The 132,240-nt window shown below is 53.7% G+C and overlaps 35 protein-coding genes and 5 non-coding genes across 40 annotated transcripts in view; 22 read left to right on the plus strand and 18 right to left on the minus strand.

The window, feature by feature from the left end:
• On the plus strand, positions 1-865 carry BDP55DRAFT_238445 (uncharacterized protein). Its single transcript, XM_060566197.1, has one exon. The coding sequence runs from the start codon at positions 15-17 to the stop codon at positions 489-491; it is 477 nt and encodes a 158-aa protein (XP_060426771.1). The 5' UTR covers positions 1-14; the 3' UTR covers positions 492-865.
• Positions 866-1,299: 434 nt separating this feature from the next.
• Positions 1,300-1,802, plus strand: BDP55DRAFT_634530 (uncharacterized protein; the record flags this gene model as incomplete). Its single annotated transcript, XM_060572673.1, has 2 exons — positions 1,300-1,479; positions 1,557-1,802. 2 exons carry the CDS (start codon positions 1,300-1,302, stop codon positions 1,800-1,802), a joined length of 426 nt encoding a protein of 141 aa, XP_060426772.1.
• A 1,284-nt stretch (positions 1,803-3,086) lies between these two features.
• Positions 3,087-3,631, minus strand: BDP55DRAFT_671737 (uncharacterized protein). The gene has a single exon (XM_060575477.1). The coding sequence runs from the start codon at positions 3,560-3,562 to the stop codon at positions 3,275-3,277; it is 288 nt and encodes a 95-aa protein (XP_060426773.1). The 5' UTR covers positions 3,563-3,631; the 3' UTR covers positions 3,087-3,274.
• Positions 3,632-4,773: 1,142 nt separating this feature from the next.
• BDP55DRAFT_238477 (armadillo-type protein) lies at positions 4,774-8,188 on the plus strand. The gene is made up of 2 exons (XM_060566198.1): positions 4,774-5,103; positions 5,169-8,188. The coding sequence occupies exons 1-2, from the start codon at positions 5,002-5,004 to the stop codon at positions 7,911-7,913; spliced, it is 2,847 nt and encodes a 948-aa protein (XP_060426774.1). The 5' UTR covers positions 4,774-5,001; the 3' UTR covers positions 7,914-8,188.
• Positions 8,189-13,407: 5,219 nt separating this feature from the next.
• BDP55DRAFT_557547 (uncharacterized protein) lies at positions 13,408-15,323 on the minus strand (the record flags this gene model as incomplete). Its single annotated transcript, XM_060569709.1, has 5 exons — positions 13,408-14,433; positions 14,493-14,529; positions 14,589-14,816; positions 14,867-15,166; positions 15,214-15,323. 5 exons carry the CDS (start codon positions 15,321-15,323, stop codon positions 13,408-13,410), a joined length of 1,701 nt encoding a protein of 566 aa, XP_060426775.1.
• A 964-nt stretch (positions 15,324-16,287) lies between these two features.
• BDP55DRAFT_671748 (uncharacterized protein) lies at positions 16,288-16,694 on the plus strand. The gene has a single exon (XM_060575478.1). The coding sequence runs from the start codon at positions 16,326-16,328 to the stop codon at positions 16,524-16,526; it is 201 nt and encodes a 66-aa protein (XP_060426776.1). The 5' UTR covers positions 16,288-16,325; the 3' UTR covers positions 16,527-16,694.
• A 3,664-nt stretch (positions 16,695-20,358) lies between these two features.
• On the plus strand, positions 20,359-20,952 carry BDP55DRAFT_634533 (uncharacterized protein; the record flags this gene model as incomplete). The annotated part of the gene is made up of 1 exon (XM_060572674.1): positions 20,359-20,952. One exon carries the CDS (start codon positions 20,359-20,361, stop codon positions 20,950-20,952), a length of 594 nt encoding a protein of 197 aa, XP_060426777.1.
• A 100-nt stretch (positions 20,953-21,052) lies between these two features.
• BDP55DRAFT_238522 (uncharacterized protein) lies at positions 21,053-21,502 on the plus strand. Its single transcript, XM_060566199.1, has one exon. The coding sequence runs from the start codon at positions 21,153-21,155 to the stop codon at positions 21,411-21,413; it is 261 nt and encodes an 86-aa protein (XP_060426778.1). The 5' UTR covers positions 21,053-21,152; the 3' UTR covers positions 21,414-21,502.
• Positions 21,503-32,561: 11,059 nt separating this feature from the next.
• BDP55DRAFT_t243 lies at positions 32,562-32,635 on the plus strand. Its single transcript has one exon. It is a non-coding gene; the product is annotated as a tRNA-Asn (tRNA).
• Positions 32,636-33,250: 615 nt separating this feature from the next.
• On the minus strand, positions 33,251-35,399 carry BDP55DRAFT_671762 (TAM domain methyltransferase). Its single transcript, XM_060575479.1, has 9 exons — positions 35,155-35,399; positions 35,068-35,097; positions 34,919-35,009; positions 34,815-34,856; positions 34,602-34,756; positions 34,500-34,537; positions 34,284-34,421; positions 33,807-34,226; positions 33,251-33,750 (listed from the first exon to the last, which is right to left on the minus strand). The coding sequence occupies exons 1-9, from the start codon at positions 35,293-35,295 to the stop codon at positions 33,699-33,701; spliced, it is 1,107 nt and encodes a 368-aa protein (XP_060426779.1). The 5' UTR covers positions 35,296-35,399; the 3' UTR covers positions 33,251-33,698.
• A 1,627-nt stretch (positions 35,400-37,026) lies between these two features.
• Positions 37,027-38,342, minus strand: BDP55DRAFT_770597 (uncharacterized protein; the record flags this gene model as incomplete). The annotated part of the gene is made up of 2 exons (XM_060581090.1): positions 38,038-38,342; positions 37,027-37,953 (listed from the first exon to the last, which is right to left on the minus strand). The coding sequence occupies exons 1-2, from the start codon at positions 38,137-38,139 to the stop codon at positions 37,027-37,029; spliced, it is 1,029 nt and encodes a 342-aa protein (XP_060426780.1). The 5' UTR covers positions 38,140-38,342.
• Positions 38,343-39,752: 1,410 nt separating this feature from the next.
• BDP55DRAFT_615143 (FAD binding domain-containing protein) lies at positions 39,753-41,241 on the plus strand (the record flags this gene model as incomplete). The annotated part of the gene is made up of 2 exons (XM_060571253.1): positions 39,753-40,048; positions 40,111-41,241. The coding sequence occupies 2 exons, from the start codon at positions 39,753-39,755 to the stop codon at positions 41,132-41,134; spliced, it is 1,320 nt and encodes a 439-aa protein (XP_060426781.1). The 3' UTR covers positions 41,135-41,241.
• Positions 41,242-42,050: 809 nt separating this feature from the next.
• Positions 42,051-42,643, plus strand: BDP55DRAFT_717737 (Mss4-like protein; the record flags this gene model as incomplete). Its single annotated transcript, XM_060578381.1, has 2 exons — positions 42,051-42,233; positions 42,305-42,643. Exons 1-2 carry the CDS (start codon positions 42,162-42,164, stop codon positions 42,641-42,643), a joined length of 411 nt encoding a protein of 136 aa, XP_060426782.1. The 5' UTR covers positions 42,051-42,161.
• An 866-nt stretch (positions 42,644-43,509) lies between these two features.
• On the plus strand, positions 43,510-44,412 carry BDP55DRAFT_695806 (uncharacterized protein; the record flags this gene model as incomplete). The annotated part of the gene is made up of 2 exons (XM_060577510.1): positions 43,510-43,756; positions 43,832-44,412. 2 exons carry the CDS (start codon positions 43,510-43,512, stop codon positions 44,410-44,412), a joined length of 828 nt encoding a protein of 275 aa, XP_060426783.1.
• Positions 44,413-46,082: 1,670 nt separating this feature from the next.
• On the minus strand, positions 46,083-47,667 carry BDP55DRAFT_557613 (ssh-4; the record flags this gene model as incomplete). The annotated part of the gene is made up of 3 exons (XM_060569714.1): positions 46,083-46,996; positions 47,046-47,351; positions 47,412-47,667. The coding sequence occupies 3 exons, from the start codon at positions 47,665-47,667 to the stop codon at positions 46,083-46,085; spliced, it is 1,476 nt and encodes a 491-aa protein (XP_060426784.1).
• Positions 47,668-49,263: 1,596 nt separating this feature from the next.
• On the plus strand, positions 49,264-50,348 carry BDP55DRAFT_671771 (uncharacterized protein). The gene has a single exon (XM_060575480.1). The coding sequence runs from the start codon at positions 49,507-49,509 to the stop codon at positions 49,855-49,857; it is 351 nt and encodes a 116-aa protein (XP_060426785.1). The 5' UTR covers positions 49,264-49,506; the 3' UTR covers positions 49,858-50,348.
• A 121-nt stretch (positions 50,349-50,469) lies between these two features.
• Positions 50,470-51,146, minus strand: BDP55DRAFT_671772 (uncharacterized protein). Its single transcript, XM_060575481.1, has 2 exons — positions 50,837-51,146; positions 50,470-50,685 (listed from the first exon to the last, which is right to left on the minus strand). The coding sequence occupies exons 1-2, from the start codon at positions 51,092-51,094 to the stop codon at positions 50,605-50,607; spliced, it is 339 nt and encodes a 112-aa protein (XP_060426786.1). The 5' UTR covers positions 51,095-51,146; the 3' UTR covers positions 50,470-50,604.
• Positions 51,147-52,247: 1,101 nt separating this feature from the next.
• Positions 52,248-53,695, plus strand: BDP55DRAFT_770602 (uncharacterized protein; the record flags this gene model as incomplete). Its single annotated transcript, XM_060581091.1, has 1 exon — positions 52,248-53,695. One exon carries the CDS (start codon positions 52,248-52,250, stop codon positions 53,574-53,576), a length of 1,329 nt encoding a protein of 442 aa, XP_060426787.1. The 3' UTR covers positions 53,577-53,695.
• Positions 53,696-54,838: 1,143 nt separating this feature from the next.
• BDP55DRAFT_717741 (ubiquitin family protein) lies at positions 54,839-57,513 on the minus strand. Its single transcript, XM_060578382.1, has 2 exons — positions 57,037-57,513; positions 54,839-56,981 (listed from the first exon to the last, which is right to left on the minus strand). Exons 1-2 carry the CDS (start codon positions 57,319-57,321, stop codon positions 55,059-55,061), a joined length of 2,208 nt encoding a protein of 735 aa, XP_060426788.1. The 5' UTR covers positions 57,322-57,513; the 3' UTR covers positions 54,839-55,058.
• Positions 57,514-58,366: 853 nt separating this feature from the next.
• Positions 58,367-59,954, plus strand: BDP55DRAFT_695809 (phosphatidylserine decarboxylase; the record flags this gene model as incomplete). The annotated part of the gene is made up of 2 exons (XM_060577511.1): positions 58,367-58,812; positions 58,868-59,954. The coding sequence occupies 2 exons, from the start codon at positions 58,367-58,369 to the stop codon at positions 59,952-59,954; spliced, it is 1,533 nt and encodes a 510-aa protein (XP_060426789.1).
• A 520-nt stretch (positions 59,955-60,474) lies between these two features.
• On the minus strand, positions 60,475-61,089 carry BDP55DRAFT_695810 (nitroreductase; the record flags this gene model as incomplete). The annotated part of the gene is made up of 1 exon (XM_060577512.1): positions 60,475-61,089. The coding sequence occupies one exon, from the start codon at positions 61,087-61,089 to the stop codon at positions 60,475-60,477; it is 615 nt and encodes a 204-aa protein (XP_060426790.1).
• A 4,465-nt stretch (positions 61,090-65,554) lies between these two features.
• On the minus strand, positions 65,555-67,919 carry BDP55DRAFT_238812 (FAD binding domain-containing protein). The gene has a single exon (XM_060566200.1). The coding sequence runs from the start codon at positions 67,579-67,581 to the stop codon at positions 65,710-65,712; it is 1,872 nt and encodes a 623-aa protein (XP_060426791.1). The 5' UTR covers positions 67,582-67,919; the 3' UTR covers positions 65,555-65,709.
• Positions 67,920-77,889: 9,970 nt separating this feature from the next.
• BDP55DRAFT_731040 (uncharacterized protein) lies at positions 77,890-83,509 on the minus strand (the record flags this gene model as incomplete). The annotated part of the gene is made up of 2 exons (XM_060579769.1): positions 77,890-80,334; positions 80,381-83,509. 2 exons carry the CDS (start codon positions 83,507-83,509, stop codon positions 77,890-77,892), a joined length of 5,574 nt encoding a protein of 1,857 aa, XP_060426792.1.
• Positions 83,510-86,364: 2,855 nt separating this feature from the next.
• On the minus strand, positions 86,365-87,757 carry BDP55DRAFT_671792 (uncharacterized protein). The gene is given in 3 exon segments (XM_060575482.1): positions 86,365-86,402; positions 86,443-86,570; positions 86,583-87,757. 1 exon segment carries the CDS (start codon positions 87,396-87,398, stop codon positions 86,592-86,594), a length of 807 nt encoding a protein of 268 aa, XP_060426793.1. The 5' UTR covers positions 87,399-87,757; the 3' UTR covers positions 86,365-86,402; positions 86,443-86,570; positions 86,583-86,591.
• Positions 87,758-90,124: 2,367 nt separating this feature from the next.
• On the plus strand, positions 90,125-91,030 carry BDP55DRAFT_557720 (endonuclease/Exonuclease/phosphatase; the record flags this gene model as incomplete). Its single annotated transcript, XM_060569725.1, has 1 exon — positions 90,125-91,030. The coding sequence occupies one exon, from the start codon at positions 90,125-90,127 to the stop codon at positions 91,028-91,030; it is 906 nt and encodes a 301-aa protein (XP_060426794.1).
• Positions 91,031-93,713: 2,683 nt separating this feature from the next.
• BDP55DRAFT_239144 (uncharacterized protein) lies at positions 93,714-94,949 on the minus strand. The gene has a single exon (XM_060566201.1). It carries the CDS (start codon positions 94,678-94,680, stop codon positions 94,054-94,056), a length of 627 nt encoding a protein of 208 aa, XP_060426795.1. The 5' UTR covers positions 94,681-94,949; the 3' UTR covers positions 93,714-94,053.
• A 1,038-nt stretch (positions 94,950-95,987) lies between these two features.
• On the plus strand, positions 95,988-98,024 carry BDP55DRAFT_731043 (uncharacterized protein; the record flags this gene model as incomplete). The annotated part of the gene is made up of 1 exon (XM_060579770.1): positions 95,988-98,024. The coding sequence occupies one exon, from the start codon at positions 95,988-95,990 to the stop codon at positions 98,022-98,024; it is 2,037 nt and encodes a 678-aa protein (XP_060426796.1).
• Positions 98,025-100,479: 2,455 nt separating this feature from the next.
• On the plus strand, positions 100,480-101,691 carry BDP55DRAFT_634552 (uncharacterized protein; the record flags this gene model as incomplete). The annotated part of the gene is made up of 1 exon (XM_060572675.1): positions 100,480-101,691. One exon carries the CDS (start codon positions 100,480-100,482, stop codon positions 101,689-101,691), a length of 1,212 nt encoding a protein of 403 aa, XP_060426797.1.
• A 1,137-nt stretch (positions 101,692-102,828) lies between these two features.
• Positions 102,829-104,920, plus strand: BDP55DRAFT_671804 (N2227-like protein-domain-containing protein). Its single transcript, XM_060575483.1, has 2 exons — positions 102,829-103,335; positions 103,536-104,920. Exons 1-2 carry the CDS (start codon positions 103,246-103,248, stop codon positions 104,727-104,729), a joined length of 1,284 nt encoding a protein of 427 aa, XP_060426798.1. The 5' UTR covers positions 102,829-103,245; the 3' UTR covers positions 104,730-104,920.
• On the minus strand, positions 104,908-106,438 carry BDP55DRAFT_671806 (short chain dehydrogenase). Its single transcript, XM_060575484.1, has 2 exons — positions 105,850-106,438; positions 104,908-105,751 (listed from the first exon to the last, which is right to left on the minus strand). The coding sequence occupies exons 1-2, from the start codon at positions 105,954-105,956 to the stop codon at positions 104,983-104,985; spliced, it is 876 nt and encodes a 291-aa protein (XP_060426799.1). The 5' UTR covers positions 105,957-106,438; the 3' UTR covers positions 104,908-104,982.
• Positions 106,439-106,678: 240 nt separating this feature from the next.
• BDP55DRAFT_239256 (uncharacterized protein) lies at positions 106,679-108,435 on the minus strand. Its single transcript, XM_060566202.1, has 7 exons — positions 108,075-108,435; positions 107,934-108,026; positions 107,756-107,887; positions 107,588-107,701; positions 107,494-107,534; positions 107,286-107,446; positions 106,679-107,238 (listed from the first exon to the last, which is right to left on the minus strand). The coding sequence occupies exons 1-7, from the start codon at positions 108,253-108,255 to the stop codon at positions 106,911-106,913; spliced, it is 1,050 nt and encodes a 349-aa protein (XP_060426800.1). The 5' UTR covers positions 108,256-108,435; the 3' UTR covers positions 106,679-106,910.
• Positions 108,436-110,740: 2,305 nt separating this feature from the next.
• BDP55DRAFT_557670 (uncharacterized protein) lies at positions 110,741-112,405 on the plus strand (the record flags this gene model as incomplete). Its single annotated transcript, XM_060569721.1, has 1 exon — positions 110,741-112,405. The coding sequence occupies one exon, from the start codon at positions 110,741-110,743 to the stop codon at positions 112,403-112,405; it is 1,665 nt and encodes a 554-aa protein (XP_060426801.1).
• Positions 112,406-115,035: 2,630 nt separating this feature from the next.
• On the minus strand, positions 115,036-115,116 carry BDP55DRAFT_t252. Its single transcript has one exon. It is a non-coding gene; the product is annotated as a tRNA-Thr (tRNA).
• Positions 115,117-115,422: 306 nt separating this feature from the next.
• On the minus strand, positions 115,423-117,437 carry BDP55DRAFT_705914 (cytochrome P450; the record flags this gene model as incomplete). Its single annotated transcript, XM_060578047.1, has 4 exons — positions 115,423-116,189; positions 116,238-116,843; positions 116,893-117,178; positions 117,228-117,437. 4 exons carry the CDS (start codon positions 117,435-117,437, stop codon positions 115,765-115,767), a joined length of 1,527 nt encoding a protein of 508 aa, XP_060426802.1. The 3' UTR covers positions 115,423-115,764.
• Positions 117,438-121,333: 3,896 nt separating this feature from the next.
• Positions 121,334-121,437, minus strand: BDP55DRAFT_t251. Its single transcript has one exon. It is a non-coding gene; the product is annotated as a tRNA-Phe (tRNA).
• A 533-nt stretch (positions 121,438-121,970) lies between these two features.
• Positions 121,971-122,073, plus strand: BDP55DRAFT_t244. The gene has a single exon. It is a non-coding gene; the product is annotated as a tRNA-Val (tRNA).
• Positions 122,074-122,079: 6 nt separating this feature from the next.
• On the plus strand, positions 122,080-122,151 carry BDP55DRAFT_t245. Its single transcript has one exon. It is a non-coding gene; the product is annotated as a tRNA-Ala (tRNA).
• Positions 122,152-123,181: 1,030 nt separating this feature from the next.
• Positions 123,182-126,146, minus strand: BDP55DRAFT_634558 (uncharacterized protein; the record flags this gene model as incomplete). The annotated part of the gene is made up of 8 exons (XM_060572676.1): positions 123,182-123,386; positions 123,560-123,650; positions 123,691-123,711; positions 123,900-124,101; positions 124,240-124,291; positions 124,435-124,600; positions 124,692-125,161; positions 125,380-126,146. The coding sequence occupies 8 exons, from the start codon at positions 126,144-126,146 to the stop codon at positions 123,182-123,184; spliced, it is 1,974 nt and encodes a 657-aa protein (XP_060426803.1).
• A 1,297-nt stretch (positions 126,147-127,443) lies between these two features.
• BDP55DRAFT_695822 (ankyrin repeat protein) lies at positions 127,444-128,436 on the plus strand (the record flags this gene model as incomplete). Its single annotated transcript, XM_060577513.1, has 1 exon — positions 127,444-128,436. One exon carries the CDS (start codon positions 127,444-127,446, stop codon positions 128,434-128,436), a length of 993 nt encoding a protein of 330 aa, XP_060426804.1.
• A 1,722-nt stretch (positions 128,437-130,158) lies between these two features.
• BDP55DRAFT_634560 (heterokaryon incompatibility protein-domain-containing protein) overlaps positions 130,159-132,240 on the plus strand; it is a gene marked incomplete at both ends in the record, with an annotated part of 2,463 nt that continues 381 nt past the window's right edge. The window contains 2 exons of the mRNA XM_060572677.1: positions 130,159-131,794; positions 131,819-132,240. The exon at positions 131,819-132,240 is cut by the window's right edge and continues 381 nt beyond it. Coding sequence (XP_060426805.1) covers positions 130,159-131,794; positions 131,819-132,240 — 2,058 coding nt within the window. The remainder of the gene's footprint in view (positions 131,795-131,818) is intronic.

Here is a 132,240-nt window from a genome sequence, read left to right on the forward strand (position 1 = left end):
AGGACTATGCCGAGATGGCCGTCAAGGCTCTCCAGCCCGACGGGAAAGTCGTCATTTTCTTCCCGTCCATCACGCAGATCCTCGACTTTGTCACCTGGGCAAAGGACACGGAACAGCCGCTGGTGCAGGACCGCGTCGTAGAGCTGCAGACGTCGACGTCGGGTGATGACATGTTCCAGGACGGCACGGGCGGTCGGAACTGGGATGTTAAGGTTGTGGCTATTCGCAAGGCGATTGAGAGGGGCGAGACGGGCGCGGCGGCGAGGGGGATCGTTTGCCGGCCCAAGGTTGGGTCGCGGGTTGTTGGGGGTGGCTTCGTTGCGGTCTTTACCAAGTTGCCTCAGACGGCTGCCAAGCTGGAGGAGAACACGGATGAGGTGGCACCTGTCCCAGAGACTACAACTATCTCTGAGATTGCATCTGTGTCTGAGGTTGAGTTGTTGCCTGAGACTGAGGCATTGTCTGGAAAGGAAGCGCCAGCAAGCTCATAGAAGTGAAATTATCAGCGCGGAAGCCATGAAGGAGAAGAGCGCAAGCTAGTGGGGTCTTCATACCTCCTCCGCCTGCTCTTCCTGTAGGATGTTTTTACGATGATTGTATATATAATGGTAGTCTTGATACACCGCATAGAGAAAAGAAACAGACATAGACAACTTCCGCCATAAGCAGAACAGAGATTGGTTCATTCATGTCAACTTCGGTAAAGTGGAAGAGCAAAAGATCGTGGAAGCCGACCAATCCTCGAGATGGATCTTGATCCCTCACAAGCTTGAGGACATGTAGATAAAACAAAAAACATACAACACCAAGTATTCGCTGGTCGTCACCGACCCAACTACTAATCCGGCCCTCATTGGCTTATCTATGGGAGAGCGGACGGGATCCCGAGTTTTCCAATGGGTATGGTCGTATGTGACAGCTTGACGAAGCCAAGTTGATTATATCGTGACTAGAACGCAAACGACCTTCCAGCCCATCGCAGAGCTGTTCCCAGTGCACAATGACTATCATTTCTAGTTCTCGTTCGATCCTCACTGAGATGGTCGTTTCAATATGACTGTAAGAAGTGAAGTTTTTCTGCGCTGACAAGCACTACATGGTGTCGCGAAGTAAATATCCCAATTATTTAGGGTTCACATGGTGGTGTTGGAGATCACAGTGCAAATACAGTGCGCATTCGTATCTCGGCACGAATCCCTCTACTCCACACTCCATGGCGTTTACATCTCCAACCTCACTCGATCAACTTCAAGCAACATTCTCACCCAGCTAGAACGATCCTCACTGGAAACTTACAAAATGGCTCCTATGAGTATCGCCACGCAGCTCTCCATTCCGTTGCCCCGCTCCCTCGATACCCGCATCCATATCCACCTGAGCACCAAGGCCAAGGTGGCAACCCTCTTCCTGACCTCAGTGACGCAAGACGAACAGTCGGGACCGGCAGCACTTGGCTCGTTTGTATACGCATTGCCAAACGTATTTTCCATCCCACATACCACCAAAACTGACAAACTTATCAATACGACCTTTTGTTTACTGACACACGCATACAGAGACTTGAGCCGGCTCAGCCCGTCTCAACGGCCATTTACTCGGTGGAGTCAACGCTGGAGTTCACGACGAGGATGGCCAAGCTGCTAGCCAAGAGGGCCAACATGCCCGTTTACGTCGGCTGCTCCATCAATCTCGGCGGCGCGGCCATGAGTCTCTCGGTGGAGGAGGAGATGGAGGCGTTCCGGGCCATCGTCGACGTCGTCACAGCGAAGCTCAAGGGAGAGCCCTTGGTGGACGGTGCCTGAACACACCCAGCTCGCAGTAACAATTTTATGGCTCAAGGGATGCTGGCCTATAGATTTGCGTCACACAGTTCATTTCCGCCCGTGTCTACCGCATTTGTCGATCGCCACTTGCGATCTTTGAAGGGAGCGGGAGCGGGAGCGGGAGCGAAAGGGGCGAGGCCTCGCTGCTTGCAACTTCCTGGAGCGGATGGGTGACAGTCACACAGGGCTTAGGGAGTGAACATGCGGCGTGCCGGGCTCATGAGGGGGCCCCGGTGTCTGGAGGCGGCGGACCGAGGGATGAACGCCCACTTGTGGCTTCGGGCTGTTCAACTGCAAGAAGGAGGGAGAGGCACATCATCACGAACCGGCGAGAAGTCTGCACGGCGCGACGGATGTTATCGAGACAACAGCTATACCCAACGTCATAGACAACAAGGACCTTCATCTCCAATTCTCCGAGGTTGCTATGACAGCGTGCGCAAATAATGCAAATGACCTAGATGGGACGTTCGGCAGGCGACATCTCGGACCATGGCGCCCGGTGTTTTCGAAGTTTGTGTTCTTGTTCTGATCTCATGTCACTGATTTTCGTGGTCGACGTTTTGGCTTCCTTCTGGAATCTCTGGAATGTGCTTGCTGTCCGAGTCTAGAACGTGGCTAAGACGCGCCCGAGCAATCTGAGCTCTTGTCGTCCGTTGATTTCCGCCACATGGATGTTGATTAAGATTGTTTTGTCTTGTTTCGTGGTAGAAGTTCGGCTCATGTCTTCTTTTCTTGCGGAAGAACAACTTTGAAGAATTGAGGTACGGATGCGCTCTGACGGGTGTCACCGGATCTGCACGTAATACCTTGAACCTGGGAACCTCGAGCTGAAGAGCGGCAAACTTCGTTGAGTCGGCCGCAAATCGACGGTGATGACTCGCGAAGGCGACAAGTCTGGGAACCTGTGCGACCTAGCATTCTCCTTTTGACAACTCCCCCGTCAGGACTGAGAGAGGTTTGACGTCTTGACGGCTTGCGATTATAAAGTCCACCTTCGAAAGGGGGGCGGATACTGGGCGGAAACCCCCTTGCGGCGTCAGGTTGAGCCCTCGGGGTTTGATCCTCGTCTCCTTGCCCCCGATCTAAGGATTCAACAGACCCAGAGTTGTCGAGAGGACAGTATTCGTTACGATTGGCAATTAGGAGGGAATCTTGTCACTTGCGGTGTGCACGAAAGAAAGGTTTCCTCTGTGCGACGTTTGTGGAGTCCCACCGCATTTTCTGGCAACGTTGGGAAAAAAAAAAAAGATGCAAGCAAATGCCCGTACTCAAGGGGTTGACCGTTGCAGGGATCGGCCAACTTGTGTTTTCCTATGTGTTCCGTGCCCGTTGTCCAAGTCTCTCTCTACCTTGCCGAAGATCATGTACTAGTTCAAAATACTCAACTCAATCCTATCTAAGATACCTTCAGGTAGACTTGAGGTATTGGGGTACTTCCTACCTACTGTTCACTCTCGAGGCAAGTAGGGCCTGGCCAAATACCTAGAAGATCCAAGAAGCTTTCCTTTGAATTCCAGCGCACGGCAAGAGCAAGAGTGACCCACGTGCTGTCTGAGATAAAAGTGAACCCTGGCAGGAACGACAGACTTTATCGACATGGCGTGGTGGGGGAGAAAGAGCCTGCCCCATCTGGTCGACGCAGGAGGAACGAGGGGTAGAAAGGAGCACGAGCCATAGGGACTGCAACTCCGTGAAGTACCTAGAGAAAGTATCCAAATGTCCACAAGTCCCATCATCCATGAGGTGAGCTCAGGATTTTTTTCTCCTCATGGTGGGCAGCAGTGCAGCTGTGGAAGGACCTGGACTGGACGGACTGTGAGACCGACACATATTGGCGGAAGGGCCGACCAGCAGGACCACCTTTTACACCTTCCCTCTGCCGTTTGCAACCGTCTTGATCCTCACGTCCGTCACCGTCACCGTATTGTTTCCCGGTTTCTAACTGTCTGCCAGTTTCGACTTCTTCCATCCATTCCATCGGATTTCTCCTGATTCCGTCCTTAGAATCGCCCCTGCCTCTCCAAACCCCAACCCCATTCATATGCCCACTTGACAAGTTGTGAACTTCAATTTCACAGTCTGTTTTCCTCAGCATCAAATGGTGAATAAGGTATATGCACCCCCATAGGTGTTTAGATGCTGGGGACAACGAGGAAACGCTTATGATTAGCAAGGAGAGGACAGACAGTCGATACGCATGTGTTCTTTTACACGACACTGATACGCAAATGACAGCACAACACATTAAACTTTGGTATTTTCATCGCCACAACTGTTGGGATGGGAAGACCTCAGATACCTCAGAGGAGAGGGTACGGACTGGCTGAAATTAGTACTTCCCGCGCCTCTCACTCGCACATGTGCATCAGAGGTGCCTCTGCCTCTTCCCCCTCTTCACCACCTCCTTCCTTGCCTGCCTCACCTGCTCAGGTCATTCAAACGGAGAACAGACGCCTCAAACTGTCCATCTCTCTCTCTCTCTCTCTCTCTCACACACACACACGCACAGAAAGCAGCCATCTGGGGGTCAAGACGCCTAGGTACATTTACCTGCCTCTGTATCAAGGTAACATACCACTGAGCTGCCCGTGAAGTGAAAGGTGCAGTGCGGCGTGCCCTCGCTACGGTCTACCTGACCTTACTGAGTACCGTACTGGATGGGCCCAGATGCGCTACGACGGACCACTAGCGCTGCGACTCTGGACTTTGGACCGGGGACCTTCAACTGATCCCACCTCTGCGCGAGGTACCTTCTCTCAAGTCGCAACTGCTCTTCTCTGCCCGCTTAAAATACCACGTCCAAGGTACCGTTAGGAGGCGGTCTCGTCCAGAGGTACCTTGCCTATTACCCGCTACTCCGCCGCACCATAGTTATCGCGAAAAAAAAGCTGACAGGCCGACCCCACCATTTCATCAGTCAGTGTGTTGCCAGTCGCCAATGTCAACGCCCACTGCCCTTACTACCGACCGTGGCCCTGGCCGAACAACTTCAACGACTGCCCCTCTCTACCTTACCCTCCCGCCGTGCTCGACAACCACCCGACCGACCGACCTCACATCATCGCTCCGTCGCTCGAATCCTCCCCCGATTCTCGACCACCTGACAAGTCGCCAACCTCTATTTTTTTTTGTTCAACTCTTCTTTTTCCAAATTATCCCCAGATAGGCGCCAGTCATGGCCTGGCAGCCGGCCCCAGAGTCCTTGAGCCAGCTGGCTGCTTGCCTCAAGGACTCGCTCAGCGGATTCGACAAGAATGCGCAGAAGCAGGCAGAGATCGTGAGTTGCCCACCATTCGTCCCGCTTGCCCCTTGCGACACTTACTAACTGCCATTGATGCGCAGATGCTCACGCAGGCCAAGGCCTCTCCCGACTTCAACAACTATCTCGCATACCTTTTCTCCAGCGCCGATCCGCCCCAGGGTGTACAATGCTCTGCCCAAGACTTCCACCTCGTGCGCTCTGCTGCTGCCATCATGCTGAAGAATAATGTGCGCACCAACTACAAGCAGATTCCCGAGAGCAGCTTGGCCCTCATCAAGATGGCCATTCCCCTCGGTATCCAGGACAAGAACTCCCAGGTCCGTAATTACGCCGGCAACATCGCGACCGAGATCATCAGGAGAGGCGGTATCTTGAGCTGGCCTGAGTTGCTCCCCCAGCTGCTCAGTCTCATTTCCAACGAGAACGGCCAGGTTTCCAACGAGGGCCAGGAGGGCGCAATGTCCGCCATGGCCAAGATTTGCGAGGACAACGTCAAGGTTCTGGAGCGTGAGCACAACGGCCAACGCCCCCTGAACTTTTTGCTCCCCAAGTTTATCGAGGCCACTAAGAGCGAGCTGCCCAAGGTCCGCGCAAAGGCCCTGACTGCCATCAACGTCTTCACTCCGCGCAAGTCTCAGGCGATGCTCAACAACATTGACAGCCTGCTGAACCACCTCTTTACCTTGGCTGGCGACCAGCACCCCGATGTGCGCCGCCAGGTGTGCCACGCCTTCGTCCAGCTAGTCGAGACCCGCCCAGACAAGCTGCAGCCCCACATTGCTGGCCTCGTCGACTACATCATCACCCAGCAGAAGAGTGATGACGAAGATCTAGCATGCGAGGCTGCCGAGTTTTGGCTGGCCGTGGGCGAGCATGAGGACCTGTGGCGCTCCCTGACGCCATACCTCGACAAGATCATCCCCGTATTGCTGGAGTGCATGGTCTACAGTGGGGAGGACATTGCCCTTCTCGGTGGTGCATCAGACGACGAGGAAGAAGAAGACCGCGAGGAGGACATCAAGCCGCAATTCGCCAAGAAGTCGGCGGCCAGGGGTAAGGGTGGCGAGGCCTCAGCCGATACTGCCCAGAACGGAAATGCCTATGAAAAGCTGGCTAGCATGGATGACGATCTGGAGGAGGGCGAGATCGACGACCTTGACGATGGCGACGAGAACCCCGACGAACGTTGGACTATCCGCAAGTGCTCCGCCGCTGCCCTCGACGTCTTTGCGCGTGACTTTTCCGACCCTGTCTTCACTGCGATCCTGCCCTACCTGACGAGCAACCTCAAGCATGAGGAATGGCAGTACAGAGAGGCCGCTGTCCTGGCCCTCGGCGCAGTCGCCGAGGGAACCATCAATGCCGTTACCCCCCACCTGCCGGAGCTTGTACCCTACCTCCTCTCACTCCTCGGAGACAACGAGCCCATCGTCAGGCAAATTACCTGCTGGACGCTCGGCCGCTACTCACAGTGGGCTGCGAACCTCGATCAGAACCAAAAGGTCACTTACTTCGAGCCCATGATGGAAGGCATCCTCCGCAAGATGCTCGACAAGAACAAGAAGGTCCAGGAAGCTGCGGCGTCCGCTTTCGCCAACCTCGAAGAGAAGTCCGGCAAGGTTCTCGAGCCCTACTGCATCCCTATTCTGCAGCAGTTCGTCCAGTGTTTTGCCCGGTACAAGGACAGAAACATGTATATCTTGTACGACTGCGTCCAAACCTTGGCGGAGAATATTGGTCCCGTTATTGCTCAGCCGGACGCTATGGGCCTCCTGATGCCTGCCTTGATTGAACGCTACCAAAAGGTCAGCGACGACTCGCGTGAGCTCTTCCCTCTGCTAGAGTGCCTCTCTTACGTCGCCATGGCGCTGGGCTCGGCCTTCACCCCTTATGCGCAGCCCATCTTCGTAAGATGCGTCAACATTATCCACACAAACCTCGAGCAAAGTTTGCAGGCTACCAACAACCCAACGCTCGACTCCCCAGACAAGGACTTTCTCGTCACGAGTCTCGACCTATTGAGTGCTATCATCCAGTCTCTTGATGAGGACAAGAAGCAGGAGCTGGTCAGAGGCTCAGAGGGAACGTATTTCGAGCTTCTCGGCTTCTGTCTCGAGGATCCTCAGGACGATGTCCGGCAATCAGCTTACGCCCTGCTGGGAGACTGCGCGAAATACGTTTTCCCTCAGCTTGAGAAGCATCTGAACTCTATTTTCCCCATCTTGCTGAAGCAGCTGGACCTCGACAACATTCTCGACGAGGAGATTGACAGCGGCTTTAGCGTTGTCAACAATGCATGCTGGTCCGCTGGCGAGATCGTCATGGTCAACAGCAAGGCAATCTCTCCTTTCGTCCCGGAACTTCTGCAGCGCTTGGTCGAGATCATTTCGAACCCTGGTGTACAAAACGCAGTCAATGAGAACGCAGCTATTGCTCTCGGCCGCCTTGGTCTTCACAACTCTGAAGCCCTCGCCCCTCTACTGCCGACCTTTGCCGAGGACTTCCTCTCAGCTATGGAGCACGTCGAGTTCCTGGAAGAGAAGGCCACTGCCTTCAAAGGCTTTACCCTGGTCGTTGGACAGAACCCCCAAGCTATGGAGAAGGCGCTTCCCCAGCTCTTCGTTGCCATTGCAAGGTACAAGGAGATTAATATGAGGAGCCCAATCAAGGCCGAACTGCACGAGCACTTCCAGAAGGTCAGCATCACCATCCATCCCACGCGCAGCGATATCTACTTACATAGCCTAGGTTATAAACATGTACCGGGAAATGATTCCTCAGTTCAACGACTTTGTGAACCAAATGCGGCCCGAGGATCAGGGTAAACTTCGCCAGTACTACTCTGCATGATTAGGGCACGTGGACGCTTGAGAGTTTGCGTATGAAGACGACGTTGAACACGAAGAAAAAGGGCCCAGTTTCGAGCGATCTTTCATGATATGACTTGGGGAGGAAAATACCACCGAGGCGTCCTTTACAAATGAGTAACGACGATGCCTTTTGGGAGAAAGAGCAGAGGAGAGGAAGACACATATCAAGGAAGCAAAAACGGCTTGTAATTGGGTCGCAAGAGACGATCGAGTTGAAAGAAAGAATCCGACGGAGTTGCGACGTGAAACAAACACACCTGGCAATCAGCTTTTCTCTGCGACACAAGTGATCGGGGGCAGCTGAGACGGATCGTTTTTCTTTTTTTTCTTTTTCACACAGCATACCGACGGAGCCAGCATCATGTGACGGGGTGTTTAGGGGCAGAGCAGCTTGGAGATGAGACGCTCTTCTTTTTTTTTCTTGGTACACGAGCTATTTGCTTTGTGGCTCGTGGTGGAAGGGTCAAAGTAATGGGACACATTCGGTGACTGGGCGCCTTTCAATCAAGCGCCTGGGAACCGGACAAACTTCAAAGCTTGCTGGGAGCCATTGTGTTCCCGAGGCAATATTTGGAGTGAACCAACACTCAGAGAGAAGGTTGGAGGTTGAACACAACACAACCCGTGCGCAACAGAACAAAACACACGGCCGCCGGTATTGAAATGGGAAGCGAAGGCGTCATGATGCATGCAAAAGACACACCAAAATGGGGCTTTAACCGTCGTAGATAGGTAGATAGGGTAGATAGCTTTAGCATAGGGTTTTGTTACAACGCCAGCTGTCCCCGAGTGGGCGCCGCGCGATATGGAGTTTTGGTATCTTCAGGTGTTGCGAGAGACTATGGTGATTCATGTGGTATTATTGATTATGCGTGAATGCTCTCAGCTACAAATGCCGGTACGCTGGTGGCCAGGGGCGTGGGCTGACTGTTAAGATGTGTATTGCTGTGTGCTTCGGCCTTATGGAAAGACGCGCAGAAGTCGAACTTGGTTCGATAGGGGTTCGGCGTTGATAAGAGCTTGAGTATTACTATGGGACTCCAAGTATGCAATCCACAGGCTGATCCCAGTTTTGACGGCGGGAGGGGGGGTAAAAGGCGTCTATAACAGCAGTCTGGGATCGTTGCGCCTTCATCCAGCACTGAAACCCGAGAATCGAGGATGGAGATTTCAATGTTACGTTGAGCCCGAATACAAAAGTCGCGACCATCCTCCATGTTTTATGCTTCGATCGCGCAAGCCACGGAGCGAGAGGTCACCACACCCTCTTCGTCGGTGCTGGTTTCCCGGGTATTCCTTCATGGTTACTGTCGGGCCGGCGATTAGTACTGGGAGACTGAGGTTTGAAGATAGACGAATGAAGCTAAATGAAGAGGAACGCATCTATATCCCCCCGTCGGCCAGCATAGAACACCTCACTCTGCGCAAATGTATTGAGGCACGTCGCGCACTGGCATGTCCTCTTCGCCATCGAATCAGGCGATGTGCGAAACCTGATCTCTCTCCCTCCCGAGGATGCGATCGAGCTTTTTAAGGCCGATCATGAGGAAGAGGGTTCAGCAAAGGGTATATGACATATGTTGAGATTCTCGCTTTTGAAGACAGAAAGACAAGATCCCCTGCTCCCATGGCATACTCTCGCCAGTGAATCCATTCAAAAATTTGTAGTACTCTTGTTAGTGCCGTGCGCTATAACTTCTGTTTTGTCGGAAGATAAGTATTAAAATGGCCAGAGTTTATGATGGCGAGGACAACTCGCTCGTCGGCATCAAGCAGCTGCCAAGAAGACCCAACTGGCGCATGGCTAACACATACAGCGCTGCGATGGGCTTGAGAGAACCATGTCCGCCTTCACTCTCTATCTCTACACATACTTGACATATCATGCTAGGAATCACTTCACACCTGGTTCAGTGTGTCAACGCAACGCAACTGCCCCGTTTCTATTCACAGGCCTGAGACTGAGAAGGCCCGGTAAATGAAAAGAGCGAGAGAAGTATCGGTGACGCTTGGCAGGCCACAGTGACAAACTCAGCACATTTGAGGTATGGAGGTCTATAAGTCTGTTCTGAGGCATCATCACAAATGGTAAATCAGCGGACTCTCTCAGGGGCCTATATCGCAAAAGGATAAGTCAACTCAGCATATGGTTACGCGCAAACAATGGCTGATCAGCAGACCCCTGAGGCCATGCCCTTTCCTCATTTAACAGAACCCCTATCTCGAGGAGCGTCACCAGGAGTTAATCAACAGTACCATCCACTCCGAGTGATAGGCTTATCAAACAAAAGTATTGGAGCAGCATTGATCATTCGCTTCCTGTTCAAGTGAAAATCGCCTCCCCCTTGCAAGTATGCCCAGCCAGACCCAAGCTTCTAGCCAAATGTAGACGGCCCTATCGGATCGAAGACAAGCGGGCACGAAGAGGCCATCGCCCGACGTGGTCCATAATCTAGAGGTCTATAGGGGTGCCCAACTCTCATGACTACGGAGTACCGCCCGGAGAAAACATGCCTAATCGGTCGAACCACCTGCTCATTTCCTAGTGGAAACACTTGGAACGGTTAGTGGACTCCGAGGAGTTGAGGTGAAAAGGACAGCAACCGAAGAGCTTACGATAAACTCAGACCAGCAATCTTAGAAAGACGAGATACTTCCAAATTTGAAGACTTTCAATGGCCGAGCCTTGGCCATATCGATGACTCTCTGCTACCTGGAATGCATGGTTCTCCAGCCTAGCCAGCCAATACATCAAAATAGCCATCCTAACCCCCTTCTATACGGCCGTTGCATGTCTAGCATCATCACCGCCGTTATCATCATGCAGTAATCTCCAGCCTCGTACTCCGTACTCCGAACATCACTCGCCATCAACCATGATCCACCATCCCTCATTAACCCGCCCGTGCCGTCAAATCCCGCCCAAACCGACAGGGACGCAAAAACCGCATCTAGTCCCCCTTCAGCTGGGCCTCGCCTCGCCTCGCTTCGCCTTACTTTGTCAGGTCACTTCTTGGCCGATCATATGCAATTCTCCGCCTCTTACCAACTAACTAAACAAGCAGCCAGTCAAACCAGCAAAACTAGCCATTCATATCCCGTACATACAATACATAGTCACATAGTACATCAAACCCCTGGGACGTCTAACCTTGTCCCCCCCAACCAACCATTCTCAAACCGTCCCGGTTCCCCCCATCGAGACAGAGTCAGAAGGAATAAGCAACGAGGCAATCAAGCAGGCACGCAAAGAGCTCCGGGTAGAAACACTACACGAACATGGGAATCTATAACCCAGACGACGATCCCCCCCCCCTCTCTAACCAACCCAAAGAAGCTCACATTCTGGTCCTTATTCAGCCCGCACAACTGCAGGGAGGGGGAACCAGCTTCCCTTCCCCAGAATGCATGGCAAGCGTCGGAATACGGATTACACTTTTCGCATTCGATTTCCTAAACCGGACAAGAAATAGTACATGAATAGGAGAGAGACGCAAGGGCAAAAAAAAAAAAAAAACAACGTTGAGAGGTAATTACAGATAGTAATTACAGATAAACATTCGGTTCCGACGGCGCTGGAAAAGAAGAAGAAAAAAATGCAATGGAACAACACTACCGCAAGGTAAACTTCAACGCCAACGAAACGCTAGACCTCGTCAACACGAAAAGCAAATATCTTGCCCCCCCGGTCATTCGCGCATTCGCCTCCCCAACCTCCCCCCGCGCGTCGTCGGCCGTAACATATCATAATTTCAACTAGATCGATCCGGCACAGTTCCAAACGGTTTCAAGCACACCTACGAGAGGCACGCACCCCCACCCCCCCCCCCCTCCCTGTCGGGCTTCTTCTGGCCTGCTTCGTGAAAAAAAAGGGAAAAGAAAACCAGTCGCAACAGACTACTCACTCCCAGCTACCTGGATCTTGCCTCGATCCAGCTAGTGACATGTGATAAATCCAAGAGTTGATATTGAACATTGAGAGAGGCTGAGAGCGACAGAGAGATGGGGTATGTGTGTGTCACATTGCAAAGAGGACCCAAAAGTAATACGCGTCGTCAAACTGGTTTGTATATTTCTTCCACGCACCGAAACAGGCCCAATCCCCCCCCTCGCTCAATGAAGAGGGGGGCGGCAGCAGCGCAAGTCTGCAAAAGCTAGAGCTAACCCTTGTGAAAACCTCATTACAGAAAATCCCGACGCTTTCAAAACAGCATCTCCTTCTTCTCTCTCCAATGGGAGAAGGGAGTAGTAAAAACTCATTAAATCCAAAACTCTTTTGTCCTCGGTTTGCAGCAAAAAAAAGTCCGGCGAGAGGCAAGCCTTCGTCGCGGTACGTCAAATAAAAATCAAAAGATCAATAAGCAAAACACGTGTAAACTCCGCCCAATGCAGTTTGGAGGTTCTCGAGCCCATCCATCCAAGTGTTTCCCTTGTGTTGTTGTGTTGTTGAACTCCTTTGTAACGCCGAGTGTGAGTTGTGCGCGTGGTGTGTTTTGCATCAAACACGAAAACAAATCGCTATGCAAGTTTGGATTGTAAGGTGCCATTGTAATCCGTAAGGAGTGTGGGTGGGTAAATCTTTCTTTCTTTCCCGTCTCTCTATAATTCGAGATGCTTTTTCTTCTGTTGTCGTGAAGTCATAAAAAGGAGTGTGATGCACTGGGTATCGTCCGATATGCCGGTGAGAGTAGGGAACGTCTATGGTTGTTTGTGGTGGATCGGGGGTATCATCTTCGATAATTAAGGAAGGAGTGTCGTCGTAGATTAATGGTGAGGCACTTGTCGCCGTAGAGGTCGTATGTGGTTAGTTGATTGGTTTAAAAAAAAAAAAGGATAGTCGTGGTAATGCGGCGGCGGCTGGCGCCCCCGGATCAACCGGTTGATCTCTGGAAAGGAGTGTGTAGTATACATTGGCGTAATTGTGTCGATGCAGCAGGTATTATTAAAGGGTGTTTCGAAATCAAAGGGGGTCCCAAACGATGGTGATGAAAAAGAACTTGAAGCTGGTGGAGATATGGAAGCAGGGAGCAGGCAGAGAAAAGCCTATGTCTCGCGCTCCTTGCCCTTCTCGCTGTTGAACTGGAAGGTCGGTGTCGATGGCACGCGCTGTTGGTTGCGCGGTGGGAAGGGTGCGCTGACCGACATGGGAGAATCGCCCGTGACGGAGACGGAGGAGGACGGTGTGTGCCGGTGACGTGGGAGAGGCATGCCGCGAGGAACTGGTGACTCGGGAAGGGGGAGCATGCCGAAGAGTTCGGGGTGGAGGAACGGGGATGGGGGCAACGTGTTGAGCGAAGATGAAGCCAAGACGTTGGAATCCTCCGGTGGCGGGTAGGTAGGGGTGGTGGGCATCCTGAGCGGCGGTCAATCCGGCATTCTTTCCAAGCGACAATTGTATTTGAGCCGTAGTGGTTATCGAGGGTGCCATGGAGGGGAGGGCAGGGCCTTTCTAGATCCACACGGGCTGCTGGGTGGTGGGAGAGACGAACCCGACGCCAAAGTTGTGGGAACCGCCGACGATGGGGGTAGGCACGCCGCTCATGTCATAGCTCTCGTACGAGCCGTACTCCTCGTTGTCACTGTACGCAACGGAGCCCTCAAATGTCGAAGATGCCGGGCTGTAGCCGCCGTAGTTGGGGCTGGGGATGTTGAGGTACTGCGAGTTGACGTACGGGGACGACAACACCAGGGGGGAGACGTTGCTGGGGGGCGCCGACTCGGCATTGAGCATCTGCAGGGACTCGGCACTGTAGCTGAAGGCAGGGTTGTGACCATATGGCAGATACGAGTCGCTAACGGGAGGCAGGGGAACCGGCTCGTTCATGTAGAAGTTGGGAGGGTTGAACTGCGGGAACGAGGGCGTTCTCGCGGGCTGGATCCAACCCATCCTCGAGCGGAACTCGTTGACCGTGTCAATGGGGAACTCCATGAGTGTCAGGGGGGTCTGCAGGTCACCGTCGTGGTTGGCCGAGATGTTGATGGAAAGGAGGCGGCGGGCGATTTCCTCGACGGGCCCAATGGACAAGCTGCCAAAGTAGGCGGCGCCAATCTCAGTGAACAGACGCTCCATAATCAGGGCCACCGTGTAGTAGTAGGCAATGATGATGAGTGCGCTGGGCGACCCGCCCGTCTGCTTGAGGTACATGACCGGCAGCCAGAAGAGCCACGTCCGCAGGGGACGAAGGCGCTCAAACTGCTGGGAGACGGATAGCGTGGGGCTGACCTTGCGGGCGCCCTTGAGGAAGCTGATCAACTGCTGGATTGACTTGGTGTCCTCCTTGTTGTGCTTGAGGTGGGCCTCGACCTTTTGGAGCTGGCTCAGGGTGCGATTGAAGGCGTCAATGTCTTCCTTGCGTGGCTGGCTCGGCTTGTGATCCGGACTGGGAGAGGCGGGAGCGGTTGGGAATGTGCAGCTCTCGGCGATGAAGTCGCCAAATTGGGACTCGTGCTTCCAGGAGTCCATGGCCTCAATGACCTAGAGTGTACGAGTTAGCAGTTGCCCTCGGACCAGGCGGCTTCCTGTGTACAACATACCGATGAGGTTCCTTGCATGAGCTGGGTCCAGCTTCGCCTGCAATTTTTGCGTTAGCGCATGTACAACATAGCGGATGGTTGCTGCGAGTTGCCTACCAATCTGTGGCTTGCCACGACAGAACAAGAGATGCTGCCAAGACGGCATCCGACGTCTCGCGGTTGAACATGCCAATAGCCTCCTGCAGACCCTTGAGGGCGACGCCGCGGTGCTCGTATGCCATGTTGCCCACCAAGGGGCAGTCGGTCAAGAAGGCAATATGCGTGGCTGAGAAGGCCAAAAGCGCGTGCATGACATAGGCGTTCGTCGCTCCAATCTTGATGATGCTAGTTTGGGTCAATATGGCTCGGAATCGAGTAGGCCGTTTCTCACTTACGTGGGGATATGGCGTGTCCAGAGGGTGAAGCCGTTAGCATCAAAGGTAGACAACTCATTGCAGATGGATGCTACGTGGTAGATCAACCTGAGATCCTCAACAGACAAGTACTGGGGATTCGGTGCCGGGTAAATGCCGAGAGACAGGAACGGGAACTGTCCTGTCTGTTGCCACTGCGAGATTTCTGCCTCGATTTCGGGAGTCCACATGAGGTCGGGCTTGTCGGGCGTTGTTGACCTGTCCTCGGGCATGGGCATGTCGTTGTAGGGGCAGCGAATCTTGTGCTTTGTGCAGTTGCGACTGGCTGTGTTAGTCGGCGGCTCAACAACGAAGCAAGAAGTACACACCATTGGGGAAAGTTCTCGTCGCATCTGATATGACGGCGCTTGCAAGTCTCACAGCCCTTGCGGGACTTGGTGTGACTGCGGCGGGGAGGACCACCACCAGGACCGGCCATTGTAAGCTCGGGGGATGAACTAAACGAAAGAACTGTACGTGTCAGTGCCAAACGAGAGACGAGGAGGCAGGCAAGACGCACATGGAAGTATACACGGGCAGACGACCGTGTATGGATAGCGAGTGGTGGATCGTTACTGGGAAAGCAGCGTAAGGCTTAGTCGCAAGACTAGACTTTAATACTGCGGAAGAGTGTCGATGGACCGGGGCAAGCGATGCAAAGGAGCAAATGCGTCGTTGGATGTGTAAGCGACCGGCAGCAAGTTGGTCAGGCGCTTGGTGTGAGGCGATGTCAGGAAAATTGGTAAAGAAAGCCGCTTTGCTCGATAATCGATTTGGCGGATTCCTCTTACGTCTCTTTCTGTCCTTGGTTCCTTTCTCTTCTCTTCTTCTTCTTTTCCCAGTTCCTGATACTGATAGTGATCGTGGGTGGGCGGGTTCTGAGTTTCCCTAGATTTCCTTTGTAATATATCTATCTCAAGTCCTCTGTTTCCGAAAAAAGCGAGTGTGGTTGATCAGAAGACCGGTATTCAGTAATGGAGCATTTGCTGGTTGTAAGCCGAGTTGTGGGAGACGCGGGGTTGTAAGCTAGCGAGTCCCGGGTGTTGTTGAGGCTGGATACCAGGGTATTTGGCGATGGATGCTTCGAGTCTGCTGGGGGGGTGGACTGGGCGCGGTTTTGGAGGGTTTGGATTTCCTTTCCTTGTCTTTTGGTGTGTTCTGCTTTGTTTCTCTTCCAAAGGATCTTGTTGGGAGAGAAAATAATTGAAACAAGAGGGCGGGAGGAGGTTGGCTTCGAGGAGGGATGGATTTGAGATTTTGGCGGAAAAAGAAAAACACAAGAACGCGAAAGCGAATGACAGGAGTCAACGAGGACTTCCTAAGAGTAGAGTTAGGAAAAAGCGAATGTGGTTGAGGACAGCGCGAGCAGCTCAACGAGGCTGATGAGGTTTGATGTTTGATGTAGGCTGAGAGGAGGGGAGACAGGAAAAGGCGGTGGTAGATGGGCCGGGGACAGATACAGTTAAATAATGGCACCTCACCTCTCACGTCCCCAAGAGGAGAGAGAGACAGTGGCCGCAGCAGGCACAGCACACACACACACATGGACGTACACCACTCACACACAGGCTCAGTCTGGCTTTGGCTCAGGAAGAGGGCGGCACACACAGTTGAGAGAAGTGCCACACCAGATCCGACCTAATCGGGACAAGGTATGACCACCGGGTGGGAATAACGGGGCATGACCTGTGAGCAAGGGCAGAGGAAAAGCAAAGAGAAAAACAGCTGTGCTGTGCAGGTTGCTGCAGCTGTGCTCCTCCGTCTGGCGGGGGTGTGTGTGTGTGTGTGTGTGTGTGTGTGTGTGTGTGTGGATGTGGATGAGATGTCCAGGTGCGCAGACCCCAGGCGTAGGTGCGGGTGCAAGGTACAGGGCTGTGAGAGGAGAGAGAGAGAGAGAGTGGATGGGACAGGGACATGTGTGGACTATGGAGGGGAGGGGCCGTCCGTGCTGGGATCGTTGCTGGGACTAGGCAGTGAGAAATCCGTACGTACCGGGTCATTAACTCTCTCTCAGCGATGTGCGAGATGTATCTATGTATGTGTGCGTGTAGGGTAGTGTGTGTGGGTGTATTCGTGCACTATGTCGTTGCTCTCTTCAACTGCGAATGCCTTTCCAAAGTTGACAGAGAGACCAAGGGAGTGAGTGTCTCAGTAATGACAGATCCAGCAGGTTCTGGATCCGAGAAACAGGGTTTCCGCGGATTCTGACACAGTCGTCCGCGGCTGGGGTTAAGCCTGTTGGACAGAGAGGCTTGGAGTGTGTCGGTGAGGACTGGTGCGTCGCGGAGCTTATTCTTATTCTTCCTCCTCCCCGTACCGTTGTCGTCCGTCCGTAGGGGGGCAGGAGTGAATCGCGATGCCCTGTTGAGATAGGTAGGAAGGGATGGGATGGATTGGGATGAGATGGGACTCTAAGATGGGAAGGGGGATAAGAGCAGGGATCCTGGCTATGGTCAGCCAAAGAGGTGAGGTGAGGGATGGTAAGGATTGGCTGTATGTCCGTACACAAGGTAACGCAGGCGTGTGCATGTACTTTAATGCATGGGGAGACTGGGGGTGAAGAGGAGAGAATGAGAATGTTAAATGTAAAAGAATAGTTATTTCTCATCGAGGATGGGACGACTACAAAAAGAATCCGGCAAGGCGGTAGAAGATGAGTAAGTACTGAACAAATGGGGGTGAAGATGAATGAGAGGAGCATACACAGTAGGAGAGATAATGGGTCGAAGTCGCCGCCGGCATGGATGAATGGGGTACTAACTAAGAGACTCCTTGTCATGTCTGGTGAGCTTGATGTCAACGGCCATCATCATGTCTCGATGTTCGGGCGCGTATTGACACGGGACCCGAGCAGCTTGCCCCAGCATCCGGTAGTCGTAGTGTAAGGTAAGGCATCCGTAGTCTGGGATTCTCTTAGGCGAGCAGACGCTCGGCGCTATTCCGCGTCTACCGTGTCTATCAACGTCGGTATCTGTCAAAGACGGCCGTAGTAGGGTCGTAGTGTCGAGTGTAAAGACATGACTACGCCCGAAATGTTAGTTTTGTGCTGTACTGGGCAATGTGCTGTTTGTCCATCGCACCGCCAATCTCCCCGTTCACCCGCCAAAAGTCGACCCAAAAAAGAGCCAAAATTAAAAATAACCCTGGGCCCCTCCTCCCGTGGGTGAGCCGGCTTCTTGGGCCCCAACCAAAGGCGGCGGCGATTCTCACTGGCAAAAAAAAAAACTAAAAAAAAAAAAAAAACTAACGCAGAGCGAGGGAGAGAGACCGGGGGCCAGGGCGAAAGAAGCCACTCACTGGGGGCCACCAGTGGGAGTGACCGAGAGGTGAAAACAAGCGGTGGGGTTAAGTCTATCCAAGAGAAGACAGATGATTGACCGACCTGGTCGAGGGGCGGGTGAGTAAGTGAGCGGGAGCGAGAGAGAGAGTGAGAGAAAGAGGGGGGTAGGTGACAGAAACTGAGTGAAAAAGAGTGTGTGTGCATGTTAGTGAGCGAGTGAGTGACTGACTGACTTTGGCCCTCACCTCACCCTCTCGAGACTTTCTCTCCCCACGCCTGTGTGCTGATGATGATTCTAGTCCATAATGGGGCTGAACAGCTGTGGGAATCGTCGTCTGCGGCACGCTCACATCTTGTCCATGCCGAATTCCCACCTCCTTTCGCACCTCTCTCCCTCTAAGCAACCCGCACTCCCCCTCCATACCGAACCGACCACTGGGAGACGGCCCTTGGGTTTGCTGCGCCTCAAGCTGCTGCTTCCGCTTTGCTTCGCTTTTGCTTTCACATCCCAAAGTTCGCCGACGGAAACATGCTCTCCAGCGCTAGCAGACAAGCCCGCACCATCTCCCCATCTGGCGACTTTCTAGCGTGTTCCTCTGCTATGCCCTTCCAAGTTAGCCATCCGCTGTGCTGTGTGGCTGGTTTCTCCTCGGGCACTGGCACAGGGCCCCGTTGCCTCTGTTACCTTCGCCTCCCTGACGCCGTCGCAGGCTGCTGCTGTTGGTGATTCTGCCGCTGGTCTCACTCTCGCGGCTGCTTTCGCTGCTTGTCTCCTTTGGGGATGGCTTCGTTACCTTTGCTGTCCCTGTTACCGGCCCATCATCGCATCACTGCATCAGCGCCGCTGATGCCATGCCATGCCATACTGTTCCATCACCGCTCCGTATAGCCTCTCTATTTTCGATGCTCGCTTGACTGGACCTCGCGACCACCGGCCGAGAAGCTGTATGAGCCTCAGAGGTCAGAGAATAGGGGCAGGGGCCAATCTTGTCCCGATCCAGTCCAATGACACGCTGCGGGCAAGGTGTCGGCAGGGAGCTAGTCAACACGATGGAGGCGAAGCAATCGCCAGTCAGCGAGTACTGCATCGCTGCTTGTCTGTGCCAGCGTCTGTGCCGGTGACTCTTTGCGACGCTGCCGGGCCAGTCATGGGCGATATCCCCCAACCCAACTCAATTCATCCCATCCCATCTTTCGGTCTCTCATCCTCTTTACCCTCATGCTCATGCAAACATGCTCGTGCAACGCGCCCACTCAGCCGATGACAGAGCACCGCTCACCGTCCAGTCCCAAACAACCACTTGGTTCAGCTTCATGCGAGCTTGGCCCTCCCTGTGCCCTTCATTTTTTTTCGTGACACCATTCAGCAAGAAATCTAGGCACTGTCGATGTTCGGGCAGAAGTCAAAGTGGCCCGTCAGACCGGAGCTCGGGCGGCAAGCAGTATCCGCTCCTTTTTTCGTCCATCCCAACTATAGACTCTGAGATGAAGACGAAAACAGAGTCAAGGGGCAGACAGGCTCGGAGATCCAGGACATCATCTCCATAGCCAGCAGAAGCTTCATGTTTGGGTCTTGCGGATGGAAACCGCTTCGTAGGCCCCATCCATACTGGGCCTCTTTGCCAAGCTGTGATCAAGGTCATCTCTTGGCTTGGTAGTTCACCGTCGCCCAGCTGGCAGACTCAGGTGACTTAGGTAATAGCGTCGAGAACTGAATTGCGGGACCTATAGCATGAGAATAGCAGGCGGCGAGCGTAGACAAATTGAGTTGAGCACCGCCCAGAGTAACAATCCATTGCCCTCGGCATTCGCCATTTGAGCTTGCATGGTCTGCATCTGACTAGTCTTCTCCGGGGCTGAGAGGGTGCTCAAGAGTAGTGATGTATTCGGTCAGAGCCCGATTAGGAGGCCAACATCGTCAGGTGGACTCAACTTGCCTGCCTTTCTACGGCCCCGGGTGTGGTGACATACAGTACCGTCCGTCGCCAGAACCCTACACAAAGGTCCCGTCACCTTGGCCCATGGCAGCATAGCATGGCTGCAGTGGAAGCGGTTCTCTCCGTGTGTGCGCCCACAGCGAGTGGCTCTCTCCATTCTCAACGACACCCGATGCCCATTTGTTGTACCTACCGCCTGCCCTATGGCCCCAATCGAGTGGCTCTAGCACTGGGTCCAACAAATAGCCTCCGCGGGCATGGGTGTATTGCTGGCGACGTGCCTGTATCTGCATCGCCAATTTTCATACAGTTTTTCCCGCCTGGCTCTTGCGTGGTCTTTCGATCCCCTGGGAACAGGAACTTCTGCGTTCCGGAGTTGCACACGCAATCGTCCCAAGTCAGATGACGAGTGCGTCTCTGCCACCATCGTCTCGACATCTCTGGAAGCTGACATTGCCGCGGCGAGAACTGTCCAAAAAGCTGGAGAGTTCGACTCCCATCATGCCACAACCTTGGAGGATGAGAAGCGCGAACTCTCAGCTACAGCCCCGCCCTGGTCCTGGTGTATCGAGGAAGAGTGTCCTTGTATCGTTTCCCATCCCGACCGGAAAAGGAAGGACCCTGTTCCCATCTCTAGTCGACTAGAACGACTGGCGAACGTTATGCGGTCATGGATCATGGGCATCCGTGCGTACTTCCCCCTTGGGCTCCCCATCACCCATGCGGACCTTGCCCCGTGGTATGCTATGCCGAAAGAAGCGCCAGCGCGATGCGGCGACGACGAGAATGAAGGTGCCCAGCTAGTGCACACCGTCCTGAAGAGAATAGCCAAGGAACATCAGGCGAGGTAAAAGTTCTCCTAGCCCAAGCTACAACTCTCCGCGACGCCAGAAGTGGTCTAGGAGATAATACCAGGTAGCATCAGCCAGAGAGACCTGACGGCCATTCAAGACATGGTTTCAAGCCTGTGCCGTCGCGTCCGAGCTTTCGAACCACAGCACTCACACAAGTTCCCTACCAGGACCTGGGTCGATGCCGTGACAGGGGCTTGATGGGCAAACTCCAACTATACCCACTGTCCACTATGGTATGGATCTGCTGCTGCCGCTGCCAAAACAAACCATCAAAAGTGCTTGGTGATTTGTGCTTTTCTGGTGAAGCAACGACACGGCGTCCAAACCATCTCGGTGCGACGTTTGGGGGCCTGTGTTCTGCCTTGTGTTATTTCTCCGACTCGCGTGTCCATCGATCCCTTGAGGTTGTCCCCTGTCTATGGCCAGAGTCCCTGCCGAGTCTGAGAAACAGTCCATGATCCCATTCTCGTCTCTGGAGGCTGACATTGTGCCCCTCGGCTGTGTCCCGATACACTTCAGACGACTGCCGGAGTCAACCAGATGTCAAATCATGAAGGCGAATCGGGCAGATCCTGGGACTAAGGTTTGAGGTTGTTGCTGTTATGTCATATCTGCTGGACCTCTCCGCCCGGAGCACTACGGCCAAGGGCTTGGAGAGGAGCGTGGAAGAGTTTTTGAAATGGAGGTCCGAGAAGAAAAAAAAAAAGTACCACGATCATTTCCCCGCTCTACTTCGGCGTCCAGCTTCACATCGGTGGGTTCGCTAGCGTAGCTTGCCTTGATGCTTGGTATCCGTTCCGTACTTCGTAGTGTAGGCGGGTGCATCGCGCGCAGCGAGTCAGAGTGAGAGGGCGGTGGAGAAGACTAATTCAAAGACAAAAAAACGTTAATTCGATCCCCCTTCCTCGGCAAGAACAAGACGTGATGCTTTGGAGCTCCGTCTCAAATAGAATGAATCTCCTTGGGGGATCTCTGTCTCCCGAGGTCTCGTCGCATTTCCTCCGAAGCCTTCTCAACCTGCCCCCATCAATATCTGCTCCGCCGCGCTGGGGTTGAGCGCGGGTTGCTTCTATCCAGGGTCTCCATCTCTGCTCTTGTCTCTTGTCGTTGTTTGAACATGCCTTTACCAATCTGCAAGGGGCTGGGAGATCGGAGTTGCAGGGCGTCTTTCTGGTTCTGGTTGGCTGAAACAGCAGTTTCTCGTGTCCATTTTTGGCGTGCGCTGCTAGGGTATTTGACCCATGCTCTGGTTTTCCAGCCCTGGAATGAGAAACATGAACGGGGCGCTCGTCATAAACAGCTTTCCCGAATTGTCAACGAGATCTCAGATAGTCATCGCAAACCACGAGGCACCTGGTGTCACCACTTAGCGCAGCCAGCAACAAATCGTCAACCTGTCTGTCTATGCCGGCCCTCGGGGGTGTGACGCTCATGTGGTGGCGGTGACTGGTCCCAACGTCGTCCAGCAAGTCAGCTTTCACACAGGCCGACGAGTGCGCGCGCGCGTCAAGGGTCGCCCGTCTCTGGCCGGGTCCGCGTGAGGTCCGCTTCTTTGTGCCTGACCGCCCCGTGTGGCTCTCCTGTCAACCCTGTCAAACTGTCAGGGATGTCCTTTCATGACACAAGACACGCCAGGACCAGCACACCAAACATTGAGATGGAGTCTGTCATTTGTTAACCAGCAGCGGTGTGAAGCAGCAGCGAGATAATCTTCCGAAGAGACATCACGAGTGGGTTTGGCCTTGCTGGGCGGGATGTTGGAGTCTTGGAGATGGGGGCGCTATCTCCTGGGGTCCAAGGAACCGAGGTAAATGAGAGGGAGGGAGCTTCCAGTCGTCGGAGGCAGGTCGGAGGGCGGCCGCCAGACGTGACCTCCCAACCGTCCGAAGTATCGATGCAGGAAATGCAGGAACAAGAAGCGTACGAGGCCTTGGAGGTCGGCGGTGCAGGAGAGTCGAAAGAAACCTGCTTCATTTTGACATCAACTTACGCTTCTCGGCCCGTCTGCGTAATTCGGTCCATACGGTGATGTGAGCGTCAGCGAGCCTCTGACAACATAAGCACCACATCATGGCACTTTTTTTTTTCTACTCCCCGCCGACGACCGAAGTTACTGTGTGTCTCAGTCGATTGGCCGGCGAACAATGACCTGCGGCCTGAGGCTCTGAAATGGTGTCCTCCTCCCAATATCCATGCAGAAGCATGGTTGAGGGCATCTGGATCTTGCCGTATTCGGCAAGGCGGGTTTCTATTCTTAAATAACCTTCTTTCACTGTTGTTGCGAGATTTCGGTCAAATTCACACCGCGTGCGTTGGCTTTCGAGTGCTTTGGAGAGACTTCTCGGGTACCGGGGCATTTCAGCTCTCAGGGTCCTTTGGGAAACGGCATTTGCTGATCTGGAGCCACAGTATTCTTTTTTTCTCTCTCATCTGTCTTGTCCATATCCGGCAACGTCAGCAATGTCATGCGTGTGCGTCGTTGGCTGGGGCTGAGAGACGCAACGTTCCATAGTACGCTGGCCGTCTGCCGATGATGCATAGCATTGGGACGGGCGGCACCTCAGCGATCTCACTTGTTAAGTCGCCGACAGGCAGCGATATGGGGCACGCCGTTCGGTTCGTCTCTGGTAGACTCGTTGGTGATCGACATCCGCCGCCGTGTTTGATTTGGGCGCAAAGACGATCCCGCGGTCGGGACGTGTCAAAGTCTCAACTAGAGAGGCCTCTAGGGAGACACGTTGGGTTCGAAATCGGCCCTGCAGATAGCTGATCTGACATGCCCCCACTGCCGCCGTCACGTCGAGATGGTGGGAAATTTCAGACAGCGCGCGGGCACAGCGCGGGCTGATCGCTGTGTGATGGTGAAAACATTGCGGCCGCCAGCTGCCATTGGCTCCTTGACCGACAGGGCAAAAGGAAACCCTGTGCGCATCACCGACCCGCATATGTGAGTTGGACGTTGTGCGAGCCGCGACGGCCGAGCGCGGTGAGTAGACGCATGGGGTGTCCCGGAAGCCTCGAGGCTAGGGAAAGAGATCTGCCTCTCCAACACTGTTCGCGCCATGGCGCCACAGAAAGTGGTGTTTTTTTTTTTTCCCCTCTCTCCCACACATAGTGTTGCCCGCTATATTTCTGTGGCCTCTGAGAATCCACAAGCCCGGCAGCCCGGTGAGACCGTGAGGCTCCCTCAAGATCTGTGGATCGTCAGTCCAACTGCGAATTCGCCACGGAACTAGCGGAGTCTCGGGGCTAGCTTTCGTTCCACCCCGACCCGCCAAGTTTGTCAAGCGCTACTTTGCCAGGAGCCACATAGAGGATGCGTGCTGGTGGCAGAAGACGCTTCAAACCATAGAAGGCTTGCCATCCATAGACTCGATGAACAGGAGGCGGTGAAAAGGACAAGATGCCGAGCTAGTGCCACAATGCAGAGTGCAGTTGCCGTCCGATCAGTGGGTTAGTCGGTGGACGCATACTGGTCAGCCACAGACGCAGAGGCAAAGGTAGAGAGATGCAGCGATGGAGCGGTGCAGAGAGGCAGAAACACAAGAGTTGGACGCATGCAGGCGATGCCAATCAGCAGAGTGGATGACGGTGATTTGTTGATATGGCGCATGACCTCAATTATCCTGGGCCTTCATTCGACCATGGGCTTGGCCAGGGTCTCCAAGCTTTGCTCCGCGTCGAGAACTCTTCGGTGCGGAGAAGATGCGACTCTGCCATGGACTTTTGCTGATGAAGGTAGTTTATCCGCTGCGAGTCCGAGCCGGGGACAGGCATGGGTGACTGGGCGAGCATAACAGCCCTAGGCTCGGGGGTTTCAAACGGGCAGCCATGCTGCCAGATGTCAATCTATGGCGTCTCGTCGGCCGAGTGACTAGCAGATTTTCCTTTGCCCATGATTCTTCTTGCCGGCCGGGTCCTACATGCCCAGGGCCCGTTGCTGTCCACCAGGGGGCTTGAAGACGAGGGTGATGATGACTGATCAGAGCATGGGACGTCGATTCGATGGGGGTTGGATTCTTGGAGAATCTGCAGGCCCGCAGCCCAAGGCCGGAGTGTAGACGAAAGCGTACGGGCAAACGGTACGTACTTGATAGTCTGCATCGGCAGCGAGGCGAAGGATATCATATCATATGGATATGAGTAATTCGCTCAAAGTGATCCGTCCGTCTCCGTCGTGGGTTCACCGTTCGTGGGCGACAGCGGTCATTCTCGTTAATTATCGTTAATTGCTGTAAAATTGTTGGCATTTCTGCTGGGCTTCTGGAAAATGTGCAGGGCCGTCCTTCCCCACCATGCCTTGGACGGCACACCGGGCACAATCGGCAGGGGAGGCGTCGGAGTTCCACCGCTTAGCGGAGCAGAGGAACGTCGAAGGGAGGCCAATAACTGGGGGGGGGGGGGGGGGCGTGCAAGCACCATGAATGGTCGATTCTGATACCAGATGGGGGTTAGCAGGGTGGGAATGGGTGTATGTGAAGAAGCTTGGTGATTGTGATGGATTCATGGGCCAGGCGTGGTTGGCTGGTTGTCGAAAGAGCTGGACATACCGTCTGGACTGTCACTGACGGGAAGTACAGTACGAATACAATGTAGCAGTCTACTATGTTTGTTGTCTGTATCCGCGGGGATACAGCGACAGAGTGAGCCTAACCGACGACAGACCTTGTCATGAAGGCGGATGATGTGCATGTTGACAGGATCCTGTCCGACTGCGCGGTGCCAGACGAGCCACTCTGGTGCGGCATTGTGGATTTTGTCGCCTCAACATTTGTGATTTCCACGGAGAAGGTGAACAGAAGCGAGAGATTGTCGTCGCATGTCGTTCATCCGGCCGCTAGCGTGGGTTCGATTAGAGTAAAGCGAGGCCGAGGAATGCAAAAGTTCATGACCGGAGGCATCCTAGATGATGGAGGGAGAGGAGCCTCAGGAGAGAGAAAGAGAGCATCGAGTGGTTAGACAGCCAAACCACAATCAGAGAAAGTTAGGTAAGAATTGCTTGGAACATGGCCCCATGATGACGTCTTTGCTCCTTCCTGGGCTGAACTTTTACACACCTCAGTACAATACCTAGGTAGGTACTAAAATCGGCAAGCACTTGGAGAATCCAGGGCTCATGTTTACTGGTGGACGCTAGCAGCTAGTCATCGGGGGGAAAGACACACTAGGTAAGAAAAGGCTCGATATCTGGCAACTGTTCGAGCTGTGTTGTCTCGATTGATCGTTGCGCCGAAGCCTTGGCGTTACCCGTCGCGCGGCGTGGCTTCCCGACTTTGTGAGGGGAATTCCAAGGTAACGTATCTTGACTAGCACACCAGCACACCAGCACACCAGGTTCATTGGCTCAATGGTTCAATCTCCTCTTTCAAGCTCAGGCAGGAACTAGGAAGGCATGTCGTCGCTTCTGCTTCTGCTTCCGCTCCTGCTTTCCATAAACAATTCTAAGGTAAGCGCGGCCTAGGTATTCAAACTCCAGACAGAAGGTACGAAGTACGAGCCAAGGTACCTCACCTTACTCTTAGTATTTACCGATGAAAGGCAAGGGCATTGGAAGCAAGCAAGCAAGCACATGGGTCAAAGACTGCAAGGTGCCTTCCATGACTGAACAAGGTTAGTTCCGCCGTCCCCCCAGCGCAAAGAGCCGATTTGCCGAGCCCATCTTGCCCCGGTGCCTTCCAATATATTTTTTTTTCTACGGAGTATCCATCTCTTTTCTTCGAATTAAAGCTGTGGAAACCCCCAAAAGACTTTTTTGTGGTGCCAGCGCCGAGCGGTGGTCAAAGAGAGGGGAGGGGACCTTGAGAAAGGAACCTTCCACGCCTGCGGCCCTGCACATTGGAAAAACAGAAGGAAGGGGACAGAAAAACACAAGGGCAGGAAGCGGATGGCAGGTGACAGATGATTGGTCTTTCCCCCGATACCCCGGTCAGATGGCTGCCTTGTATTGGCTAAATTTAGAAACAACCAGGTTGCCTGATCGGGAAACACTAGCCAGTAGTAGCCGGTCGGTAATGGAGCCGGGGGCAGGAACAGGTGAGTGTTGTGTGCACCTGCCACCTGCCTCTGCAGTGACCAGTCTGCATCAGTCTCACCATGGGCCTTGCCTACCTCGGACTGGTGTCAAACGAAATCTGCGCTTTGCCTTCTCCTTCTAGCGCGCTTCAGTCCTCTTTTGACCTCCACTGTCCACAGTCACTCACACCTGACAGTCTCTCGCTCGCAGGACGGAGTACCTACACCAAGTGGTCAGTCAAACTGCAAGTCTACCTGCTTGCAACTCCAACCTAACATCCCGTCATTACAGGCTACCTTACAGCAACAACAACAAGCTTGAATTGCTGCAAGCCCAACCGTACCCTCGCACCCTCGTCCGGGACATGGCAGGAAGAAGCGAGCAACGACGGCCCTAATGCCTCCTTCATCTGCCTCTTCCCTGGAACTTGGAACTTGGAACGAACGGATACACTAGCAATCTAGTACACTCTTATTGCGGTTACCTCACGGACAGTTTGTCCATCTATCTCTACCTTACCCGACTCCTGGGCCCGTCTCTCACAGGCTCGCACTCAAGAGTTCCCACACTTACTTACGGATACCTGACCTATACACACCGAGCGAGCATCACCGCCATGGACCTGACCTGACCTAACCTTATCCACACTACTCCGTACGGATACCAGCCCAGAGCTTCTTGCTATACTACATCATGCAGCATTACCTTGCCGGCCATGGCCCGTCGTTCATGGGTCTTGAGCCCGAAGTCCGACTTTTCTCGTGCCGTGCCCACCTCTCAGCTCTCTCCACCATCTATCTTAACAGACGTCCTTTTTAATGAGCCAACGAAATCACCCTTTCGCTCTCGTCTACGAAGCAGAGCCCAAGTTCCAACCCCCGGCCGCCGTTGCCAAGCCCCGGTCCTGTGACAACCTCTGGGCTCGATCCTAGCAACCTCTTCGGGGCTCATCGCCGTCGAAACCCGCGCATTCGACCTTGGCTCCGCTCTCCGCGAGACCGTGTCTTTTGCTCAACTCTCGCCGTGGGCCGCTAGTCCTTCCCGAGGCACAGTCACGCAATCCTGGTTCTTATGCCTGTTCCCCAGCCATATCTGGTGCTTGAGAACTTTCTCTTAGTGTACTTGGGTGAACGCTGGCTACTTGCATGCCACTTGTATGCTGCAAGACCAAGACTAAGAAAGCCACTCTCAGACGATTCGTAGAGAATTCCCACCACTGACCCGTAACCAAGGCTCTGACAGTTCACAGCATGACAAGCGCTGCGAGCTAACAGTAACCAGTTGCTGGCCTCGTGGAACGAACCATGGCCGCCGGGACGGCTTGACCACCCTCTTGGCACCTAATTCGTCTTGGCTTTTGTTTCCCAAAACCCTAACGTCTGGCGCCTCCATGGCCAACAATGATATGATCGAACCTGATCGACGCTGTATGTGCCTTCCTGACTCGGCCTGCGCCCATTACCGACACTTTACTCGGCACAGCTAGGTCAACACGCCGTCTGCTTTTCCGCTACGCACCGGCTCCAGGCACATGGATTACCGCAGAATAAGCGCACCCCGCGGCCGTCGAACGCCATTTCTTTGCCTCGGTCTGTGGCTGAACGCAACTTAGTCCCCAATGGGTCTGAGTTGGGTCCGCCCTGCCAGCCGTCAGTCACTGTTGCCTCCACGTGCTCGACAACATAACTTGGGCTTCTTTGTGCGCGTATCTGTTGGCTGCTTGGTCGTCAAGCTCGTTCCGTCCCCGGCTTCAGGGGGGGGGTTGCCCTTGTAATCGGTTCCATGATATTCGACGTGCGCAAGGGGGAAAAGTTCCTGATGCTCTGTCGAACGACATATCCATCTGCTGCACCTCAAGCATTTGTCACAGCATCCGCCATCCGTCAATCTCCCCCTCACTGGAGCCCCTCTTTTCCTGGCTTCCCCCCCCCCCCCCGCCCTTCCCTTTGGTCATTGCGTCCCGGCCGGGACGCCTCACACGATCTCTCGACGGCTTCTTGCACCCAAGACTATAGATCATCAAGCAACGTTGTACAGTCTCTGCTATGTTGCAAAAGCCACAGCACGGCCGGCCCAATACCGGTCGGTGTCTTCTTCAGCACATGCGCAGCTCCTGAGCGCAAGATGTCCACCGTTCCGTTAGTTTACCACCTTGCGGTATACTCTGCACGCTAACATCCACAGCTGCAACTTCTGCATGCCCCGAGCCCGAGATTGGCGAGATCATCGCCCGCCATGATTGCGCTGCGTGAGTTTCCCGCTTCCTGGCAGTAAATGAGGTGTAGCGTGAGACGTCCATGCCCCGATCCTTGGGATGCAGTTCCTGTGTCTCTGATAGAGTGCGGATCATCCCATCACCTCCCCTCTCTGGATAAGAAGCCGTGTGCTTCGGTGACATGTCGTTGATCAACAAAAAGATCGCGATCTACCAGCTTTGTACAGCTCGCTGTGACGTGTGGGAGTACCGTTGCCAGTCTGATTAATACTATGTCATTTGTATGTGACTTGGCGGAGCCCCGATAATGGTTTTCTAGTAGCTGTCCTGCCAAGGTGCCATGTTAGTCCCTCCGAGGGCATTTCACAAAGATTCCCAAAGACTATCTTCTCGGACAAGTGCCCAATGGTAGTCAAGCCCTATGCCCTGGCTCGGGAAATCTCTCAAGACCCTCATCAAGGGCTTGATGCAGTTAAACTTCCGTCAAAAGGGTCCAACCATTTGCCACCACGGGTCTTCTGCCGTTCTCCAACCCACAAGCTAGTGTTTGATAGGCATACGGACCACCCGGTGAGAATCCGGAGTGGCGTGGAAGTCTCTTTCTCCTCGATCCCGTTATTGCTCAGGAGAAAGTGCACTGTGAGAGACGGCAAACCGACTTCAGATGATGATGCTTTAGCATGATATGCAGGCAAATAGACCTCACTCCCTAGCGTCGGGAAATGCCCCTTGGACAGTTGGCCCGGGTTGATGGCAACCTTGTTAGTAGCCTCACGGGAATGTCCACCCTCAAAAAGCGTCTAATCTATTTTCGAAATGGGGGTTGGCTGGTTGGCTGGTTGGTCACTGGCGGTAGTGGTGGTGGATTTACCTAAGGTACTATGTAGGTTGTCATTGCGGGATGGCATGACTTGGTCGTCATATCAAGAGCGTTGGACGTACCAGAGCACGCGCAACTAACGGATTCCTTTGAGGCTTGCTGCACCCAAACGTTTGACGCTGGGCTACGGTGTGGCGCGTTACTAACGCCCTGCTCTTGTCATCCGCACCACTCACGTCGGCTGACACGCGCCACAAGGTTTCTGGAAAGTCTGAAAGTCTGCCAGACTATCGGACATGTAAACTTTGTTTTCTGAGACCGTGGTGGTGTGTACCTTCTTGGTCCCAATCCCTCTCGCCAAATCGTCCCAATTGTGGCTAACCGGATGGACTAGGTGACTACCTAGGTAGACCAGCGATTGTCGTTGCGGTCGTCAACAGACGGGGGGCGCATTTACACTTTGTCCGCGAGTCAGGCCCCTTCTCATCCGGAGTTCATCCCTCGGAGGCTTTGAGGCACTTTTTTGGCTTGTTGGTTTTATTTGTTAGCTTTGTGTGGTACCGACACACTCGCAACTAGTCTAGGCAACCGGGAATCTGGAATCCGCGATGAGCCGGCATTACCCAGACCACGTCAAACTTTCGGGATATTTGAAAGTTGATGGAGAGAGAGAGAGAGAGAGAGAGAGAGAGTGTGTGTGTGTGTGTGTGTGTGCGAGAGAGAGGCCTTGGCTGGAATTCCCGAGACCGGCGCATCCCGTCCTACATCGATGGGCTCAGGGGAGGAGGAGGCGGCAACGGCGATCAACCCGGCGGGCGGATGTTGAAAGCATCACGGACCTGGAGGGCGGTGGTCGTCTGGTGCACCGCACTGCCCAAACAGCGCCCCCTTTTTCCCCCTTCCCAACTCTCTCGAGACCTTCGGATCAAGCTGAGAGAGGACGGGTTTCGACGGCGGCGGCCTCCCTCCTCCTCCCGCGGATCTAGGCATCTCCTTCGGCACTTACGGCACCGAAAGGGGGAGACCGTTGAAATCTGATGAAGCGCTTAGCGCAGACATAGCCTCTCACTGTGAAAAAGGACGCATGGCGGCGTCAGTCACACTCACACACTTCATTCACTTCATTCACTTCACTTCACTTCACTTCACGTCACTTACTCACTCGCGCTAGATTACACCATAGGGTCCCCCCATTCCCGAAACTGAATCGAACGTCAAACTCTATAAAATTAGCTTGCCTGGGCCAAGTGGTTTGTTGCTTCTTCGTCTCGATGGAGGTGGCGGGCGGCGGTAAAATGAGACAACGGCAAAAGGAAGCGAGTTAGACGCGAAGGCGCTGACAAGCTTCGGCCGAACAAGCCTTCGAAAAAGCTCCCGTCTCTCTGGTGTGTGAGACGGACGGAATTCCGCAGACGCCTGATGGGCTAGCTAGATTCATGATCACTCATCTCGTTAGGGATGGGAAATCGAACCATGATGGCGATTCCTGGTACCGGGTATGACGGTAATTCAGAACCTCTTTGACGTTAGGGGAGAGAGAGATGATCGCTCGGGGAAAGGCGTCAAAGTCTAAAGAGAGCAGTGGTCAATTAGTCACTTTCTCCTTCTCTCTCCTCTCTCTCTCTCTCTCTCTCTCTCTCGCTAGTTGCTACTTTCAGTCAAGTTAGGAAAGAAAGCTCAGACCGTCTTAAAGGAATATTGGACCCTACCCAGCGCCCGCTCTCCCGCATCTTGGCAAGGCACGAGTGACGAGAGAGAGGGAAAAACCAAACGGTTTGCGGGCGCGCCTTGTTTTGATGGGACGAGGTGAAGTCGGAAAGGTCCTCTGGAGGCTGGAGGTGGGAGCCGACGTCGAGCCTCAAAAATGCTCCAAGGCCCAAGGCCACCACCCCCCGGGGGCGGATCATGGATGGCCGATGGATGACCCGACAGGATGTTCACGGGTTGTTTCTGCGCCAGTCATTTTGGCATATCCGCTAGACACCGCCCTGCTGCTGGCAGTCTAGCACCCCTGGGCTTTTGTGGCCTTTTTTTCCCCCTTCTTCATCCGTTAGGGCGGGTATGGTGCACGCCGTGCAGTTGGGGGGAAAAGGGAAAGAAGGAAAAAGAGGGCTGAATGGAAAGAACAGCCCGGTCGAAATTGAGATCTGCGTGTGCGACGTTGGGCAGGTAATATGAATCGCATCTTTCCTCCTTCTATTCTCGCGTTCCTTTGTTCGTGTTTACTTTTCGGCGCATGGGGGTAGGTAGGTACAGAGTAGTCGGGAGGTAAAAAGTAGGGTGAATTATTCTTAGAAGTTGGGGCCCATCTTGGCCTGGCGCGCGTGGGGAAAGGAAACCTCAGGGCACCTCAGGCTCTAAAAAATACAAAAAAAAGTTCGAGTCGGACTCGTGCCGTCGGTCGTTTCGCTTGTTTCCGGCCCAGCTACCCCCGTCTCGCGGGTTTCGCTTTCGGATAGGTTCCGAGTGGTCTAACGCGGCCCCCCTCCCCGCCTGCTGAGCTTCTGCATTGCATTAATAAACGCAAAGTTGCCCAAATTTGCCATCAACAGCTCAAATCCCCGATGGCACAATTGGCTAGCGCGTCAGACTGTTAATCTGGAGGTTGGTGGTTCGAGCCCACCTCGGGGAGTCTTCAGCGGTTAAATCCCGCCCTCGCTTGAGCGCTTTCCTTTTGTAGTTCTAGCTTTATTCTTTTTGGCTGATCTTGCATGGCGAATGAAGAAACTGAGCCTCAGTCAGAGTTGATTGATCGTTGTTATTTAGACGATGTTGTCTGTTGTATCAACTTTGCGAACGAGGGGTTCAGAGATTCGGGCATGTTGTACGGAGTACATGGGGATGGTGCAAGATCTTCAATATCTGTAGACTTAACTTGGAATATAAATCATTCTCGGCATTCGATCACTCCATCCATATGGCTGCTATCGCGATCGTAAATCTAGGCTTTTCAACCTAAAGTTGAGCGAGTGGTGCAGCCGACCACCCATAGTAATCAGAACCGCCGTGATGGTATGCCGCCAACGTGCAAGCATTGAACTTCAAGTACTCCAAATCGTCCTCATTTGCGGCGTCGAGCAGGCATATTCGTATCGATAAATTGGAGGTTGTCTCCAGCTGATCGGTCGCAATAATGCCACACTAGATAGACTTGATTGTGGGAGGTTGCCTGTCCCACATTGTTTGAACGGCATATTCTATGGGTCACGGACATAGTATTTTGCCTCGAGGCCGGCAATATAGAGCTCTCGACCTTTCGTGGTGATTATTAATCTTTCTTATGAGTTAGAAGAGCAGTGCCACGTGTATCTTTCCAGGTGCCTTCTGACAGTAATGGATGGCTTCGGCCGCACTTATGACGGTCATGTGCTGCAGTGGTGCATTACAATATGCTCAATGGCGAAGCGCGGCCTACTCAGTCGGCCGGCTCTACATGAGCTCCATTTGCGTTAAAGAGAACAGAGCGAAAGGAAAGGCTCTGATGCGGAACACCATTGCTAACGAGAGGTCGAAAAGTTACGGTTCGCACCGACTTATCTACTGCCAACTGCTCTAACCAACGACAGGAATCAACTCGCTCTGATCTAACTATATCTAGGAGATCCCATGACGGAAATGCCACTCTTTCTCATCAATGAGTTGTTCTCCAGTGAAGGATCTAGAGACTGATAGTAACAGAAATGTAGCGCTCTTTCTTAATTTTCTGCGTCATCCGCCTTCAGAGGTTTTCTTCCGTAAATGGACCAACTATCAACGTCAGTTAGCACCTGAGCTTCGAAGATAAGTAGCTGGGTATTACTCACACGTTGAAGTAAGCGTGGATAGTCTTGTCCGACAAGTCCCTCCGAGCCTCCATGATGTGGACGAGTGCCTTTTCCCTCGTCCAGTTGTGTGCTCTCGTGAGAGGTGCCATTAGGAAACCTTCCCAAGCGAGCGACACATGCTCGTAACTCCACAAGCCAAGGTCCTTGTAGTGAGGGTCCTTAGGCCAGGTGTTCGTGGGCCACTTGTACTTGAGAATGTGAACGTCCTCGAAGCCGACCTCTTCCATAAAGTCCTTGAGGCGTCTCGTGTCCTCAAACGGACGGCCAAAGATCTTGGCGGCCGATTCCCATAGGCGCACACTTTGCATGAGGGCCGAGTCGTCTTTGAGGGTACCGTCGTCCGACAGGGGGATGATGTTACCCTCGTTTGCCTCTAGATAACCCCCAGGATTCAAGTTGCTGTTTGGAAAAAGGCGTCAGCGTAAACACTCCATGAAAGACGATGGGGAGATTCACTCGTAACACTGCTTAAAGAGCTTTTTCCAGTCAGAGATACTCCACGTCATCATCCGGCTGTGGATGTAATCGAAGCGCTCCGTAAAGATCCAAGGTTCTTCAACATCGTCGATTTCGAAGCGGACGTTGGGAGGGACACTTTTCCCCCTAGCAGTCAGCATGTGATGAACTTTCCCATGGACTCGTCACGTCGAGACCACGGGGAGGGGGACACACAAATCCGGCTGCGCGGCAGAAAGATCGACACCGAGAATCTAGGGCGCAAATTGATCAGTACGAAGTCGATACCAACGGCCGTCGCATGCTCCATCTACTGACCTCGGCTTCGGGGTGTTCTTCGCCAAAGTCAATGGCCCAGATACCACTGCCCGTCCCAATGTCTAGGACCCGTCCGACCTTAGCTTCCGGGTCGCTTGGGGGAGCGTTTCCCAGCCGACCTCGGAAGGTACGTATGAACAAGTTGTGTTGAACATCTGGCCGGCGCTTCGTCAGTTTCATATGTCCGTGGAGAAAAAATTGAAGCAAATATACCAAGGCGGTCGTTTTCTCTTTCGTCATTTGGAATCCAGTATTCTAGGCTAAGTCAGATTACGCAGCACAGCACGCCCTCGATATCGGCAGGAATGTGAACTCACTGCCGTCCTTATACTTGTGATACGTTCTTCCATTCTCGTTTCTATAATCAAGGATCGAGCTGCTCAAACTTGTTGTCGAGGAAGCGATACTCTTTCACTTGGTAAGCTTTCGAAGACCTAGGGCTGGAAACAGGGCATCAATCACACACCTGGTGGACGGAAGAATCGTCATCTGTAAACTAGATGAAGAATCACGTCAGAACATCTGGACCAATCTCATATTTCGGTCGCATTACCTCCTCAGCCACAACGACAACCCCGTGTTCGGTCTCAGGTTCCGGCCGGGTCTCAGACACCGGCTGGGATGACTGAGCAGTGGCCTCGGCAGCTGGCAAGCTGGCAGGTGCTTGGTCCTCGGTATTGCCGCCGGGACACATCGTGAGACCGGTTGCGCAGAGATGATCCTATAGTATGGCGATGAACACTGCGATGCAGTTGATATAATTCAGCTCGACGACAAGTTTCGACATTTTATCATTTTGGAAAGTGATAAAGCCCGTCTTGTTACCCCTCTCCTTGGCTAGAGACAATTATGCAGGTTTGCTACCAACAGGCCACTTTCGCGACAAGGATCTGGCCGCGTGGAGACGTTACCTGCAGATAGGGAACAAGCTGCATGTTGGAAAGGGATATGAGTCCCGTGAGAGGCTTTCCAACGTCGGTAATATGGCCGCGTCGTGACTGTTGGTTACTGACAACCAGCCAACCTGTTGAAGTACTAGCCCCCACTAGGAAGGAGGGTTTGTTTGCGACGCGGCATAGCACTGCAGCTTTTGCATTTGATAGTATGCCTTCTTTGGGCTTGAAATCCGTTGCATACCAACTCTTTGCTCTGGGTCGCATGGCGCGCATTGGTGTCCCCGCCAGAGCCCGATGTGATCTCCTGCCGCGCTGCCAACGCCTTCCGTGAACCAGGATGCGGGATGTTGGCAGCAAGCCGTTCTAGACCTCGCACAGAGTGCGAAAAGCATCGATTACTGCTCCGCTATCTGGTGATAGGGTCTTGACGCTGCCAGGTTTACGAGATATTCGGAATCTCTCTCTGTTGAGCGAGTGGACCGACGACTTAGTACTGAGACCAGCCGCCTGCCTGCCTTCGAAGCTTGCAGGTATGTTTTCGTCTGTCCTGAATAGGACTGTTGTGTCTCTTGACCTACGAGTAAGCTTCGAACTTCTCTATCATGCTTCTACAAGAGCAACATCAGTCTGAACTCAACTTTGTATGCTAGACATGAGCAGATTTCCATTTCAGACAGCCCGCTTCAGCTGGCCTGGTGTTGGAATTCGAGGGTAGGGGTCGAGCGTCTGTATAACTTGATCAATCCGAAGTACGCGTCTCTCAAAAGCCTGCCAGTGCCTCAAAATACTTGGCAAGATACGCCAAAGCTACGTACGGCTTGACATTGTGCATTGACTATACTTGTATTGTGGAGAAGCTAAACTCTCATGCTGGAAATAGCATCTGAAAAGGGGCGTATTTTCGAGAATCTTTGATCTCTAAACGTTTCTCTCGTGTCCAGATGGGGTTCTTCGGTTGATTTGGCAAGTGAACAGGATTGTATATAAGTATCTGCGAAGCCAGGGACTAGGCTATCTTCGACTTTGTGTTTCTTCCACGAAAGAGCAGCGACTTTCGCGGCTTAAGGTCGTTGTCATTGGGCGCAATTCAGAACGAGACTCACAAGCAAGTATACCATTCACCGTTTCAATAGATATTCAAGCTCACATTCAATGAATGCCAATTTGGCATCTTCTGTCGAGTTTCTCCTGTGTCTAAGGGGCGTTCTACTTTTTGTTGAAACCTTGGTTCAATTTCTCAATTTTTCAAGGAGTTGACGTACATTGAGCTATTATTGGAACTGGAACGGCGAGGAAAGTTTGCCCGAAGAATGATGGCGAGTATCGCGCAGCCCGGCGAACGTTGCAGCTGACTGTATGTTATTACATCCGCAAGATGATTTTCTTGAAACGTGGACTGAAGCTACGGCATTATGGCCCACGAGAAGCCCCCTCTTCTTCCCAGCATCCCGTCAACTTTGATCAGGTGCCGCGCGTACCAGATCGGGCTCCCCGATTCCCCATTATCGACATTATCGAGCCACCAGATTCTAGCTGAGCTTAGGAATAATATCAACAAAGCCAAAGCCCTTCTGCTGACCAAAAAGGCTGCCTTCCGCCTCCACGACTCCGCTGTAAAACCTACCCGAACCTGCACCCTTCTCTTGGTCTTGGCGAATGCTCTTGATGACAAGGGCATCGCCATTGTCGAAGAAGAGCTTCCAGTCCTGAGCGTACGTCGTGTTCGTGACCGGGGAAGTCCAGGTAGTCGCGTTCCCGGGCATCATCTTGAAGCGAACGATGTGAAGCCCGTCTTCGGCACGGATGGTGGCGAAGCGCAGCTGCTGGCTCGGCTCTGCGGTGTCGGAGTACCAGATACTGGCTCTGATACCGCCAGGGAAGTTGAGTCCGAACCAGGTGAAGTTGTTGGGGCCGCCGACGCCGTGCTGGCGGTCGTACCAGGTCAGAGATCTCGTGGGGTCGACCTCGAGAGTGGTTCCGTTGATGGTGAAGGAGCCCTGGGTCAGGCAGCTCGGCAGCGACCATTGCGTCGTGGTCCCGGTGCCCCAGCGGAAGCGACCGACACCGGCGTTGAGTATGACGGGCGACGAGGCTTCAAAGGTGAGGTTGAACGCGAAAGCATCATACTCACCCCACGTGTTCAATGTCGAGAAACTGTCACTGGAATCGCTTCTGAAAGCGGAACCCTGGACTTCAATGTCGAGCAGACCGTTCTTGATTGTCATGTTTCCTTGCAGCGGCGCGAGTCCAGCTGTGAGCCAGTAGTTGTTGGTGTCTTCGAGATCCAGGATTGATGACTGGAAGATGCTCTGGCCGGTACCCGTCGGCATCTGCTGAGACATGATTGCATACTGACGATCGTTGGAAGCTGTGACAAAGGAAGCAGCCCAGTAGGAGTTTGACGCGTCAGAGGCCAGTTGAGACTCCTGGAAGGAGTACAGAGTTGGCAAGTTCGACTAGATGGACTATCTTTTAGCACAAATCTCTTTGTTTTCTTACAATGGCTGTGTCTTTGGAACTATGGAAGGGACGTATCTTACCCCGAGACTGTCTATACCTGTGGTGTCTGGTACGATGTCGAACCTCACGGCGGAGGTAACGCCGACCAACAGTGCCCAACAGCCGCCGCTCAGACGTCCCATTTTGTTGTCTTCTTGAAGCAGAGGCAAAAGAATGTGAGAGGCTCGGATGATGACGATGAAGCTACCTGGAGACTGGTTGGGTAGTGGAGGGTGGTAGACTGCAGGGAAGCATCGAGAGACAAGGGACTCTTATAGCAAGCAAGTGTGAATGCTTCGGGCTGCTCAAATCTTATTTTGAAAAGGAAATTAGGAGTCGAGAGTTGCCAAGCTGTTGGAAAACTTTGAACTGGTCCGCTGGCAGGGCTTTAGAGACTCACAAGCTCTATCCACAGTTAAGAGGGGCTTATCAGCCCTCCGTTGACAGTAAATTGATATGTTTTCAGCTTTTTGCTTGGGCCTCATTACGAACTTGATCGAATTCCATTGATACGGCAATTTCAAAGCATGCTTGCTGTGTGTAAGTAAGGTGAGCAAAGCCTGCGTTTTCGAGTGCCGCTCACGTAAACAACAAGAGGAGACGGATCTTCCCATTTGGAACGGAACCCCGTCGAACTACATCCCGTTTCTCAGATCGACAGAAGCCGGGTTCCTGAGTCGGCCCGTCACGGTACCGACCACCGAGCTCGAGGCCGCGTCTCTCGCACTGCTTGTGGTAGGTCATGACGACGGACTCGGCACTTGTGTGGACCGTTGAGGGAATTGCGTGCCAGGTAGTATAGCCACCCAAGCCACCCTCATTTACGAACCTCAGCTCGATGTTACTGAAGCGTGTAAACTCAAGAGAACTCTCGGCTTCCTGGGTCGCGTAAACTACATCTTAATAGTTGATGGGCTACTCAATACAGTCTGAATTGTATTGAACCATAGAGAAAGACAAAGCAGTCCACCGAGCCGCGTTGAGGTTCGAAGGGCAACGTGCGCGGGCGTCCCAAATACCTCGTGTTGCTTCAGTCCGAACTGCAGTCGTTACGGCCGAACCACGCACAAAAGCCCGAGCTCTTGTCAGGTTTTAGATGAAGTTCATCCGTAGACGTAAAGCACTGTGGAGGACAGTCGCCGTGCCGTCTTGAACAAGTTTTGGTGGCGAGCAGTGGAAACGACTTCCCAAAGCGGACTTGGTTTACCGAGGTCTGTGGAGCTTTCCCGTCGATCTGACAAACGCTCCCGAAACTTTGGCCTGGATTGTTCCCTCAACAGCCCCTATCAAAATGGTAATTGAATGACTAGTTACCCCAGATTATGCATATTGATACTGATGCCATCCTGGATGTGTCAACGGAACTTTTCGTGACTGCAATCGTAAGGGTCCCCAGAGCCCCCGAATCCCGTCCAAATGCCTTGATGGCACTTGTGCCTATTATGTGCGTCAATCGGAGAGAACCCACCCCCCAGCGAACATTGACAATAGCTGAGCAGAGTCTAGAGTCTCTACGGAGTAAAGGGGTCTAGGAGTGCGCGACAACACCGACATTATAGGTGACGTTGCAGGTGGTGGAACTTGCTCCATCATAATGTCCAAAACCGGTAATTCGGTATCGAGCCACTTACATAGGGACTGCATTGAAATACCAACGATGATGCGAGTGAAGTTTACGAGTTCGGTTATTCAGAGATCACAGACATTCAAGCACGCCATCTTTTCACATATTCTGATTGAAACACCTCTTTTAAACATGACTGACCAACCCTTCAAGGTCATCGTCGTCGGCGGGGGACCGAGTGGTATCACAGCGGCGCACGTACTGGAACGTGCTGGCATCGACTTCGTCGTCCTCGAGAGAAGAGATAGTATTGTCGACGATGTCGGTGCCAGCTTGGTTCTCAGCCCTGGCTCCTTGCGTGTATTCCATCAACTTGGAATCCTCGAAAATCTCATGGAAATTGGCAACTTGTTGTCATCAGGCACGGGTTTCACCTCTGACGGCCATAAGTTCAAGCAAAATCTGATTGGCGATTACATGATCAAGAAGTAAGCAGTCGTCTATTGCAATGCTTTAGATGGAATCTCTCACTAACAGCAGCTGCTTTCAGTCACGGCGGAGGCCTCACCACGTTCCACCGCGCCCACCTGATCCAAGTCCTCTACGATACCCTCCCCGAATCAGCAAGAGCGCGCTACTTCACCGGAAAGAAGCTCGCAAACATCGAGTCGACCGAGAAGGGCGTCACGGTGACCTGCGAAGATGGCTCAACGTATTCCGGCAACATGGTCATCGGCGCCGACGGCGTCCATTCCGCCACCAGACGCCAGATGCGCAAGCTCGCCCTCGCAGAGGACCCCAAGCGCGAGTGGGACCCCGTCAACCCGTACAAGATCCAGTACCAATGCCTGTGGGCGTCGTTCCCGCGACCCACCGCCGCCGGACAAGGGTGCGAGACGCAGAGCAAAGATAAATCCATCATGTACCTCACCGGCAAGGAGCGCGGTTGGATCTTCCTCTACGAGAAGCTGACGGCGCCGATCCCTGAGAGGATCTCCTTCACGCCCGAGCAGCTCGAGGCGTACGCCGAGCGGTTCGCCGACTGGCCCGTCGCGGAGAACGTCACGGTCAAGGACGTCTTCAAGGAGCGGTACAGCGCGGGCGGCGCCGGTCTCGAGGAGGGCATCTGCAAGAACTGGAGCTGGGGCGGCCGCATCGTCCTTGTCGGCGACGCCGTGCACAAGTTCACCCCCAACGCCGGTCTGGGATTCAACAACGGTCTTCAGGACGTCGTCGCCGTCTGCAACAGGCTGCAGAAGGTCGTGGTCAACGACAACACGCCCTCCCCCACCGATTTGCAGAAGCTCTTTGACAGCTACCGCGAGGAGAGACACGTTCTCCTAGAGAAGGACTTGGATGCGTCGGCGCGGTTGACAAGGTCGCAGGCCTGGGCGTCGACGTGGGATTGGATCATGGCGAGATACGTCATGGCTTTCTCGTTCGTGCAGAAGATTTTCTTCACGTTGAGCTTGTCACCCGCCATTCAGAAGTCCAAGGTATTGGACTTTGTACCGGCAAAGGAGGTTTTCAACGGCAGATACCAGTGGTTGACCCCTTTCCCGAGCGAGAAGTAGTTTGGGATGCTGCGTGCGTTTTCTTTTGTTCTACGGTTTCTTTTGTTTTAGCTTATTAGAGCGTTTCAATTTGAGCGTGAAGCAGGAGTTGGATAAATAGATTGGAGCGACTAGAAGTTGTATGAGTAGCAGCAATAGAGGCATTTCTGTTTTCAATTATGCCCTGTCTTGCCTATTAGTGACTTGTACGGTTAGTGTCACTGACTTCGACTTGCTAGTGATTAAGCCAACGTTGGCCAACAAGTTTCAACTGATCCACCAGCAATTGTGTGGGAGGTTCTGGCCTTTCGCACAGAGTCTTGGGACTCGCAAACAGAATACCTCGTGCTGACTGGTCCCTCGCAGACGTTGACTCAAGGCGGCGCTCCGCAACTTTGATCTGTTTCTGGGCAAAGCGCGCGGGAGGAAGCGAAACCCTAATTAATCCCCGGGAGTCTGAAAGTTGCAGTCGCTAAGCATTCTAACTAACCTTACCGTCTTGGGCTCTGCCATGAATCTGCATTGGAGGGAATGGAGGGAACCGGAGAGACGAGTGAGTTTTTCTTAGAATCTCCTACGCCATATCTAGCGTTTTTGCGGTGTAAGACGGGGGCCATGGAGCAGCTCAGGACGTTGGTTCCCGCGGCTCAACGCAAGCGACGACGGGATCGTCGCCGTTCAGCGGGTGATTGCTCCCTCCGTAGTCCGTAACCATCCGCGACGGGGGCTTGAAAACATGAGCAAAAATACCGACCGGCTGACCGTTCGGATGGACTCACGGACACCGAGCCCGGGAACGACAACTGGTGAGTTTTGGCCCCACATCGGCGACGGCGGCCCAGCGGATACCCTGCCTCTTTTCGGTAAGAGATTCCACTAACACGCCCGTCGATACGTGTAGACTTTGAGAGACTGATCATCGATTCCCGTGCCTGAGCTTGAATGAACTTGATGAATGCACTTTTTATAGACTCTCATAGACTCATGCTAGGTCTATACTCATCTCCGTCTCTGGTTACAGTTACGTCTTGACGCCCATCCCAAGATCATGGCATCATCTCACGGAAGCTGCCGCTGTGGCAACATCAGAATATCGTTCAAAGGAGACCCGGTGATCACAGTCCGTCCATAACCCGAAGACTACCACGCTTCTTGTATTACTCAGATACCGTTCACTAATCCATAACCCAGGCCGCCTGCCACTGCCTCGACTGCCGAAAAGTCTCGGGCAGCGCCTTTGGCGTAAGCCTCCTCGTCCCAGCCGCCGTCTTCACATGCGAAAAGGGAACGCCGGCAAATTACGCCAGCGCATCTGACAGCGGCAACGAGGTCGTCAACCACTTTTGCGGAACCTGCGGCGTCACGCTCTGGGCCGACGGGGTGTCTTCCCCGTTCAAGTTCGTCAAGGCCGGTGTGTTGGATGATCCTTCCGCGCTGGATCGGTTGAAGCCCGCTGCTGAGATCTATATCTGCCGTCGTGCCTCGTGGTGTTCGGCATTGGAGGGGACTCAGCAGAAGGAGAAGATGTAGATGGGTGGATTGGTCCCGGGTGGGGGAGGGAGGGAGGGTGGCTCTTTATGCGTGAATTCGACTGCGCCGTTTTGTAACCTTGTCAGCTTGCTTATACAGAGTATTGCTTACTCCGTATACGAAGTGGCTTACAACAAGAGTGATCCACGCTTGCCGATCTGTAAGGGTCTGACGGCCCGCGCCGATGTGATTCCGCGCGGTTGAGCAGATGCGCGGGCAAGCTAACAGACGGCACATGCGGCCCAGGGAACTCTGTGGTCCGCGATGTACAAAAATGCTCGAATAAAGACAAGCCATGTTGTCCTCTGGCATTTGGACTTTCTCATCAATCACACAGTCCCTTGCTCCGATGATGCTCTCTGACAAGTGATACTATGGCGGTCAAGATAAGCCTTCCTCGAGCTGACAGCTTCAATCCATCCTCGCAGAGCCCCCGCGTGGCCTGAAGAAAGAACATTGAACCGAACAACTTTGAAAACGAACTCAAAAGCAAGCTCTGTGTGAGAAGATCCGAAGATGGGTCTCCCCGCAGGCTTGGCAACGACGTCAAACTCCCTCCAAAAGTGGATCTTGCTCATCAACCGACCGGCCTTATCCTGATCCATTACAAACCACGAGACGCTTTTACTTGCCATGCGAGTAAATCGACCCCCTCTTGATTACCGCGGAGATTGGTAATCAGGCCTTTCGATAAAATAGCTCTATACACCAGAGCTTCATGTACTGAAAGATACGCCGGACAACGCTAGAAATCCAAACAGCACAGAAGGAAGTCTCAACCACCTCGAAGCCTTTGAGAGCTGGCCATAATCAAGCTACATATCTGTTATTCCATGCCTTGATTAAAACCTACCGCCGCCACCGCCATGTCGCCATTCGTCTTCGCAGCCTCCAAAACGGCCCTCATCACCGGAGGAGCATCAGGCATCGGCCTCGCCGTCGCCAAGAAATGCCTCGGCCACGGGATGAAGGTCCTCATCGTCGACAACAACGATGACTTCCTAGCCTCGGCACGACGCAGCCTAGGCGAAGACGTCTTGACCTCCAAAGCAGACGTCAGCAGTCTCGAGGATTGGGCCCATCTCAAGAAACGCGTCGACAGTGATTTCAAGGGTAAATTCAAGTCTTGACATCCGGCCTTGTTTTCATAATTCACCCTAGATAACCATACCTAACACACTCCCTCAGGCCGCATCGACTTCCTCTTCCTCAACGCCGGGATACAGCCCTCCTCTAGCTGGGACGACCCCTCCACGTTTCACACAATCTTTAACATAAACCTCTTTGGCGTACTCAACGGCCTCGCAACCTTTACACCTGCCGTCTCGTCTTCCACCTCCCCCTCCGCCATCGTAATCACCGGCTCAAAACAAGGCATCACAAACCCGCCCGGAAACCCAGCCTACAACGCCAGCAAATCCGCCGTCAAAACCATCGCAGAGCATCTATCCTACGACCTCCGAGATTCATCCACCGGCGTCTTCCTCCTCGTGCCCGGATGGACCTTCACGAGCCTCGGACGCAGCGAAGAGGAGCGCGCAGGGGAGAAACCCGCTGCAGCGTGGACTCCTGAGCAGGTTGCGGAGTACCTCGAGGCGCAAATGGCAAAAGACGAGTTTTATGTGATTTGTCCCGATAACGAGGTGACGGAGGAGATGGACGCCAAGAGGATGCTTTGGGCCGCGCAGGATGTTGTTCTGAGGCGGCCGGCGCTGAGCCGGTGGAGGGAGGGCTTCAAGGAGAGTTTCGAGGGCTGGGCGAGGTCTTGAGGGCGCGAGTGCGAGAAGCGTTTCCGGGGCTGTTATTCAGTGTCTGGTTTCCCCCAAAGAGATACGATTAGGTGTAGATCTGATGTGACTGCAATCCAGTTGAAACGTGATTTCTTTGACTCCCGAGGTGTAGGTGGGAGGCTTCACATACCATCCGGCCTCAACCAGTATCGGCTTTTCTAAACGGCAGCTATCCCATGATGAGAAAAGGCGGGATATAGAGGAATAGCTAGAGTGCCCGGTCGTAGAAAGGAAGAAAAACAATTTCCTGCCGTTGCCACATACTAGATTGCCAAGCGCTCCTGGAGTGAACTTATCTGAGAACCGAATCATCCTTTCCTCCCGGTTTTATCCTTCATCACTTCGAAAATCCCATCAACACCTCGTCCACATCGTCTAGACCCCAAACCAGCTCGTAAACATTCAAAAAAGGCCTGAACCAAACTCCTCACCTACTTACGACACTCCATACATAAACCCCCCCGCCTCCATTCCTCAACTCTTCACCCTTCACATCGCATCATGAGAGCCAACATTTACCCTTTCCTTCTCTCAGACCATCACATACGACCATACCCATTGGAAAACTCGGGATCCCGTCCGCTCTCCCATAGATAAGCCAATGAGGGCCGGATCAGTAGTTGGGTCGGTGACGACCAGCGAATACCTGGTGTTGTATGTCTTTTGTCTTTCCTTTTGTCCCTTCACACAATAAAATCCACGATGTTGAGCTGCCCACATTGCTTTTTTTCTTAATGGTTATTTCCTCCGACGAATCAAAATCGAGCGCCAGTCTGTGTTTGGTTATTGGCTTGGTGCATGCCCATTGGCAGGAGCCCATTGCACGTGCAAAGCTGACATGCACAAGCAGGGAATAATTACCTACCTCACCTTACTTACCCCAAAGTCTAAATTCCCGCTTCCCTTGCGTCATGAACAATGGTCCCACCCGAATGACCTTGACTCGGGGGGAACCTCTTGATCTTGTTTTGGCTCACTTACACAAAAATGACGATCTTACTCCGTTGTCGGTGGCGTAGTCAGATCTCTTTACATCACACGTTACGGTCACTAGTGCACCAACGTACGGCATGGCGGACGAGGCCATCTGGACAGCACAAACGTTGGGATGATTGATGCAGTATATGCCTGTGTACATGTATATTCTCCGTGGCCCTACTGTCGGGTACGCGGAAGACTCTCCTTGCGACTCCTACTTTTTTGGGGGTGATGGTGGTTCTTCGTACAATCGGAGCGGGAACAAATACGGGCTGGAGGCTAAGACCACCACACTCAAATCTGAACCTGAAAAAGAGAGTAGATATGCGCGTCGATTTGATGCGGGTGTGGTCCAAAGGTATCATGACGCTCGCGGCCGGGACCAACCACGGTAACAAAACAGAAAAAGAAAAAGTGAAAGAATCCTTCCCATCCCGTTATCCCCCTTGGGAAAACCAGACCAGCATCCCGTCTATTCCAAAATGCCAAACTCCAAGATTCGCCGGGTTCGGGGGCTGATTCTCGACGTTGACTGCGAGGTCCCCCAAACTCCACATTATGACGGCTTGCCCTGTTCCGCCGTCCTCAACTCCGTGTGTCCAGGCTATTTGTGATGCTTCGAGGGTATGGTACCATTTCGTCCTGCCCAGCAAGATTTCAGTTTTCAAACATCATTGCGCGCTCTGTGACCTCGACCGGTTACCGCGTCGATTGCTGGGTCGCGGAGTGCTGTTCCCCTCCCGCCCGGCGCCGGCTCTCACCGCATCGGTGTAACTGGGTATCGGGGGGTGCGATGGTCCGGCCGCAGCGGCTGCCGAGGCGCCTCGACTCCGATTAAGAACGCGGATCAACGGTGTATTCTCGCTGTCTGTGCTGTTCCGACGGCTACCGGCCTCCGAGTGGTCGGGACTCGTATACTCGGGTGGCGGGTTCAAGGCGTCTTGAAGCCCAAGCCCTACGACGCTTTGCCCTTCGTGCCCGCGATTGATGCTGCTGCTTGGCTCGCCGCCCTCATCGTCGGGCACAAAGTGCGTCAGGGAGATGTCAGTCGGGCTTCTTACGGGACCGGGGCTCCTCGGTGGAAGTACTCTGAAGTTTCCGCTTCTCGTCCGCCCATGCTGAGGTCCCAAGCCACCTTGAGAGTAGGACTGCGTCTGGGAGTGCCCCCGCTGCTGTCCGCCGCTGCTGCTCGTGTACGCGTCCTTGCGTCCAGCCTCTAGTAGGATATCGCCCTGCTCAGAGCCATACGGTGGCGGCGGTGCCAGGCTGCCCGTCATCGGGGCGAGGCCCCATTTCTTTACGTTGGCCTCGATGAAGACGAAGCCGGCCTGACCAAAGTTGACATGAACAATGCAAGGCCCGTTGGCCCCGATGGCAGGGAAAAAGTTTTGCGACTTTACACCGTGAACGGCATCTTCCAGCTTCTTACCATTGCGGGTGAAGAAAATGGTGCCCGTCCGAGGACGATAGCCAACGCCAATGACATCGCCTTGAACGAACTGAGGTCCATAAGGAGTTGCGGCAAAGGGCTGGTTGCAACGGCGCTGGCCTGCTGACAGGTATGCTACGGAATGTTTGTGGAAGCCTGGATGGTTAGCGTCATGCGGTTGCGGCGAGGGGTTGGAATGCCCTACCAGGTAGTCTGAACAACGGGTACGGCTTTGTGGCCATGCCGATGCTGAGGAGCGTAGTTTCGGGCTTATCGTAGATCTTGGCTTCCCAGTAGTAGACCTCGTTTTGCTTGGGTACGGGCAGATTGCTCATGACGGTGCATTCGGAGTCGAAGAACTCAATTTCGGTGCGGCCTTCGACGAAGCAATTTGCGATTTCCAGCTCGGGTTCAAACTCCCAGGCGGAAACACCCTTTTCTTGGATGGCGAGGTATTGCGATAGAGAAATGTCGGTTTGGACGGATTCGGGAGGGTTCGCTTGGATGAATGCTACAACGGGGTCTGGTTAGTCGTGTACGGATATCGCGGTAAGGGCAATACGAAGCCTACCTTTTGCCCTGAGGTACTCAGTCCTCTGCATATCGTCCATGGACTCGAGGGCCTCAGCCTCCTCCCGGGCGAAAGCCTGCTCGTCGTCATATTCGCCCGGTCGTCCGATGCGATCGAGAAAGATGCGGCCGCTGGCCGTGTATCTGAAGAAGTAGATGACGAGGAAGATGAGAGCGATAAGGACGGCGGAACCAAAGGAGGACAGTAATCCGATGACAACGCCGTTCAGGGCCGATGATGGGGCCGACGGTGCCATGGTGGGCAGGCGACGACGTTTATCGATGCGATCCGGTCAATCGGTCGGTTGTCGTTCGTGGGGGGTTGACTCGTGAGAAGAGAGGTGGTGAGGTGGGATCGGTCGGTCGAGAGGGACGGCTGGCGTCACCGCCGCGAAAGCAGCATTCGCGGGCGAATCGACACTCGGGAAGCAGGCGATGAGAAGAAAGAAAGCGAGGAGATAGTTAAGTGGAAATGGCAAAAGAATAAAGGAAGGTCGTCGTCGACGGACGGACGGTGCGAAGAGAGAGAGAGAGAGAGAGAGAGAGATTGGCTGGGATTGAATGAGATGCGAAGAGTTGGTTGTTGGTTTGGGACAAGTTGGGTTGGCGCGGCGGGCAGCGTAGGCGTGAGCGTAAGGTGAGGGTAGGCAGGCGTACGGAGTGCTGTGGGCAGGTAAGGCCAGTACGGTAGCGTCGGTCGGCAAGGTCAGACGAGCGTTGTCGTCGTCTTGGGACTGAAGGTGAGGTACCTAGAGCCTAGAGGTGGTCGGGGGGTAGGTTAGGTTGTGCACTGCTACGACGGTGGTAGAGCAGCGAGCAGGGCGAGTGGTTGCGTTGCCACAGTTCTCCGACTGACCCAAGTCGCAGGTGGATGGGGCATGGGCTGCTCTTGTTTGTGGCGGGTCCCCTCACTCCTCTCTCAGGCTCTCTCTCAGCTGGGCATGCGGCGCAGACACCTTGGGGAAAGGTAATTTAATGTAGGTAAGCACGTAAGGCGGCAGCAGCGCAAAGGGAGTCGTCGGTCGGGTACTTTGCTTGCCCAGGCTACTCAAGGGCGATGGATGACTACCGTAACTAGGCACCTTTACTATTGAAAAGCAAGGTACTTGGACAAGGCAGATAGATAGGTTGATCACGTAGGGGGAATGGACCGGGTGGATCAGGTATCTGAGCGATGCCTTCGGGAGCCTAGAGGCAGCGTAGGGAGAGATCAAATGGGAGAAGGAATTCAGAGTTGAGATGAAAAAAAGAGGGGGGATGAGGAGGACAAAAAGAATAAAAATAAAAGCAAGGTGTGAGCAAAGGGCTGCACACGCAATCCGGTGGTTTGGTACCAAGTACGGATAATGCGTACGTATATCCTTCGTTGTGTGTTGGGGTGGTGGTGTCAAGGTAAGGTAGGTTTGTTTATTCTTCAATACGGTTGAGTAGGAGGAAGAAGGTTCAATACTGGACCGTGGACAACAAGGTCTAAAAGGCAATAACAAGTCAAGCGAGGGTTTGGGCGTTGCCGATTCCCGTCAATCAAACTGTCAAGTGCTTGCGGTGTATCTACAGTGATGAGGGTGATGAGAGAGAAGAAGAGAAGAAGAAGAGAAGGAAAGAACGCCAAGATGTCTGCATCTACGGAGTACTGTTACTAACACTAACAGTAACAGGACTACCGTACCCGCTCCGGGAAGAGGTCACTCGCAACTGGCACCGCCCGGGACTGTAGGACGAGGAAGACGGGGCGACTGGGAAGTGACAGTGGAAAAAGAGGTGAGGTGCATGCGTACGGGAGACGACGGCACAACACGCAGCTGGACAAGGTACAAGCAGGCCAGGGGCTACGGTACACGGGGAACGTCCGGGTCATGTTAGAGTCTTGCTGCCGTTTTCGGTGTGCAAAGCGAGCAATGTGCTAACAGGTGGCGGGGACCATCTTCGTACTGCGGAGTCGCCGCTCCCAGTCATTGACGGGTCTCTCACACCTGGATGACGCTGACTGACGGGTCCCAGCTCCATAACCCCCCGTCCAGCATCTCCCATCTATCCGTATCATCTCTGCCATCTTGCCATCTCGTGCGTTGTTGGCTTCGGTACCTGACCTTCCTATGGCCCCACCCGCCAACTATCGTGTACCTGCGCCGCAAAAGTGGGCTGTCCAGCAACTCTGTCGCTCACGCATTCATTCCAGGTATCCATACCTTCTATTCCAGGCTCTTCAGCCTTCAGGAACGGATGCCACCTTTATTCGTACGGACAACGCACGTGCTCTGGGCGGGCGGAGGTTGGAAGGATCCAAGACGCACAACATGCCGAGGGGCCCGATGAATCTGCAGCAATCGTCCGTCCGGCAGCTCTGGGACGGTGAACCACCGGAGACTGACGGGAGCCCACCGACCATGGCCATCCTCCTCACCGTGAATTGGTTGGACCATGCAGCCAAGCGTGCGGAGGTGTAGGAGGCTGGCAAAACATCAGCCAACCACTGCATAACTGGGCACCTTTCTATGGATAGCATTGAGCAAAATATTGGCCCACGACCTACTTTCTTCTTCCTGCTCATCAAGTCTGCGGGGTTGGTGCAACCTCGATTGACTACTGATGATATTCCTGGGAGCCCCTACGGTTACATTTACAAAGTACGTTAACGAAGCCTCCCTTGCTTGCCCGCCGTCCGGTACCGTCCATCCAACATCCAACGCCCTGGGCAAGCCCCCTTTTCGAACATCCTTCGCTGCCATTGTTTCCGTCATCAGTCTACCTACTTACTCGCAAGACGTGACAATGGGATCAAACGATGAACACCGCGACGACTGAACAAGGCATGCATTAACCACCCGTCCGGGCGGTTAAGCCTAAGCCATGCTAGGTCAAGGACCAACCCACTCGCCAACCCGCCAAAGTCAAGGTCCGACGAGTGAGAGCCCTTCCAGAGAAGGGCAAGAGGGGGGGGGGGGGGGGGGGGCCTGGAATGGCAGGGTGGCTGGGCAGGCCTGGCGCAGCCCGCTAGTTTCAACCTTCGACAGAGATTCGCATTGGGGTTTCATGCTCTGGCCGTCCTTTGTACCACCAAAAAAAAAAAAAAGTGCCCCTTTCGTCTCGAAGCCGCCGGCCGTGCTCAGCCGCAATTCCTCCCTGTCCCGTACCTACACACCTACGGTGAGCAAACGGAATCTGCGTGTCTCATTATTTACTCGACTAACCAACTACCGCGGTTCAATAATGGCATTCTTTGTTTGCGTTCGGGGATGGACAACAGACCTGAAGCAAAAATCATTCTCCCAGGGGTTAGTTAGTATTCCCAATTGGCCGCGGTCGTCCAGCGATACAACCCCTCGTCCTGTCACTGTAACGCGCAGACCATCATCATGCGCCGTATTTCCCCTTTTGCATCCGACTTCTTCATGCTGCTACCATAACCATGCTCATTCCCTCCAGTGCCCGGAGACGGTTGCGACGGGTTTTGCCCGCGTCAAACGCCCAAGCTTTAGGCGATCCTTCCCATCTTCGTATCTCTAGATTCTCGGCACCCGGCATCGTCAAAATCTGTGGAGGCACGTTCCATCGTCCCCCTTCCTGTCCGTGATCGGGTCCGAGACCTCCGTGATGAAGAGCTTCAGGGACGGGAGAGGGAGATAGCTCAAAAAGAAAGAGAGAAAAAAAAACAATCCTGCTCACGGCCCACCGCCAGACCATTGTCAGTGCCCTTAGATTCCACCATACCTGTCAAGTTCATGTCAGAAATTCCTCGAACGGCGCCGCACCCGGACGCCTCCTCTCTCCGTCCTTGTTGGGCTGGCGGCGCGCACAGTCGCTAATCGGGGCACGGGGGTGTCGGTGTCGGTGGGAGTGGATTGCGTGGTTGCCCGCTACCTGCGATGCTACCTTACTCAGCACGTCAACTTGGGCAGGTTTGAGACCCCCCGTGCCCCCCCGCCCGTAGGGCCGGATAGATCCACCATTTCTCTCAACTCCACTTTGCTCCGGTGCGGGAGATCGGCCGGACGGGAGACATGGTTTTTGGGCCCACCTTTTACGACCGGATTACTTCCTCGCGCCCGCCTCGTTGAAGTTCTTCATCGTCCGAACTGAACATGACATCTACCATGATGGTGAATGACTATGCTCTGCAACAGCACGTAATGGGGGTCGCATCAACTTTACCATGACGATCGCCTTTCAATCTGTCACTGTTGCTTGTTTGTTCATGGGGTGTCAACGTCAAAGCCTTTAGTTTTCTGGCGGTAAAGTTTTACCCCCCCCCCCCCCCCCCCCTTGTTAGTACCGAGACCAACAACCACCACAGTCCCGTTGTGTTTGCTTCCACACGCTGTGATTCACTCTAAAACTTTGAGCTTTCCACACGAATTCCACGTATACCATTCAATCGTGCGGAGTCATTATAATAGGTGAGTGTGATGGACGAACCACTCCACGCAGAAGGGCAAGCCATGATGGCTTTGACCCAAGGCAGATTCGTGAGTCCTTGACGTTGCAGAACAGGACGACGATATTCTCCGTCTCTCAGAGGCATATCCATCTCCGATACACTGCAGTGAAGCTATTTCCGATACAAAGTGATCCACTATCCACCCGTTCTTCCTTTCTATCCCATCTCCGATCCATATTCACCAACATAACCCACGCCGCCAGCGCCGCAGGGTCCCCGGTAGAATTACCACCTATCTCCGGCATCCTCTCCCAACTCCCATATTACGGCACCTCCTATCCCTCTCTCTACCACCAATCCTCTCAAGTAGACAAACATTCAATCCCCTTCTTCTTCTTCTTCCCAGTACAAGTAGTACCATTTCCCTTTCCCGTCCCACCCCCAGTCAAGTTAACCAAGATGGACCGCAAAAATAATGACAAGAAGACGTCCTCGTCAAAGGGGCAGAAGAAGATCTGCCAGAGTAGAATGCCCAAGGCACAGAGAAACACCTGCCGCCACTACCTCGGCGCCCGCTGTATTTACGGAAGAGACGCTTGTAATTTCCCTCACAGAGAAGACGAGTTGCCCGCCCACTTGGTGGAAGCAGCACGGCAGCTGGAGGAAGAGGTACAGACGAGAGCAAGATATAGCCCCGTATTCTACAACACCAACGGCAACATCACTTACCACCACGGTGATTACGTTAGCCACGGCGATTACGCTAACAGCAGCACCAGCGGTGCATACAACCAGGCGCCGTCTCGCTACTTGGGCCCGCCACCGTACTATCCCGCGGGCGCGAATTGGGGTCCACCTCAGTTCCATCATCATCATCCCCCCGGCCCACCGACGGGCTTCATCCCGTACTGGGATCCCGCTCCCGCTCACCATCCGGGCTTCGAGCCCGGACACGGATATGGCCTCCCTCTCCCTCCCGTTCCCGCCAACCCGGAACATTGGCCCGCGGAGGCCGCTGCCGCCGCCTTACCTGAGCCTAGACCCGAACCTGCCCCCATTCCCAACACCGCTCCTGCCTCAGTCACAGACTCGAAAGAAAACCATAGGACCACCCGTTGCTGGCACGGCCGCAACTGCAAGAAGCCGGGATGTCATTACCTACACGACGGGGACGTCACCGCCAGCTCCAACGGCAACGGCAACGACAATGGGAACGGCGAGGGTAGCAGCAGCAGCGGCACCAACAACGCTCTGGAAAATCACATCCAAGACGCTATGGACAACGGCCCCGAGAACGGGGGTGTCGATCTCGGCAACGGAAACGACGACAGCGCTAGCTGGGCGGGCGATGTCGCTAGACCTCCCAGCTCGAGCCCGACTGACCAGTCCTCCGAGGCAGTCACCCCACAGTCGTCGCCAAGGCAGTTACCGGCTTCCGTGGCTGGCGACGTCACCCCCCCTACCCTGGAGCATACCTCCGAGGAGCACTCCGAGGAAGAGGCTGACACAGAGCTGTCCACCATCGAAGAGGAGACTCCAAAGGCGCAGCCTGAGGAGGAACACTCTGAAGATGAGGAAGGAGAGCTCTCTACCGTGGAGCAGCAAACTCCAGAGACGCCCTCTGAGGGGAAACACCCCCAAGAGGAGGTAGACGTTCCGGCCCCTGCGGGGGAGGCACCCGATGCAGAGACTCCCACCCAGCCCCCTGCCAGACGCGGGCCCTTGGTCGTTAGCGGACGAAGCGGCTGGGGCTTGAGGAAGGTTAAGGATAAGCAGAGAGCTGTCTGAATTCGCATCCCCCTCCCACCGGGCAGCCCCATACACAAGCGCTGCGATCAGACGTCTAGGAGGCGTTAAACGTTACCACCCGGTGCCCTCACATGAACACAGTAAATACCAACATCATCTCGGTCCTTGGGTCTATAACAGCGAGAGACAGAGAGATGATTTCTCGTCGTTTTGCGAAAATGACAAACAGAAACGAAACAGGAGCAACGGGAACGACGATGATAGACCTCGAGAAATGCGTCTAGAGACGTATCCATGAGGTACTCCCCCCCCTCCCCCCCCGAATCCAGGGGCACCAATGTCGAAGATCGCCTTGAGACTGGGAATCACATCAAGCTCCAGTAAAGCTCGACGCCGCAAACCCCAAAACGCAGGCTCAAGCTCTGCTGCTCGCAGAACACGGCAACTCAGAGCCTTTGCACACAACAGTGCAGTGCGGATTAGTCTGCACCAGGGGGTTTATATGATACCTTGTTCCCATGAGCCCATCCGAGTATACGTACGATACAAAGAAAATATAAGAAGAGGAAGCTACAAAAATAACAGAAAGACACCAAAGAAAACCCACCCAAAAAAGGTAATCACGAAAAATAATGAAAGAAGCTTGCTTCTAGATATTACACGACCGCTAGTTCAGAGCAGAAGAAAGGGAATCGAAGCTTCACATCATATCATAGCTCAAGTCGGTCCGCGCAGGGAAACTACGTCAAAATTCCGTTCCCCTGTGCCCGTACCGATTCGACAAAAAGAAGAGTGGAAATCAGAAGAAGAGCAGAAAATAAAATTTCCAAAATAAGGAGAGAGAAAACGAAAACGATAGAAGAAACAACAACGTACGATAATCAGAGCAAGAAGCATCTTCTCGGCCCTACATCCAACCGCCGGCTCAAACACGAAGGCCGGCTGTCAACTCCACGACTGACGAGAAACGAATACTGTATGTCAAAAAAAGGACGGAGAGAAGAGAACCGCAACGAAAAAGAGACCGAAAATGACGACCACCGACTCCTCCTCTTCCACTACTAAGCATCTCGGAGCCTACTATAGAGGAAGACCGACAAAAACGACTTCAGGCGAGGCTTCCATGTAAAAGAGATACTACTTCGGGGCGTAGAAAAAAGACGGTTGAATTATGATAGGCGGCCTTCACAATCGATCGTATTGGCCAATGACGAAGTAAAAAAACTCAACCCCTGAGGATGAAGTCCATGGATTAACTTACACAAGAACACCAGAACGAATTCGATAATGGTCTCATTCACGGCGTAGATAGACTGGTCTCGATAGAAACGCCCTTGGCGTGAATAGAACACAAATTGATTTCTGACGCTGAACTAAAACAATATGCATTGATGATGTGAGACCCAATGTGAACGCTCTACACCCGACTCCATGCGCTAAGGGACGTCCTTGGAGCGTCCGCTGGGTAATCTGTATTTTACAACGATCCTCATCTCTTTCGATACTTGGGTCTTGTCCCCTTTACAGCGCCAACAACGGCTGCTGCTCTTCCGCTCGCCGCTGATCTCCTCCGTGCGTCTCTCTCTGAGCCTCATTTTCACCCTCCTCCGTGTCGTTGCGTCCTGATGTCTCATTCGTTTCGTCATTGTTCTGAGCTTCCGTGTTTTCAGGATTTGCGGCGGCCTCTGCCGCAGCCGCAGCGGCGGCCTCAGCGGCCTCCGCTTCTTCCCTTCTCTGACGCTCGGCGCGGGCTTCAGCCTCAAGGTGAGCAATATGGCGCTCCGCGACACCTGGTGCAATACTAGCCAGGAAGAGGAGGCCAGCTCTCTCGAGCCGCCGCACTTGATCCATCAACCAATTTGCATTGTCGTGTCTGCGCTGAGCTACCAGCCTGGCAGCTGCCCGTGTCGGATCAGGTTGACCATCGCGTCCAACCACCGCCTGATCATCCCGGGGACGGACAGGCTCATTGGCGTTGTTCGGCGCAGCCAAGGGTAGCAGATTCTCCATGTGGCGTCTGACTGGTCCCACAGCCTGGTCAAAGTAGTTGTTTAGAAGTCCAGTGTTTAGAACAAAGATGCTGATCGCGATTGAAATCACAGTGATCCACCTTGACCAGCCGGCGTTGGGCGAAGTGAACCACCACACAAAGAGGGCGAGCCTAACCACCAGCCAGAAGTGCGGCCACACTTGCGCAATCAGCGGAGCGATGCCCCCGTTGTTGGGGTGTGCTGGTACTGCTGCTGCCGCCGGCTGCCCCTGAGGCTGATGCATGGGTGGTTGCGCCTCGGGTTGCTGCTGTTGCACCTGCGGATGAGGTTCTGCTTGATGTGCTGGCTGCTGTCCTTCGTGGTGAGGCGGCGGAGTCACAAAAGCTCCTGGCCAGGCGACATGTTGAGGGCGGCCTCGCATTCTAGCGAGCGCAGAGGCGGTTTGGTGAAGAGTTGAGGTAGTATGAGGTTGCCCTCTCGGAGTGTAGTACGAGTCCGTAGCGTTGTTGATGAGTAGAGCACGAGGACCCTGAGGCGAAGACAAAATGTACACCTCGGGGCCAGACTGCGCTTGCTGTTGAGCGTTCGCAGAGTGTCTGCTGCCGCCGCTGACTGAGCGAGCCGTTGGATCAGGGGTAGGCCTCCTGCTGCTGGCTCTGGATCCAGGGGTTGGGTAGTAAGGAGTAGTGACGCCGACGGAGGAGCCTCCATTGGCGAGAGATGTGCTTGAAGCGCTCCTCTGCATGGCGTTGGTCATTGCCAATGTTGCTTGGGTGCTGTCAGCTGCCCTCAAGATGGTCTGGACGTCAGCAGGGGACAGAGGCGTCGAGGTGCCTTGACTGCCCGGCTGCTGAACATTCAATTGACCCCCGAGAAAACTCTCGTTTACCGTCACGCGATATGTCTGTCCATTCGGCATAAGGCCCTCTCGCACATACGTGTGCCCTTCTGGATTGCTAAGCGGGCTGGCCCGTCCACGAGTGGGGTCCGCAGGATTGGGGGCCGCCACCGGTGTGTCGCCAATGCCATGCATGCCCATAGACGCTCTCAGAGCCTGATTCTGGTTGATCTGCTGGTGGGCCATGGCCCTGTTCATGGCCTCGCGTTGAAGTCCGTTCATCCATGCCGTCATGCTCTGATGCTGTTGCGCCTGCAATTGCTGGAGCTGCTGCAGAGTCAAGTTTGCTGGTATCTGAGGTGGTGCTGGGAACGGTAAAGGGTTCGACGTCGGGTGCAGCGGCGTTCGTCTGGTAAAGGCCGCGGCCGTAGGCTGACTGCCATGGTGATGGACGTGTTGAGGCTGGCCGGTGGTGCCAAAGGGGCTTGGGAAATGGGCAGTGGGCGGCGCCGGGCTCGACCCTCGAGCAAGTGCCGGTGTCGGAGTCGTGGAGCGATGCGGTTCTGCGACGTCTCGAAGCACAAGGTGGATTGTCTGCTGGTCGGTAGTGCGAATCTGTCCCCAAGTCAGTCAGCAATGGGTGCAATTGTCAGCAGAGCAGTGGACTCACGACTTCCTCGCCGAGGACGGTCAGAAGAGTGTCCCCATCCTGCGCCAAAGGTCGACCCCGATAGATCAATCGCTGCTGGGCATCGGTCGGCTTGAGAGGTAGCGCTTGTCGAATCTTCTCCTTGAGCTGTCGGACGGTCGTGGTGGCGACGAGACCAGGGAAAACCAAGGGTCGACTGGAACTGGCCGCCGTGGATGGTGACAGTACCTGCAGATTTACGGACAGGTGTTCAGAAGTAGCCTCTGGCGCAGAGGGCGCGGTGGAAGACGAGGCTTCAGAGGCCATGATGAGGCCTATCGGTCATGCCACGCAGAGCGCGACGCGGCAGCTTCGTCTGATTGTCCACGGGAAAGGAGCGGTGGTGTATGCGCAGGAAGACGATGCTCATGTCACCGTGTCGTTCGTAGACGGGGAAATTTAGGACATGTGTTGCTCTCCGACTGCAGACTCTCCAGCTCAGGTACGGACCCGCTGGCCTCACTAAAAACGTGGGTACGTAGTCCGTCCCTGGGAACCGGAAGGCCCGATCCATGCACGCTGTCCCAATCAGGCGGGTGGTGACAGCCCGATTATGTAAGCCAGAAGATGGGATGCATCTGATCACTCAGTCATTAATACTACCTTGCCTTGCGGGAAGGGCGGTTCTTTTCCGAGAGTGAGGCTTTCAGTGCTGGAAGGCTTGCTTTCCTATTACCTACCCTGTTTCCTGTGGTATTTCTGGATTTTCCTACAAAGATTTGTGTATCTGAGTATGAGCTGTGTGGCACTGAAAGCAGCAATATTGATGTTCCAAAGGGGTTAATTAAGCCATAGTCACAGGAACACGAGACCTTCGATATCTCCCTTTCCTCTGCCCAGGTGTGGCTTACACTCCAAAAAGGTAAGAGAAAGATGAAGAGTCGAGTCTCTCTAGGATGAAAAGTATTAATGGTGACCTTCGTGAGGAAGACAACCGGAGTTTCTTTGTGAGACTGATGGCCTCCATGTTCGACCTATGCAGTCTATATCTAATCTGATTTACTTCAAAATAACCTTCTCAACCACGTCAAAAAGATGAAATGGTGTTCCTCGGTATTCAGTGTGTTCAAAGTCATCTCAATGTATCGGCAAAAGAACGTTGCTGCTAGTTGCCCAAACAAGACTAGCGCCCTTGGATGGTTCGTGCTGCGTCATCCCAAAGCTGCCGCTGCCGAGCTGCAAGATCTTATCGCAAGACGCCTGCTCATCCAAACTATCATCGTCTGGCCCATTGCTCGTTCCCGCAAACCCCAGCCAGAAGCCCGGTGGCCTCGAAAAATCGCAAACTTCCGATTGAGGTCCCATAAGCATCATGGCTACGCTGTACGCTCGCCAGAGCCAGCTAAGGGCCACCAACCTCTTCTCCCCTCTCCACGGCCCCTGCGCCTCGACCCGATTCTTCTCCCAGCAGCAGCAGCGCCCGCGCTTCTCCTCCCGCCTGCGGCACGCCCTCAACAACAGCAAAGTGCAGTGGTACCAGATCCCCGTAGGCCTGGGTATCGGCTTCCTGGGCCTGGTTCAGTTCTACAAGGTCTCGACCCGCGAGCGCGAGAAGCAGGAGAGGGACGACGTTCAGGATGGCGTGCCGCCCAAGAAGCGCGCAAAGATCAGGCCTGATGGACCTTGGCAGGTCCAGGTCATGTCGACGCTGCCCCTGAAGGCGATTTCAAGGCTCTGGGGTCGCTTCAACGAACTGACCATTCCCTACTACCTTCGTGTTCCCGGCTTCAAGCTCTACTCATGGATCTTTGGCGTCAAGTAAGTTGCGAACGCATGAGTCTGGGCGTCATTGTATGCTAACCTACCCCGACAGCTTGAACGAAGTCGCCGAACCCGACCTGCGAACGTACCCGAACCTTGCCTCTTTTTTCTACCGCCAACTCAAGCCTGGTTCCCGTCCCCTCCACCCGGATTCCAACGCCCTGCTCTCGCCGTCCGATGGCCGTGTCTTGCAATACGGCCAGATTGAAGGCGGAGACATTGAGCAGGTCAAGGGCATGACGTACAGCATCGACGCACTCCTCGGCAAGAACACGCCCACATCAAGCATCGCAAGCGGCTGGACCACGCCGCAGGAAGCCGAGGCGGACAAGGCTAGCATCTCCCCCAGCGAGGACCTTGTCAAGACGGATGAGGAATTCGCACGCGTCAACGGCATCTCCTACACCGTACCCAGCCTCCTTTCCGGCGCGGCCATGTCGCAGCGCAAGGGTTCTCTCAAAGACGAGGCCGTCGAACCCCCCTCGCCGTCTGCCGTCTCCGAGGTCCGTGCCGACCTCGCCCTCGGTGAGAAGCCCTGGTACGACCTGATCTCGCCGGACAACAAGACCTCTCTGTACTACGCCGTGATCTACCTCGCCCCCGGAGACTACCACCGCTTCCACTCACCCGCCAACTGGGTCGTCGAACGCCGCCGTCACTTCGCTGGTGAGCTCTACAGCGTTTCCCCTTACCTCCAGCGCACGCTGCCCGGTCTCTTCACCCTCAACGAGCGCGTCGTTCTCCTCGGCCGCTGGCGCTACGGATTCTTCAGCTACGTCCCCGTCGGCGCCACCAATGTGGGATCCATCAAGATCAACTTTGATCGTGAACTGCGCACCAACAGCTTGACCACGGATACGGCGGCCGATCGTGCTGCGGAGGAGGCTGCGGCCCGCGGCGAGCCCTACACGGGATTCGCGGAGGCGACGTATGCCTCGGCCAGTCCCGTGCTCGGTGGCCATGCTCTGCGGAGGGGCGAGGAAATGGGTGGTTTCCAGCTCGGTAGCACCGTCGTGTTGGTGTTCGAGGCGCCAACCGGGGGCAAGACGCCAGAGGACAGGTCTGGCTGGAGATGGGCCGTTGAAAAGGGCCAGACGGTCCGGATGGGCCAGGCTTTGGGGTTCATTGAAGAGGAGTGAGAGAAAGATGTCTTTGTCTAAATAGGACGGATGTCCATGTACACATATAAACACAATCGACTTGAAGCGTCGCGATGAAATACAAAATACGGAGAGCTCATTTCTATCTTATTGGCTTAGTCCCACATTGTCGACCGGCATGAAGTGGTACTGTGTCAGCAGAGCTCACCGCAAAGTCTCCCAATGCGGTTTGAATCCCTCCGAGGCGTGGCGTCAGATGCTTAATTCACGTCGACCGATTCAATTGGCTTCCGTCAACGTGGCGCCGATCGATCCAGTCTCACTTACATACACCTTTTGTTCTCTTTAATTCCGAAAGGAAGGATTTGGACAACAGTCGTGACAATCATTCAATGCGTTAAATTCATCTATAAAAAAAAGTCCATCGCTAACGATGTCCAGATAGCCAAAAAGCGGGGCCTAAAACTCCAGCAGATGCAGTCTTATATGTGTGTTTCCTCCACTGACTTTCTCCTTTTCTCTACACTCGCAAGGTTTTCTAGAGACGTGCGCAAAATCTCTAAGAGCTGAAAGTCTTGAAGATATCCTCAATAGGCTTGAACTCCTTGGGACCAGCCTCGCCCGTCTTGCCGCCAAAGACGAGCTGGGCGTTGAGCTTCCAGCTGGCGGGGACCTTCCACTCGGCGGCGACCTGCTGGTCGACGAGGGGGTTGTAGTGCTGGAGGTTGGCGCCAAGACCCTCGGCCTCGAGGGCGGTCCAGATGGCGAACTGGAGCATGCCGTCGGACTGGTTGGCCCAGATAGGGAAACGGTCGGCGTAGAGGGCAAACTTCTCCTGCATGCCGTTGACGACGTCCTGGTCCTCGAAGAAGAGGACGGAGCCGGCGGCGGCCTTGAACATGTTGAGCTTGCCGCTGGTGGACTCCCACTGCTCGGCGGGGACGATGGCCTTGAGGACGGAGAGGGCAATGTCCCAGAATTTCTCGTGCTCTGCGCCGTGGAGGACGACGACGCGGTTGGATTGGGAGTTGAAGGAGGAGGGGACGTGAGCGAGGGCCGTCTTGACGATTTCGTCGACGCGGGCGGTTTCGATGGGGAGGGTCTTGGAGAGGGGGTAGTAGGTGCGGCGGGCCTTGACGGCGTCGAGGATGAGGTTTGCGCTGGGGGCGGACATTGTGGCGGTGGTTGATGACGAGAAGGTTCTGGTGAGTGATTGGTGTTTGGTTGTGATGGTTGTGGTGAGAGGACGGAGAGTGGAGAGTCTCTTTGATGCTTGGATTGCTGTTCTGGTGATGCTGATCATGGTCCTTCTTTCTTCTAGATGTTCGGGATGGGGGAGGGCGTCTCGATGGGTTATATACCGAGGGAGACAGAGGGAGGGGGGAGGAGGAACCACAAGAGCTACTTGCGCTACGGATACCTTCCCATCCCGCCTTTGGGATTTCTCCCGCAAAGCGTCTCAGAACCCGTTGGAAACCTCCCTCCCCTCCTCCCCACATCGACAGCAACACCTAACAACTGTAGCAAACAGCTGCGCCAAAGAGCTACAAAGTCCAAGGTCCCCGCTTCTCTTGCCCCTCCATGCCATGGATCCGGGCTCCCCCCCCCTTCAGCGCTACCCGATCATCAGATGGGGCCTGCCCCTTGATTGATGTGCTCGAGCGTCAAAGGCGTGCTTTGGGAACCCGGCCGCTGAGCAAATGGTGTGGTAATCAAGCGTGTACCGGATTACCAATGACACCCAATGATATCCAACTGGGCGCGCCTGTCACCAACATGGTGTACCTTGACCTAGGACTAAGAGATTGACTGGCATGGCTGGCCAGGGGGAGACTATGCAGTCGATAGCGTAGGAAGGAAACCGGCGATGAAGCGGAATTTTTTTCTGATCCCAATGGCCGACGGCGGTCACATTTCGCTGAAGAATGGCATTTCTTTGTCATGTCACTAGGCACAGCTAGTCCAGATTGGGGTAATTCGGGGATGATTAAGCGGGCGGTACACGGATACAGAATTGACATCATTCCGCTGGCGGGGTACATTGTTGTCTCCCCTCAGGTGCCTCAACTGCGCAACGTCCCGCGGAAACCTCCAAAGAAAGGGCAACAAGTACGGAGCACCTGTTCGGGACTCAACCATTCAAGCCCCCTTACTCGCCATTCATGCTACTGGTATCTAGAGGAAAGCTTGTTGGGGATCCCCTCGAGTACCTCAATTCTCATCCAAATGCAGCAGTCAAGAAAAGAGATAGCTATCCGTTGTTGTGGTTCCGGTTCCCGATGTACTCGGGGAATCGGGGAACGATCCAGATTCGACAAACACACACCGCGCGGGAATTTCAAAGAGGAAAAAAAACGCCCATGCGCCCACGCCCGTCACGAAAATTCTAGAATACTGATAGACTACAGATACATCACACTACGAATGCACACTCTAGTCCCCCCTGGCAGGCGGTGAAGAGCAGACCACAGGGAGGAGAGACAAGACGGGGGCTAAAAAAACCTCCTGGAGAACGGATAGCTTTGATAGTTCCTTCCCCCGTCAGACCGAGTATCAAACTTGCAGGCCATTTCTCATCTACCGCGCGTGTGTCTAGTCTTGCTGATCGTCCAGACCACATGTGTGTGTTTGTTTGCTTGCTAGGGAACGAACACGTTCAACAACTTGCATAATGAATGCGCCTTTCCCGCGCGTGGGAAGCTCGCGGCCGACCTGCTCTAAGGGGGTATCCACAAGCACCCGGGTGATAGATCGGATCCTGCAGAAGCCACCCAAAGGCGCATCGAAAAGTCGCCGCATTTCCTCCGAGACCCCTTCTTAAAGAGTTCCCGCGCGGTTCGGGTAGCCCAACGACAACCGCTGACCGGTCTAAAGAAATTCAACATCCGTGTCTCTATCTGGCGGCGGGGTTGATCTAAAATGACCAACCAGCAAGCATGATTATCAATTGCACAATGAAAGCACAACTCGCCAGTGTTCTCTAAGGATGGCTGCGATCAGATACTTACACGACTCAATTCACTCAAAGTCCAGCGCATCGCTCAAACGAGCAAAGCTATCCTGAGAGCACATTCTGAGAGCACATGGGCCCTGGCCCCCACTCACACTTACACACACCCGCGCGATGACAAGCAGCTGAATAAGCCAGAAATGATCCATAACCGCGCGCGAGAACCCACCCCGCCAGAACCACCAGTACTCCGTACTCCCGCCCAGCACCAGCCATCGCGATGGCGCAATGGAGCCATGGGCGCCGTTCGTTGCGCGGGCGACGGGCTACTCCATACGAAGAGCACGGAAACGTTCCCAAATGGAATATGAGCAGTATGCGACGGGAGTTGTCCAACACACGAGTCCCCACGTCCTCCCCCGGAAGAGAACATGTCCGGCGTAGAAAGCTTCGGCTTCCCGTTATGAATCGCGGCATGCACTGTCCGCCTCCAACTCGCCAAGAAATCGGGAATCGGACCCGGGGCAGCAGTAGAATCGGCGCAGCAGTTTCGATAACGGTACCGGATGTTGACACTGCTGTTCGGCGGGGTGGCGATGTTCAGATACCTACGTGCGAAGATGGGTCGGAAATACGGAATTACACGCCCGGCCGGTGACACGGATTTACACTGGATTTCCCAGCAAGTACCAACGACGATGTGTGTTGAGCGGTGCGCCAAAGGATACATCATGAGTCCATCACCAAGCAACGAACTTTCTGATTCCGGTCTGATCTATTCGTGACTAGACGACCAGTTTTTAGCCTACAACTTGATAATTGTTGACTTTGTATTATTGTGTCTTCCTGAAAGTGGCTAAGAAACGGCAAGTCAAAGTTGATTTGACTGGTATCATTTACCCGTTATGCCTATTATCTTAGAGCTACTACGGAGTGCAGTCATGTAGCTACTTGGATAATAGTTCGTGACCTTCAGAAAAGTATTTAAACCGGAATACACTTCGGCTATTGGAGAAGGAGAGAGAGACCACCAGACAAGGCGCGGCGACCCGTCACGGCCCCTGGTAAGTCCACGGGCGTAGTGGTGGATGGTTGTAGATGGTAGGGGGGTCGTAAAAGGAGCAGGCCACCTCTATAGATTCTACAAAAAGAGATGAAATCACTCGGAAACCCCCTTTATTATTACATTGGCTCGTATTCGTCCACGACCGTGCTGTCACTACTGTGGACAGGCGGAAGAGGATACTTACCAGGACCCTAATACTTTATGATTACTTAAACAACCTTGAATTTACCTTTCAAGGGCAGGCACTACGACGAAAATCTCGATAGAATTTCAACAGGGGTGAATGGACTCGGTCCCTATCGTACGGCTATATATTGGCTCTCACCCTGAGGTACCTTTGTGCTATGGTCATAAAGCTATAAAGGAAAAAGCAGGCGTGAGGTGCAAGGGAGGCGAGAGAAAGAGGTATGAAAAGTAAGTAGCGAAGTAGGGAAGCCAAGATTTCGGGGCCAAGTGAGTTGGCCCATTCATCACTATAATCACCTAGTAATCGTAAGCTACCTATCCGTACTTGAGTAAGAAGGAATCTAGTAAATTGCTAAATATCCTTCAAATCAGGACAGTACAAACAATGACGATCCCGATGTTCTTCTGAGGCGTTGCTAGCGTGAAAGATTAAGCTGTCTTTAAGGGCTTCCTTTGCCCTATACATAATTCCTATACCTTGGCCGCTCTAAAATGTTCTTTATATTGATGTGCTGATATAGATGACTACCTTGGGTCTTTCAAAATTGACTACGAACGTCTTTGAGAGGTACATTACTCCCGTCGAAAGCCCACCATCACTATCCTTCCCTTGGGCGTTCCAAGTGGTTTCGCTCGTGATCTTCACTTACAGCACTGATCTCGCTTATATAGAAGCACTGCTTCGCCCTCTTATAAGTAGCTTAGCCATCCATGCCTTAATAAAGGGCAGTAGGAATAGTAACAACAAGACCAGTGAGGTACTGAGCTGAATATAACAGTAAACCTCATATTAACGGTGGGCTTCCTTTGTATCGTAGCTAAGCACAATCGATCATCGTAGTTCGAAATAGCCTCTACGTCGTCCACAAGAACAACTACCTGCCTCATATTAACAAGGGAGGTACCCCCCTCCCCACCCTTCAAGGCTTCTTACTCAAGGCCTCTCCTCACGGCACTTAGATCTCACCAGTCTCCTCAGCTTTAGGTTATTGAACGATTTATTTAATGCTACAGTGAAAGCCATCGCCTATTCTACACACATGCCAGAGACGCTGCGACTAACAAACGCCTAAGCAATCCAATGAATGCTTTCTCTCTTCATCAATGGACAGAAGATCAGTCCCGAAATCCCATTTTGACCCCTTCAACACCATCATGCCATGTAGATGACAAGGAAAAAAAAGAAAACCCTGTCTCGCAACAGTCCAATGTCTTTTTTTGGTTGTCAGAAATCATTCCCTTGATCCGCCCCGAAACGCCGTCTAGGTTGTGCCCTTTTTAATGAGGTTGCATTCCCTCTTCGCCCACCCCCATGCTCTTAATATGTTTTGGGGTCCTTGACTTTCTTTGTTTTTTTTTTTGTCGCCTTGCGCGGCTGATGCCATTTAATCTCTTACGTCCGATGAGACCGAAGCCATTTATGTCCGAGTTCGGGGGCACAGCAGCGCCCAGGCACCGATTGATCGTCCGCGTCAGCTGTAAGCCCGCCCCGGCCATAAAATCCCCGAGTTCGCATCCTTCCGGGACTGGCGGACTTTGGGAGGTAGGATGCCATCTTATAAAGTGGCGGGGTTTGCCCGCCCGCCAGCACCTTACCACGTCTCGGCAATGTACTGGCCGGCCTCCTTCTTGAGATCCCAGTACTTCTTGGCCTCCTCGCGCTCGAGGTTGCCCTTTTGCATGGCCACATCGACGAGAGCCTCTTCGACGCCCTCGCCCATGCCCTTGGTGCTGCCGCACACGAAGACGCGACCGTCGACGGCATTGGCTATGTACCACACCAGGTCGGCTTGATTGCGTACCTCCTCTTGGACATAACGACTCTCGCCGCGACGGCTCTGGACGACACGCTTGACCTCGTCCTCGTGCACGCCCCACTCGCCGCTGTAGATCTCGTCGACGAGCGAATCGCGAATGCCCTGGAGAACCCAGACCTTGTTTGCGCAGTTGGCCGTCTTCAAGCGACGCTGGACGAAGCCTCTGAACGGCGCGATGCCGACGCCGGCACCGATAAGGAGCATGGGACCGTCGGAAACGAATTGCTTGGCGAGGGGGTTGGCCATGAGGCCCTTGAACATGGGAATGTAGATCTCTGGGGTCTCTCCGTTGCGCTTTGCCTCCAGCCACTTCTGGGCCTGGCGCTCGAAGAAGCCGGAGCCGATGCCGGTACGGAGGCCGCGACGCCAGTCAGCAGTCTCATGAACCGTGACGGCAATCTCGACCAGCCGGTGCACCTTGCCATCGCGCGTCTTGTAAGCGTCGTGCGGGTCATTGGAGAGGGAGTAGAAGCGCGGCATCAATGTCTGCAGGGAAGACAGCAAGAGATCCATGGGCGGGTGAGAGCTGGGGAACGCATGCAAGAGCTGGGAGAGGGAGACATGCGGTCCGGTGCGGAAGTCGCAGAAGACGCCCTGGCCTTCGGACGCACAAAGGTACGTCAACAGCTTCTTCTCGTTGGCGTCCTCTGCATACTCGGCAAGAATGCGCAATAGCTGCTTGGTCGGGGGGTAGGACTGGATATCGGAGCACCAGGTAAGCAAGTCCCTGCGTGTGGTGACCATCTCACGGGCCTGGTCGTCGCCCCACACGGTAGGCCAGCGGCCCTTGGTGGTCTTCATCAGGACCGGCTTGTCCCGAAGGAACCGAGGCACCATGAGGGCGTCGAAAACGTCGTCGACACAGTCCTTATCGTTGGGTGCCATGACACCAATGGCACCGCCAACTCTGAAGTCCATGTCCTCCTCGCCCGGGTAACTTGTGATATCGAGATCGAAGTGGTAGGTGCGCTTCTCAGCGCCGGGCTTGGTCAACTCGCGGGTCGAGTCGATGCGGGCGGCGTAGACGTGGTAAGGCGGGTGAGGCTGAACATATCTGGGAGGCTCTCGGGCGGTATCTATGTTGTCGATTGTGAAGTCCTTGAGTTGGTTCTGGACGGTGGCGAGTGCCTCTGCGGTCTTGTCCTCGCGCGCATCAGCACCCAAAGAGATTGCTGAGTCTGTGGGAGACGATGCGATTGCGGGGTTCGCGGTCGAACGAGGTACGGGCTCGAAGAAGACGGTTTGCTCAGGCATGTCGGCGATGTTGGTCAACTTTGTGGGGATGTCGCCAATCTTAAGGGCGAGTGACTTGTACGCGTGGTTGTCGGGGAAGGGGATGCTCTCGTACTCGAGGCCCTCCTTCTTGGCACCCAACTTCATGCAGCAGCCGCCACCGCAGCATCTCTGGATCAATTGGGCTGTCGATTCGCCTGTGATACGCTGGATGTCGGCAGGGCTCTGAGCAATGAGACGGGTAGAAGCGCGCCGCCTCCTGGGGACCTGGATTTCCTCATCTTGATCCTCTGACTCTTCCGAGTAGGTGAGGGAAGGTGCGACGGAAGAAACACTGGGCTCCTCAGGAATGCAGTTGCTGGTAGACCCAATGAGGTGAGAGGCCATGGCCGTGGTCGCCATTGTGCTGTGCATGGCGACGTATTTGCGTATGTCGTCGAAGATGTTGTTTAGGTGGCGGAAGTACGGGTACCGATGACCTAAACGACTTTGTTGGGTGACCGTGGGCCAAAAGACTTTGGCGTAGAGGACGGCGTAAAGTATACGGGAGTGAGAGGATGGAGGGGCGGATAGTCAAAAGGTCCTCAGCATGCTAGTGAGAGCAGGATAGAGGGAGTCTTGTAGGAATTGCTCGGAGGCTGTGGGTTGTCAGATGGATGAAACCAGGTTGTGGAATTCTTGATCAGATAAGTTTGATCAGATAAGCCCGCGGTGTGTGGTATCGATCTCCGGCAGAAGGGGGTAAGGTAGGGAAAAGAGAATAGGAGCGAGAAAGTATCGGGCGGAAGGGTGAGGAATGTTAAGTTTTTGGGACGTGGAGGCCGATGAGGTAAAAATGGCGGGAAAACCTGGTCCAGGCCCCAAGAAAAGAAAAAGGCGTACGGAGTAGGGAGTACGGATAGATGAGAGGCTCAAGGTTGTGCGTGTGTGCGGACGAGGTTTGTCGATCTCTAGACCGAGGGAGTAGGGATACTGGAGCAAGCAGAGTACCTCTTTTTTGAAATTTCGACTAGAACCGGCCGGAAAAGACAGGTACAAGGGCTTGATGATATCCAGGCTCGCCGCTGGGAAGAGAGTCTACTGCGTAACAAATGCAAGGTAAAAAGGACCAGGTGCATCGAGTAACAGTGAGGAAAACGAAGTGTTCAAAGTCTCCGTTTTTGGGTTGCGACAGGGGACCCTGGAATGCCCCTGTTGGGCCTAGCCGCCACAGCGGTGGCACCGTCGTAGTGGCCGCAGCCGGACAGTGGATGGGTCTTGCTGTTTACACTGTCCACCTGCCGGAGATGGTTGTTTGGCACTGTCAGCGGTACGTATCGCTTTCGGGCTTGGCTTGGCCCCCAAGCGGCGGCGGGCTGAGCATCCCGTCATGACTTGATTGATGGATGGATGACCTGAGCAAGCAGAAAGCATTTTGTTCATCTTGGGTAATGATGAATTATCACTGGGTAATGTGCCAAGTTACCGACGGCTGTTGATGACTGTAACACCAACATCACTGTTGACTAAGATTCAGCCTCGATCCGGGTACAATTTGGTTGGCACGGTTGGATAAACAGAATACTTTGGCTAGGTACTGTTGCAACAGTAACAGTAGACACGCCGTTACAGAGCAAAAGAAAGAACTATGTCAGGATGCGTCACGTCAATTCCAGCACATCCGAGCTCGCACTCGCGCTCGGGTGCTTTGCTTTTCAGGTTGCTTTCGCCCAAGATGCCTTGCCTTATCAATCAGATTATCAACATCAGAAATGCAAGCACTTGCCTCACACCTCACAAAAGCAGAAAGCAGAAAGTCACGGGCCACGGACACGAGACCGCGCTGGGTCCTTCCTGCGTTCCCAACTCCCCCTCTACTCCTGCACTTTTGCTCTTGGCCGATGTCGCCCGCCCCGATGACGAGGAGACTTGTCACTTCTATTGTGTGTTGATGTACTCCGTACCATCTGCATTGTCACCCTCATAGGCTCTCACACATTCCATTCATTCAATTTCGTTGCTGCTTTCTTTTCCAAATCGACACTCCGGTCTCAGCCTCATATGCAGCAATTGGACCTCGGGACACGTCGACATCAACGTCAATGCCATGCCCTGTACCTTAGTATCCGTAGATTGATTGCCTTGTGCTTCACAGCCCGAGGTGCAGCGGAAGGCATTGCATCTCCTATCTTTTCTCCTTCCACATTCCGATCCGCTAACGTGGAAGGTACGAATTTAGTCACTTGCTCCTGCCTCCTTCCACACCTCACCCCACTCCACCCGCCCCTGCCCGATTCATCCTCTTTTCCCGGCTTTTCTTGCCCGGCTTTTCTCTCCCTTCTCCCGTCTGCCTCTTTTCTATCTCTTGTCACTTCCCGTCGCTCTTGGCCGAGGTGATCTCAACCGAGCCGGTTGCCGGAAACCAAAGGTAAAATGAGGTAAGCTGATCCGCTCACCCACTCTTGTTGGGCTTTCTCACCACATATGCCACAGTACGGATACACTACGGAGTAGGTTCCTCGCTTGCGCTTCAATCCTCACAGTGCCAGTGCCAGGGTCGTCGCGCCCATTTCTGCTGCATCGTGGTGGACTCTCTCGTCCCGCACAACTGGAAAACCTGACGATTCACCGTTCCCCGTATTTGCACATCCAACGACATCGCACATTACTGCATCGCATATCGCCGCCACAGAACAAGAGTGTGGGGTTTCTCGCCCGCTTGCGCACTCCAAGATCCATCTTACCGGTCCGCCATGCTGGACCCAACTTGCTCCGGACTCGCTGGCCATTGAAAGAGCCCTCATTTCACCATACCCCCTCACGATTGCGCTCACCCGTGATGCTATCCCGCTACCATCGTGCAGCACCGGCTACGCACGATGAGGTGGCCGCACCCCTCACTTTCACTCTCTCTGAGATAACCGTACGGAGTAATGCTGTCCCTCCACCTTCGAAGATGGACGACACGGCAGTCTCCTGCACCTCCCGCGGCACCACTTCACCACTGCAGCACCACCACCAACTTCTCCCGGTCTTGATCTTCAGCTCCGCCAGCCCGTGAAAGGAGCTCCGTCTACAGTGTGCAGCACGTTCAACTGAATGCCCCTTTTACGCTATTGCAGCGTCGCAAGCCCTATCTCTGCAACTCGGGGTCCTGTCACGACCCCAGACTTACCCGCCAGGCCCTACGTACCACACCGCGCACTCTTAAACAGTATGTCCCAGCACGTTGGGAATCAGCCACCCCGGAGTCGTCAGAGGCCTTATTACCCGGGCGTGCCTTCTGCTAAGCGGTAGGGTTCGACCCTCCACTACAGCGGTCACCCCCAGGGCCCCCAGATGTTCTTCGTTGAGCTCAGCCCCTCGTCACGAGTTGGACCCAACGTCTTACCGAAGCAATTTCTTTACACACCACGGTCATTCGATGGAAACAGCACCATGGCCAGGCCCAAAAATAACGACTTGTAATACAATTCACCGCTCACCGAAAACCTAAAGGAAAACACGCCAAGCAGGAGCAAGACTCGGTCAGAGGCCCTGTCCAGTCAGCCCACAATGCCGAGCCATGAGCCGTTGGGTTGCCACTCCTTTCCGCCGGCTCCCTTCTAAGTTTTTTCGAGATTCGCACACTGTATACCGATTCCACATGGCATACCCTAAGGTCTCCCCCCATGCTGGCCGTCACCATCTGATTGTTGCGCATCAACTGTCAAATCCCAAGAACCACCAGCATCGGCTCCGCGTGCAGACCTCCATGCTGCATTACTGACGAAAGGTGTCCCGCGGAATGCAACGCTGGTCACCCGCTCCTCTGCTAGGTAGGATTGGGCAAAATTCGCCGGATTCCGCAAACACGCGCTCCGGTTGCCGTTACCGAACCGAGGAATTCCGGCCGTCTCCCCATCTCAAGACTCGGGCAACGACGGTCGGCTCCCAACACGACCGCTCACGTGAGCGTATCAAAGTTTTGATCCTCTAGATTCATCTCAAGATGCTCTTAGACTATGGCATTTGGGTTCGCGATGCAGTCTGCTGCATAAGCACATAAGATACCGCGACAAACCTTCCTCTTGATGTGCATCACACGCCTCGAGCGCCCGTCTTTGAGGTGGTTGCAAAACATGAACGTCACAAGCAAAGAAGATCGGCCGTGTTGAGCCAGACATCCAAACGAAATTAGGGATGCTTCATCTCGTGTTGCCCAATGGACCAACCATTTCCGCACCTTGCTTTTCCCGACGTAGTTCCACACGTACTGAACCATCCGACCCCTGTCCGTGACCTTTCATCCAATCAGGACGTCCAGCCATTTCAGCTGGGGCTGTTTGGCTTCCTCACCGGATCAAACCAAGACACGACTCAAATCCTATCGCACATTATCAATCTCATCAAATCAATCGCATCTAATCTGATTGTTCTCAATCTCCGAGACCGGCTACTGTCAACCCCCCGGTCGACACTACGCTAGCAAATCCTCCCAACGCAAACGAGCAAGCACACTTGAAATCTCAAGTCACAGACCTGCGCGACGTCGCGAACCAGGCCCGCTCGCGTCTCCCTGCGCGTCTAGTGATGTCTCATCTTCATTTCGAGCTTGTCACGAGCATTATTCTGAGGCTCCGGCTTGAGCTCTCGTCGCTAGTGTAACCCTCAGTCTACTCCACTAACGCCAATACCCAGCGACATGGCATGGGTTTGATCTGATAACTTTATTCGCTTCTCTCTCTAATTACAGCGGCCGACCGATCAACGCCTTCGCAGTTTCGGTCCTTTGGGCTTTCCAACCGCTCGCCTCTTCGGTGACCGACCGCCTCCTCCTCCCCTTGGCTGTTTCAACCGTTCCCAACCAATTCTCACCCTTCGAGGTTTGTTTGCGCGGATCAACCGGTTTGCTTCCCCGTCGACGCGTCCTGCCATGTTTGGGTTGGAGCTTACACCCATCCGGATGTCGAACCTGGCTCCCGGAACTAAACTGAAATCCTGGTTTTTGTTTTTGCGTTTCTCTCTCTGATTTGCTAGCCTGTCGGCCAACAGTCTGTTCAACAACAAGGTATGCTTCGTCAGCGTTGCTCTGCGACCAGCAGTTAATGCAACATGAGCAGCTAGAGCAGAAACACGACTGCATTCTTATTCCATAAGTACGTATGAAGCGGTCGCTCCCAAGTAGCAATCCCAGCATCCTAACAACCTACTTGGCATTCTAATCCTGGCATCGTGGGGCGCTCTGGAAAGATTCTTTCAAACCAGCCTCCTTGTCCGCCCCAGCATGTTCGTGTTCGCACGTGAGCTCTTCGCCCGCTCGGCACCCACATCGGCATAGTTCGTCGATCTCTCTTCACAGTGCGATCAACGTACATCTCCACATCGACGGGCACTGCGCCAGTCCCTATGCGTTCCTGCGTCTCCGGGGGACTTGTACCCCTGGTTGCCGGTTCATCGAAACTCTCACCTAGATCAAGCCTGGCTCTGGGCCTTATTGCAACTGCTGCGTGGTCATCTCGGCTGGGCTGCCGGCTACCGTCTGACTAGGCATGTGCGGATACAATGCCAGCCTAGGGAGCCACGAAACGTACCGGCAATTTGGTTGAAGCAGGCTCGTCGTCAGGCACCCTGGCCTCCTTTTCATTACACCTGTCTTCCCCGAGGCTTCCAGAAGATGTGGAAGCGAAATGATGGTTGACATGACGATCTGGGTCTTTGACATCGATCAGAGGCCGGCCTATGAGGCTCAGTGGCCGAGCCCGGGCCGACGATCGAAGAGACGGTCTCGGTGAGCTCGCGACTCAGGGGCTGTGGTTCGTTCCTGGTTGTCGGCCAGGACGTGCAAAGTCACTGATGACTGTTGGGAGTGAAAGTCCCCTAGCTATCCGTACTATCTCAGGGGTTCGAGACCCGGCAGTTCTCCCGACTGCGTTTCGCGGTTGCCAGCCACAGATCTTTCTCGTGAGGCGTCTGAGTGGCGATGAAAGTACCGTGAGACGGAATGCCTTGACTAGCCATTGGTGGTTTTCTACTGAGGCTAGCTGTGACGCACCCTAAAGACAGGTTGACCGCTTACTACAGCGCTTGTTCACCGACTGGGACAAGTGCCGCGCAAAGACCCTGAGTGCGGGAGCAAGCAGTTTTCTTCCAACATGCTATAACATCCCACCACGCAGTCAAATGGTCGTCTGCCCAAGAAGCAACACCGCACATGTTCGGTCACCTCATCGGGCTTGAGGTGTGATCGAGCGAATATCTAGAGTTATGCTCCCGAGTCACAGCACAACCCGACGTTGACATTCTTCGGAAGCTCAGACTTCAGGGGTTAACTCGGGGCTATCTTGCGCCGATGCTATTCTCCCAGAGCTTGCTTGCGTTGTAGAGTTAGATCCGATAAACCGAAGCCTCTCGGCCACATGGGAGAGTAACATCGTGAAAGCCGAGCAACGGTCTGTGACCTCCGACTTATGGTTTCTAATGCTAGGCCCCCATCAACCAGTACGTTATGTACTACGTTTTTAGCAATTTTCGGTCTTTTGAATAGCCTTTGGCCTCTTACACAGGCCTACGGCTCGCTATGGTCCCTTTGAATCATGAAGCTAGCGAGCAGAGCTCCCCCTCGAGTGACTGCTCAAACGTTAAAAAGGAGTAGAGTATAGCGCGTTAACTGATTAGAGGCTACCTACGCAGCATCGTGCTCTTATTTTCGTCGAGTTTGTCGCGTCCACGTAGACCCCAGATTTCGACGTAGAGATGTAGAATCGAACAAACCCCTCGTACCGATTGCTGACTACAACACCGTCCAAGTCGGTTTTCTTCGGTGGAAAGCGGATTTTTACTATACTTGTGTATTCGGGCATTCCTTCCATGTTGTGACGCGCTTTCAGGGGTATTTTCCGGTCCATATGGATGACTAAAGGAAGGCAATTTGTAAATACTCCTTCCAAAACATCATTCCCAAGAGTAGAGGTAGATATAAATACTCGGTGTCAGGTGTAGAATGACTTTTCGCCACTGTACATACAGAAACTCCTCAAAGGGTTCTCTCTCAACGTTCTGATGCAAACACCAGCGGGAAAAAGTCACTCCTCCCTTCCTTCGCGACACATCTCAAGCACATGGACTTTCATGGTTTCGTACACCATATCCTGCTAGATAAGGATCACTCAAAGTCAACACCACCAAAGGCTAGAAATGAGAGAAAACGGCCTTGATTTTACGTGATTACTTGACTAAGGAGGGTTGAAAATCTTATTGTAACCTGTAATCGGCGCGGCTAGAGTAGAGCACCAGCGTATCCGTACCACTCTTGGAACTGAAGCCTCCCGTAACGCCCACCGCCAGCTTCTCCAGTTCAGGTAGGTCCCCTACCCCTCCCCATTGTAGATTTCCCATAATAATGAATCTTAATAGCGAAGCGCCTCATTAGCTAGCAGCACGGCACGTTGTTCAGCTAAGCTCTAATTTAACACTCTATTCGTAGTGTAATTATAGAACTTCCATTGAAGTTCTATCCTTTCGACTGTAGTAGAACCAAAAAAAAAAAAGTCCGTTATTAGGGTAAATAGGATAGGGAGGTTTGGCTCGTAACTCCGGCGTGTTTTCGGGCGGGAGGGGGGTTATGGCCCCCTACAAGTTAACCCTTCCTTCCAAGAAGCTAAGTAGCCATGGGCGAGGATAAGGCAAAGCAAATGCAGAATAGGCTTCTTAGCTGAGACTATAAGGGTGTATTCGTTTCTTCTTAATATAAATCTCGCACTGGTTCTTGATCTCTCTCATCGCCTGCCTTTATCTATACCCACCCCTTTGGACGTGGGGTATCTTTAAGGGTATTCACTATAAATAAGGAGCCCTTTCATTTAGTCCTCGTGCCTTAACCGTTCGTTACTGCGCTGTTTCTGCTCTTATAAGAGTGCGTATGAACATCAACATATCCGTAGATATTAAAACGATTATTTCACGACCTTTAACAGGTGTCTTTACCATCTTGTCCATCGCCAAGTGGCCAAGGAAGATACTCCGTAAACCCCATATCCATCTACAGCAAATATACCCGTACCTGGCAGAAATACGGGCCTGGCCTGGCTCTGAAAGCACATATATACCTGGCTATCTTTCCACAGTACTGTGTCAGCTAATCTCAGAGGGGCATCCTCCCCTCAGAGGTCACATTGCTCTAGAGCGAGATTACCGTTCTGGCCGGGCCTGGCGATATCTCCTCCTCCTAGTCAAAGAGGAAACAGCGGCACCAGTAGAGGTAGCCGAGTGGTTTTTACCTGCCTCTCCTTTACCTCCCACCCCCCGCCTCCCGCTTCCCGCCTCCCGCCTCCCGTCTCGTCGCTGAATTAGCGTCAACGAATACGTCCGGGGCGATGGGGCGTGGTTCACCACGACAAGCTTTTGAGAGTTGATAATGAGAAAGAAGGACTACGCGCATACCCTAAAGTAGCCGACAACTGTGGTTCAAAAGCATGGAAGGCTATGGGTAGGTTGGTCAGTAGGTTCCATTTTGGTCAACGCGCGGAGTTGAGGAGAGAGGTGCTCAAAGAACCTTTCCGATTTCCTCTTTTATTCACTTCCCAACCTTCATCATTGACATGAAGAGGCCCCTCCCTTATCAAGGCACGAATATCACTTTCACTAAAAACTCCAAGACTGTCCTGGAAAATGAATATAAACCTTTCGGACTGAGGACAAAGTTCGAACAAAACGGGACAAGGTCTAGGCCGTTCCTGGTAATCTAGCAGGCCTTATACATGCATTACTTGAAAGAAACACAAGTTAATAAAGCTCACGTATTCTTATATATTTGATCACATATCTAAATGTCATCCAGAAATGGGGGAACGGATGTCCATCTGTTTCCACTGTGTAGAAGGCATCACTCAAGCGCGCCAAGCAGTATCTCAACTGCGCCTTTCTTGGCCTGCCTATTTCCTTGCTGACCATCACAACTAAGATGATCTTACAGCTGGGATGGAGGCGTATTCTGAGATCAACGCGATATGTACAAACATGGGCAACAGGTTGTGGTTAGAACTCAGCATGCATGGTAGGGGAAAAGAATATCATATGTAGATTAAATTGCTGTAGACGAAGATGCTTCGGGTACGTAGATGAGAGGGAGTAGATGATCAGTCGGTTAGAACCTACGTCCGACTTAGGAACAGCAGGACCGCCAGGGAAGTATTGAAGAAGTTATCAAAGAAATTAGCCAAAGTTTAGTACAGCTTGACAAGTGCCGCGAACCCGGCATCACCGAGTTTGGTGACTATCCTCTTCTACCCGCTCGCAACCTGCCTAGGTTTGGCTTCTACTCAAGGCCTACATGAATGGCCCTCAATTCAGCTATAAAACTTTGTTCAACTTACAAAATTGCTGGTTAGGATATGTAAAGATGCTTGCTTCATGATGTAGTCTAACAATAAGAAGACGTGATTGGCGATGTTTGAAATGATGTTAGATCCAATGTGATGAGATGACTTATAGTATAGATAGAGGGAATTGTCCAAGGCGTAGGACAAGGTAGGCTTAAAACAAGATAATCAGATCACCTTTCAAGTCCTCAAATCTCACATCCCGCAATAGACATGACCAAACTTAGATAAAAAGACGCCTAACTGGCTCAGGAGGTATTTAATATCCACCAGCTCCAGTCCACAAGGCTTCATCAGCCGGCCAGTCCTTTCGTTCATTCCACTTTAAGAGTTACACTGCTCAAGAAAGTCATCTAGGGATCGAGATGATCGACCGCTCCGGCCCGGCTGACGGTGACCTCCTTCTCCGGAGCTAGTAGACATAACGGTACTAACGGTGGTGACGACCGAGTGGTTTACCTACTACTAAATCCTCGACCTCGTCGTTATTGTCAACGTCGACGAATACGATCGGAACATTGGATTGGAGTAATGGATGCTGGAACATACTTAGTAGTGAATATCAAGAGTAGTAATTGTTCGGCGGAGTGTGTGGATTCAACCATCTCAGACTCTTAACTTAAGCATCATCGATGAGAAAGAAACACTCTGCAAAACTACCCACGTAGTTCTTAGCTGTCCTTGAAATTAGCAGCCAAGCGGTGAATGACTGATAATCTTAGCTAATGTCAAGTAACGAGCAAGATTAGAAAAGAGATCCCCCCCCCTATTAGTTCTCTATCCTTTCATTTTCCTGAGCTCGTTCGTTGACATGAAGGGGGCCCTTTTCCTAGAGGGACAAGATCACTTCACAAAAAATTTCCAGGACTTTTGTCTTCTCAAAAAAAGATAATGTAAGCCTCTCGGACTTGAATAGCCACCGTTCCTATACACGGTATCGTTACAATACGTACACTACCCCAAACACGCCAATAAAATGACTTCGGTATCATGTGTAACAGCAAAAAAAAAAAAAAAAAGAGGCCCTAAACAAAACAAAAGCTGCCAGCCCAAGGTACTCTCTTCTCCTCCGTTGGTCAAACCGCTCCCACCCATGCCATGGTCCCGAGTGTATATATGTTTTACCCTTACCCCGTATGTGAACCCAGCCCAGCCCAACTCCTCCCCGGCCGTCCCCGTCCATCCCTTCGGCCAAAACACCATTCGAGATAATGTCAAAACACGCTATGCCACCCTAATAGCCAGACGCCTAAAGCCAGGTTCTAGCGATGCACGAAATGCGAGCCGTTCGCTCGTGTGGGGGAATCATAATAGGACAGAGAAGAGACAAGAGAAAACGAAAATGATGGTATAGACAAAACGGAAAGAAAGAGACCATTGGAAATCAGTCTCGAAGTTCCACGCCAACCTCCTGGTGGACGAGCCTCAACACCCACGAGGCCTCCGAGGCGCTGGAACACTGGAAACACCACTTCTTGACCGAGCCGGCGGCACCGCCCGTCTTGGGCGCGACGCCGATCTCGCCCCTCTCATCGCGTATCTCTTCCCAGATACCGCAGATGATGCCTCGACTGCCCATAGGAGTAAAGCAGCCACTGCCCAGCACCGCATCGAGGATGATGCGCGCCTTGTCTGATTTCTTGGGCATTGTTGTAACCGTGACACGCTTTTCGAGGCCGTGGTTCGCGCGTAGGTCTTGGTGCCAGCCCGGTGGCGGGCGGCGGATCTGTATGATGCAGTTGCCGTAGTCCTCCCACTTGTTGGAGCTGACAAGCAGGTGCAGGCGGATCTTGATGTTGTCGGACGACGTAGGACTGCGGATGGAGTTGGAGTAGTTGCTGATGGATGGCGAGCGGGGGTAGCCATCGGAAGACGAACCGGATCCGTAGAGGCTATTACTGTTGGAGGAACGGCCCTGCTTGTCGATGGATGATCGAGCAATGTTGAAAGCGTTCCCTTGCGTGAGCCTCTTGAGGAAGCTCGTGGCAGACAGACTCGACGAGGGGGTGCTTCCATCTTGTGATTGAGATGGTGCGCGGGCCGATGCGCGGTAGCTGTTCTTGCGTCCGAACCAGCTGCGACGATGACTGCTATTGTCCTCGGTATCTTCTGCGGGTCTCTGGCCGAATGACTGATAGCGTGCCTCGTTCTCGAGCTGGATGAACTTTTGGTTGTTGAGGCGGGCATCATGCACGGCCATGTACAGGTTGTAGCATTCCGTGGCCGACGGGCAACGGAAGCGGAAGTTGCCTCCACCAATGTCCTTATTCTTGCAGTTGTCCTTGACGGCTGAGCGGATTTCAAGATCGACAACGGTAGACTGGCGGAGGAGGACGAGGGGTGTAAGCTCGAGAGAGACAAGGGGGATGTCGGGTTCTCCTCCGGGGCTCATGACCAAAGAGTAGCCCTCGATAACTCCGGCCGTTACCTGAATGGAGCAGGGCTCAAGGGAAATGTCCTTCCACTGGCCCTTCTTCTCGTTCCAGTACGAGATGGAAGCAATGTATCTGGTGTAGCTCTCCGAGGCACTCATTTTGCGGCCATGGAGACCGGCTTGCGACGCCGAGTTAGACGGCGTCAGACTGCACACCGACTCGGAGATCATTGATTCTTGAACAAATGACCGCGAGATCATGGACTCTTGCTTGAAGGAGTCGACAAACTCCTCTCTTTCGCGCTCCCGTTCCTCAGCCGGCTGGTGCTCGGGCTCTCTAATACTGAAGCCAACCTCGGTCTCGGGGATGTCATCGTCAAAGTCATCTTCAGACTCGGATGACGTGTAGTCAGATTCTGTTTCTGTCTCGCTCTCTGAGAGATCGGTCTCCGTGACGGAGCGAGTCGTATCGGATGATTCTTCAGAAGGAAGATACTCGTGCTTCAAAGGCGAGGATCCCCGACGCTTCACACGGGAGCCCCCAATGTCGACAGGGGGCGACAGCTTGGGGGGCTTGGGGCTCAAAGAGCGGTGGATGGGAGGAGGAGGAGCGCCATCCGCGCGGTAGGGGGTCGTGTTCGGCGCAGCCCTGTGCCTGTCCTCCTCATCGTACGAGTCTTGTGTAGGGGTTCTGTCTGGAGAGGGGCTGCGGCGAATGGGTGTGGTCGGCATACTTGAGCCGCGGTTGTGGTAGCGACGAGAACCCGATCGCTGGGGCGCGGATGGCTCTGGAGATGACATGTCTCTTGACGATGATCCATGTAGCTTCCCACCCACAGGTATATCGGTCCGGTGCTGTGGTGAGTCGGGGAGGCTCTCTTCAGTAACAATTGGCAGCCGCTCTTTGGGTGGCATGGGCGATGTGCCAACGATGTCAAGCCAGTCTTCTACTTGATCGTTGTTGTCTGTGATGAGGCTCAGCAGCTCATACCAGTGCCGCCCGTTGTGAGTGCCCGACACCATAAGAACGAGCTCGAATTTCGCGTCACCACGGCGAGCTGAAATCACAGTCATGGGCATGGGAGGGAAGAGAAGCCATGTGCGGCGGCCACTGCCAGTCTCGCGGATGAGCAAGTCACCTTTGTCGTTGTTCGCGCCAGGAAGGTCGCGGTGGATAAGTTCGACCTGGCACTCGAGGCGTTGTCCATTCGAGTGTGCGAGGCTGAGCGAGAAAAGGTCCTTTGCGCTGACCTGCCGCTTGGGGTCGATCTTGACGGCTTCCATGGGTGCGAGTGTCCGGAGATTACGGATCCTGCTCGTGTCGGTGTTGATGGCGTCCTCGTCAGCCAGCCGCGCAGACTCTTCCCTGTGACGACGCTTGGCCTTTTCTTGCAACATGTCGTAATCGCCAACAAGTGCAAGGGTGTCGTATGAGCCGACGGCGGCGTGAAGGCCCTTGTTTGTGTTAGCCTGGCCCATTTAGAACAGTTGGTGATATTACCTTGGTGAGCTTTGCAAGAGTCCGGATGCGAAGCAAGGGCCGTTTCAACAAATGCGCAACGTCGACTCTCTCTCCGTCTTCGTTCACGACGTCGCCTTCGGCGTTGCGCGGGAGTGCGCCGATGAGGGAATCCTCGTCGTCGAGGCGATCAGCAGCAGGAGCTAGGTTGACGACGAGATCTTGGAATCCAAGGCGCCACGCGTCCAGGTAGCTATCGTAGATGGGTGAGGCGGTGTGTAGCCAGGAAATGAGCCGGTCGACATCCGTATGGGATGCCCTCTTATGGGCGGTTTTCAGTTTTTCCAGTGCAACTCCCATATTGACGACGGATTTCGACATGCTATTTGCCTTGCGGCCAGGGGACTCGGGGCCGAAGAGATCGACAGCACTGGCTGAGCCCTCATGAAGGACAGTGGATAAGAGAACGGGTACCACACCGTCAACCAGCGTCTTGAGCTCCCGCTGGTACAGGTTTTCATCGTCTGTGAATTCCCTCATGAGGTCCTTTGTTGTGACCGTGTCTGGACGAGCATTGGCTCTTCGTACGCTGGCAGCCTTTCTTACACTCGCCCTAGGTTTGATGCTCCTGAGGCTACCTGGCACCTGGCTTTCGTCTGGCAATGACAAAACTGACACGAGATCAGAGTGTTTAGTCAGCCTTCTCTTCAGACCCGATTTATTGCTCCGCCGTCGCGAAACATTGCTTCTCGTAAGCCCGGTGGTCTGCGTGATAGTGGTCTCGGACAAGACCGAGGTCATATCGGAATCGTAGCTGCTGCGGGTATCGGCAGAGCCAAGGATCGTGGACAACTCATGTACACCATTCGTTGGTGGCTTGCGACGAGGTGTATTGTCCTGCACCGAGGACTCATCATCGTATGTCCAGTCGTCGGTGAATGTTCGATCCGAGTAGGTCCGGCTGGACCCAGAAGAGCGGCGGCGCATGGTTCGCCTGGACTCATCATCTTCTCCGGGACTATCATACTCCTGATCCAACTCCAACTTTCGCTCTTCTTCGCTGATGTACTTGGAAGGCGGAGTCTGGTGGCCGGTGGACTCTCCCCTGAAAGCCTCCTTGAGGATCTCACGGAAAGGCTTCTTGACAGATTTCGCGGGAGACGGCGAGCTTCTCGTAGCAGCTCTCCGGCGAAGGCCAGCCGCACCAGCAGAAGTTGGTGTCTTTGGCTTTTCCTTCGGCTTCTCTTCGGCATTCCTGGGTGCTACATTTTCGTCATTCTCGGTTGACGCGCTCAGATCCGTGGAGGATAGGGTTGACTCTGTCCAATCCGTTGATTGCGTAGTCTGAGTCATATCGGTTGACTGTGTTGTCTGGGTGGACTCGGTGAGCCCAGTTGATTCTGAAAGCTCAGTCTGCGTGGGAAGAGAAGGCTTTCGCTGACGGGGTTCGGCCGATGATCGTCTGCGGGTGTCCTGCGCCTTTGTCTTGTCGACAGGCTTGCTCTCGGACGCTTTCCTCTTTGGCGCCGGCGACTCCTCCTTCTTCGCCGGCTCATCGACGAACGGATCGACTGTCCCGTTGAGCCATTTCTCAATACTGGGAGGCTGGTTGGCGACGGGCTGTTTCGGAGGCTCAACGGCGTCGTGCAGGATCTTCTTGCCCCCGGTGACCACCTTTTTGAGCACATCGGCAGCCTTGAAGCTGGGATTGCGCTGAGCCTTCTGCCTCGTCTTGTTGAGGGGCAGATCCAGCTCACTGAATGCAGAGAATCCTACGGGAATGTCTGCCAGTGGCTTCGCGCCCGGGGCGCTGGTGAGCGAGCTTGGCGCAAGATCTGAATTGTCCAGCCCTGTCCTGACTGCTGATTCTGAGGTGCTAATCCAGGATTTATCGTCTGAAGGTGGCGGGACCCTCTTTTTGTGGCTCACTTTGCGAGCCTTTGACGGTTTTCGCGTTGGTGTTGCCGGCACACTAGACTCGGCATCCTCTGTGACCTCGATCGCGGACTCGTCTTCTTCAACGACCACGATGTGGTCCGCCGACTCGTGCCTCGCGCTGTCCCCGCGACTACGATCGCGGGGTTTGGCTCCCGCGCTCTGGGGTCTCGGCGTCTTGACGCCGGACCCCTCTGATGCTGGTGTCTTGAGCGGCCTGACACGGATTCCGTCATCATCGAGCTTCTTCGTTCGTATCGGCGTAACTCTGATGCCGTCGTCATCCATCGTCTTCTTTGGCAACGTAGCTTGCCTCTCTTGAAGCTCCTTGAGCCTTGCCTGTATCCTGCTGCCGTCAAGCGAGTCTGTTGACTTTGCGGCCCGGTGTTGCTTGACTAGTGGCGGATCTGGCGGCTCGACCTTTGCTGCCCAATCCGAAATCTTTTTGGAGATGGGTGCTTGGATGGGCGTCTTCTGCACGAACCCCTTTGGTAGAGGGCTTGGGGTGGGACTTGGGCTGGCGTCTTTGGTCCGCGGCGACTTTGCTCTCGTGGGGCTCTTCTTTCTCTTCTGCGCCATCCAATGGTCGTCGCTAACGACTCGCTTCTTGGGTGCCAGCTTAGCCTCTCCGCCGGGGAGATCCTCCACAGTCTCGTCCTTTTCGTCGGCCGGGCCGTCATTGTGTACCTCGATTTTGGGGGTAGACATTTTTGGCGCCGACATCCTCTTCTGGCGCAACTTGATGCGTACGCGGTCTTCTTCCGTGACGCTCTCCGTGTCGCCCGGGAAGGCCAGCTCGGTAGGCTCGCTGGGCGGTGCCAGGGGATCAGCCGAGGCCATGGCTGCGGCGTTTGTCTTTTGCCATTTGTTCACGCGCTCCCTGACGCCGCCGGGCTGCTGGACTTTTGCGACGGCAGCCTGACGCATCTCGGCCCGCAGCTCGGCCTTGACAGCGTCGAGACTCATTCTTCGCTTGCGTTCGGCGGCGACACGTTGTGGAGAGGGGCGTCCTCTGAGGAAGTCGGCGAGCAGAGTCGGAGGTTCTGGTGGTTTCTTCATGGTTGCTGCGCGGGGGCGGGCAGGCATGGCCTTGGGAGTCGTGGGCGGCGTCGCATTGCTTTCTTTGGTAGCGGGAGTGGAGGGCTTGGTGGTTGCTGCTGCTGCTGCTGCTGCCGCCGCCGCCGCCGCCGCCGCAGCGTCCGACGATTCTTTCTCGTCGGGAGGTTTAGGAGACATTGTCTTTACAGTCGAAGGCTTGGTCAGTAAGATGTCCGGTCTGCGGGCAAGCGGTGGACAGGTACGAGCTGGCGTCGTACAGGTGCATCCCCCTCTCCTTCCTTGGGTGAGGTAACGAATGACAACGTGGGAAGGACTGACTTAGGTGAGATGCATGCTGCCGCTTAAGGCTCAACGATCTGCTGCGTTCCTATGGGCGCATGCGGTAGAGTTGGAAGGGAAAGGTTGTTGTTGACAGCTGAGGGGTTGCAATCGGGAGCGCAAATGGACGTCAGACGTCAGAGTAATGCGAGAAAGAGAGAAAGAGGAAAAGAGGTGAAGGCGAGGCTGTATGTCGGTGAGACGGTGGCAGATCAAGAGGCCGACTTTGCAGGCCGTGTATGTAGACGTTGGTTGGATGAGCAAAGGTGAGGCGAGGCACGCGAAAAAAAGGAGCAGTTCGACAGACAATCCCGTTGTATGTGTTGTATGTGTGAAGTCTGTGACTTTGTGTGTGTATGTACGAATAGGGTAGAGACGGTAGAGACAGAGCATATCAAAGCGACAGGACTCTTTTCGATTTCTTGTCGAGGACTGGACAGGGCAGGATGGAGAGAGCAAGTGTGATCCAATCGAGGGCCTCGTTGAGCTGGCACTGCCGGAGTAACCAGTGGATGTTGACGCCGGAGCTTAGACATAAACAAACCGCTTGGTGGGGCCGTTCTGTACGTACCTTATGGAGGTGCGTCGACAAGGTTTAGTGGACGTGGTGCGCTATCAGTCACGACTTACGACCTAAGGTACCTAAGGTACTCCGTAAGGTAGGTAACCTGATCCCTTAAAGTTGAAGGCCTGAAGCACAGACATCCCGGCTAGAGGCCAATCAAAAGCCAAGATGAAGAGTGTGAGGCAGCTGAGGGTTCCAGACCCCCCAAGTACTTCGTACCTTGTTATCGACATCAGGGAGATCAGGCGCAACTTGCAAAAAAAAAAAAAAAAAAAAACAAGACTTGGTCTCGATGGGAAGCATCGGGACGTGGGTAGCTGAGGTAGCATCAATGCAAGGGTTTGCTCTCTGCCTTGCTCGCCCTGTCTTCCTTGCTGCGGCATGTGCTTTCCAGGAAACACATGGGAATCTGTCACTCTCGCAGCCGCTCTCTCTCTCTCTCTCTCCATCTCTCTTCCCCCGTCTATTTACTTTCTACTAGGGCCGGTCTGTCGCTCTCAAATCTCCCCCGAAGCCGTCTTCTCCAAGGCCCACGGCCAACCGCCAATCTCCCCATAACGGACTTTGAAGGGTGGACTATCCATATTACTCATGGAATCCCGCCGCGTCCATCATTTCCCGCCTTGACCAAGTGCTCGAATAAGAGTAATCTCCAAGCACTCGCCTAGCCCTTCGCTTCTGCCAGTAGATCGGATCTCGGATGTTGACACCAAGACCCCTTCAACTCGCAAGTGAGTCGATAAAAACACGATAAAACCCACCGTCATTCCCTTGATCGACCAATCTGGTGACAGACGCGAATCACATACTCCGTAAATCCTTGCCAACGAATGCAGTCATCGGGCATAGACACAGACGGAGGGAGGGGCAAAAAAAAAAAAAAAAGAAGCCAGCTTACTCAATGTTTCCAAATACGCCTGTCTTACCTCAAATACAAATTCTTATTCGAAGTTCTCAAGTCGGTGGTCGTGGGCAACGCAATGCGACAACGAGCATCCTTGAAACGGCGGTTGATAGGTAACTTTACTTCTCAGTTCTCACCATCACCCCATGTCGCTGTCGTTGTCACTGCCCTGCCAAACTGTCAGTCGCAACAGGCGGGGGGAGCATTGACGACGCCTCACCTTATTGACGGGGGTCCCATGAATTTCGACATGCACCCGTTTGTTTACTCTCGATAACAACTTCCAATATGGCAAGAAGAAATCAAGGTCTGGAGTATATCCCCGCCGCAACCATTCTCCAAAATCCCATCACAAATTGCGATCCATTCTTTCAACTATTATATATACCATAGTCTTACAGGTCCAAATCAAGGTAAGTAGCCAAGCCAAGCTTTCTCATGCCCTGTTTTCCCATCCAATAACCCGAAATCGCTACCAAACCACACTTGTTATCACCACACGTACACACACACACACACACACACACACACACACACACACACACACACACACACACACACACACACACACACACATACATCCACAGCACAGCGCCCGCGAAATGTCTCCCATGTACGGATAATGTAGCAGCGAAACCATACGGGCCCCCGACATCACGAGGACCGCGCAGTTGCACGTGGGTGGGACCGACCGTCCCGCTCTCCTCCTTCTCCTCCCCTCCTCCTTCCGAATCTCGTCCCTGTTGAGAGTGAGACTTTTGTTCCTCCGCAAGACTCTCCGCAAGCTTCCGCAGGACCTGTTTTATCCGGCTGAGGCTATATCGTGTGGGGCCGCAATCGAGATCTAGCATCACACAGGAAAGACGATTCTTCAAAACCTTGATTTCTGCGAGGAGAGGGGAACAGCGTGAGCACGCTTGCACCCATCGACACTTTTCTCCTTCGCCTTACCGTGCCATACCTGCCTGCACCAGCCTCAGCTGTTCCAACTAGAAAGACACCATCACGTCCTGCATCTCTTGTCACCCGTCACCAGTCAAACTCATTGACGCGCAGTAGCACATCACACCACACTAGAGACCAGAAGATAAAGGTTGCGAAAAAGTGTAGATCAGGGTTTAATCTGCCTTCATAGCGAGTGCTTCAATTATGCACCTAAAAATTCCGTGTGTGTGCCCCGAATACCCGTATGCCCATTTGCCCTCCTCCCCCCCTCCGACAAAGATGGAAAAAAAGCCCAAACACCCCAAATTACCATCCGAAATGACGGGTATTGTGCAGAAACTCCCATATCCCATGCTGTGAGACTAGACTGCCCCCTACCCAGAGGACGGCGTATACCGAAAGAGAAGAAGGAAAGAGAAAAGTAAACTAAATGACGATAAACCTCCCAATGCAGGTGGAATATGCTTGTGCCCAACCACCGAAAACGCCGTGATATGCTTATGCTTCGTCCGCAGTACCCAGTTCGCTCACTCCAAAGAGGGCAACAGGAACCGGACCTTCTTCTTCGGCTTCGCAGCCTGTACGTCTCCGCTCTTGTCCGGACACGTCGCCGCCGCATCCTCCTCCGTCTCATCTTCCGTGTCATGCTCCAAATCGCTCACGGCGCCGACGCTGCTTCCCAACTCGCTCAAGAGCTCCTCCTCCGTCTCCTCCTCAATAGACCAGACGTCCGGGCTCGGCTCGCGCCAAACGTGCTGCGGCCGGTGGTGCCGGTACGAAGTCGTGCGCTGCCGGCCCCGCCCGCCGCCGGGTCGCACGGGTGCTCGGCCCCGAGTAGGCGGGAACAACGACGGCGAGAGAAGCACATTGTTGTCCGATGGCTTGGAAGGGCGAGACTTGGACTTGGCCATGGATTTTAGGCCGTCGATGGCGAAATCGCGCAGGCTAAAGGGGATCATGAACCCCTGCGGCGCGAAGCGGATGTAATCTTCCTCCTCATCGTCCGTGTCCGGCGTGGCGAGGTCCGAGAGGTCGGGGACGGGCGGCGACTTGCTGCGGGATTTGGACTTGTTTAGCCCGTCTAGGCTTGAAGGGCTGACGCTGCGGACGATCTCCCGCTCGCTGTCGTCTTCGATGCCGGCGTCAAAGTCCATCATGGTCATGTCGTCCTCGTTGTCGTCCTCCAGATCGGGCGCGGGTGTTAGGAAATAGGTCAAGGGGTCCTCGTCGATGTCGTCGAGGGATGGGTAGTCCTTGGGGATTGTCGGGGCGAGGCGCACCAGGGTTGGTGGCCATGAGTCCCGCCGTGAAGGTGTCTTTGGTGTTTGAGGCATTGTGTTGGTGTTTGTTAGGTTGCTAGTAGTCGTGTTGAGCTTGATAATATCGGAAAGGCGTCTGAACAGTAAATCACTGACGAGACGATTCAGGTCCTCGCCGGTCTGGCCGGCTCAAAAGTATACCAAACGAAAGTGGCAGTTAGTTGCAGAGTGTCCCTGATTTCAGCAATGATGTGATGCTGTAAAACGTGTCAGACCTAGGTGAAGGAACACGAGCTGGAGACGAGGCGGTGAACTCCTACTTATACATTTGCATCGCAGCCTCAGCCAGGCAGAGGAGGTGCAAGGCGGACGTTATCCGACACTGCCTTCATCTACCCACCCACCCACACACACACACACACACACACACACACGCAAGCACGCACGCACACCGACAAGGTTGCAGGCTGGCTGGTGATTCGGGCTCAGTCACATCAACCCAGCCAAGAGCTGCCTTGTATGGCTGGAAGATGGTGGTCACCAGTGCCCATTGCCCAGTGCAGAGGTCTCAATATCGCGGGGCAGCCAGCCACCATCAACCCCCACGTGGAGGAGGCCTATGAGGAGCGTGACTCCTCACCCGCCATGAATGTCTGAGAAAGAGCAGTGCAGTGTCTCCAAATGGCCGGGGTGCAGCCAGAAGCAGAGATACGCATCCGGAAATGGTGGTAAGCTGAGGCCCCGGGCTGGGACTCGTATTGGAAATCTATCACAATCCCTGGCAGACGGTAGGAAATCCGGTCTTTTGGTCGCTTCGCGTTCCTCCGTGTGGGTGTGTCGACCGGCGCGCGACTACCGCGGCTTATATGAATAAGCTGAGACAGACTTGCAACCACCACACGTATTGGTCGGAGGCCGAGTCAGGCAGATGACTACCTTGCCCACCATAGCGCCAACCGAACGTGCCGACTCCCCCAGCGTGCAAAACCCACCGTCGCTTGACCGGTGCGCATTTTCGAGGCCATGAACCTGCGCGCAAGGAATGTGCCAGACAGCTGTCGACTAGACTGGGCAAGGGACAAGTTTTTGATCGCCCTCCCACGCTTGCTAGAGCGGCTGGCGTACCTTGCATGACGCCTCGAAGTGGCGCATTTGAGTCAGCTCGACAGACCGGCCTCACTCCGTACTGTAGATTGGACAAAAGGCAGCCGTATTTCGATAATTCCTCGGTGAAGTTGGCAGCCTTGCTCCTCTTACGCTCGCTTCGGGGAGTCACCCATCCGGCTCCTGCACCACCCTCAGCCTCAGAAATGGAGGATCGCCACGGTGCATGAACCACTGCGAGATGGGCATGCAGCACACTCGTCTTTCGATTATGAGGCCTCTGACCCTTCCTGGCTTCTCCGGGAAATTCCCGACAACTCGCGAAATACGAAGAAGCTCAAGTGAGGCCCGTATTGAAGTGGAAATGTCGATGGTTTGTTACGACAGTTCTGGTTTTTTTGCAAGGTCCTGTCTTGACCTAAAACAAGTCAGCTGCTTTCCCGACTGTGTACACATTGCGTCATGACTTGGATTTGACAAGAGCGGACGAACATCTCCTCGAGAAGTAGCCGCTGCCATCCCATGAGGCCTGAATCACGTCTTGAAAATTGAACTCGGGCAGCGGGCCGTGATAAGAACGTGACTGGTTTGTGGATCGTCGTGCCGGTATCAGCCCGCCGTGGAAAGACGCTGACTGGGAGAGGCCGGCTTTTTGGGAAAGGCTGGAGGGATCGGGTGACACCAGGTTTCCCTGATCTATCCTAAGATGGTGAGTAATCGACTCGCGAGGCAGTGAGACTTGACTATTGTCTGCCCCAGCTTACCTTACCTAGCTGCCATTCTCATGTAAGAACGCCATCCAGAGTCTCGGGACACTGAGATGGAGGGGAGGGCTGGTCGCACATCCAACGAGAATGCGGAGATAAGACTTAATAGTGGTGGGAGTGTGTGATGGCTTCCGAGCTACGGAGTACCTTGCCAGAGATTGCGAAAGATGGATGTTTCCAAGGCATTCCATTGAGACTGGCGCCAGCGACTAGCGGTGAAGGCATCAGCAGGAATGCCAGGCGCCAATGTGAAAGTTGATAGACTGGAAGCCAATTGCCAGCGTCCGTGGCGGAGGGAGGTAGGCTCTTGTTTGAGCTGACAAAGTGACAGGATCGTAGTGGTTGTGCAAGTATCTGTTGGTTGGAAAGTTGGTAAAAGGGAGGTGGGTAGGGATCGGAATGTGATGGCTGCGCAGCTTGGGATTCCATGAAGGATGGTCCGGGAGAGGCGAAAATACCTTGCCCAGCAGAACCCCGGATCGCCAAAGAATGCAGGAGCTTGGGCCATGGACCATGGCTGTTGCTTCCTTCCCTCCCCGCCGTGTTCCAGAATCAGCACGTGACCCACTTGACAGCTGGGGGCAGGAGCTGGGGGCCGGGGGCAATTGATGGGGCAGGAGGATGCCTGCTCTTTCCATCTCAAGTAAAGCGAGCTTCAGCTTTGTTCCAACGTCAAAGATCCAAGTTCATCCAACGACATCTCATCATCTCAGAAGATTGCCGAGCCAGCCCCATTCAATTCTTCCATATCGAACCTGGTGTTGCTCTTCTCGCCCATCATCTTCCCCTGGGCGTTCTGCCGTCAACCTAGTTTCCGCAGCTAAGGCGCACGGCCACGGCCTACTGTCAAGCTCCCGCTGACCAAGTCTGTCTGGACAACATATCTCAGTTCCTCTCGCGGCTCAACTCATCGTTCATTGCGCGTTCAGGATGCTCGTAAAGCTTGACAACTCGGAGCCATCGGCAGCCAGCTCTATGCTGCTCCGACTAGTGAGCCAGAATGTCCGTTATGCCACCGAGAACCCCACTCACAACGAGAAACCGTGGAGCTTTCGGGGCTCGAAACTCTGTAACCAGCTGGACTTCATCACGGCTGGCCACGAGTCAGCATTCATCTGTCTGCAAGAAGTCCTTTACTCGCAACTCGAAGACATCCAGTCCTATCTCGGTCCTGCCTGGGCTCACATAGGCCTCGGTCGTGATGATGGCAAGCGTGGTGGCGAATTTTCACCAGTGTTTTACCAGATTGAACGTTGGCAGTGCGAACGGAATGAAACTATTTGGTTGAGCAAGACGCCGGGAAAGCCATCTAGGGGATGGGACGCAGTACTGAACCGTGTTGTCACCGTCGGAGAGTTTCTCGACAAACAGACCGACACGCGTGTAGTTGTCATGAGTACGCATTTCGATCACCGAGGCATTGTGGCTCGAGAGGAGAGCGCCAAACTGCTTCTTAATGTTGCTCGAGAGTGGAGCAACGGAGCAAACGGCAAACCTCCGACAACTGTCCTGCTTGCGGGTGACTTCAACAGTACGCCGGATGACAATGCATACAAGACAATGGTAGCACCGGAGTCAGGCATGGTCGATGTCTCAACTCAGGTTTCCAAAGCGAAGCGCTACGGAAACGAAATCACGTACACGTCGTTTGACGAGCCGGACGAGGAACCGAAGAGGATCGACTTTTTGTTTGTGAAGGATCCGAGCCCGGCCACCATCAAGACATTTGGCGTGCTGTCGAACAGATTCGATGATGGCTTTTTTCTGTCTGACCATAGGCCGGTTGTTGCCGACGTTGAGATTCCTGTCTTACGAACGGCCAGCAGTATATTTTGAAACATTACTACACGACAATCGTGGCTTGAATCGTGGCCTACCGTGCAACGTCACGCATACCAGGCAGCCTAGGAGAGGCAGATCTGGACCTGTCCAAGTCTCTGAGACAAACTCCCTGCGTCTCCGGCATTCTTAGGTCTCAACATCGAGTTGAACCGGCTGGTGTGCAGTAAATGGACAGTCGCCAAGCGTTGAGCGATAAGGTCCCGCAGCAACAGGCCATTGGAGAGTTGACACACAATGTCAACAACGAGTGGCGTCGCAGCATTTTAAGCCTCCAAATTCAGTCGATTTGGCGTTCGCATACGGTACAATCACGACGGTATCACCTTCTCGAATCGCTGCGTATTATATCGCTTTCGTTCATCCTATCTCTGATTACCACACGTCTTCAGTGCGGCAGACCATGTTACATTTTTACCAAATATGACGCTCTGGAAATGTTTTCAACAGTGGCGTTGAGGGATTATGCCTCAAGCGAAAAGGCGGTGTGGCTCCGAGTTGGTGTCGAGTTCCTCGCTCCACAACCAACAACCGCCCGTCGATCCGTCCGCCTCGGATATATGGGCATGTCAGTCCATCGAGTCTTTGCAGCACCATCCGCTCTCGGCACCATGCATATGGAGCGCGCAAGAGCGGCATGTTGAACAAATGGCAGGCTAATCAACTTGGATGATGTGCGAAGATACTAGAAATGCAACCGTGGCGTGCATCAGATCTAGGGATCTTGATGGATACATACAGTTGAAGACGTTCGTCAGAACCGTTTCCCCGGCCTCCGCATTTCTAAGCACACAAATCACGTTTCGCTGCATACGATTGGTAGTGACGATGTCTTTAATTGCGGTCGTTGAGTGGTGCGGTAGCTCTGCACGAATTGCAGTCCGACTCAAACATTGATGGACAGAGGCAGTTGACAGCGAATGTGTTGAATAGGGAGCGTACGAAGTAGCCATCCTCCGCAAAACACCGAACCGAGGATCCTGGCGACCCATTCAATTCCGTGGATGCGACAGTGCTCCACATCTCAATGAGGAGAGGAACAAGGAGAGGAACAACTTTGACTGGCTTCCTCGAGAAGACGGAGCCACCAGAGGCTCCGGGAGGGCCTCACTCGAACCCATTTCGGCATGTCCTCGCGCTAGACGGATTTTAAGCACAGTGGGCGCTGGTTTACGGTGTCAATGCCTGTGGGACAGATGCATTTCATGCAGTCGGACTGTGCAGTTGCGTACAACCCGTGGAGGACGGCGTCGGCGCCATCCAGGCAAAATGTCAATCGCACTTGTTTCTTTAAGTCTCATTCCTTTTGGATGCTTCAGAATTGGAGCCCTGTAACGAGGTCAGATCGCAGCAATCTACTATTCCTCGAAAGGATGGAGGGGAAGACATATCAGTACAGTACAATTCGAGTACTTGAAGTACATCGTCTGGCCGATGGCCGATGTGGAAGACCTATCGGAGCCGTTTGTTCAGTGTTCGAGACCACTTTCGACTTCGAGACACAAAGCCAATGGCGCGAGAACAAGTCTGTCATGGAGACACGTCTGTCGAAGTCACCTTGGAAACAAACTCCAATGACTTGACTACAACAACATGATGGCGATCTCGAGCCTGTGTACCTCGGTGACGCAGTTCCTGCAAACAGTGCGATTCTTCCAGCGAGATCGGTACCCACTACGGAGGGACAAGGGCATCGTACCCCAAGATATCCGTACGCAGCTTTATCAGACACATGCCTACCGACACAGCAAGACGCGGGGAGACAGATCTAGACGTGCAACACTGCAGCAACTCAGCATCGTGATGCCATCTTACATGGTCTCGTTCAACAAGTTGAAGGGACCAATCCACGTTTGGACAAGTAGGCCACAGAAAGCAGCCATTCAAGTCCGAGATGGAACGATGACTTTCATTGCCGTTCCGGCCCCGCCCTATGAGAAAAGCGAGCGGGCCCGGACTGCATGAATCTGAATTCCTGACCGGGTGGGTCGGGCCCATGATTGGGCTTTCCGGCACAAGTGCGTTGGCGATGCGATGCCGAAGGGCGATGGGGGCGGTTCTGCATTGTGTGCAGACTCTGCTCGTTGACCATTGAAGGCTCCCAGTTGCCTACGCGACCTAGGATGGCATCGAAAGTACAGGATATGTCTCCTGATGTTTGGTTTGTACAAGCTCCGAGTCGTAAAGTACCTCAACCGCCTCATGGGGCGCGCACCAGACCACTCCGTACTGTCTCTCGGTCGATCATCTCACCAATCCTGAGAACCTTCTTTTTGTTTCTTTTTTTCTGCACACCCCCAACCTTTTGATCGAAGACGAAAACACGTTTTTGGTCAAAGAAAGAGAGAGAGAAAAAAAAAGGTCTGGCAAGCCGCAGAGCGCGGCAAACGATTGGACGCCTGTGGTGTCGTTCGTCAGCCCGCTTCGCCGTTGATACCCAAGAGCCAAGCCCAGTCACCAGGTCGGGCAGTAAATCCAGCCATTTGATGGAGAAGTCCAAATAAAACCCCCCCAGTCGAAAAGGGCACAACGCACCAGACAGCAATGCTTCGTCATCTTTGAGTGACACCCTCGTCTGGTTCGGCCTTGGAGGTGGATCTTCCGCGCACACGGAGACTCACTCCACCAGCCAGACTTCAGCATCGCAGCGCAGCCCAAAGGAGCCAGCCCATCCTGTCTCATCCAGACAGCTGGCAGAAGACTCAGAGAGCGTTGTTTCTCTCTGTTCTGTGGCCACGCCCCAGTCGAGTACCTGTTCTAGGGCGTTCGTAGCCAGTAGACCTTCCGTTGAGGGGAGGGGTGGCTGTCGCATTCGAGATTTCAATGGCGGCACGAAGAAGAAAACACTGTCGTCGGGGCACAACGCAGAAAAAGCCCTTGATCGGAGACTCACACAAGCAGGACTGCTCTGCTGTCCGGCATCGCAACACATGGGCGCATTAGGACGTCAGCGCTACTACAGCAACGGAAACTCGATCTGAATGAAAGTTCCACGTTGGTAAGTTGGTACCGTAAAGAGCTTACTTGTTGGCGCGCCGCACGAATTCGCAACACCCCAGCAGGCCTTGCCAGGCTCTTGACCCCCGTTCGAGGGCAAATCCATTGCAACGGTCGCGGACGGGAAGAAACGAAAGACAAGGGCTTCTCCACAGTTGGGCCTGAGTGCTTCTGGCGCTCTGACTCGAAGCGGCGACGATTGGCACCGGCGCCAACGAAAAGCACCAACACCAGGGCCCCCAGGGGACCGCCCAGTTCCCAACTTTGCGGTCAAATGCTGTGTTGAAGGGGTTTCCCTGGTTTGAAGCCGGTGCTGCGGATGAACCACAGCCAACAGAAGCTTCCTGGAACAAGACGAACTGGCTCGACGTCGGTCCAGCAGACTCTAGCTGAGCCCTTTCCCACAGTCCTTGCTGCCACGCGGTGGAGCTTGAGGCTATTCTGTTAGCTCCAGCTTGTTTCTGGTGTGGGTTGTCGCAGTTTTCCCGCCCAGGAGTCCCGACTCCCAGGACCCAGCGAGGGCCAGAAAAAAATAGTTCCCACCCGCGCCGGCAATCTCTGTCCTCCACCCAATTTTGGGCGATTTCGATACAGTTTGACAGGGAGAAGTGACGACAGCAAAGAATTTCCCTGTCCTCCTTGGGTCCCATGCTTCTCCAGACTCACACACGTTCTTGACAGTCGCAGACCCCGGTATTCGACTCTGTGACTTGGGAGACGTTGCAAGCTGGGCAGCACCAGCAACCATCTTCTTGCACACCCTCACTCTCCCCCTCTCCGTCCCTCTCCAACGTTGCAGGCCTGTCCTCCGTCTCCCGCAAAGCATAGTCCGTTCCAGCGCTCCCGTCCGCCTCGGATAATCGAGCATCAAAGCCGGAGCCAAGCTACAGATCCATCAGAGCTCTCACAGCCATTTGCGGGCTCAGGCACACGCCCCTCCTCCTCTCTCTCGAGGTACTTGAGGTTGCTCGCTATCGTCGAGCGCTGGCCGGCCATTGGAGTGACACTGGACGAGCGGCAGAGCACCCCGGGCAACGAGACGACCTCATCCGCTGTCAGGTCCTTTTTTTGCTGTGACCACACCCCTCCATCGGGTCGTCAAGTCCAGGCCATCCCCACGATTGGCTTTTCTGTAAGCTATTTTTTCTCTGATGGTGCTGCGAATGAGTTGCTGGGCTGCGCACACACCTCACTCGCCCTCCCCTCCCTCGCTCCAGACTCTTCCTCTCACGGCGCAAGCCGCAGTCATTACACTGTAACTGCACGCACTCACGCTACCTATCCAAAGGTATCCGTACAAACGAAGTACCATACTTACCTTTCCTGCAATGCAAAGCATAGGGTGAGGTAGGCAAGTCAGGATTAATAAGATAGCACGCTCGTCCACAGCCCGCCCACGGCCACGGTCTTCCGTCGTCTCTTGGATCATCGATCCCACGTTGTATACACAACACAACAACAGATTCAACAAATGTCCGCGCTTCTCCTGAAGATCCATGATAACTTCGTCAACTCTGACTCTTACTCTCCGTCTCTCTCGCCCTCTCCGCCTATAACAAGCAGCCAACAACGAACAAGTAACCCGGCCTCACACCTAGCCAGCATCAGCACCAGCATCCGCAGCGTCTCATTTTCTCCCACACCCAATTTCACGCCCACCCCCCATCCTGGTCAGATTTTCATCCCCACAAATACGGGCCCTCCCTCCATCAGATAGTGGTCGCATCCCCTTCCGTATCCCCACTGTCTTTCTCGTTCGCCCTTCATACAAAAAAGTTCCCGATTCCCACCGCGGCCAAGCTGTTCCCCCCCAGTTCACCACACCTTCGATTACTTGCTACGAACCTACGATTGCTCGTCTCGACAGAGGCACCTTTGCCTCCGAACACCAGTCGCTCGACTACCGAGCTCACATCACCATACTATAGCCCATTACGACTATCGACATCGCTTCACTATGGCCCCCAAAAAAGTTGCCTGCGTCGAAGACGTCGACGAGGAGACTGGTTTCGTCATTCAGGGCTCCAATAAATACGCCCAGTCACTAGCACCAGGAAGCCCATCCAAGGAGAAGGCAAACAGCAGCAAATCTCGCAAGGACAGGATGACGAGACCGATTTCCACCTCCCCGCAATACGGCCAGACCGACTCGGACGACACCATCCACCCCGCTGTTCCAGACAAGAAAGCGAGGGATAAGGCAAGACGACACGAACAACGGGTTGCGGACCGAGCCGCCGAAAAGGCCCTCCAAAGGGCTAACGAACGGGCCGCCGAAAAGGAGGCTGCAAGAGAGCAGCAAGCTCGTCAAGATGATCGAGAGGAAAGACACCGCATCAAGAAAGAAAAGGAAAAGGCTGTACGCCGTGAGCAGGAGCTTCGCGACCAAGAGCGGCGCGAGCGTGACGATCGTCAGCAGCAGCGCGACCGGCCTGCCCCCAAAAAGTCCGCAATCCGTCCTTCCACAAAGCACGTCAACACGGCGCCCGTCGTCCACACCCAGAAGACAGCCCAGAAGCCAGATGAATACAGAAGACCGAAATTCTCGGAGGAAGAAGCCTCGCAATACGGTGTACAGCAGCCGGGAAAGGCACAGGGCTCGCGTCCCCGAGCTTCAAGTCGACCTGCGAGCTACTACGGCCAAGGTTCCCGACCGCCCACCTCCAATAAGCAATGGCATGCTGCGAACAACGTCTCGCCTTTCACCCCGGCTGCGGCATCGCCATTTGCCCCGTCTATTCACGCACCGCCTTCCTCTCATGCTTCATCGCCCTTTACTCCCGCTCCTATGCCGATTCCCATTCACCCATCACCGCATGTGCAGTCTCCGTTCGCGCCTGCACCTGGCTCTTCGTATGGGGCACCGCCTGGCGCCTGGGGTCCCGGAAGTGTCCCTTACCCTATGCAGGCGCCGCACCACCCGCCTCCACCGCCGTCGAATGATTACTTTCCGCCTACCCCTGTCGCGAGCAGCCCCAGACATTCGAACTTGGCTCATCGCTTCCAACAAAGGCCTTCGTCGGCCATGGGACACCGGTCCATGTCAGCATCTTCCTTCGAGTACGACAACTACGGCTATCATCCTAGCCCTGGCCACGGCCACGGCCCCGGTCCCACTTACGAGCAAGAGAACATTCCTATTCCCATCGGCAGACGACCATCTCTCAAGGTCCGGGACAGAGACAGCGACTTGATGCCGCCGCCGCCACCGCCTCGTTCACGAACGACTGCTCCTCAACAGGGTTTCCGTCCCCCACCCCAACCTCACCCCCAGCAGCGCCAGATCATGTCCCAGGGCTATGACTCTGACGATTTCGATGGCGAAGAATCCATGTACCAGGACATCGTTCCTCATGGTTATCAATACGACGATGGCGTTGTTGCAAGGCCTCGTGGTCACCGCAGGGGTTCCAGCACGTACAGCCATCGTGCATACCAGATCGAGCCTGCACCCGCTCCCGCACCTACCCGCAGTAGCCGCCGCCATTCTTACATGGCTGGCGGTGAAAGCGGTAGCTACTCGCAGACAAAGTACGACTCTGCCCAGGCTGCTGCCATGGCATACCAGAACGGCGTAAGCGGCGGCGGGGTGCCTTTGACTGCTGCGGCTCTCTCAAAGGCTGGGAAGAAGAGCAAGAGCAGCAGGTCCAGTGGAAGTAGCGACAGCCTTGACGAAAGCGACTTCCTACGAAGCGCCACCACACGAACCACCCGATCTTCTGCCATTGATGGCGACGACATCACCATCAAAGTCACTGGCCATGCCGTCCTCCGAGTTGGTAACGCCGAAATCCAGTGCCAGGATGGTGGCGAAATCAACATCAGCCAGGCAGCACGCATTGCTGGTGGGAGCGATAGGGATACCGTCTACTCTGATGAACGTCGTAGCCGTATGGACCGACCCGCCCTCCGTGATCGATCCGAAAGCCAGGCCGACTCCTACAGCCGTAGCCAAGCGGGCGACTACGAACAATTCCGCATTCCGTTTACATGAATCGAATTACAACGACAATGACGAGTTGATGAAGCGACACACATTTTTTTATTTTTTTTTCATTTTCTGCACGATTTTCATCAGAGCGAGCGTTGTTTCTGCACTTGGAACTCAGATTGAAAGCTGTATCGATATGATTGGCTCCTTATTTCTCGTTTCTCCTTCTTTGCTTCTGCAACTGCTTAGGTCGACTTTCTGGTAGCGGAAAAGTTTATACCCAAAGCAGAGGCTGTCGCGAGCTCTGCTCCTTTCTTCTTCACATTTCCAAGCATTTTTATACCATTTACAGGAAGAATCATGTATGTGCCGATTATGGCTGTGCGGCCCGGGTGAGACCTGCGGGCGTTTTGAATTTGTAGGGTCGGGACACGATAATGGAGTGTATTCTTCTGGGCATATGCGGAGACTTTCTCCAGTCTCTTGCCTGGGGAGGAGACATGGGTGTCTTGCTATACGACATGGCCGTGTCTCCTACGGGGCGGAGCGGTTGTCGTGTTCTTCCAAGCACGGCATTTAGGCTGGACGATTTTGATAGACAACCTGTATCGGCAATCCGGGAAGTTCGCACTTCTTGTGCTTTTAGGGAGAAGAGTATTGAGCAAATTGTTATGCTTAGCTAGCTACCCTGCGCGGTTTTGTTTTTTTCCTTCATTTCTACTTAGAGAACAATGTTAGCAGGATACTATTGGTATGGGCTCGGCTGCCCTCTCCAGAGCCATGGGCATGGGGCGTTGGGACTACGAAAGGATGTAGTCCAGTCAGGCCCCCGGCCCTTTGGGATGGGCAGGTATCAAAAGGGAGGGGAAATTTGGAACGGGGCTATTATGGTGTATGGGATCTCGTAGTGGATGATCAACTGCCCATCTCTTTTACTTTTTATTCGAGCGGCAAAGGACAAGATACCCCTAACATGGCTGAGCCGTGTAGGCCGCATATGAAATAAACATGTTGGAACAACAACAACTCTCTCTCTCTCGTTTGTAGAATGATCAATTGTCTCGTGATTATGGTGTTGAAGGACGTCGTATGTTGATCTTTGATAGGTTCACACCCCTCTTCCATTTTAATACGGAGGACCGCGGGGGATGAAAAAGGGGGTTAATCACTTGCCCGTTCCGAGCAACCCGGTTGATGGGAGGCCGCACTTCATACTTTAGACTTGCCTCTGGAATTCTACAGTAACTGAACGTCTGACCCTCTTCATTCTATTCTCCTGTGCTCTTGCAAGACCAATCATAGTAATTTCGGAGGTTCAATTAGCGAACGTGATCCCGTCCCCCTGGTTAGAAGAAGACTCCCGGGCTTCTTTCAGCGTTTAGCTGTTGGCGCCGGCGTTGTGATACATATTTGAAACGGGGTGGTTTAGTTCACTGTTCGGGAGGTCGATGGAGGGCTCGTTTTGGGAGACGCTGGGATCTGAGGTCTGAGAAAGAAGGCCAGCGCTTCTATTTGTTCTTTTTGCGATGCTGGTATGCATAGTCTAGGTCTCTGGGGCGTTGTTGGTATGGATGTTTGTAGGTATCCTTTATTCTTAGATAGATGGCCGGATGTGGGATGGGGGGCGCAAGGAACATGTCATGTCACTCAGCACTCAGCGCGTGTTGGAAATGGGAAAGCTTTCAAGCAACGGGCCAAACGGCTCGCGGGCGGCCGGTTTTGAATGTGGATTCCGTGTGCGTTCCCGTATGGCGGCACGGGAGACGCAACGGTTCGAATGAAATGGCACCGTCGTCCGTTGGTGTCCGTTTTTTGACCTTTTGGCCTGGGACGGGATGGTGCTTGACGAAAGAGGAAAGGGGGTGGCATGGTTTTATGTGATTGGGTAAGGTAAGGTGAGTGAAGTGAGTCGAGATGAGTGCGGTTGCTGGGCTGCGGGTGGGGTGTGTTTACTTTCGACGTCATTGGGAGGTTGGGAAGGAAGCTTGGGGAGGCGGCAGGCGCGACGTGCTGGACACGGCTTTGCCAACACAGACACCAGAATACGAGTTTAGAGGTCGCATCGACTTGAAGAAGTAAGGAACAAGCTAGTCGGTGTGTTTTCTCCATTTGACAGAGCCACATTCGCCTTGTGCAGGCGCAAGGGGAAAATCCCGAGAGAGAACAGGGAAGCAACCCCCAGGCACATTCCCCCACCAACCACCTCACTTTGTTCGCGCACATCCCCCAGCCACGGCAATTTCTGGTTTCTATAGGAACAAGCCATCCGCCACCACGCAGCTGGCCAGGCAACTTTCACCTCCTACCTTTTTCGACATTCCGCCTAGAGAGAAGTGTGCATTACCCATTTTCCGAAGTGGACTGGAGAGAAGCATTCCATCTACAGCATCCACAACCACATTCCAGTCTCACCTCCATTGATCGCTAGTCCTGCCAGCAATCGTCGACTACTACTGCAACAAAAAAAAAAGCTTTCACCACGTACCACGACTTCAACTGAAGTCAGCTTTTGCCAATCATGGCTCCGGCCGTCGTCAACGGCCTGGCGCACCAAGCCCGCTCCTTCATCGCGGCCAGACGACTCTCGAGCCTCCCCGACACAGCAGACATTACGGCTCGATCAATCGACGCGGGCTCCGTCGGGCCCATCGCCGCCCGCTCCCTCCTCCTGGCCCGCGATAGCACGGGTTACAAGGAGGACCCCCACGTCGGCGTCACCGACCCGGCCGACATCAACAACACGGCCATCTTTGTGCTCTTCGGCCTCATCGGCGCCGCCATCATCATCACGGGCATCTGGTTCTTCTTCTGGGCCAGAAACGGAGGGTTCTACTTTAAGGAGAACGACTGGGACGACTACAAGACCACGGTGCTGCGCCGCAGGGGTCCCAACGGTACTTTGCTGTCTGGCGCCACCAAGTCGACCAAGCTCGGGGGCGGCAGCGTCTACAAGGACTACGACGACAATCAGACGAGCATCTCGGGGACTACGTTGTCCGGCATCACTGCAGGACCTAGCGATATCGGCGCCCGCGAGAAGCGCGAGCGCAAGAAGGAGAAGAGACGCAGGGAGAAGGAAGCCGCGCGCCACAAGGAGAAGCCTTCATCCCAAAACTACGACGAGGCCGGCGTGCTCATTGACGAGGAGGCCGAACGCGCGGCCAAGAAGCATCTCCGCTCATACCGCCACGAGAAGCCCGCCCGCGTCGGCGGTTTGAATAAGGAATCTGAGGCGTCCGAGTGGGACGGCTCGACGAACCCTACCGAATCCAACGTCTCGACCAGCTTGCTCTCGGGCCAGCAGACCACACCGACGTCGACGCCCAACAAGAAGAGCGGCGGCGGCGGCGGTATCCGTAAAGTGTACAGTACCGCCGACCGCAACGAGGAGCGCGAACGCCAGCGTATCCGCGCCGAGGCCAAGAAGCTGCAGGAGCGGGGCCGGGCTGCGGGTAGCTCGAGACGTGATTTCAGCTTCCAGCGGGCGAGCACCGTTGCCGAGGATCAGAATACGCGCGGCTACGCGCTTCCACCACCGAGGGAGGAGCCTGAGCCGAGTATGCCTGGTAGCTGGGCGGAGAGCGATATCACGAGCGCAGTGGAGAGCGATATGGGGAACAAGTCGTATCACCACGTCATTCCTGGCTTGAGCAGCCAGAGTGCTGTGGGCAGTGATTATGCTGATGAGAGGCGTAAGAGGAGAAAGGAGCGTCGTCACCGTGATCACTGAGTCATGATGGTCAGTCAATTGAATGATGATGGAAACGAAGGTGGAAAGAAATGAGGTGTGATGAGCCAGACTGATAAAGCAAGCATACTATACTGTTTCGACGATGGGGGAGATGGAGAAGAACAAACACACACACAAAGAAACGAATGGGGGGTTGAAGTTTGCGATTGGCGAGCATTGTTGAGACCTTGGGCGTTGGGATGCTTCATAGTATTTTATGGTATTGAGGACTTTTTTTACCCTCCAGGATGGGATGTGTAGATTAGCAAACGCGATCATGTAGATTGATGATTGTGGGAAATGAAAATGAGATTCATTAATGAAAGTGTGTAGTGGTGATTCGATTCGATGTGATGTCAGGGTGTTGAAGATACTTTGTTTTTTTGTCGAATTGTGATGTAGAGTGAGAGTCAAGTGGGACTCGTTGGGTAGAAGGTGAGGGCATTTATAGTTGGCACTGGAAGCCATCCTGATGAGAGGTTGAGTATGTATATCTGGGTACCTCATTTCTCTTATATCGTAGTACCATAGGATGTTTTAGAAACTTCTGCCAGCTTCTCGTAGTGCTTAGTTTGAGAGAGTGCTTTCCACCTCCACTGTGGCCATCATGGTTCAGTGCCCTCCCCTGGTCGACGTCTTATCGGTTTGCAATTCACGGAAAGATGCCGCCGTCGTGTTGGGCAAGCATACTCATTGGAATCCGCTAACTTGTGGTCATGAGACCAGCCAAGCGAGAAAGCAACATCCTCACTCCGCATCTGAATGTAATTCTCATCAGGTCTTGAAGGGGGGTTGAATTGGATTACATGTTATAGCGGTCTTATTACTGATATAAAGCTGTCTTATAGCTGAGGAGCTTTTGATTGAATGGTAAGGTGCGGATACTCACACTACCTTGATTTTCGAGTCCGCGGGTTTTGAGCTTTCCCAGCCGTGGGACCTGCGTCAATTGGTAATCCGACGGGGAAGCTTCAGCGCACCGCAAGGTTTCTGGCCCCGGTGCTCGGGTGGGGGGGGGGAGAGCTTGATCCATGCAGGATGCGATCGCGGCAGCCGCCGGCCGCTGTCGGGGAAAGGGGCGGGGGGGACCCTTTTTTTCGGCGGGGTGGTTGGGATGGACCAACGACGCCGCGGGGTACTCTTGATAGCTTTTTTTCATGACTCCTTTTTGCGCCTTCTCAGAGCTCGCCTTCTCTCTGCTTTTCTCAACGGTCTCGGCATTCCAAGGTATTTCAATTGCTTCATTTCTCAATCGCACCGGATCCGGAGGACAGTCGCTATTTTTCACCGGCTTTCGATCCCGATCCTAGTTGTCAAGCTGGTTTCTGTATGCTGGGCGGTTCGGAATAATTGCCCCTCATCTGAATCACTCTGCGCAGCCAACCATCACACCAAACGCAGGGAAACGCAACTACTCTCACCAGCGTTCCAGGCTTAGTGCTGTTGGACTGGACAATCTTCACGCTCCATACTCTGGTGAAGGGACGTCGGACGCGCGAGGGTCAGAGAAGGAAAGGAAATTTTGGGAAAGGAAAGCCAGTCAACCAGCCAGCCATGGCGGACGACGAGCAATGGAGCGGCATGGAGAACACGGTTGACGATCCCGAGGAGACGAGAGTCATTTTTTGCGCCCTTGACTCTTTTCTGTGAGTGGCTCATGCTTTTTTCTCCTGTGCCTGGTTTTCAATTGTATGGAGAGGCCATTGCTAGATCATGGATGAGTTCCGCAAGGCGGGATTCTTTCTCCTGACTAACCAGTAGACGTCCTCACTCCCTCACTCATCCTCATCTTCCTCGCCACCACCACCACAACCTCATTTCTTCAACTCACTAACCATCCACACAGCCAATACGCAAAAGTGGCACACTTCAACGTAACCCACCTCCGCCGCCAATCCTTCTACGCCCTTCCCCAGGCGCACTGGCAACTCCTCGCCGCGCCGCCCTTCAACTTCCTCGACACCCTCGAGCGCACCGACGACGCAATCGAGTCCAACGCCGAACTCGCCCGCGCCATCGCCCACAACGGCCTGCGCTCCTTCCACCTCGTACCAGAGGGCTCGACAGAGGAACCAAAGCTCCCAGACCCCTGGGTCGGCGTCGCCAAGCACGGCGACACCGATAAAGCCCGTAGCACCCTCCGCCAATTCTACCGCGACTGGACCGCAGAAGGGGCCGCGGAGCGCAGCGTATGCTACGGTCCCATCCTCGAAGCCCTCGACCGCGAACGCAAGGCCCGGCATTCATCCTCTTCTGCTGCAGCAGACGCCGCCGCCGCCCCCGTGAATGCGGAACCCCTAAAAGTCCTCGTCCCCGGCGCGGGCCTAGGCCGCCTCGTCTACGACCTCTGCCTAAACGGCCACGACGCAGAGGGTAACGAGATCTCCTACCACCAGCTCCTCGCCTCTTCCTACATCCTAAACTGCACCAAGCAAGCGGGCCAGCACAAGATATACCCCTGGGTCCACTCCTTCTCCAACCACCGCACGCGCGCAAATCACCTCCGGAGCTGCGCCGTGCCGGATATCCACCCGGCGACGGAACTCGCGCACGCGCAGGCGGTGCAGCAGGCTTCCGGGACGGGTATAGGTAGCATGTCCATGTGCGCCGCAGACTTTCTATGCCTGTACGCGGACGAGGAACACTTTGAAGCCTATGACGCCGTCGCGACCGTGTTCTTCCTCGACACGGCGCCGAATCTGATTCGGTACCTCGAGACGATTCACCACGCCCTCCGCCCCGGTGGACTACTCATCAATTTCGGTCCTCTGCTGTGGCACTTTGAGAATAATGCCCCCGGGAACCACGGACGGGATACCGACGGCGACGGCGATCACGACGCGAATAACTCGTCGGGGATCGCGGACCCGGGTAGCTTCGAGCTGAGTGATGACGAGGTCATGGCGCTCGTCGAAAGGGTGGGCTTTGTTGTGGAAAAGCGTGAGACGGGGATTGAGGCGCCGTACATTCATGATGGGGAGAGTATGTTGCATACGACGTACCGCGCGAGTTTCTGGGTGGCGAGGAAGCCGTTGTAGAATTTCGTGCGTTGAACTGTGTTTTATTCTTCTCCCCAGTTGTTGGTTCTGCATGTGGCTTTGAATTATTATCTGTATATATCATGGGAGGTAGGGATGCGATACAAATTCACGGCATCAAGGTAAGCATGATAGACTCGATGCCCAGGCACTGAAAGCCTTGCGCAAAAAATCCATATTCTTGTTCAAAACTCCATTTTCCAATCTACACACTCTCTCTAGTACAAGAACCAACCTCAGCTGACAAGCTTCCTCACAACTTGCTAGGAGGAACATTCAACTCCCCCCTCTGCCACAACGAACCGCCATCAATGGCAATAACCTCCCCGTTAACATGCGACCCAGCCCGACTAGCAAGGTACACCACCGCGCCCGCAATATCCTCCGCCCGTCCCAATCTTCCCATCGGGTTCCCCTTTCCAATCTTATCCGCACCGCCGCCCATCTCCAGCAGGCCATTCGACATCTTACTCGGGAAGAAGCCAGGGGCGATAGAATTCACCGTAATCCCCCTCGGCGCAAGCTCCAGCGCCAAGTTACGACCGAGATGCAACACGGCCGCCTTGCTGGCACTATACCCGTACGTGCCCTGCTTCCCCAGCGTGCCGATCCCCAAGCCCGCAACGGAAGCCGTGATGATAACCTTTGCCGGCTCCCCGTTGCCGCCCTTGTTCGCAGCAACGCTCTTCTCGAGCAACGGCGTAAACAGCCGAATGGTGTTAAACACACCCTTGACGTTCAAATCCATCACCTTGGCAAACGCCTCGTCCGGGTGCGTGTCAAACGCCTCACCCCAGGTAGCGCCCGCGTTGGCGAAGAGGATATCGACGCGGTCGGCGTGCTTCTTGACTTCGGCGACGAGGTGCTCCACACCCTTGATGGACGCCGCGTCCGCGGGGATCGGGATCGCGACGGCGCCGGGCTGGAGGTTGGGCAGGGCGTTGAGGGCTTTGCATGCTTCGTCGCAGGCGGCGCCCTTGCGGGAGGAAATGAAGACTTTGGAGGCGCCTGCTTGGAGGAAGCTGTTGTTTCCTTTATCGTCAGTCGGGGGTCTTGATGGCATTGTTTCCGTGAAGCAAGAAAAGGAAAACCATGCAGGAGAGGAGGGGTTCAAACGTACGCTGAGGCGGCGTGCAGACCGAGGCCACGGGAACCGCCGGTGACGACGGCGACCTTGCCCTTGAGGGAGAAGAGGGAAGGGAAATCGTTGAGCTGTGCTTCAGCCATTGTTGACGATGTTTTCTTGGTTTTCTGTACTCAATTGGTGTTATGGTAAACCTAGTCAGGGAAAGCAATTGAAGAAACGAGGGGGAGGAAAGAAACAGAAATGTGTAGGAGGAAGAGCGACGGAAAAGGGGTCCTGGATTGGAAATCAGTACAGGTAATCAATCAATTACTCTCTCCCCAGAGTTTAGACCGACCTTACCCCGGGCGGTGACGTTTGCGGGGGAGAAGATACCGAGCCTCGGCTGTCCCGCTAGCTCCAGTTTCCCAGACGCCGGGTCCACACCGGGGAAAAGCGTGGGGTCGGGGCCGATTACTGATGCACAGCATTTTGCCTTTTCGCTGCCTACGTAGTGGTCCTCGCCGCTCGGAATCCTTTGGGGAATAAAAGTGCAATAACACCAGACAGGAATTGTAAATTCAATGTAAGGTACGGCTGCCTTAATCCAGGACGCTGGGTCTCGGGTTTGCGGCGCAGCCCCATCGTAATTCATATGCAGGGTACTTCACAATCAGAGGCTGAGTAAGTAGTCCGATCTTGGGGTAATAAATAGTAGGTAGATGAGATTCGTGATCGTGTTGATGAGATATGCACGCGAAATGAGAAAAAAAAAAGACTCTAATAATGCAATCTGTACATGGCCTGTTCCCATGTTCTCCACTGTTGTTCGAGGCCTGCATCAATGCTGCTGCTAATGCTGCCAACTCCCTGTGAATAACAATCTCATGCCGGATAAATCCAAGTAAATGTTTGATAACATGCGAATCATCATAACATAGCTTCCGCAATAATATCGTAGTAAATGAGCCGGGTGGTCGGCAAAATAGACTGTCGTCTCATCGTGATAGAGGAGCGTAGGCGGACCTAGCTTCTTCCGAACGTATAATTTGTTAAAATGTGCTGCCATCACAAGCTGTGACAGAGACGCAAACATGTTTGCAAACAAAGTCGTCTGCTTATTTTCTTGACTTCTTCTTCGCTCGGGTCTTCTTCTCCCAGCAGTCATCAACAGCGTACTCAACGTCTTCAAAGTCGTCAGGGCTAATGTAGCCGATGAAGAAGACCTTGACATTGTGTTCAACCGTGACAAGCTTGGAGTAGTTGACGCGCGATTCTTTGGCGAGTTTCTCTCCCTCGATCGTGATCTTAGCCCGGACTGGTGGGAAGCCGAGCTTTGGCTCGTCACGAAGCGGTCGATGTAGCTTGTGGCTATAGATCATGCCGTGCTTGTGGGCTTTCACGCCCCTCTTGTTGCAAGCTTTGCCTTGGTACGTGAGAATTGGCCTGAACTGTCAGTGAAAGTTTCCACAAAATGGTTGACGCCAACGTACACGCAGGTGCAGTGCCCTTCGTCATTTGCAATAACAATGAAGCGCCTGAAACCGATGAACACAGACCCTCCGAATTGGTCTTGGATTTGCTGCTTCTCGGATATCGTTGAGTTTCCTGCGGCGTGAGAGCCGGATGGCTCCGACCATAAGACTTTGAAAACCTGCCACTGTTAGTAAGCCACAAGTATTCGATTGTCGGGTTACCTACCGATCCGGGTCGGAATTTGTGTGACGGTTCAACGACGTAACCTACAAATCGTTAGAGTCAGCAGTACGAGATGTAAATGGACGGATCCACTCACGAGGATCAAGATCTTCAGCAGACCCGTGAGTGCCGCTTATGTCGAATGATGGCGTAGGGCTTTGCCGGCCCTTCGGCGTTGCCGCACCATCGTCCTCCTCGTATGCTGGATAAGCTGTCTGGGTAATTAGCCATGGGAATGTCACTAAGGATATCGCCTATTTCTTACCTGTACCATATGCGGGCTCCGTTGATGGTCCACTATGACCGGAAGTCCCATACATTTCGTTGCGGTTCGACATAGCCTCTTGCACAATCGGGTCATCGAAGTCATCTAAGTCGGCCGTTGCGTACCCAGAGTCTACCGGAATCAGCATGGTTCAAACTCCCTAAGTCGAGTGTCTCACCTTGACTGTACGTAGCCGGGATTGGATCATGGGCTGCCCCATATCCCTCGGACTCGTGATACAGGCTTTCTGCACCACCTTGGGGAGGAATTACTGTGGATTTGTTAGCTAGACACTCTTCACAAGAGTACACTCACTTACACTCTTCGTCCTGTAGTCCAATGGTGCCACCTTCGGCGCCCCAAAATGGATCTAAGGGCGGCGCCGGGGGATCTTCGGGTGGAGGATCTCCCCCATCATGAGGATCTGGGGCGTAGGCTGTCTCTTTCCCCTTCCTAGATCGACCTGAGCTGCTATGGGATGTCGTCGAAGGTTCATACATGTATGATGGATCTGCAGCAGGGTTAGCCCCGGCTATGCGACGTTGTCACCCAACTCGCCATTATGCTCAGTATCCTGGCCCTCGTATCCATAACTACTTTCGGTGGCAGGTGGCAGGTCGAGGTTGTCCATGTTTTCCGTGAGTTCGTCTACTGCTCGGGGAGTGAAGTCGTCTTGCGGCGCCGGGGCTGGCGTCGCAACATCCTGCCAGCGATACTCCCATTCACCTTTGAACGTTAGTTGTGTTCGAAGCACACGGTTCATGACTCACCATTGCTCTTCTGGCGGCACATGTAATGCTTCTGGTAGCCCTCATGCCAAAGCCATTCACTCCAGGCACTCGTACTCGGAACTCTCCCTCCTCCACTCTTCGACTTGTGTTTGCTTGACCTGCTCGACTTGTGCATGATGGCATCTTGTGTCGACACTTGGAGAGCTTCGAACTTCGGCGCCGATCATGGGTGGGCCTCCGCGCAAGACCGGGTTCGGGGACGGAGACCGAGTCTTGGTGATGGTGTAAGCTTGAGGCTCAAGGAGAAAGAGACAACGAACAAGCGGACCTTGACAGGCAAGCCGGGCCTCGAGGCCTCGGGGCCACGACAGGATAAAAGGGAGTGCCCGCTTAATTGGTCGAAGCAGCTGTGCGGCAACGCGTGACGTATCTTGCGGGATGTGACTGGCGCAAAGGCGACAGACAGTTCTCTTGCAGGAAGGAGGGTATGAGCCTTCACAGAGCCTGCATCGTCTTGCAGGAGACCTCGAATCCTAAGGGGATGTACTGAGGTGGAAGGTCGGTCCCAGGCTGAAAGAAAGAGTGTGAGGAAGAAGATCGGTAAACGGGAGAGCGTGAGACAGGAAACGGGAGACGGAGAACGACGAGAAGAGGGTGTGGCACGGCACGGTTGCCTTTTCTTCCCGAGTTTACCCTCCCAAGTGCCTATGGTCGATGGACCCGGGGTCGATAAGCCGAATGCACTTCATCATCCATCGAGTGTTTCCCACCGTAGGTGCGTGGAGCAAAGTGGACAAGAAACAACAGTAGGCCCCGAAAGGCTTGCCTTCTCCTCTTCCGCGAGGTGGTCTCACAGATGGCACCCGCTTGCCCACCCCCCGTCTCTGTTCTCTTCGTTGTTTGGCGTGCAACCCAAGGGGCGGCACCCCTGCCTGTATGAAGGCCCGAAGAGGTTGCTGGCCGGCGGCGGTTGGCTCGCGTCTCGATGGAAATTCTGTACTCCGTACCGGTACGAGAGTTTTGGAAAAGAGACAAATGGAACCAGGCTGCGCTTCTCGTCCAGTTGTATTTTGGTGTGGGATGACTTCCCACCAGTAGGGACGACTGCTCGACATGACCCCGCGCTGTCCGTGTCCACCTGCCAGTGGTGACAGTGGTCCCAGTGTGGACCCGCCGAGAAGGCCCCCACGGAAGCTCGGGCTCATTAGCTGAGGTGCTGACACATATCGGGACTAGCGTCGGGATGGCTACAGCTACACTCCTGGTTGGTCTCCGCTGAACGGCTGGGAAGGCACAACCCACCACAGAACCTATGGAAGGCAGGTGCAAAAGGGGGCTAGCACACGGGAGGCAAGTGGATCCGCTTACCGAGAAAGGGAGTCAAGGTGGCTCCTCCAACGGCCTTGCACGCCTCGGTCAGCACTCATCCTTTTGTTCACACGTTTGCATTGCTGCTGCTGCTGCTGCTGCTGCTGCTGCTGCTGTTGTTGCTGGCCTGCTTCTACGGAGTAGTGTTGGCATGCATCCGTAATTAGCAGCACCTGAAGAAGGTGGTGACTGGATCGAGCCGCGTCGACTACGCCCACAACATTCTCAAGCCGTCACCTTCCGTTCGAAATTCGACCCAGCGACCATCGACGACGAACACTCCCTTTGTCGGTTTAACAAACGTCACAAAGCGATGGAACAATTCCACGACCAGTACGCACCATAGCCTCTCTTCATGGCTACGACCAAAAGCCCCCAACGACGGACCTCCGCTTCAAGTTTGTCAGGGGATGCCTCATTCCACGAGCATGCCATTCCACCCAAAGCAACGGCTACTGATGCTAGCTATCTCGAAAGCGTCCAGCTCATGCCATCACCATTATCACTATCACTACCACATCCACCACCACCACCATCACCATCACCTCCTCCTCCTCCTCTTCCGACCTTGACACGAACGAACTCCCTTGGCCCCTCGATGGCAGCTCTACCCGTATGGCAAAAGTCCGATGCGTTACAATACCATGGTTCTCAATCCTCAGGCCCGAATACACCACGTCCTCTTACCTATCGGGCCATTCACGGGCACAAACGTCCTCATCCTCCGCCTCCGCCTCCGCCTCCGCCATCCCGAGTACCACGGCCACCAGTGCCGACCATGCTGCTACACCCGCCACCACCTCCGCCACCGCCCTCAGACCTCGATGCTGCTTTCAGGGATAGAGGGCCGGCAAAGGTCCCTATGCAACGCAGCCTTTCGCCGTCCATGTCCTTATCATCAGGCTCGTGGCATCACGAATACACTAGCTCAGACGACGATACAAGTTCTGTGGAGGCAGATTATTTTGAACAAAAAAATCGCGTAGTCTTCCCACCACTCATGCCCACCGTGCAAGACCGTCAAGTGTTTGAGCGAGAGAGGAAACACATCACAGACTCCATCACGGACAAAGTCTCTCGACTCGAGAATTCAAGGAGCTCCGTCCCTAGCCTCATCGATTCTGATGCATCTTCGGCGGCGTCCATGGCATCTCTGGATGACGGCGTACAGCAGTTATGGGTACAGATGAAGGATCGTCGTGAGCAGGTGAACTTGCTGAAGCAGGACATGGCAGGCCGGCGTAAGGTTCTTCGAGATCTGCGGCGCAGAAAGGATGAAGCCGACAACAATTTCATGAACATGTTGCGCCCAATCCTTGTCAAGGGTCGGCGTGGTCTACCCGGAACATCCGACCAAATGTTGGAGGCGCGATTTGCAGAGATGCAGGCACTTCGAACAAAGTACCACTCTATCGAGTTTGACTATGAGGAACTTGAGGTCTCACTAGACGAAGAAGAGGAAGACCTCAACAACACTGAGACTCGCTTCTTCAGTCTTTTGGCCGCCGGCAGCAAGAGACAACCCCGGCCAAGGATGCGGGATGAGGATTCGGAGGACGACGAATTTGAAGAGCAACCGGATGTGCCATATGAACTCACCGGTATCTCCCGCCACGGACCTTCCGACGATGCCCATCCGCTTTGGCAAGACCTTGTGTCTGCTATTGGGGACTTGAACAACGCGAAGGAAGAGTACGACGATCTCCTGCTGTATCACAGGCAATACACGTACAGCATGGACGTCAAGAAATCGACTGGGATGAAGCCTAACGCGGAAGAAGTCGAATTCATGGACGAATATCCGGAAGAGGAGCACGAGAAGCGTGAGGACGTTGACCGCCTGACAGAAGAGGTCACCAGGCTGAAGCGGATTTGCGAAGAAAATGGCGCAATGAAGAAGCATCCGTCCTTCGAAATCGCACACGCCCTCGACCCCAACATTGGCGAGGACATGGCACTCGACAACACGCCTCCAAGATCCGGATCCCTGGCCCATGGTCGGTTTTCCGAACTCTTGTCCCATCCAGACCATGTACTTCGTCCAGAGCCGGTGACCGCCATTGAGGAGGTGAGGCGCGCTGCCAAGATCTATGCGGCGAACCCAGCTACGCTACCGCAGTTGCGGGCATCTCAGAAGGAGCTGGGCATTTCTAGGCTGATCAGCGAGTTCAAGGAAGAGGATAAGTCTGATTTTATCACGCGGTGGCTTCTGCAGCAGTTGCGTACTTCGCCGATTGCTGTTGAACTTCTTTATTCAACGTTTATACACACTCTTCGGCTAAGGATTGGGAACGTGCACAAGTGGCAGCAAGACGTTCTCTACCACTGGTGGAGAGACGGTGCTGTCAAGTCGCCAGAGGAGTTTTTTGGCCCGCTTACGGGAAGCGGGATGGTGTCGCCAGGGCGCGAGGCCTCCCCAGAACACACATCTCTACCTCCAGAGCGCGAGGTGCGCATGTCGGCGCCGTCGAGGGCGGCGACAGAAGATTGGTCGAGCGGTAATCGACGCATATACCCCGAGGAAGCGAGCCGGTCGACTGAAGTTTATTGAGTTTGCTTAGCGAGCGCGTTGTTTGTTTTCTTCAGTTAGGATGCTGCATTTGGGTTCCAGATCCCCCATGTTATTGCCTCGGAAACAGACCTGGCTCAAAGGATGATAGACTGTGTTTTGGATTGGAGCGATGGATCTGCTTTGTCTGGGCGGCATACTGATACCCTTTGAAGACCCAGTTTTGATGGACTGTAAAGATAACCGAGCTGGCATCTTTCGAGTTGATTCAAGGAGGTACAATACCGTTTGTTGTCCTGTCTTGGGGGCATGTTGTTCTATTTCTAGTTGAATGCACGTATGGGGGGTATTTTTTTTTATACCTATCTGTTAGTGGTGCAGCTCATCGCCCGTGACAAACCTGACACCAACGCACAATTGAGTTTGGTCTGGTCTGGTTCGCATCGTCTAGGCCAGGCCAGGCCCGTTGCGTTCAACCGATGTCTACTTAGCTCGTGCACCACCTCATGTTCCTCAGGCTAGCGCGCGGGAGCGAAAAAAGACGAACCCCACACTTCATCTCGGGACGAGCCATGTCAAGAACCAGTCCCCGTCGCTCGCTGAAATTTCGTGGTGAATTATGACAGGTGATGTACCTGATACATAGACGCTATCGTGGTCTAGGGAGGATGCACTGCGTTCTACAACGGGGGTCTGGAGGTGCGGAGAGCGGAGCCAGCGCGCGAGGAGACGCCAGAGGCTAGGAGAGAGGGGGAGGGGGTGGGCAGGCACCGCGCATGTGATTCACGCGATGATGCGAGCTAGACATCGTGCCATCCCATGCCACACCCCCGCTTACCCTTTTGGTGGACGTCGGATGGGGGGTTCAAGGGAGGGAGGCAGGACACGAGGATACCTACGTGATGTAGCTTTTCGTTTATCGCGAGGCGGCGAGTTGTATCAGTACGGAGTACGCAGTCAAGGCTGGGAGAGAGAGGAGAATGCTTGGCCGTCATACGCGGCAACCTCCCTTCGAACTTGGTTCTTTTGGGAAGCAACTTGAGGTACCTACTGCGTAGGTAGGTGAGAATGACCTCAGCTAGATGCGATCGTGGAGGTTCTGCGATGACGAGGCCGGGACGCGGCCTGGATGAAGAGTTCGGGTTTTTGCTGTATTGTAATTTTGGGAGGTGATGGCCTGCTGGGTTCAGTCACAACTTTTGGAATTCTCGTAGGTGATACGGTAGCAGATGGTATAGGGAAATGCGGACGACGGCGAATCAAGTTTGGCTGTAGGGCTGAGTGAGTGATGGGATTTTCCGAAATGGATTTTTCTTTTGGAAATTCCAATTCCCTTTCCCCCCCCCCCTCTTTGTTCCTACCATACCGTACGATACATACCAACCTCAACTTGCCTTACGGTGCCTTAGGTAATCAGGGCTTTTCAAAAAGTACAATTTGGTCAAGGAAAAAGGTGAGATAGCTTTGGCTTTCCTGTTGAGTGGTACGTATGGCTGCGGCGTCCGCGCTGATGGTGCCACGATTTTTTGCTTGGGGGACTCATCGTGCGCGTCACTTGGCGGGAGCGGTCCGACGGGAGAAGGGATGTCGACTCGTTCGAGGGAGAGGATGGATACGAGTGCGAGTGTGTATGTATCTACGTATCCTGGAGGAGGAGGAGGATGGATCGCAGCGCAGCCTGCTTCCACGGGGTGCACGAATGCTACATACAATGTTCTCAAAGGGAAGGGAGGCATACGCTCTCTCTTTCTCTCTCACCTAGGTACTTTCCTAAGCTACCTCATGGATGGCAATGGCAGGCTTTCATCCCGCTGCACTGTCGTTGGCCCCGCTGCACCAACAGTGTTACTGTATGCAAGTCACCTCCCGCAGTCAGCGTCGGTTAACGACCTTGCAGCTTCCCTTCCTACGGATAATACCGCTCTGGACGAGACGCCATCGAGTGCAGCCCGCCTTTTCTCGAGATTGCCCTACCACGGCCACAGACAGCCCTACGAAGCTACGTACGACATACTACGGTACCCTTACGTTACGAGAAAAAGAAGAGAAAAAAAAAGCGCTAAGAGCCAGCCTGCCTTGCCTTGTCACTGATTTTACGAGGAGGATGTCGTCAACCAGGCTGTTCTGAGAAGGTGGCACTGTTTTCTGGGCTTCGTTCGCTGTCTATCGTCTTCGTCGAGGGCTTGGTTTAAATTACCAGGTAGGTAGGCACGAGAAAGCGCATGGACAACCAGGCGGGGAAAGGGAAAGAAAGGTACCTGGTCCCTGCAGGTGACGAGGGGCGGGAGTGGCTTGACCTTGCTCGGTGTGTGTATGTGTGCGGGTGCCCTGGTTCAGCTGCCGGGACCAAGGTGAAGAAGACTCTGGAAGACAAGCCAAGGCAGGGTAAACGGGTGCAAATGCTGAGTGAACGTGAATGCACGAGGGGGATCTCGTCTTCTTGCGCAAAGTTTGGAGGGAGTTGAAGTTTGATGTTGAAGTTGGTGTCCAACCACAGACAATTTTAAAGTTGGCGCTACAGCAAGTGCTTGGTTTAAAGACGAGTGGACGGGCCGGGTGTCATAACCAACAAAAGGTATGCACTAAAGACATAAATGAGAACTTAGAATGATGGGGGGGGGGGGAAGAATACAGTTTTATCATAACCAAATTGTTCGAATGGGAAAAAGGAATGCCTCGTGGCGGAATCGAACCGCCGATCTTCTCATGTCACTAGGTACTAGTGAGACGCTATACCACTTAGCCAACAAGGCTTGTTGATTGTTGATCGCTGTTGTCAGAAGAGCATTTATATTGCATTCCTCAAGGAGAGCCGACCCGCGGATGCGATCTCATTCTGCAGTCAGCTCGTTCTTGACTGCGTTCCCAGTACGTGTTCGAATTCTCGTCAAGAAAGACGCCCGAGAAGACCTTTTGAGCAATTTGTCTACTTTGGTTTTTGTGAATAGTGACCTTGCCATGTATGCGATCACCCCATACCCCCCACTCGCCTCCAAATGCTAGCTACTACGACGATAAACATTTGACCCATAGCCATCAACCGCATTGCCATCGCTGTGCTCGCTTCTAATGTTATCCACTAATTGATAGGATAGGTAGTTATGTGTCTTTTTGTGGTTAATGTACAGTAAGTAGTTGGTTTGGTATTTCCTCCACGGGGCGGCAAATCAAGCCTCCAATTAAAGCCGATCCAAGACTCCCTGGAGCTCCAGGCCCCGACGCCGAGAAGATTTAGAAAAACGTGTGTATGTTTGTGATATGCGTGTCTTCCGTGTCTGCTTCCATGGGGGTTATCTGTTCGTTGGTAGATTTTGCGATTGGCTTCCTAAGCCACCAGCCTCGTGAAGAATATAGTTTCAATGCTTTTTTAAATGTAGACTGCAGCTGACTCGACCTCAACCTCACACCGCAGCCGTTCGCCTCCGGAACAAGACCTCAGCATTCGGATCAGGTGACTTACTCATCACCATAACCATCGGCTTCGGCCTCGTCTCCCCGTCCTGGAGCTTCATGTCGTAGTTGAGCAAAAAGTACGCGAGAACCATCTTGATCTCGTTCCCGGCAAAGAAGCGTCCTGGGCATGCATGCTTGCCAGCGCCGAAATTCATGTTGGTGTCGCTGATGCTGGTGAACTGCCACCTGTTTGCGTCCTCGTCGGACTTCTGTCGTAGTTTGTAGAAGCGCAGCGCGTCAAAGGTGTCTGGGTTCTCAAAGTATCTCTCATCGTGCGATATGCCGGCCTGCGGGGCCAGGAGTTTGGTTCCGGGCGGCAGGTGAGTGCCGTCGGAGAGGTCAATGGGCTTGACGACCTTTCGGATGAAGGAGGCTGTTACGTGTTAGTGACACGATCCAAGTGGCCTGCGGATTGACATACTGATGTTCCCGGCGAGCCGCTGGGTCTCCTTCATGAAGCTGTCGAGCTTCTTCAGTTTCGCCATGCTCTCTTTCCGCGCCCAGCCATCCTCTACCTCGAGGACTTGATGAGCCTCTTCGCGTAGCATGTCCTGCACCTCTGGGTGTGCTGCCAGATCGTAGATGCAATCCGTCACCAGGTTATTCGTGGTGTGAATCGACGCAGCTGCGAGGATGAGCTGCAGATGTGCCTGAGACCTGACGTCCCTCTTCTCATCCTCCGGAAGGGCTTCCACGAGCCACTGGATCAAGTCATCGGGAGACTTTTCGTAGCTAGGTATCTCCAAGTCCCTCAGTCTTTCATCGATGATGGGCTCCAGCATAGCAGTGGCCTTGTCAACGTCTTTGCGAATCTGTCGCAGCTCTGAAACCCCATACTGGGCAATCGGTCGTGCCCACTCCGGGAAGAGCTGCATCTTCACGACGGCAACGAAGACGTGGATGGCAAAGTTGATACTAATGTCCATCCACTGCTCTTGTCGATTGATGTCGGGGCCTACGAACGCTCGGCCACTGATCCGTGCAATGGCTCGCAGGGCAAAGGGTTGGAACTTTACCGGTGTCCATTCTGGGACGTGTTAGTTGGGCGAGGCAGAAATTCTGACTGACGGACTTACCCTTGCAATTCGGAAACTCTGTGGCCACGACGTACTCGAGCTCGCTCTTGAGCTGGGGTACAAGCCTCGCCAAATTCTGCGACAGCTTACACCGTACAAGTGTAGACAGTAGGTCGGCATGGTTGCCAAGAGTGAAGTTGGTATATCTGCTCAACATGGCCTCATCGACAGCCTCTGTGGCGCTCAGTACCTCCTCTGGTAAGCTTCTCAGCTCGCCAATGAGTCTTGCAGGTACGAGCACCTGCAGACCTTCTGTCGCTTTGATCTGATATACAGTATCGCGGAACTGCATGGGTGTCAGCGATCGAACTAGTTGCATTTGGTCTACACCATACCTTGCCGTAACTGTCGCGAATCAAAGTCTCGGCGTCAAACATCCACTTCGTCTTGGCAGCCTTGTAGAAGGGCATGTCGGGGAATTTTGGTCTTCGCGACTGGAAGAGCCAGGCTGCCACTAGCATTGCGCTTATGGCGACGTAATAGCTGATGTGCTGGCCGCCGGGGACCACCCGGGGTAGGTTGAGTTCCATTGGCATGGACGACATGGTCGCTGTCTGATTCATGGGGTGTGGTGGTGTATCGAGGCTCGTGAGCACCGTTTGTGGTTCGAAAAGAAAGTAGTTGGAGGACTGTTCCTCAAAAGAAGTCTAAAGGGTATCAATCCAGCGCCAACAGGACACAGGACAACGCCAAGTCCCAAAATCAAATCGAGTCGGTATTATGAACAAGGGAAGGTCGTCTGTGTGAAAAGACTTCCCGAGGCAGAGAGGGAAGTGTGACGACTTGGATATGTCTTCAAGACATTGGCCATTAGATGAATAGATTACCAGCCGGGCCTGGTGCGATATCGACGATCCAACGATGGCACAAGGATTCGGAATTAACAAGAGAAAGTGACGAATGCTCCGAGTGACGAATGTTGATTCAAAGCCAAGTTGCTTGCTAGCCGCGTCCCGTTGTCTGCTTCCCTGTCGTTCAACCGTCGTCCAGCGTGTAGTTGGTTCGTCGACTCTCGAATGTTTCTCCTACAAAGCCCCAAAGTCCAGAGAAGAAACAGAGCAGGAAACAGGGCACGGTAGCGGGTTGGAGAAGAGGGTAGGTGTAAATAAGAGCGAAAAGAAGGAAATGAAAACAAATGGAAAGAAAAGAGAGGAGTGAAATCGGAAAACGATGCTAGCAATGCATCGTAGCGGCGCGCGCGCAGGTGCAGGTGCACACACCAGAAACACAGACGAGATGCAACACAGGCAAAGCAGGGCTTCCCGCTTGCCTCCCGGCACCAGGGCAAGACATACAACACAAGCCAACCCCGACCTCGAGTCTGGTCGTATGGCCCCTCCAGAGCCCCCAGTGACCCAGTAAGGGCCAAAAAGGGAGAATCCAAAGTCAAGGACCGGTAAGCTTGACCTGGCGCCTGGGCCGGGCACGAGTGAAATTCGGAGGGTTTGGGAGTTTGGACCGACTGGGACGTGATCGACTTCTGCTTCCTTGGGCGTCGAGGACTCGAGGGCGGTTTCGCGGACTTGCCAGGCGCATCTGAAACATGGATGGTCAACAGGAGTCGTTCGGGAGCTGCCACCTCCGGATTTTAGCTTGCTGCCACACCCGTGCCTCAAAGAAGAGCCCCAAACATTTGCCGCTGATGGGCTGGAGCATGCGTGACGGATGTTTGGATTTCCATAGTCGTCTGGCGTCCTTGCGTTGAATAGATCACTTGATCTAGTACCCGGGATGTGCAATCCGGGAATCTAGCGGCGACACTGGTTCAAGAACTTGATGAAGTTCATGAAGAAGAGAGGATGTGACCGGCACATGCCGAAGTCTTGGAGATGAAGACGAAGACATACATAAGGTACGGGGGTACGGGGGTACTCCGTACAGCCAGTACGTACACGGTATAACCAAGCTTGAATCTCGATTGCTCCGCCGTGCCTGCCCTGAAGAATAGAGTGAGACAAGCGTCTTAGGTAATCCCTCCCCTTTGGCAGGGGATGCCTCCTGCTCTACTTTGAGCGAGACTTCTTCAAGTATCGCCTAGTATCTTCAGTGACATTCTGCACGGACTGAATACTTACAGAAACACCCGTCAAGTACTTGCCTACTCTGGCACGGATGCAGGGGTTCCTCTCGGCTCGCTTACTGGCCGAGACGCGCCAGAAATTGTTAGTGTAGCGCAACTCCTCCACATTCATCCCATCTCCGACCAACTTCTAACCTCAACCCACCCAGACACGACCACAACAGCCAAACGACCAGAGTCAGGCCCTCGTCTTCTCGAAGCGCCATCTTTAGCTTTGCAGTAAGCTTCTTCGCTGCTGCGTCGTCCCCTTTCTCTCACTCTTGGATCTCCCTGATCCCGCGCCCCCTCTCACCCCAATGCAACGTGTCTGGCAAATCCGAGATTCGATATCGCAATCAACCTATAGATCTCCTACGAGCCAAGCCTAAACTCTAAAGTCGCCCGCGTCAAGAATCAGACAAGCCCTCCTTCACCAACATTAGCCATACTGTAGTAACTATACCTTATACGACGGTTACGAGCCCATTTAAGCCGCCTTTCTCGACCACCAAACAACCGTTGTGACGGCAATCAGGCATCCCACGACCAACACAACAGCCTTGTCTCGGATCCTGCCGCTGGGTGTCTCTCGCGGACGCCATGGTCATGGGCGTCGCCATCTCCGTCTGGGGCACTCGTCATCTTTCCACACACACCCCCCATTCCCATTCCCTGCAATGCATCAAACCTGCTCGCTGATTTCTCCGAGCAAATGAAATTATCACGGCCTCTTTCTGCATCCGTAACCAGACCAAAGTCAATGCTCGTTGTCCGCACACACAATGTTTGCGCCGCTATGAGGAAACGCATGGCCTGCCAAGAATGATGTCCAAGAATAGGCACAGGGTTCATCCTCAGCCAGGGCAAGATTTACCGACAGCCCGCAATGCTTAGCTGTTTGCTTGCCTGTCATCGTCTCCGGCCGGTTCCATCCATGCACGCCCAGTAGCGGCCGTTCACTGCCGCCGGGAAGGCAGTGCAAAAAGATCGCCTGCGAATCTGCTACCGGGCCTGGGGGCCAGGCGAGGCCTGCTGGTGGCCGCGTGTGCAACGTGTGGCCCCTCTGACTCTGGGGCTAGCATGACGAAGGAATCGAGAGGGGGATCTGCATGGCAAAGCTACCATACCGACGACGTGCCTTCCCGCAACTCTTAGCGCGTTCGACACGTAGCCACGTATAGCAGACAAGGAACAAGACGACAAACTTACAACTAATTCGCCCTTGAACCACGGTCAGCCTTGGGAAAAGTCGACTTCTCTCAGCCTATACCCAGCCGGAATGGCTCTTGTCTCTCTGCCCATGGGATTACCTGCCCCGCCTCGGGAACCTCGATGCGCTGTCTCCATGTTTGGTCTTCGAGACGGCATGGCGGCTAGCTGTTCAGAAATCCGGCCCCTACCCACTGCCCATGACAGAAGTTCACTTGGATTTGCCTGAACGGCGTTTCTTCGCCAAGACGGCAGCCGGCCAGCACACCTCGAAAGCCAGGTACAATGCGAAGCATTTTTTAAAAATGCGGAGACGGAGCCGATGACGGCACCGAGGAGGACTGCGTGTGCTCAACGTCGTGTTTTCCATTGCTCACGATGGTGTCGACCAGAAACACACCGGCTCGCAAACTTGAGAACAATGCGGCCCGGGCACTCTCGGTCCGCTCAACAGCCTCGTCAGATGGTCCAAAGCCGCCACCGATGGGCATTGCTTCCCAGTTTTACCGTTACCACGCGCAAAATTCGGCTGATATTTGTTACGGGCTCCAATCCAATCTTCGCACTGACCGGACCGGTTGGGGGCGCCCATTCTGTCTGGCATACGCGGCAAGCAATGTGCCCTTTCCACAAGTGGAAATCCAAACGAACGACTGAACTTCCCCTCATCTGAACCCGATCCCAATTGTCAATTTACTCGACCGGACGAGCCTGCGCTGGCCATAACCTAGGGGTATTTACTTCTTCATGACGCACCTCTGTGTCGAATACCAGGCTGGGAGATCGAACGATGGCACCTAGTGGACAGACGAACAGAAGACGGGCATATACATACGATCATGATCGGGTCGAATGTAGAGACGTTTTACGGGCCCCAAAAGGAATCATTCATTCGGTCCTATGAGTGGCCAGGCTTCGGTGTCGACTCCGGAAGACGATGTACATACATACACCACCCCCTCTCTAGGCCGTATGACGTTGCTCATAGGCCAGCTGGCTAGACTCTATTTAGCCCTTCCTCGCAGAGCCGCACTTACCACGCACACGGTACCAAAATAGAGAAAAAAGACAGCCATCAATCACCTCCATATCGTGTGGGACCAACCAAAGAGGCCACCACAGACACAACACAGCGAACGCCCTGCATTACTAGAGGGCAACAAAAAGCGAAGATGCGGCCAGTGTGGATTGAACACACGACCTTCAGATTGATTGAATGAAGTTTCTCGGAAAAGATCCGCTTCAGTCTGACGCTCTCCCAACTGAGCTATGTCCGCCACTATCTTCGGACGTGGAAGAGACATTGAGCGATATATTGCAATGTGGGCTGGGGTTGTCTCCACCCCACAACTCGTGCCCGCCCTCGATCCTTCCCAGAGTCACTGGCTCGTAGTCCACAGTGGCTCACAGTCTCTTCTTGCTTTGGTTCAAGTTCTACACTACACGACTGTGTCACGAGTAGCACACTACATCCTCCACTCGGGCTGGTTGGCCGGCCACCGAGGCCTGGCCAACATAACGAGTCAGCCCTTCGCATACAACGCATGACTCCGTCAACTTGTCCCATGGCCCCATGTTTTCTAGCATAATCACACCGAATCTCCTCTGCGCAATGGTGCTGATGGGCACACGGTCTCTCATGTTTGGGTCCGGCAACCTGGTCATCCGGAATTTCGGTAGACCAGCCCGGAGACCCTGGACCCACTCTCCCGCATCCGTCCTGCCGGGTTCCGCCTAGCTCCATGGTGGCTCCTGTCGAGAACCCTGCCCTAATGGTACACTTGCTTGAGGACGCTGCCATCAATCAAATGGTCTGGTGGTGTAGTTGGTTATCGCGTCAGTCTAACATCTCGAGCGTCCCACGACGCCTGCCTGTTCACTGAAGGTCTCCGGTTCAAGTCCGGGCTAGATCATGCCATGGGCGATTGGTTTAGTGGTATAATGACCGCTTAGCATGCGGTAGGTCCTGGGTTCGATTCCCAGATCGTCCATCTTTTTGGCGCATGCGCTGCTGAAGGAGACTGGTTGAGCCTTTGCTCAATTTTCCATGGCATTTGTGTCAAGATTTACGTTTTGGAGATAGTATTTCGGGTACCTGCCGAGACTGGCTGGAGCTGACTCAAGTTTAGCGGACTGACTAGCAACAGGCTGTTGGGGGAAACATTACCCGATAAACTGGTTAAACTTGAGACTAGTTTCTGAGTTTGTGACTAGACACCGAGCCCTGTCTCATACGTGGTATTGGAATTGGACGCGTCGTCGTCCATGCTTCACGGCAAATCATCTTGGCCGGGGGTAAGGTGAATGAATGAACACGAAGTACAGGATGTCCAAAGGACAAGAATAACCTTCTCAACAGCGGCTCCCGACAAGATTCCACTATGTTCAAGATTTCAGCTAGCAGAGCGTCGCATCCCGTATCAGCTATCAGCGCGCGCCCGACTTGGATGCTCGGAAACGAATGTACCAAAGGGTAAGGATGGTTGCCCGAAACGCCAGGGTGGGCGGCCAAACGGCCAGCGGGAATGCTGGAAGACGCGAAAGAGAGAAAGAGAGAGAGGAGGGCTGCACGAGCGCTCCGTCTTCAGCAAATCGTGAATTGTACTCTCTGAATCCTAGCTGCAGTTCATCGAGCCTTTAAACGGCCTGTGTGCGATGATTAGAACGTAGGGGACGCGCGTTCAACCGGGTTTGTCGATCCTCACACTTTTCTTTTTTTTGACTTTTACTACCTCGGAGAATTATCTACGTTCATCGGGGTTCACACCCAACTTTGGACGTTGATAGGCATGTGGGCAGATGCTTTTGTCGCATTGGTCGGATGGCGGACATCACTATATGTTTATTACTGGAATAGAAATTGTGGTACCTGGCTCGCAGGTTTCGAGCCCGTGGGATGCTTTTATGCCAGAGTCTCAGAGATTTCTGTCGGAGCTTTGTGAAACCTATTTGCTAGCCTCAAGGTTGAGACTCAAGACACTTCGGCGGAATGCGAGGAGGGAGAGCTGTCAAACCAGGGTCTCATTCTCTTGGAATCGTTCTGATGGAAGAGGAGACCGTCTGCGAAAGATATCGAAGCTTTGCGGAATGGGGACGTAGCGTCGGCGTGTGAGGGAGTCTCAGCTTGGCGTTAAGGCCGGAGGGTTGGTCGCATGTTGGCTGGTTGATGATTACCATAGTATTGATGATTAAGAGGCCACCGGTTCGATTGCCTACTGTCAAACTACTATACATACGTAGTAATTCACCAGGCCGGCAGAGTTCAAGACCGTCAAGTAGGAAAATCAATGTGTAAAGCATACGCATCCAAACTGGCTGGCACTTTGGGACGCCAATGAGTACACCGTCATCGCTCAGGAGAGTGAAGGGGGTGATCTCGGCCGGCTTGATATAACATACTCAGGACGAACAACTTTCTGCAGCTGTCTCCCAACGTTATTGATATCAGTCTGAAGAGTAATTCTCTTGGCGAGCGAGACCCTCATAGAATCTACATGTACAATCATCCCATCCGTGCCAGCTGAACTCACACTTTTCTTCGTACCTGAACTCTATCCCCCATTCAAAGTCAGGATAGACTTTTCGACTGCATCTTTTGACTCGTTTGATATTCCATTGGCCACCCCCTTCTGTCCCCTCTTTCCCCTATCTGGCTGGGTGAGTCGTAGGTGGGTGTACGTGAGCCGCATCGTGAGTTTCTCCTCCATGGACCACACTCTCTGCCCAGACCATCACATACGACCATACCCATTGGAAAACTCGGGATCCCGTCCGCTCTCCCATAGATAAGCCAATGAGGGCCGGATTAGTAGTTGGGTCGGTGACGACCAGCGAATACCTGGTGTTGTATGTTTTTGAGCCTTTTGTGAAGCTATCGTGGTCCACTTGCGGGCGGTCTTGGTGGGGCATGCCACCGCTGGCCCGCGATGAGACACACAGGACTGGTACAACGAATGAAAGTAGATTAATGTTGAAAAGTAGACTACATCGAAACAGAGGACGGAGCAAAGCACTTATTGAGTTGACTTCTTGGTCTGATAGAGTGGCGTCTCGACCTTCCAAAACTCCTGGAAACTTACAATGCCATTATGTAGCGCCAACATATACAGCAAGGCGGGCATCTCTAGGTTGCTAGCGATTAAATAGCACAAAGCATCTATGACGTAGCAGCGGTATTACACGTTTCGCTAGCAAAGTGGGAGAGGAAGCATTCAGTCAGTGTTGTTGTCGGGTTGGGAAGGAAAAACTACCACCCCATATCGATAAGCGCGTACTTTCCAATCGGATGTGTATACATGACAGGCCAGAAACCCCTAACCTTGCCCAAAACTCTCATAGTAACAGGCTCTTTGATCCGACTGCGGGTTGAGGATGAGGACCCGTTGGTCATTCTTGCTATCATCGTCACACTCGAGTCTTCGCCTTCATCAGGAGCGCTGCCTATCTCAACGACCCAGCAGACGCTTATGCTCCTCATACTTTGGGTGTGACATCATCTCCCAGGCCGTTTCGTAGGGAATAGCAATCTTACAAGGGCCATCTATATCGAAGATGGAAAAGAGCTCTTTGGCTCGACGAGCCTCTCCTTCGGAGTTCTGCAGCGTGCATATTGTTTCCAAAAAAGACACCATGGTTCCGGGAGTGAGTTGTAAGTGAGGACCCCCAGCCCTGGAATTTTTCTCGGCTTCCGTCTTCAGTTCACAATAATGATGGATTTCTTCGGCAGCAAAGACATATGTCACCATTGCCCCATGGAACTGACGGTGCATGATGCAACATTTGACCCCATTAATGCCGAAATGCTTTGCCCTTTTAAGAAGCTCGTCATCTTCAAGACCGTCATATTGATGTTCTTGGTTGGCATCTGGGCATGATGCAGTGGTTCTCTTGCCGGTAGGCTTGTCGTCATGGGCCTCTGGTACATAGGAGCCCACAAATAGGTTGCCATGCATCATGATGCGATCAATGAACCATGTCTGGTAATACTCTCCGGCTCGGGTCCTATCCAGCGCAATCGTGCGAAATGCGTTGCGGTGTACAGCAGGATGCTCAAAGAGTTCGTCGCCGACCTCGTCGGGCAAGGGCGGAAGGTCTTCGTGAACCGCATCCACACGCATGGACTACCATATGCTATTGGCAACTCCTTGAGCTCTTGAGTCGTCTGTCACTTTGCCGTGCAGGAAAAGAAGAATGCCGAAGAAGATTTCCCCGAAAAGAACCTGGCGAGACGGGCTGAATTCCAGACTGTTGGCAAGAAGACACAAAGATATTCTTGAACAATCTCCAAGCCTTGTTCGTTCGTGATGAGGCGATTGATGCCTGAATTCCTGGCCCTGGTCCTCGAAATCAAGCCCCGGATCTTTTCTAGCTGTTGCCAATTTGACATGGCGACATCCAGCAGACCCCCCGTAACAAAGGCCCTATTGTAGATGATATGCATTGCTTGAATTCCGAGTTGTTTGTACTCCTTATAGGGAGACTCGACGTCTTGTGGGTGCTGAGGAAGGCATTCTTGATCGATCCAGATCATACGTAGACCGAAGCTATTGGCGACGTCAACAGCACGGTCAAGAATATCGTCCAGGGCCTTGTTTGCTCGTATGAAGCCATCTAGGTCACGTACTTTGTAGGTTCTGGGTATTTCGATTACATTGCCGTTCTCATGCTTATGTTGAGGAGGCCAACAACAAGAAATGGCCAGATAGTGCGCGCAGATGTTGTTTGCCGAAGGTATGCCATTTTCGAAGACGTCTGGGAACTTATCTCTCGGTTTGTAGAGACGGAAATGGCGTGTCTTTCTGTCGTGTGGAAATTCGGGGCAGTAGGCGCAAATGACACATTCATAATAACCCGGGCAGGGTTCATTTGAGTTCGGGGATGACGAGGGGGCGTATCTAGGCTCCACGTTGTTGCAGAACTGCAGACGTGCCCCTGACAGCGATTCCTCATAATCATAGTCGTCATTCTGAATCTCCTTTCCTTTCATTTTTTCCCCAGACCGAGCAGCTCTATCGTCGCAGTCCTCCGCGGGCCTTCTCAATATCTCCATGCGCACTTCGTCCAGTGAGATGGCCGTAGACGGCGCTGCCCGGCTTCTTCTCTTGTCGATTAACTCCGCTTCTTCGTCAAATATGAGAAACTTGCAGTCTCTTAGTAAGTTTGGACACCCCCGCCATCATCAGACGGTCGGGAGCCGTGAAGGTTTCCCCGGATTACAGATCGTTCTTCATTGTGATCCTTTAGGGAATTAGACGAGTGAGACGGCGTGGCCTTGCAATTGTTTACGCAACATTTCACCAAACAGGACCAAAGAAGTTCATATGTGTCTGCCGAGGTTTTTTATATCTGTGCCAAGCTTCCTCAATGGGGATGCGGACCAGATGACGCGTATGTTGAATAGATCGCTGTCAGACTCCTTGCCTGACTTCTTGGATGGCATGACCAGGAAGTACATTCAGTCGATCCGCACACCCACAATTTTCGGGCCGAAGCCAGCCGTGTTTCCGAAAGTGACAGCTTTCTGGGCAACGAATGGCGACGACAATGGTTTTGGCGCTGCTTCATGAAGAGGGTAGGCGGGGTTACATAGTCAGTAGCCCATACGGCAATAATTCCGTTCTTGGAAGAAGTCTATCATGAATGACTGTTCCACTTAGGACGACGATTCCAACTGTGAGAACAACTTCTCCCAATAGCCTCCAAACTTGCCGTTCAGGAACTGCGCGTTTAACTCGGAGCGTCTCGTCGGGTAGGCTGAGGTCCTCCGATGACAAGTCGGATTCATCACGAAAAGGCTTCTCCCGCTTTCCAGATCGTTGTATAATCTGAATGGGGCAAAGAAGGTGATTCATGGGAGAGAGAGAAAAGAGCACTGGTTTAAGCTTGCAAGAAAGTCGCGATGATCATCATGTAGCCGTTCACCTCGCGTCAGACCCATGTCGTTCTTAACCCCCACATCTGGATGATAGACCTGTGCCGAATCCCGATCCATAAGCAGCAGGATCCGGTAAGCTAGCGTATATAAGATTGTCGAACGCCCGTCTTGGCCAACCAACATGCATGTGTTCCAGTCCACCAACAACACACAACTAAGCAACATGTATCTTCAGGCATAAGTTTGACTGGCTTATTTGGCCTGGACTGTGTCTTTAGAGCATCAAAGATCAGCTTCTCGTCTCTTAATAGCTCCCGATACTGGATGGTTCTCTTTAGATCCTGTTGATCCCATGAATACCACCTGCTATTCCAAGCCTTGGCTCACCTCATCGGGGCCCGAAACCACTATGCAAAAATCCCTGCCCCCTCTAGACGCGGCGTGGGACCCGACCCTGCAGACAGACGACGGAGAGGAATATTGCTGGACACCACTGCAGCTCGCCGCTAGAGACGGAGACCTGGTCACAATCCGGGCCATCCTTGCCGCCGACCAGGCCGCCGTCAATGAGCCCCCGCACGGGTACTATGGACAAACGGCCGTCCAGGCTGCATGCATGTACGGCCACGAACAGGCCGTGCAGATGCTGGTCGACGCCGGCGCCGATATCCACTTTTGCGGGGGCAACAACTTCCAAAGAAATGCCTTGCAGATCGCCTGCGGACACGGCAACGAAAAAGTCGTTGATATCCTGCTCAGCGCGGGAGCAAAAGTTAACGAGGTGTCATTGAAGTCTATGCCGCATCTTTCGGTACACGGGTCACCAGCAGCTTCATCGTCGTCGGTTGTCGTGACGCGGTATAACGGAAGAACGGCGCTCCAGGCAGCCGCTGAGCGAGGACACGAACAACTCGTCAGCCGACTACTACAACTGGGAGCCGATGTGAATGCCCCGCCATCACCGACGGCAGGGTACACGGCATTGCAAGCTGCAGCGGGCGGCGGATACCTGGCGATGGTGAAGCTTCTTCTCCAACATAGGGCTGATGTTAATGGTGCCTCGGCAAAGTACAAGGGCTATACGGCTCTTCAGGGCGCATGTCTGCGAGGCCATCTAGAGATCGCCAACCTTCTTCTTCGGGAAGGCGCCGATGTCCACGCTGTGGGAGGCATTTACGGGGATGGGATGGCTTTACATGCGGCAGCTGAGAAGGGTCGTGTAGACTTGATGGAGCGCTTGTTAGCGGCCGGTGCTGATGTGAATGCTTGTAGTTACAAGGGACGGAGAGGGCAGAGTGCGCTTCAGAGCGCTGCGGTACGGGGTTACGAGGAAGCGATGCAGGTTCTGAGAGATCACGGTGCTGTAGGAAAGACGGGGGGAGGAAGATTCTTGTTTCCTTGAGCGTTGTGTATTGAGCAATGGCTGATGTTGTTGTGTAAAGCATGTGCTTGGTCGAAGCTCAACGGGTCATGGTCAGTCTCCCTTGCCTCCATATTCTCGAGAAGACTGCCACCATCGACCAAGACTGTTGAATCTCCGATAGAGATGATGCCTTTCTCCTTCACCGGAACAACGCCAGCTTTGGCAGCGCGATCTCCCAGGAAATGATGTCCTCCTCCTTGACTGACACGGTGCCAGCCTTGACTGATCAGTTGCCAATCGAGAATATGTCCTCTTCTTTGACGAGGACGATTCCAGCTTTGACGGCGCGACGCCTGTATTTGTCATCGAGAGTCGCGTCCTCGTGGCGGATCTTGGCCACTCCAGCCATGGCGGTTGTGGCAAGGAGGGCAGTGAGGGCGAGTGTAAGCTTCATGGTGTAGGGATTGTCTATTTGCGCGGGGTATGTGAAGTCGTCGTTGTAGTGACAATGTTTTGAATTGTGATGGTGAAGATTAGAATGAAAAAGATGCCATGGCGGTTTCGTTTGTTCTAGGAGATTAAAGAGTTGGGACGTTCGTATACAACACCACAAGACGTGGTTGAGTGGCCTGGCCGTAGCTTATGCGTCTGGCCTTTCTTCTGGGTCTTCTTGCGAAAGCTACACCACGATAATCTGATGTATATCAATAAAAGATACATTAGCTAGGTAAAGGACAGTCCTGAGCTGAAGCCTTCTTACTCGGGGAGCATTCACCAATCAAGGGTAGTCCCCTTCTTAAGATCATGCATGTTGGCACTCACCATTCCACATTTGGGAACCAACGTGTTTGCCTATCAACTATTACACTGCTTTTAGATCGCTCTTGTTATGGATTACCAATACGCATAGGGTTGGATATCTGTCGAATGGGACAATGATACCGATCGCTGATGGACTGGCCGGCCGTGCATTGCGATGCAGCTTACAACCAGAACCGGCAATTTTCGCCCTGTGCTTGGGACTTTAGTCAGTCACGTCGTGCTAGCTACCGGATATCTCACGAAGCTGCCGGATACCCGAATCAAGAGACTTTTAGAGTAATCCATTTGTATGTAACACAAAACTTGCGAGCTCTCAATCATTAGTTCTAGTTGAACACCAAGGCGTCATCGACGAGCATGAAGCAATCGTCGACTCCAGAAGAATTCACGTGGTCTGTGCGCTTGTGGTGTCGAAAGTCTGCACCCAATAGACGCCGTAATTCATGAGGGGCACAGCTGAAAACGGTAATCTTTTGGAATAAGCTTCTCAGGTACTCAAGCTTGCGAAGTCCACCAACGAACCACCTATCTAACGCTCCCTCCGCAATTGGAGTCTAAGGTCATTTCAGGCTACCCTATGTTCAATAAAGACTGGGCGTCTGAAGGACACAACTTACTTATCTAGAGCCTGCGACATAATCGGAAGTGACACTTACCTTCTGGGTTTTGGCTGAGTTGTCCCTGCAGGCTGCGGTACATTCGGCCTACAAGCAAGCCTATGGCGATCCCTTCTACTCTTTCACACAAATAAACACTCTCTTCTGCTTACCTATACATGCATATTCCGCTGACCATACTGACAAACTGTCACGCAACTATGCGTGAAGAAGCCATTTTACCCCGCTCACTTCGATTTCTTGAATTCCCTGTGAATTTCCCGCCCCTTTACGAAATACGCATGCCTTCTCGACGTTCCGCCATTGCCAGCTGGAGATTTCCATGGCTCTATGTTCTTACTGTCAAACCATCGACTTCCGCATTGTTGGATATTACCGCCCCGAGCTAGACTATCGGGAAGACTCGGATGCGACGGACGCTGGATACCCAATTGACGAAGATGACGAAGTGAGATCTGACGGAACGATCACACACGCTGTAGGCGACAAAGAGATCGATGGAGACGATCACGAAGACGACGCGGACAGATTACATCCTGATGAAGAGCTGTCGACAGCCTCTGAAAATAGCTCAGAACAAGGGCGCCCGGGCGACGAATACCCTTCATTACGAGAAGTCCTTGATCGCAAGGATGTTTGCTTGTTCTGCAATCAAATCTCGGCTCTCTTCAACACCTGGTCCCAAAGATTCTGGCCGAGCCTAACACAACATGATCTAGAAAGCGGCCAAGCGTCATTCTCTGGACACCTTTTCGGTGTTATGGATGCGACTGCACATACAAGACACGATGATACCTTCTGCTTAGGAAACGTGCAAGTCACCCTCAACCGTTGCATGGACGGTGCCAATATGCATTATCAGCGAACCAGAGAGCATCCACCTACCGTCACAGATATATGCGACCTGCTGGAAGTCTCCAACGGTAGTTATGCACAAGGAGACCCATCCGTATGGCTGGACCTGGAACCATATTACGGCCGTATTCGGCCGCCCGAAATCGACTTCCGTTTATTAAGGGAATGGAACCGAATTTGCGCCAACGTCCACGGAAATTTGTGCGGTCTCACATCGATTCACACAAAGCGACGGCCCCGTATGATCCGCTGCATAGACGTCGACGCCATGTGTATCGTTGACCTGCAGAATCCAGAGGCCAAGTGGGTGGCGCTGAGTTATGTCTGGGGCCAGCGAGAGTTCAAGGTGTTGAAGGGGACTTCGCTGGAATCACTGCGATGCCCGGGTGCCTTGGACCCTTCGTGGATACCTGATACCATTTTGGACGCCATCACCGTCACACGCATGATAGGTGAGAAATACCTCTGGACCGACAGTCTTTGCATCATTCAAGACTCGCCCCAAGACAAAGCAACCTTCATTCCCCTCATGGACGTCATATACGGGCTCGCTACGTTAACAATCGTCGCCCTCTCCGGAGAAGGCGCATACGATGGACTTCCAGGAGTTCGCGCCTCGTCTCGACCCTCGGCAGAAGGACCGTTCTTCGTAAATGGGGTGTGGCTGCAGAAAGCCCCGCCTCCGGACGGGTTGGGCTTCACGCCAGCAGATCGTAACCGAAGCAAGTACATGACACGAGGATGGACTTTCCAGGAGATACTGCTATCCCGCCGGCTTCTGATATTTACCCCAGAGGTGGTGTTTTGGGAGTGTCAATCGGCCACATGGCGCGAAGACGCCAATTGGGAAATTCTAGATCCCGTGAACCGTGGCCTCACCCTCTTTCGCAACAGCGTTTTCAATTTTGACCACGAGGGAATCCATGTTCCGAACGCTGATCCAGAATCGTTCAACCGGATGTATCAGAGCTTGATGTCCGACTACGGTAACAGGGAATTGACTTACGATGGAGACGCCCTAGGCGCCATTGAGGGAATTTTAGCCTCCATTCAGCTCACTAGCGGCTTCGGCTTCACCTGGGCTCTGCCGAAGTCATTTCTTAGTATAACAATTACATAGTCGACAGACCACAATGTCAGCAGTGTTCGCAGGCGCAAAGCAACTTATACAATAGCCACCAAACATGATACGATACAGGTCCCGTACCCGAGCTGGTCCTGGATTGGCTGGATAGGCCCAAACTTGTTCGACGACTTGTTTGGCAGTCTGGCGGGGGAGCACGTCGGTCTGGAGTTTTACATGCTGGACAGCGAGAAGGACCGGCTCGTCCTTATTGAACAGAACCAGTCTTTCGTCAAGATGGAGAGCGGCAACGAATCCCACCGCATGGCGCTGCATACGTGGAAAGAAAATCCCATTCGTGAGGTGTCCATGGAGCACGTCCCATCATCTCTCCTCGTTCCGGAGTTGAGACCAGTACTTTTGATCTTCTGGACTAGTTGCTGCACCTTGCTTTTAGACCCGACTGTGGCAAGGTTGAATGTACGC

This window comes from Colletotrichum godetiae, assembly GCF_030913485.1.
Source record: "Colletotrichum godetiae strain CBS 193.32 chromosome Unknown BDP55scaffold_35, whole genome shotgun sequence".
Lineage (NCBI taxonomy): Eukaryota > Fungi > Ascomycota > Sordariomycetes > Glomerellales > Glomerellaceae > Colletotrichum > Colletotrichum godetiae.

Coding starts and splice junctions, on each gene's coding strand:
- BDP55DRAFT_671792 (XM_060575482.1), bottom strand. CDS start 87,398: ATGCCTCAAACACCAAAGACACCTTCACGGCGGGACTCATGGCCACCA.
- BDP55DRAFT_238522 (XM_060566199.1), top strand. CDS start 21,153: ATGGGCAAACTCCAACTATACCCACTGTCCACTATGGTATGGATCTGC.
- BDP55DRAFT_238477 (XM_060566198.1), top strand. CDS start 5,002: ATGGCCTGGCAGCCGGCCCCAGAGTCCTTGAGCCAGCTGGCTGCTTGC. Junction 5,104..5,168: donor CGCAGAAGCAGGCAGAGATC/GTGAGTTGCCCA, acceptor ATTGATGCGCAG/ATGCTCACGCAGGCCAAGGC.
- BDP55DRAFT_671771 (XM_060575480.1), top strand. CDS start 49,507: ATGGCCCCACCCGCCAACTATCGTGTACCTGCGCCGCAAAAGTGGGCT.
- BDP55DRAFT_671804 (XM_060575483.1), top strand. CDS start 103,246: ATGGCGGACGACGAGCAATGGAGCGGCATGGAGAACACGGTTGACGAT. Junction 103,336..103,535: donor TTTGCGCCCTTGACTCTTTT/CTGTGAGTGGCT, acceptor AACCATCCACAC/AGCCAATACGCAAAAGTGGC.
- BDP55DRAFT_671762 (XM_060575479.1), bottom strand. CDS start 35,295: ATGTGTCCCGGCGGCAATACCGAGGACCAAGCACCTGCCAGCTTGCCA. Junction 35,010..35,067: donor ACGATTCTTCCGTCCACCAG/GTGTGTGATTGA, acceptor ACCAAGTGAAAG/AGTATCGCTTCCTCGACAAC. Junction 34,538..34,601: donor AAGAACACCCCGAAGCCGAG/GTCAGTAGATGG, acceptor TTTGCGCCCTAG/ATTCTCGGTGTCGATCTTTC.
- BDP55DRAFT_671806 (XM_060575484.1), bottom strand. CDS start 105,956: ATGGCTGAAGCACAGCTCAACGATTTCCCTTCCCTCTTCTCCCTCAAG. Junction 105,752..105,849: donor GGTCTGCACGCCGCCTCAGC/GTACGTTTGAAC, acceptor AGGAAACAACAG/CTTCCTCCAAGCAGGCGCCT.
- BDP55DRAFT_239144 (XM_060566201.1), bottom strand. CDS start 94,680: ATGGGACCCAAGGAGGACAGGGAAATTCTTTGCTGTCGTCACTTCTCC.
- BDP55DRAFT_671737 (XM_060575477.1), bottom strand. CDS start 3,562: ATGATGGGACTTGTGGACATTTGGATACTTTCTCTAGGTACTTCACGG.
- BDP55DRAFT_671772 (XM_060575481.1), bottom strand. CDS start 51,094: ATGGTCTGGCGGTGGGCCGTGAGCAGGATTGTTTTTTTTTCTCTCTTT. Junction 50,686..50,836: donor GTCGCAACCGTCTCCGGGCA/CTGGAGGGAATG, acceptor ATACTAACTAAC/CCCTGGGAGAATGATTTTTG.
- BDP55DRAFT_238812 (XM_060566200.1), bottom strand. CDS start 67,581: ATGCACAGCACAATGGCGACCACGGCCATGGCCTCTCACCTCATTGGG.
- BDP55DRAFT_717741 (XM_060578382.1), bottom strand. CDS start 57,321: ATGGCCTCTGAAGCCTCGTCTTCCACCGCGCCCTCTGCGCCAGAGGCT. Junction 56,982..57,036: donor CCGTCCTCGGCGAGGAAGTC/GTGAGTCCACTG, acceptor ACTTGGGGACAG/ATTCGCACTACCGACCAGCA.
- BDP55DRAFT_238445 (XM_060566197.1), top strand. CDS start 15: ATGGCCGTCAAGGCTCTCCAGCCCGACGGGAAAGTCGTCATTTTCTTC.
- BDP55DRAFT_671748 (XM_060575478.1), top strand. CDS start 16,326: ATGGGCCGGGGACAGATACAGTTAAATAATGGCACCTCACCTCTCACG.
- BDP55DRAFT_239256 (XM_060566202.1), bottom strand. CDS start 108,255: ATGTATGAACCTTCGACGACATCCCATAGCAGCTCAGGTCGATCTAGG. Junction 108,027..108,074: donor TGGACTACAGGACGAAGAGT/GTAAGTGAGTGT, acceptor ACAAATCCACAG/TAATTCCTCCCCAAGGTGGT. Junction 107,702..107,755: donor GGAGCCCGCATATGGTACAG/GTAAGAAATAGG, acceptor TTACCCAGACAG/CTTATCCAGCATACGAGGAG.